The sequence below is a fragment of the Acanthochromis polyacanthus genome, chromosome 13 (genome assembly GCF_021347895.1).
Source record: "Acanthochromis polyacanthus isolate Apoly-LR-REF ecotype Palm Island chromosome 13, KAUST_Apoly_ChrSc, whole genome shotgun sequence".
Classification (NCBI taxonomy): Eukaryota; Metazoa; Chordata; class Actinopteri; family Pomacentridae; genus Acanthochromis; species Acanthochromis polyacanthus.
Window position 1 is genome coordinate 41,373,724 of NC_067125.1, and position 119,931 is coordinate 41,493,654.

General features: G+C 43.2%; 2 protein-coding genes across 4 annotated transcripts; both read right to left on the reverse strand.

Annotated features, from left to right (window-relative positions):
• Nucleotides 1-13,462: 13,462 nt before the first annotated feature.
• LOC127536695 (uncharacterized) lies at nucleotides 13,463-26,554 on the reverse strand. The gene is made up of 18 exons (XM_051957770.1): nucleotides 25,881-26,554; nucleotides 25,696-25,765; nucleotides 25,405-25,508; nucleotides 24,959-25,322; nucleotides 24,746-24,813; nucleotides 24,413-24,625; nucleotides 24,201-24,266; nucleotides 23,978-24,106; nucleotides 23,667-23,741; nucleotides 23,463-23,543; nucleotides 23,229-23,306; nucleotides 23,057-23,134; nucleotides 22,886-22,969; nucleotides 22,396-22,482; nucleotides 21,127-21,194; nucleotides 13,888-14,011; nucleotides 13,639-13,770; nucleotides 13,463-13,560 (listed from the first exon to the last, which is right to left on the reverse strand). The coding sequence occupies exons 1-18, from the start codon at nucleotides 25,998-26,000 to the stop codon at nucleotides 13,492-13,494; spliced, it is 2,010 nt and encodes a 669-aa protein (XP_051813730.1). The 5' UTR covers nucleotides 26,001-26,554; the 3' UTR covers nucleotides 13,463-13,491.
• A 21,997-nt stretch (nucleotides 26,555-48,551) lies between these two features.
• Nucleotides 48,552-64,557, reverse strand: LOC127536694 (uncharacterized). 3 transcript variants are annotated; one of them, XM_051957769.1, is made up of 15 exons: nucleotides 64,347-64,557; nucleotides 60,335-60,672; nucleotides 60,150-60,219; nucleotides 59,861-59,964; nucleotides 59,415-59,778; nucleotides 59,200-59,267; nucleotides 58,843-59,043; nucleotides 58,635-58,700; nucleotides 58,361-58,540; nucleotides 57,966-58,046; nucleotides 57,795-57,878; nucleotides 57,296-57,382; nucleotides 48,959-56,306; nucleotides 48,706-48,841; nucleotides 48,552-48,627 (listed from the first exon to the last, which is right to left on the reverse strand). In XM_051957769.1, the coding sequence occupies exons 2-13, from the start codon at nucleotides 60,452-60,454 to the stop codon at nucleotides 49,236-49,238; spliced, it is 8,496 nt and encodes a 2,831-aa protein (XP_051813729.1). In that variant the 5' UTR covers nucleotides 60,455-60,672; nucleotides 64,347-64,557; the 3' UTR covers nucleotides 48,552-48,627; nucleotides 48,706-48,841; nucleotides 48,959-49,235. The 3 variants fall into 3 exon arrangements, with proteins under 3 accessions (XP_051813729.1, XP_051813728.1, XP_051813726.1); XM_051957768.1 differs by lacking the exon at nucleotides 64,347-64,557 and having other exon boundaries at nucleotides 57,966-58,043; nucleotides 60,335-64,322; XM_051957766.1 differs by lacking the exon at nucleotides 64,347-64,557 and having other exon boundaries at nucleotides 60,335-64,322.
• Between the last annotated feature and the right edge of the window lie 55,374 nt (nucleotides 64,558-119,931).

Here is a 119,931-nt window from a genome sequence, read left to right on the forward strand (position 1 = left end):
TTTTCATTTTATTTTTTGTGATTTTAATATTTGACTTATTTTATTGTGAATATTTTTATTGTAGTTATTTTTAATTATAAAAGTAATTAGTATTTTTATTTTGCACTATTGTGCTTTTTTTAACTGTTTCTTACTTTTATTTTGTCGATTGATTTTTATAAAACTTTTATCATTTTATCATTTTAATATATTTTATTTATTTATGTATTTTGTTATTGTATTTATGATGGAAATTAATATTTAGCATTTATATTTCAGTTTTATTCATTAGATTTATTTTTCTTTGCAGTTTTACATGTTTGTGTTTCAGATTTTTATTTAATTCTTTTTTAATTTGTCATGAATATTTTGTTGTTTTTTAAAGTTTTAAAATAATTTTCATTTTGTTTGCATTATTGTTATTTTTATGTCATTTTAATGACATTGCTAATGAAGAACATGAAATTTTGCATTTTATTTTTTAATTATTTTTGAATGTTTCACTTAATGTTTGCCTAAACTATATTTGTTTATCATTGTTTTCATTTACTTATTTTAAGCTTTATTATTTATTATTTTAACTACAAGTATTTTGATTTAGTTCTGTATTCATTAATATATTTTATTTACTTATTTATTGTATTTTACAATTATTTTGATCAATAATATTCATTTATTTGACAAACAGGCAAAGACATAGAGGTAACAGTCTTCAAGACTGCATAACTTAATCAGAAGATACAACTGCATTTATGGAAATCAAGTGTCCTCTGTTGCTCTGTCCCAAAGAGAGGTGGCCTGCAGTGAATATTGTAACTATTTTGCGCAAAACTTTTTAGTATTAATATACACCCCCATATAAACTGACTTGGCCCATCAAAGCAATATCATGATTGCATGCTTTTTAAAATAAATTGTATTAGATACATTTTGATATTTGTTCTACTATGTGCAGGGGCTTCCGAGACAGACACATGCAAATGACTATGGCATTTTTATGATAATGGTAAGCTTTCAAACATGGCACTTTCAAATTAGCTGAACATATTTTCAGTACCTTAACCTGTTTAATGTTTCTGACACAGTACGCCTGGTACCTCATTCTTAGTGCTCCATTTGACTTCACTGTTGTAAGTTGAACCGATAATTTGATCGTTACAGTTCCTGTAAGTTTGACAAACTAGTGTGGATATTTAAAGTGAGAGCAACATACATGTACATGAAGTTAATCATTGTGGATTTGTGGAATGTGCTCTTCCTATAAGGACGACATGTCAGTTCTGCGGAGATGGTGGTGTTCTGTTATTATGGAAAACCTAATCCTGGAAGGGTATGATTGATTTAACCTTTGTTAGATCAAAGAGATCTAACAAAGGAGATTAGATTTCTTTGTTAGATAAAAATATTGTTATATTGCATCCCTAGCTGGCCGTTTCAGCATTATGACTATTTTTCTTAGTTTATTTTTTGTTTCTTCAGACATGGGAGAAGGTTTGCCCATTTCACTAAGGAGGGAAAGGACATGATTTCTGGCCATCTTTCACCTGTTTTCCGACTGAAGCGGAAAAGAACTGATGATGAAGACACAGATGTAAGAATATGTGACAACAACACAATGAGTGTGTAGCATACCCTCCGAAAGATGGTGAGAGACTCGACTGATGGTTTTTAAATTTATTGCTTTTTCACAAGCAATACCGTGAACCAACGTGAGAACTGACAAAATGAAGAGAAACAAAGCAATCACATTTCAGTCTCACAACTCTTCTATGTTGAATCACAGTGCGCTCTTAAACTTAGCAATGCTATAAGTTTGCTAACAAGTGAGCAGGCGGCTAGCACAGTTTTCCTACATATTTATCATCTACAACATTACAATCATAAACATAACGCATACACACACTAACCTTGTGCCTCTTCGGGGGGTTGCAAAACATATGCACTCAATGTTTGATGCCTTATACCGTAGTTTAGCTTGAACTTTTATTTCTTTACGTTAGCTCATTCATTCGTAGAGAAGCGACTGTGATTCCCGGCAAAACAATGCAGACAGGAAGCAAACGATAGTTTTCAAAATAAAATCATAGCAATATAAAAGTGAACCATTAACTCCAAAAACACCAGAAATGTACACATAAAGCAGGTAAAATTGCATTTCTTAACAAAACCCATATAATAAACTCAGCATATGTGAAGATTATGTCACAAAAAATGCATTTTGAATGAAACTTTAATTTTCTAAAGATAACTCACACACAACAAGCTGCCATCTGGTGGACAAAATGAGACATAGCACGCATAAAACAAAATGGGTTTGCTACAGAGTGATATAATATGGCGACTTTACATGTATGTGTAATTAAGACCTTCTTCAAAGGACAGTGTTGTCACCAATAACCCTAACAGGCAGCCTTGGTTTAAGGCCCCCTGAATGGTCTCACGAGGAAGCACACCATACTATTTGTCATGTTTGTCCTTTGATGTTATTAGAAAGTTTGACCCACCGGTCAAAAGCCTGACACACAATAATAAACAGTTACACTAATATTCTAATTCGTACATCGGCATTGCAGATCAGAGACCAAGGGCTATCTAGACATAATATCAGAACTAACTGAGATCTAGACTTTAATAAAAAAAATCCCCACAGTTGAACAGAGACAGAGATGCATATTATAATAGATGATATCTGAAGACATATTAAGTGTTTTCTTTTTACAAATTTCACTTATTGTCACCATGAACTTGTGAAACTCTTGCTGCTTGCGTCAGCAGCATCCTTTACAAACTGAAAAAAAATGGACATTTGGAAGACCAGCGACTATATCAATAAACATTTAGTGTAGTTTTGATATGTTTATCTTGGAAGGTTCTATCTATTTAGAATCATGACTGGGAAGACAATGAGGTGCTGAAGATTGGCGAAAAGCCACCCAAGATCTATTGATTTTGTAGAAGTATTTGAGAAAAATTAATTTTGAAATTACAGGAGAAAGTGAAAGAGGCACAGCGGGTGTGCCAGCTTCACTGTGCTGATCTTATTGACTGCATAAAGGGAAGTTCTCACCTGGTCAAAATTTGGATTGGAGTTACAATAGGCTGTGTCAAGCTGAGAGGTTTAACTGGCGTTTTCCGGTCTGTCGCAGTCTTTTATGTTGAAATTGTGCTGTGCTTTTATTTTGAAAGGCAGAGTCAGCAAGATCTCACCTGGTCAAAATTTGGATTGGAGTTACTGTAAAGGCTGTGTGAAGCTGAGAGGTTAAAGTGGCGTTTTCCGGTTCACTGCAGGCTTTTATTTTGAAATTGTGCTGTGCTTTTATTTTGAAAGGCAGAGACAGGAAGATCTGACCTTGGTCAAAATTTGGATTGGAGTTTCTGCAAACCAGGGGTGTCAAACTCAGTTCCTGGAGGACCACTATCCTCTGTGTTCTAGATGTTTCCTTCTTACATCGTGAAGCTCAGCAGAAGCCTGATAACGAGCCTGATCATTTGTATCAGGTGTGTTGGAACTGAGTTTGACACCCCTGCTCTAAAGGCTGTGTGAAGCTGAGAGGTTGAACTGGTGTTTTCAGGCCCATCGCAGGCTTTTATTTTGAAATTGTGCTGTGCTTTTATTTTGAAAGGGAAAGACAGGAAGATCTCACCTGGTCAACATTTGGATTGGAGTTACTCTAAAGCAGGGGTGTCAAACTCAGTTCCTGGAGGTCGACTATCCTCTATGTTTTAGATGTTTCCCTCTTACAACACACCTGATTCAAATGATTAGCCATCATGAAGCTCAGCAGAAGCCTGATAACGAGCCTGATCTTTTGAGTCAGGTGTGTTGGAACTGAGTTTGACACCCCTGCTCTAAAGGCTGTGTGAAGCTGAGAGGTTGAACCGGCGTTTCCAGTCTGTCGCAGGCTTTTATTTTGAAATTGTGCTGTGCTTTTATTTTGAAAGGCAGAGAAAGAAAGATCTCATCTGGTCAACATATGGATTGGAGTTACTGTAAAGCAGGGGTGTCAAACTCAGTTTCTGGAGGACCACTATCCTCTGTGTTCTAGATGTTCCTTCTTACAACACACCTGATTCAAATGATACACTATCATTAAGCTCAGCAGAAGCCTGATAACGAGCCTGATCATTTGAATCAGGTGTGTTGGAAGTGAGTTTGACACCCCTGCTGTAAAGGCTGTGTGAAGCTGAGAGGTTGAACTGATTTTCAGGCTGAAATGCAGCTCCTGTGGAGGTATTGGGTGTGAAGGTGGGTGTGGCACACCAATGAGTCTGTGTGTGTGCGTGCGACCATGCCTGCGCGTGTGTAAGAGCGGTTGCTATGGGCCCCCATAGCAACGGTGCCTGCCACAGACAGCAAAAAAGTGCTTCTCAGCAGCAGCGCGCAACATCTCGTTCTGGCGCTAATTGTGGGCGAACCGTTAATGGTAGCTGAAAACTAAAATGACCGTGAGCGAGAGGAAGGCTGTGGCTTTCCATAAATGTAAATATTTTCCAAATATTCTGAGAAATGACCGAGTTACAGCGATTGAAAAAACACTGTCCCTCCATGAGGCAGATGATTCAGTTTACATTGGTTCTTATGGAGAGAACGGTGCGACTTTGGTCTAAACTGCTGCCTGCCATTTCACGTCAGAAAGAGCTAGGTCTTCAAACTTGGATTCATTTGAATCCCAGGAAAATTGTTTACAATCTGACCAAATTTCATTCCCCTAACATTTATAGTTTGGTCGTGAGGGCGATGCGATCGTGAAATTTTCAGGCGAATTTTTCACCTCTCCTCCACTCTACCAACTGACATGCCGCACTCTAAACAGAGCAGATTTTGAAAATTTTCACTTTTTTGAGGACTCACTGATCAAAAACTGTAAATCTCAGCCTGACAGAAAATACATTCCTGCGGAGACAAGAAAAATTACTGCGTTTTGATGGTTAAATGAAGTTTCTAGGTGAACGTATGGCGAAGCAGTGGCTTTTGGAAAAAAGGGGATTTTTTGAACCGATTTTTTTCGGTCCCCATTCATTTCCTATGGGACTTTTTTGGCAGTTTTTTGCGAATAATTCTGCGAAAAAATGACGAATGTCTTAGAAAAGTCATAGCCCGGGATTCCCGATGAAGCCGCACGTTTTGATATATAATTTGTTTTGATTTTCTCAAAGCCCTAGGACGAGTTAGCGACCGAAAAATGGCGGAAACGTGAAGAAAATATAATAATAAACGCAGCAGGAGAACAATAGTGGCTCGTGGCTTCGCCACGAGCCACTCTCCTCCCATTGCTTTGCAATGGAGAGGAGAGTGGCTCGTGTCGAAGCCCGAGCCCCTAACTAGACAATTCCCGCACGCGGAAATCGTGGGAGGGGCTCGGGATGTGTGCATGTCCGGAGCAGCGCGGGATAGGCATATTTACTCTAAAGGCTGTGTGAAGGTGAGAGGTTTAACTGGTGTTTCCAGTCTGTCGCAGGCTTTTATTTTGAAATTGTGCTGTGCGTTTATTTTGAAAGGCAGAGACAAGAAGATCTCACCTGGTCAACATTTGGATTGGAGTTACTCGCAAGGCTGTGTGAAGTTGAGAGGTTAAACTGGCGTTTTCCGGTTCATCGCAGGCTTTTATTTTGAAATTTTGCTGTGCTTTTATTTTGAAAGGCAGAGACATGAAGATCTCACCTGGTCAAAATTTGAATTGGAGTTACTCAAAAGGCTCTGTGAAGGTGAGAGGTTTAACTGGCAAATTGTGCTGTGCTTTTATTTTGAAAGGCAGAGACAGGAAGATCTCACCTGATCAAAATTTGGATTGGAGTTACTCAAAAGGCTGAGTGAAGTTCAGAGGTTTAACTGGCGTTTCCAGTTCGTCGCAGGCTTTTATTTTGAAATTTTGCTGTGCTTTTATTTGAAAGGCAAAGACGGAATAATCTCACCTGGTCAACATTTGGATTGGAGTTACTCTAAAGCAGGTGTGTCAAAGTCAGTTCCTGGAGGTCAACTATCTTCTATGTTCTAGATCTTTCCTTCTTACAACACACCTGATTCAAATGATTAGCCATCATTAAGCTCAGCAGAAGCCTGATAACGAGCCTGATCATTTGAATCAGGTGTGTTGGAACTGAGTTTGACACCCCTGCTCTCAAGGCTGTGTGAAGCTGAGAGGTTGAACTGATTTTCAGGCTGAAATGCAGCTCCTGTGGAGGTATTGGGTGTGAAGGTGGGCGTGGCACTCCAATGAGTCTGTGTGTGTGCGTGCGAACATGCCTGCGCGTGTGTAAGGGCGGTTGCTATGGGCCCCCATAGCAACGGTGCCTGCCACAGACAGCAGAAAAGTGCTTCTCAGCAGCAGCGCGCAACGTCTCGTTCTGGCGCTAACTGTGGGCTAACCGTGAGTGCGAGCTGAAAACCGAAATGACCGTGAGCGAGAAGAAGGCCGTGGCTAACCATAAATGTAATTATTTTCCAAATATTGTGAGAAATGACCGAGTTACAGCGATTTAAAAAACACTATCCTCCATGAGGCAGATGATTCAGTTTACATTGGTTCTTATGGAGAGAAGGGTTCAACTTTGGTCTAAACTGCTGCTTGCCATTTCACTTCAGAAAGAGCTAGGTCTTCAAACTTGGATTCATTTGAATCCCAGGAAAATTGTCTACAATCTGACCAAATTTCATTCCCCTGACATTTATCGTTTGGTCGTGAGGGCGATGCGATCGGGAAATTTTCAGGCGGATTTTTCTCCTCTCCTCCACTCTACCAACTGACATGCCGCACTCTAACCAGAGCAGATTTTGAGAATTTTCACTTTTTTGAGGACTCACTGATCAAAAACTATAAATCTCAGCCTGACATAAAATACATTCCTGCGGAGATAAGAAAAATCACTGCGTTTTGATGGTTAAATGAAGTTTCTAGGTGAACGTATGGCGAAGCAGTGGCGTTTGGAAAAAAGTGGATTTTTTGGGCCGATTTTTTTCACTCCCCATTCATTTTCTATGGGACTTTTTGCGCAGTTTTTTGCGAATAATTCTGCGAAAAAATGACGAACTTCTGAGAAAAGTCATAGCACACTATTCCCGATGAAGCCGCACGTTTTGATGTATAATTTGCTTTGGTTTTCGCAAAGCCCTAGGACGAGAAGCGAATCGAAAAACGGCGGAATGTTGAAGAAAAGATAATAATAAACGCAGCAGGAGAACAATAGTGGCTCGTGGCTTCGCCACGAGCCACTCTCCTCCCATTGCTTTGCAATGGAGAGGAGAGTGGCTCGTGTCGAAGCCCGAGCCCCTAACTAGACAATTCCCGCAGGCGGAAATCGTGGGAGGGGCTCGGGATGGGTGCATGTCGAGAACTCACCAGGTCAAAATTTGGATTGGAGTTACTGTAAAGGCTGTGTGAAGCTGAGAGGTTTAACTGGCAAATTGTGCTGTGCTTTTATTTTGAAAGGAAGAGACAGGAAGATCTCACCTGGTCAAACTTTGGATTGGAGTTACTGTAAAGGCTGTGTGAAGCTGAGAGGTTTAACTGGCGTTTTCCAGTCTGTCATAGGCTTTTATTTGGAAATTTTGCTGTGCTTTTAGTTTGAAAGGCAGAGACAGGAAGATCTCACCTGGTCAAAAATTGGATTAGAGTAAAGGCTGTGTGAAGCTGAGAGGTTTAACTGGAGTTTTCAGTCCGTCGCAGGTTTTTATTTTGACATTGTGCTGTGCTTTTATTTTGAAAGGCAACGACAGGAAGATCTCACCTGGTCAAAATTTGGATTGGAGTTACTCTAAAGCAGGGGTGTCTAACTCAGTTCCTGGAGGTCCACTATCCTCTATGTTCTAGATGTTTCCATCTTACAACACACCTGATTCAAATGATTAGCCATCATTAAGCTCAGCAGAAGCCTGATAACGAGCCTGATCATTTGAATCAGGTGTGTTGGAACTGAGTTTGACACCCCTGCTCTCAAGGCTGTGTGAAGCTGAGAGGTTGAACTGATTTTCAGGCTGAAATGCAGCTCCTGTGGAGGTATTGGGTGTGAAGGTGGGTGTGGCACTCCAATGAGTCTGTGTGTGTGCGTGGGAGCATGCCTGCGCGTGTGTAAGGGCGGTTGCTATGGGCCCCATAGCAACGGTGCCTGCCACAGACAGCAGAAAAGTGCTTCTCAGCAGCAGCGCGCAACGTCTCGTTCTGGCGCTAATTGTGGGCGAACCGTTAATGCTAGCTGAAAACCGAAATGACCGTGAGCGAGAGGAAGGCCGTGGCAACCATAAATGTAATTATTTTCCAAATATTGTGAGAAATGACCGAGTTACAGCGATTTAAAAAACACTGTCCCTCCATGAGGCAGATGATTCAGTTTACATTGGTTCTAATGGGGAGAACGGTGCGACTTTGGTCTAAACTGCTGCCTGCCATTTCACTTCAGAAAGAGATAGGTCTTCAAACTTGGATTCATTTGAATCCCAGGAAAATTGTCTACAATCTGACCAAATTTCATTCCCCTAACGTTTATCGTTTGGTCGTGAGGGCGATGCGATCGTGAAATTTTCAGGCGAATTTTTCTCCTCTCCTCCACTCTACCAACTGACATGCCGCACTCTAACCAGAGCAGATTTTGAGAATTTTCACTTTTTTGAGGACTCACTGATCAAAAACTGTAAATCTCAGCCTGACATAAACTACATTCCTGCGGAGACAAGAAAAATCACTGCGTTTTGATGGTTAAATGAAGTTTCTAGGTGAACGTATGGCGAAGCAGTGGCATTTGGAAAAAAGTGGATTTTTTGAGCCGATTTTTTTCGGTCCCCATTCATTTTCTATGGGAATTTTTTGGCAGTTTTTTGCGAATAATTCTGCGAAAAAATGACGTATTTCTTAGAAAAGTCATAGCACACTATTCCCGATGAAGCCGCACGTTTTGATGTATAGTTTATTTGGGTTTTCTCAAAGGCCTAGGACGAGAAGCGAATCGAAAAACGGCGGAAACGTGAGGAAGAAAAGACTAGACAATTCCCGCACGCGGAAATCGTGGGAGGGGCTCGGGATGTGTGTATGTCCGGACCTGGGCAGGAGAGGGGTATTTTTTGGTCCGTCACAGGCTTTTATTTTGAAATTGTGCTGTGCTTTTATTTTGAAAGGCAGAGACAGGAAGATCTCACCTGGTCAAAATTGGAGTTATTTTAAAGGCTGTGTGAAGCTGAGAGGTTTAACTGGTGTTTTCAGGCCCATCGCGGGCTTTTATTTTGAAATTGTGCTGTGCTTTTATTTTGAACGGGAAAGACCGGAAGATCTCACCTGGTCAACATTTGGATTGGAGTTACTCTAAAGGCTGTGTGAAGCTGAGAGGTTTAACTGGAGTTTTCAGTCCGTCGCAGGCTTTTATTTTGAAGGAGAGACAGGAAGATCTCACCTGGTCAAAATTTGGATTGCAGTTACTGTAAAGGCTGTGTGAAACTGAGAAGTTTAACTGGCAAATTGTGCTGTGTTTTTATTTTGAAAGGCAGAGACAGCAAGATCTCACCTGGTCAAAATTTGGATTGGAGTTACTGTGAAGGCTGTGTGAAGCTGAGAGGTTTAACTGGCGTTTCCAGTCCGTCACAGGCTTTAATTTTAAAATTGTGCTGTGCTTTTATTTTGAAAGGCAGAGATGGGAAAATCTCACCTGGTCAAAATTTGGATTGGAGTTACCCCAAAGCAGGGGTGTCAAACTCAGTTCCTGGAGGTCCACTATCCTCTGTGTTCTAGATGTTTCCTTCTTACAACACACCTGATTCAAATGATAGGCTATCATGAAGCTCAGCAGAAGCCTGATAACGAGCCTGATCATTTGAATCAGGTGTGTTGGAACTGAGTTTGACACCCCTGCTCTAAAGGCTGTGTGAAGCTGAGAGTTTGAACTGATTTTCAGGCTGAAATTCAGCTTCTGTTGAGGTATTGGGCGTGAAGGTGGGTGTGGCACACCAATGAGTCTGTGTGTGTGCGTGGGAGCATGCCTGCGCGTGTGTAAGGGCGGTTGCTATGGCCCCCATAGCAACGGTGCCTGCCACAGACAGCAAAAAAGTGCTTCTCAGCAGCAGCGCGCAACGTCTCGTTCTGGCGCTAATTGTGGGCTAACCGTGAATGCTAGCTGAAAACCGAAATGACCGTGAGCGAGAGGAAGGCCGTGGCTTTCCATAAATGTAATTATTTTCAAATATTGTGAGAAATGACCGAGTTACAGCGATTTAAAAAACACTGTCCCTCCATGAGGCAGATGATTCAGTTTACATTGGTTCCTATGGAGAGAACGGTGCGACTTTGGTCTAAACTGCTGCCTGCCATTTCTCTTCAGAAAGAGCTAGGTCTTCAAACTTGGATTCATTTGAATCCCAGGAAAATTGTCTACAATCTGACCAAATTTATTCCCCTAACATTTATGGTTTGGTCGTGAGGGCGATGCGATCGGGAAATTTTCAGGCGAATTTTTCACCTCTCCTCCACTCTACCAACTGACATGCCGCACTCTAACCAGAGCAGATTTTGAAAATTTTCACTTTTTTGAGGACTCACTGATCAAAAACTGTAAATCTCAGCCTGATATAAAATATATTCCTGCGAAGACAAGAAAAATCACTGCGTTTTGATGGTTAAATGAAGTTTCTAGGTGAACGTATGGCGAAGCAGTGGCGTTTGGAAAACAGTGGACTTTTCAAGCCCATTTTTTTTCAGTCCCCATTCATTTCCTATGGGATTTTTTCGCAGTTTTTTGCGAATAATTCTGCGATAAAATGACGAATTTCTTAGAAAAGTCATAGCACACTATTCCCGATGAAGCCGCACGTTTTGATATATAATTTGTTTTGGTTTTCTCAAAGGCCTAGGACGAGTTACGAATCGAAAAACGGCGGAAACGTGAAAAATAATAATAAACGCAACAGGAGAACAATAGTGGCTCGGGCTGCATACTGCAGCCCCGAGCCCCTAATAACTAGACAATTCCCGCTGGTGCGGAAATCGTGGGAGGGGCTCGGGATGTGTGCATGTCCGGAGAGGCGTATTTATTCTAACGGCTGTGTGAAGCTGAGAGGTTTTGGTGACATTTTCCGGTCCGTCACAGACTTTAATTTTAAAATTGTGCTGTGCTTTTATTTTCAAAGGCAGAGACATGAAGATCTCACCTGGTCAAAATTTGGACTGGAGATACTCTAAAGGCTGTGTGAAGCTGAGAGGTTGAACTGGCAAATTGTGCAGTGCTTTTAATTTGAAAGGCAGAGACAGGAAGATCTCACCTGGTCAAAATTTGGATTGGAGTTACTATAAAGGCTGTGAGAAGCTGAGAGGTTTAACTGGCATTTCCAATCTGTCGCTGGCTTTTATTTTGAAATTGTGCTTTGCTTTTATTTTGAAAGGCAAAGACAGGTAGATTTCACCCTGTCAAAATTTGGATTGGAGTTACCCCAAAGCAGGGGTGTCAAACTCAGTTCCTGGAGGTCCACTATCCTCTCTGTTTTAGATGTTTACCTCTTCCAACACACCTGATTCAAATGATGAGCTTATCATGAAGCTCTGCAGAAGCATTATAACAAGCCTGATCATTTGAATCAGGTGATTTGGAACAGGGAAACATCTAAAACATAGAGGATTGGAGTTACTCTAAAGGCTGAGTGAAGCTGAGAGGTTTAACTGGCGTTTCCAGTCCGTCACAGGCTTTTATTTTAAAATTGTGCTGTGCTTTTATTTCGAAAGGCAGAGATTTGAAGATCTCACCTGGTCAAAATTTGGACTGGAGTTATTGTAAAGGCTGTGTGAAGCTGAGAGGTTTAACTGGTGTTTTCGGGCCCATTGCAGGCTTTTATTTTGAAATTGTGCTGTGCTTTTATTTTGAAAGGCAGAGACAGGAAGATCTCACCTGGTCAAAATTTGGATTGGAGTCACTCTAAAGGATGTGTGAAGCTGAGAGATTTAACTGCCGTTTTCCTGTCTGTCGCAGGCTTTTACTTTGAAATTGTGCTGTGCTGTTATTTTGAAAGGAGGAGACGGGAAGATCTCACCTGGTCAAAATTTGGATTGGAGTTACTGTAACCCAGGGGTGTCAAACTCAGTTCCTGGAGGGTCACTATCCTCTATGTTTTAGATGTTTCCCTCTTCCAACACACCTGATTCAAATGATCAGCTTAATTAATAATGTAATTAGAGTAACAGGGTTGCGACAACCAATTAGCATAATTTACTTGTCTTAAAAGTTTTACTATATTGTCTGGAATATAAATTACTATTTTTTTCTTTTATTACTACCAGGTATCAAAACCACTGCCAGGTGAAATGTATGCACAGAGTGGGGGAAAATAATTTCTTCTGGCCATTGAGGGATGATCTTCATTGGTATCCCTTTGAGGATGTGCTGTCCCTCATTCCTCCTCCAGAGAATGTTACCTCACATCATATGGCCATTGCAAGAGAGGTGTGGGATGCTCTGGCCAGCCACGAAATTTAAACCTTGGACATCAGCTTTCTATGACATTGATCAGTTCATGACTACTTTTGACATCCTCATTCATTTTTATAGTTGTCTGTTTTTCATTTTTGACTATTGAATATTTGATCAGATCCAGTTGTGGTCTTAGTGACATGTTGATGTATCATTCCTACTCACTGATCCTTTATTGAAAATATGTTCATATCATACATTCCAGCTTGTTATAGTTACACCTATATGAAAGAGAAAGCAGCAAAACCTAATATTTGAAATATATAGGAAATTGAATGATAGGCATTGCAGGTTAATACACAGCATAAGATGTTATTACACAACATTCCTGTGGTCCTGAGTATTTGTTTGTCAGCTTTATGTTGTGATCTATAATAAGAAATAATGCATCTATTCAACCCTGTTACTCTAATTTCAACCGTTACCAAATAATTTTTATCAAAATAATCTTAAATGATTTTCCCAAACTCATGAGGGTTTGACCTATTGTCCTTTTAGTGGTTTGAATTATTTAATTTGTAATAGATTTGAGCAAATATTTGCAATTAAATACAAAAAAACATGCAAATATTGAAAAGTTGGGCATGCCAGAGTGCAAAAGTTGTTTAAATTAATCGAGGTCAAGTCTTAACTGAAATTAAATGATTATCCAATGTGCAAGTGGCCTTCTTTACTTAATGGTAAAGGATTTATTAAACATTTTTGAATAAAAAAATATACTTTTTCAGGTTCCTGAGTATTCATAACAGGGTTGCACTATGCATGGCACACATCAAATAAAACATTTCATAAAAAGTGTAACTTTAAGGCTTGAGCTGGCCGAATCACATTATTTGATGGCTTCCTACCTGGTTTTCTTAAATACATGATAGAAAAAATATAAAATAAAGGGTAGATTTTTTCAAGGTTAGGATGCCTAAATTGTCCTCCAATTCTGGAATGACCCATATACATAGAGAGAAAGACCGATATAACAATACAATACAATACAAAATACTGTACATGTAGTACTATTATAGGAACCAAAGAAGACACTTCAGACTTGAAATATTTTCATATATGTATACATTTTTTATTTTAACATTTATTTATAACATTCATTTGAAGTCCCATTTTCTCCAGCCTTCTGGTGGTCTTCTGTGTTGTCTGTGGGTGTTAAAAGATCAAAATTAACTGGGAAAATTAAAATGTGAAAAAAGTGCAAATCTGTACTGCGGTTTTTACCTGAGGCATGTCCCGTCGTAGCGGTGGAAGCAGATGTGGAGCTACAGCCGTTACCGGACCTATACAGGCCGTCGGCCGACACTGCACACTACACACCCCGCTCCCTGGACCACAGGAAGCCAAGTCCAAATTCTAAAAGGTGAACAATCAAGAGTGGCAAATTAATATAAATTAGTTTGACATTTTTCTTTAATTAAGTAAATTGATGTGCACAATTAGAAAAAATATCTATTGAACACTTGCTCCTACCTGAGACATGCCTATGGGGAGGCTGTTGAGGATTTCCAAAGGGACTGGGCGTCCGAGAGGAGGGGACTTCTGGGAGGACGTCCGATCTCGCCACTGCACCTTCTGGACCCCCTCAGACCTGGAACTCAAAAAACAGAACAAAACATACCAAGAAAAAACAACAGCAGCACAATGTGCCACAACACTGAGTCACATGAAAAATGTGTGACAACTGTAAAATGGGACTGAACAGAATGGATTTCCAGCCAAGACATTGAACCAAGAAAAAATTATTTTGAAAATGTAACTGGAGATGGGACAAAAGTACGACCATCATGAAATCAGTGTTGGCTGGTGAGGCTTTAGCCAGTCAAAATGCAATAGACCGGGCTGTGATAGCTATAATATGTTTGGAGAACACCTGACTGAACACATTTCTCAGGTTGGGAAATGTAAATGTGATCAATCACAGTGTTCTTGTCTGTGGTAGACTCTGTGATCAATTGGTTGTAGCCCCTGGACAGAAGTGCATCTCTTATGCTTTTTTTGCCTCTGGAAAGGAGGTCTTCATTGAAGTCACCACAAACAACAATGGGCTGGTGATCCATCAGTTCCAATGTGTCCAAGAGAGCGTTGAGGTTTGGCAGAAACTTTTGCAAACCAAAATCTGGGGGTCTATACACAGTTGCTATTAGCACTTTGACTGGGACCTCAACCTTTACGACCAGACATTCCAGATCTGTGACGCGTACCATGCAGCTCGGCGCCTCCGCCATCAGAGCGGTCCTGCAGTACACGGCAACTCCACCCCCGGCCTTTGCCGCCATGTCCCTGCACGTGGTGTAAGACGCCTGTCTGCTGCGGTGAAACACAGTGTATCCCTCCAGATCAAAGGACGAGGATACAGAGGACCCTGACAGATGTGTCTCGGTGAGACAAAGCACATCTGCCAACCTGAGTTCGTGATGCAACTTCAGGTCCACCATGTGAGATGGAAGCCCTTGGGTGTTATGATGTACGATTGTCACCTCTGCATCTGGTCGCTCCGTCCGGTTAAAGTGGTGCAACAGCGGAGTAACACTCTGGAAACTCGCGCTGCGCATGTCTTCCAAAGCTGTCGTAATGGCAGGGTCAGCATAGATCTTTGTCTCATCAAAGTCGGTGATGGTGAGACCTTGAAGAGAAGTGGTGCGACTAAGCGCCACATATGCCATGCCTGGCTGAAACATGCGTTTCAGGCTCACGACAGCCGACGTCACCGTCATTCCCTGAACTTTGTGGGCTGTACACGCAAAGGCCAGCTTGACGGGGAACTGACGTCTCACGACTCCGCCCTTGCGACCGATGCTCTCCTCGGATCTCTCGACGTAGACCAAGTCGTCCGAGGGGCCCAGAAGCTTCTTGCGGAGAGTCTGTCCTGCTGTGGAATTGTCCAGCTTAAGTCCAAGGAACCTCACGACTTTGGGGTCACGTCTCTCAGGCAGAATGGTGGAGATGGTCCCAAAGGTTCCATTGACAAGGCCATCCTCCACGTTGAGATTCCTGATCAGCATAACTCTTGCTCCTTCAGCTGCCATTATGCTGTCAGGCAAATCTCTCTTGGTGCCTTTGATGTTGGGCACAGGCACCTTCCTGCCGGTAGCGACATCCTTCCTGTAGTCCTCGGCCGCTATTTTGACGTCCCCTTTAAGCAGGGAGGCCACGGTGGCTGCGTTGTGACCATCTACCTGCTTGTTGGTGGCAAAGACGTGTAGCGTTCCTGGCGGGCAATCTTTGCCGTCAGAGACGGCTCTCATGAGCAAGCCTCTGTCCGCAGCGCACAGAGGATCTTGCTTGCGCTTGACACGCAGTCGATTGAGGAGTTCGGCGAACGCTCGGTCATCCTTCTGGCGCATGATCTCCGTGAGGTTGACCATGGTGAAGCGCTCTCTCCAGAGATCGAACTCTGTCTCCTCGTAGACACAGAGCGGCTTGGCTCTGCCCAGCGGCGGCAGCTGGTAAAAGTCACCGACTGCAAGAACGGAAATGCCGCCAAAAGGTCTTCGGTTTCCTTTGAGCTGCTGGAATCGCCAGTTGACGTAGGCAAACAGCTTCTTGGAAACCATGGAAATCTCATCGATGATGAGAATTTCCACCGAAGACAAATTTGCTCGAAGTTCATCAAGTGCATTGCCCAGGCCCTGGTACGGCGGTTCCAGGGACCTGGGAAGCTTAAGGACAGAGTGCAACGTTTTGCCCGCGATGTTAAAGGCTGCCGTGCCCGTGAAGGCAGTCAGAAGGACAGGGGGCTGGGACATGTCAGCTGCGTCCCGGAATCTCGGGAGCTGCCGCAGAATCCTCGTTGCTTCCTCATGAATGCACTTGATGACGTGGGACTTACCGCAACCAGCTCCACCAGAGACAAAGTAGTGGAACGGTTCTGGATCTTGGCCCCACACACGCCGAAGGCACCACTGGCGCACAGCGTAGAAGACGCACGCCTGGGTCTCGTTCAGACTCTGAAACATCTTGCGGACAAAGTCTGGACTTAACCGAGGCGCCTCGATTCGGGGGACGGGTTCACCGACATTCAGGTCTTCAAAGTCGGGCACGGCGTCTTCGTCCTGCTCCTCTGGGATCTTTTCGCGGAGCTCAAGACACTCCTGCCGTTCCGCCTCAACCTCGGGTGCGAACGTGTTCCAAGCGTTGAGGACCGGACCGAACTGGACGTTCTGGAGTGCCTTATCCATGCCTGCGCCTCGTCCCTCGAATCGCTTCCTGTTGTGGTCCACGATGTCCTTGACGTCGCGTCGCGATTTGTAGAACTCTTCGTACGAGGTGCGACCCCTGTCGTTGAGTTCGTCGTCAGATCGGTGGGGGAGGTACAGCTTTAGCAGTCGTCTGAAATGTTTCTCTGGCGCCTTGGTCTCAGAGAAGCGCGCATATCGAATGACTGCTGGTTTTCCGGCTGTCCTCTTGGCAATATATCCTTTGTCACACAAAAGGGGAATGGCACTGGGGCCCTGTACTTGTTCGCCGTAGACTACCCGGTAGTCTGATGCAAACTCAGCCAGGCACATCCCCTGAAACTCGGGAGTCTTTGGTCTGAACAGGTACTTCTCAGGTACCCCTAACATCCAGACCTCTTCAGAGTCAGGTGCCATGTCCTTCAGGCGACTCATAGGAAGACTCATCTTCATGGCTTCCTCGTCCGTCGAGAGGAAAATCACAGACCGCGAGCACTTTTTCAGGGGCAAGCTGCACGTGCGAGCCACTGCCTCCTGGGCGCTGACCTCTCTGTGCTTCGCATAGGCCTGCATGATCTTTCGCATTTCCTCACATTGGTTGAAGGCAGACTCTCTGCTGGTCTTCACGACCGAGTTCAGGAACTCGGTCATCTCGTGCTCCGGCTTGGTGATGTATGACATCATGTACATGGCACAGCAGTACTCGTCCAGGACGTACTGGATGTCCATGTTTGCGTTCCAAGCGCGGAGAAGGTCTGGGTTATACGCGTTAACCCAACACTCGTTCGGCTGCCGCTTCAGCATGACCACGCTCCCGCTTGTCAGATTTTCGGCACACTTCATATAGGCGTCGTGTTCGAAGTTGCATCGACGGAGGAGATCTGACAAGCTCTCGAAGGAGGCCTTCGGATCCATGAGGAGCTCTCTCAGGTGCCGAAGCTTTTCCTTTGCTTCCCTTTGCTGCCGACGGATCTGCTCCCTCCGTTCCTTCATCACCTCTTCCTGGTCTTGACCATCTTCCATTTCCACATCTGCAGCAAAGGGCTCCGTGATCCAGGTGATATCAAACGGCAGCTTGGGGAAGCCAAAACGACACGCCACGTTTCCCTTTCGGCAAGAGCCGGTGTGGCTCCTGCTGTGTACCTGAACCTCCGAGACGATTTTGTGGAGCTCCGGGTCCTTCTCGGGGTCAGGCATCTGGCAGGAAATGTGGCGGTCAATGAACCTGCATACGGTGTGGTCCAAGTCCTCGCCGTACACAGGGGCGTCTTTGACCCACACTAGCATGTGAATGTGTGGGCTTCCGCGGGCCTGAAATTCAACGCGGTAAAAATAATCCTCCACCTCGCCGATGGGCCGCGCTGGTGAGAGGATCAACTTTGCCATAAGGGCATCCACGCGTTTTTCAAACATGCGCATTACGGTGACCGGGTTACTGCGCAAAATGTCACACTTGGCTTTCCAGTCCAGTTCGGAAAAGTCACCAAGTGTTTGTCCTTGCTGAGATTTGATGACCCCAATTATTTCAGGCCATCTCATCTCAGCTGCCGAAAAAGTCAAAAAGAAGGTCGGTTTGCCGATTTGCCTGAGCATAGCATGCAAATCTCTCAGGCTTTTATTCCAATAAGCGGGTGTGCCTCTCAGAGGCTGCATAAATCGCATGGCCTCTTTGGCCTGAATTAATCTCTCCACCTCCTCTTTGTCCTGGAGCATGGAGTTTTTGATGGCACGCCCGTCTTTTGTGCGCATCTTTCCTTTGCGCATTTGTATCGACATACTTCCTCTCGCGAGGTTAGTCTCCGTTACAAACTGCGCAAAGAAAAGGTAAGTTTGATCCTCGGCAAACCGCGTGTCTGCCCCGAAAAGCCTGGCGTTGAAGTATCTGCTGGGTGAAAGCTTGATGGGACGGTCTTCATCCAGCGTGTTCTCTCCCGTGGGAAACTGCACAGGGAACGCCATGGCTTCCAGTTTGGGGATTGCAAAAAATCCCACAGGTTTGTTGCCTTGAGCGGGGGCAACGCTGAAAATGCCATCTCCATAGGAAAGGATTTCCTGTGCAATGTCTGGTGGCTGCATGCAGGTGTCCAGAGCAAGTCCAGGTCTTAGCTCCTCCTGCTGTTCGGTGACTGTGTCTGCAGCTAAATTGGTCTGGTAGCTGTCAGACACTTGTAGCAGCTCTTGGTCCAAGATGTCTTCTCCCCACTGGGCAGCATCCATGCTGTCGTGCCGAGAGTCTATGTCGTCGGCAGACTCTTCCAAGAGGGTTTCTCTCGTGACATCATTGGACAGGTTTTCCAGCTCAGTGCTTGGTGATGGCATGTCAGCATTGCGTGTTTGGTCGTCTTCTGGCCGACTCGTTCCTGCGGCTGACACAAAATCGGCCAAGTCTGGCTCAGTGTAGCTATCAGCCGCCTCCAGCAGCTCCTCGTCGAGCATGCCGTCTTCTCCCCACTGCGCATCATCCGTACACTCGTTGTCTGAGTCGTGGAGGAGATTTTGGAACGTGGCCTCTTCGTCAATGGTCACATCAGAATACTCAGAGTGCTGCTCTCTGAGTTTCTCCAGGGCTACCAACACATTATTCATGTTGACAGTGTAAAAATGCTGGTAACCTTTGAAGCGAATGTGACGCTTTAATTTCACCTGCAGTAGCTGTGCTTCTGGGAGGGGACGTGGAAGACTGTTGACAACGCTTTCCACTTCCGATGGAACGCACACAACAGCTCCGTGGACTGCTCGCTGCTGTCCTTTCGGTAAGGCGATGATCTTGGCAAACGGGAGGATTTTAGCGATGAGCTGTCTCTCCAGCACGTTGAGTTGGGCCAACTCCGGGGGAATGGGTGCCAACTCTAAATTGTTTGCTACTGCATGTGTTGGCATCCTCCCACGGCTGAGGTGGCTGTCACAGTTGTGGCAGATCCACTCCTGCAGTCTCTCTGCTGGCATTGAGCAAGGGGAGGAGCACTCAGCGTCACAGACATGCACATATGTTCCAGTCAAGCAAGCCTGTGCCATGTCGACATTGGTGGAGTATTTAACTCTCTTGCATGACTTGACTTGATTTGGAAACATAGTCCTGTGGCAGACGGTGCAGACGTATGTTGGTCCGTGGCTGATGGTCTCACGGAATGCTGCTATTGCCGCTGCCATCACTGAAGTGAGCACTGGCTGGCGAGAGGTTCCGAGCTGTCGGTATTTCCGCCTGATGCTCAGTGCTCGCTGCAACTTTTGACGCATGTCAGGATTGGCAGCCAACATGCGTCTTCTGAGCAGGCTACAGCGTTGAATATGATGTAGCCTGAACTCTGGATCCTTCCTGTACCTCTGGACAAGATAATTTTTCTGCCTGTTCCGAAAGGCAGGATCCTTCCCGTACCTGAGGACAACATACTTTTTCTGCCTGTTCCGAAAGGCAGGATCCATGCTGTACCTCTTGACAAGATATTTTTTCTGCCTTTTCGGAATGGCTGGATCCATGCTGTACCTCTTGACAACATAATTTATTTTCCTGCTCCGAAAAGCAGAATCTGTCATGTATTTGTTTTTAAGTCTGTCTCGCATTTTGACATGGAACTTTGCATAATATTTTTTAGAAGACAAAAGCCGTTGTTCACGGTTCTTTTGCATACACTTACTCTGTGCCTGAATTTTTTTCCTGCGAAATTCGGCACAGCTGGCATACCTGATTCTTTCCCAATTTTGTTTCCCAATTTTTTCTTTCATTTGTTCCTTTTTTTCACATGCTCTCCTCTTGGCTTTTTGCCTCCGATCTTTGTTGAATTTAGAGAGCTTTGTTGCTTGTGGGACAGCTGAGGAACCTTTAACGTCCTCCTCAATTTTGATAGCCATCCCACTGTCTGCCTGCAATGCGAGGAGAGCAGGTTCAGACACTTCATGTTGAACCTCGGTTTCCGGAGATTGTTGAGGATGTGGGGCACTGGGGCTGTCAGTCTGAAAAGATACAGGGACAAACTCGTAACTAGCAGAGTCTCCACGGTCTCTAAAGAGTGTGTGGAGGTGGTTAGCCAGGTCACTGAGTTCCGCAAAAGTCATAACGATCGCCTTACCGGAATGAGAGGGTAATCCTCTCGAGTCTCTGGAGTGGGAATCAAACACTCCATACCTCCCGGACTGATCACGGAAAACAGCGATAACCTCGGGTGAAATCACGATTATAGCCTGATTAACCTCTGCTGAAAGACACTCCAGCTGGCTGGCAAGCGGAAGCCACCACTGCTGTCTTCCAGGGCTCGATACTTTAGTTTTCAAAAAGCCACACCTGATGTCACACATGTTGACATTATACAAATGTCTGTCTGTGAGGACTTGTTTTGGCATCTCCTCGACTGTCAGGTGATTGCTCTGGAAGGTCTTGTCACGAATCAACTGCTGTTTGACTCCGACATACAGCGCGTCTCCCTGAGCCAGGACTCTATCGAGTGTAGTCCTGGTGAACTGACAGCCCTCAGTGTGGTATGCCAGAAATGTCAAAGCGTTACAGCTACACTGATGGTTGCGGGAAAATACCTTGTACCTCCTATCATTCTGAGAATGACTGGCCCGGACTGACTCCACACGGCGACTCTCGCTCCTGGTTTTATCCTGAAATTATGACAAATTGTGATCAGTAATTATTATATTTTCATTATTTATTCAGACAGCTTAATTTTTTGAAGTTCAGCATTAGTACTAGCTTTTAGAAATGTGTTGAATGTGTCTTCAGTTAAAGGATCATATGATTTAATGTTTCAGTGACAACTTTTATTGTTCATACATTATGAACATCCTCTCACCAATTTATGGAAATCTTGTATTATTTTAGCGTATTATTGCTTACCATTACCTTAGCTAGTTTTATACATATTTGTATGTTTATTGCAATAACGCATTTTATGTATATGTGTATATTATGTATATAACATATAATACATATTAATAATATATATCTTATATATACTTTACACACACACACACTATCTCTCTCTCTACATATATATTATATATATATATAGTGTGTGTGTGCGTACATAGATATATAGGTGTCTGTGTGTTTTGCTGTAGTATTGTATTATTTGTAGAATTTCCCTCCGGGATTTTTTTCCAGGGCACTGTAACATTTTCTTTTTTTCTTGAAATTGCATTTGAACAGATCATAATGACTTACAATTTTTCTGAGACCATGAACACATAATAACCCTATGTCACCTAATTTAATTTACTAGTTAGCTCCTATTCTGTAGACATCAACATGACATTACTATTTTAACATAATGGGACTTGCTTCAATGTTTGTGAGGAGGCTTAAGGAGGGTGCTTTGAGCAGACAACTTATGACTGCAGCATCAGAGTTGTTTCATCTAACAGACAGTTGATGGTCATGGGATCAACATTACTGTACAGACTGAAGGCTACTGAAGACTGCCTAGACCACATACTTTTCCTGTTTGTCTGAAATGCAATTACATAGCAAAGTCAGTATTCCACTGACTTTTTTACACCATGCCAGTGGCAAGTGAGGTAAATATTTTATTCACCAAAACCTTTTCTGCATGAATTTTGCCAGTGGCTAGTGCTAATGTAAAACCCTGATTAGAAACAAGAGTTACTTTGTGAAAGCAATGGCACACAACACAGCATTACAGGTAGCTTATTGTATTGTGACCAGCATAATAACAGTTCTCTCAATTGCCAAAAAATATTTTTAACTGCAGTAAACCAAAAGAAAAAAACAACTATCATGACTTTACAAAAAAAAAATACTCGTGCATTGTCTAACATGCCTATCATAGAGGAATAAACTTACCTTGTCTGTTGGTGCATCAGCTGAGGTGGATGCAGCTGTCATGAACCAGGGCCACTGGGCTTGTGATGGAGTCAGTGTTCGGGTCATCTGATAAATGACAATAACAGTGACACTTAAAAAATAAAGCAAGACGATAGCTAGATAGTTGGCTAACGACTAAATAGCATCAGTTGTCTAAAAGCTAGCTATCCAAAAGCAATCTATCCAGCTAACAGCTAGCTAGCCTTTGAATAAGCTAGATTGCTAGCTGCCAGGAGTTTCAGTTGTCCCAAAGCTAGCTACCCGAAAGATAGAAAGCTAACGAATAAGCTAGATGGGTAGCTGATAGCTAGCTAGCTAGTAGCTTCAATTTTCCTAATGCTAGCGATTCATTAGAATTGTGATTATACAGTAAATGTGCCAGAAAAAAACAGGAACGACAAAAATGGCCACAAATGGAGATGCCTGCTTTGTAATGTTCTTTTAATTGATTATAGACAGGTAAATATACCTTCTCAGGAGAAGGAGGCTTGCAGCCCGCATCATCAGCTGTCCAGGTCTGTCCATCCGGTGAGGGGGTCATCATCTTGGCCATCTAAACACAGAAAAACAAAACTTCAGTGAAATGACGATGATTTTCAGTCAGATGATACATATTGATAAGAAGAGGACTAATCCTTACCTTTGCAATGGGAGAACAGAGAGGGGTTTCTGTCTTGCCCCAACTGCAGGACAATCTGGCCGGGGGTGAGTCAAACAGCTGATGACAGATGAGAAAAAAACATAGCAAGTGTCAGTGTGGACAATGTAGATGCCTGTGGAATGGAGTCAGCATGTGGTCAGAGGAAGCTTACATCATGCACTGCAGTTGGGCAGTGGGGGGGGTGCCCGTCCGGGGTCCTGGGCCGTCTCACTGCTGCCCGAGCAGCCACCTGCACCATCAGAAACATCAATTAAACATTAATTACTGAAGTTTAAAGAAATGCATCCCAGAAACACAAGTGTTGTTACTGCCTCTCTTTAGCACAAACTGTGAAGTTGATTAATGTTTTCAATCAAAATCCAAACCCAAAGGAAAGACAACTTACCGCCTGAGTTGCGGTGGTCAAGCCTGAAGGGGCGTCCTCCTCTGATCTCCAGGAACGCAGAGCTGGAGGCGTTCCAGGCTCCTGACAAATCACAGCATTTCAGACAATGAGCAGTCTACTCGCCTTGTTGTGACACTGTGCATGCTGCAATTGAAAGAGCTCCAAATGTGCAGTGTGTGACAGTTGTGTCAGAAAGTAATGTACCTTGTTGACTGGAGAAGAAGCAGAAGGAGAAGTAGTGTTCCGCGGGCAGCCGCGCAGAACTGCAGGGGACGCCACCTGTGCCAACCAAATGAGATACCAATTAAATGAAGTTGAACAGCTATCAAACAATTTACAACTACATTTCTATGTAGCTGATTCAAGTCTGTTATTTGTGGCTGTTATTATGAACTAGTTTTACTTAATTGCAGATGACACTAAAAAAAATGTGCATAATTAACTGTCAGGAATTACATGTTTGAGCATTCATACAATCCTTCTGTGGGAGATAAAATTGTAATCAATCAACTTACCTTCTTTGGCTTAGGAGAAGCCTTGAAGTCTGCCAGGCAAGACATATTGGAGGGAGACACTTTCTCCATGGCACTTAAGGCTGTGCTGCTGAACCAGATGGGGTTCAGCGGAAGAAAGTTCTCCTCCACCTGTAAAACACAAAGCAGACACTACTAATTACAGTTTGTCCTGTCAAAAAAACAACCAATATCATCCGAAAGAAATATCTGAAGAATCACAAACCTGCTGTTGAGCCATCCTGGGCTTTGGTGAACCTCTGGACCGGGGAGGTTCCCGAGGATGGCTCGTCTGCAATCACAGAAAGCGTCACAGTAAATTATAACTGTAATTTTTTTTAACCATAGTACACATATTATTACGATTATTATCACAATACATGATGTCACAGTTGTCTAAAAAAAAGTCTAAAAAACATAAAGCAATTTATCAATTACCTTGCCGCCCTGACCCATTTTCCTCCGCTCACGGGGTTTCGGGCTGGGTGGAGCAGGGGATCTCTCTCTCACAACCAATTCGGGTGTAGCTTTCCGAACTGGAGGCTGAGGAGGGATCCGGGGCGAAGGAAGTGGTGTCCCCAGTTGCTCGTTGGCAGCGGACCAGAACAACTGGACGAGGATCCCCATCCCCTCACGATCACTCAGATGGACCTGCATAAATAAGAAATTAAAAAAAAAACACGCATACAAACAGTTTTAATGTCAGTGAACATCTGCCATGAACCAAACTTGTCCAATCAACAACTGTTTTTCACAACATACTACACTTACACCATCCTTGCTCCACAGCACCAAATTGCTCAGGGGGAAGTGCTCCACAGCGTTGAAGAACTTCACACCTTGAAAAACAATTGGAAAAAAAAAAGTCATCATTGCACCAAAATATCCATTGATACTTGAGAATTGTTAAAATGTAGGTCACGTCTTTCTAGTTTGTTCATTCAGTGAATGGAATGGATGAAAAAAAAATCTTTTTCCTCTTACCCATACGAGCAGCCACACGTCTATATTCCTGCCGAAGCAGGTCCTGGTGTTGGACGTCAACGACCAGGCGGGGAGGAAAGTCGACCACAAAAACCTTGGCCCAGCGGTTGCCACAAGTGGTGAGGAGATTGGCAAAATCCACCCCTGCCCTCTCCACAGTGGTGCTGGTCAGGTTGTTGCCAGGGGCCATGACGCAGACGGCATCAGGTGCACGAGGAACTGCAGCATGCAGAACCTCAGTGCGAATTTCCGCAGCAGAGGCCCCCGGAGTCGACAGGAAGCCAAAGCTCAGCCGAGACTCTGGCATCCGAATAAAGCCATCTACAATAGAACGTAGATGGGAGTCCCCGACAATAAGAATGAACTGCAATAGAAATACCACAGTTTTAGTATGAAAGTCAAAAGAACTTTTTAAGAAAACGAACAGCAACAATTAATAATTATACCTTCTTTCCAGGGAGCTCAGGAGGAATGACCAACTTGTGGTCGCGCCCAGTAAAGGGTGAAGTTGGCCATTTTTTAACCTTGTGGCGGTAACCGGTGCCACGGCCTGTTCACAAGAAGACAGAGCAAAAGAGGATTTAAAACGGATTTCAAACACAGAGAGCTCATACAACAATCACCATTTTCTATTATTGTATGAGAACAGCAGAATGTGTGTTCAACGGGTAATTGTTGGTGGCACACTAAATATGATTGGTGAAGATATTTCATGATAAAAACAGCTGAGTACTTACGTGCAATAAAGTTTGCACGCGCCTGCCGCTCTTCCCAGAACCGTCCGGCTGGCAGGGTGGAACCAACCTTCTGTGAGCAAAGAATACACTTATTTAATTCAACATCGTGCGGATGCCATGAATGTGTCCAACTTAGCACATTCTGTATTGCACAAGTGAGCATGTCAGTTCGGGTGTAAACATACCTTGTACTGGGGAGAGCGTGAGCAGTGGGGTGCGTCGACGGGAGGGGTGGGCATCTCAGACGCGTCCGGCTTCCTCCAGCGCTGCTTCTGGGCCTGGGAGCGTCTCCCCTTCCGAGGCATCCTGGAAGACAGCACAAGAGCACAAGAGACAGACAAACACAGGGAGAGAGACAGAGAGAGAGAGAGAGAGAGAGAGAGAGAGAGAGAGAGAACAAGGCAGGCAAAACGGATGGATGAATGAATGGATGGATGGATGTATGGATGAATGGATTGTAATATAAGGTGATGCAGCAGAGGTGGTTGACCAAAGGATATCAAACGGCAATCCAGAGGCTCTCCAAAAGGCTGTCCAAACACTGGTGGAAAAAAAACAAAACACCCAGTTATCTAAAACCACTGCTATGAAACAGTAAGCACCAATATGAGCAGCAAAACATGCATGTACAAGACACATCTAATGTCCTCACTATGTATTTTTTCATCAGAGGGAAAAATCTACTTACACTTCTGACTCAAACTGAAACAACTAATTCAAAACACAAAAGGGCTAAAGACCAGACAATGGCTACTAAATTAAAGCACTACTGCATGTTTTCTCAGAAAGAAGAAGAATCTCAACATGTCTGCAGCAAAAGTAGCTGAACTGGTCTTTAACACAGCAGAGAATTAATATGACACTGTAATTAATGATATGTTAACATTTCCTCATGCAGCATGTCTTAAATAAACGATATTATACTCATCATGATGTCCTAATTGACTGATAGAACTGATTGTAACATAATGGAACAAAGCACTAGCACCTTAATTAATTTTAACATCAAAATTGCTAGAAAATGTAGTCAATGTTACATTTAACCACACTACTTTTTAAGCAAACACTACAAGGTACAAGAGATATTTAATCTGTCAGACCACTATTTTACAGAGACAAATGTTCACCACAGTATAAACTAAGGCTTCAACATAGATATGACACAGCGAGATATGACATAGCATCAAATACAGCACAGCAGCTAATACAGTCAAATGCAAAATTTAGAGGAGCTGACAGTGGAACATCCTTCAACACACCCAGACACCATCACAGCACCATTTTATAAGACTGTAACAGTTATAGCAAAGTTCCCATTTAACAACGCTATTTTACAGAAAACACTATGAGGTAAGGAGAGATATTTTATCCATCACAGCACCATTTCACAAAGACAACTGTTGGACATAGATGCAAATTAAAACGTCCCAAAGCACATATAGCAACTCGAACATGACCAAAGCAAATACCACAACATTTATAGTCATACAACATCTCCTTTAATCATTGTTTCCTCACATCAGCATCAAGTATAAATTTGTACTGTGACCTTAAGCATTCCCATTCACTTAAAGTCATAAATGTCACAGTGAATAAGACCACAGTTATCACAGAAACAGGACTGCCGTAACATTTCTGATAGTATGGACAAAAAGTACAGATGTGCTGGCTCCCCAGGTCCTTGTGTTATTCACAAATATTTTGGTTTCAGATAGAATTTGCAGTTTTTCTGTAATTAGCAGCTGTTCAGAAGCTGTTTCAGAGCCAGAGCTGCAGAAAACAGCTGATTTCTCCCCCTGGGTATGTGAGCCTAGCAGCTGGTCACCATGGTGACCGCACCAGCTGAAGATAAGTTAGCAGTATAAAGTACCAATTTAACATAGATATGATATAGCGACAAATACAACATAGTGGCTGATGTAGTCAAATGCAAAAGCTGGAGGAGTTGACAGAGGAATATACTTCAACAATTCAGTGTGATTGCACATGATTCATATCCTCACCGCGACAAAGAAATATGATTTACATCTCCCATTTAAACAAACTATTTTTAATCAAACACATCCAGGCACAAAAGACATGCCATAACAGCTTCATTTTACAAGACTAAGACACTTACATCATAGTGAAAATCTTAAAAGAAAAAAAAACCCAAACTCTGTCACTTGTCTGAAACCACTGCTATAAAACAGTTATCACCAATATGAGCAGAAAAACATGTATACACAACACATCGAATGTCCTCGCTATGTTTTTTTTTTAATCAGAGAAAAAAATCTGTCACTGCTGACTCAGAAACCGAAACAACTATTTTAAAACACAACAAGATCAGACAAAGCCTACTGAATGAAAGCACTAAAACATTTAATCATGCAACATGCCTTAAATAAACGATATTATACTCATCATGATGTCCTAAATGACTGATAGAACTGATTATAACATGATGGAACAAATCACTGGCACCTTAATTAATGTAAACATCAAAATTCCTGTGAAAGTGCACACAGCACCATTTTGCAAGACTAAAACAGTTATAGCAAAGCTCCTGTTTAACCACACTATTTTACAGAAAACACTATGAGGTAGAAGACATATCACAGCACCATTTTACAAAGACAACCGTTCTACATAGATGCAAATTAAAACGTCCCAAAGCACATATAGCAACTTGAACATGACCAAAGCAAATACTACTACATATTCTTTAATCATCATTTCTACATATCAGCGTCAAGTTTACATTTTTCTGCTCTGACCGTCAGGATCCCTATTCATTTAGAGCACAAAACCGAACTGTGCAACTCAAGTGAACAAACAAAGCTAGAAGTTGAGGGAGAAAGGCACTTCACACTCCCTCACCAAGAGACTGGAAAAATGCATGAAAGCTCCGGTTTAACCACGCTATTTTCCAAACAAACATTATGAGGCAGAAAAAGGCTATTTTATCCATTGCAGCAACATTTTACAAAGACAACCGTTGGACATTGACGCCAATTAAAACGTCCTCAAGCTCTTACGGCAACTTGAACATGACCAAAGCAAATACAAAGAGGTGCAAAGTTATCCTACATCTCCTTTAAAAATTGTTTCCTCACATCAGTATCAAGTATATGTTTTCTGTTGGTACCTTCAGCATTCCCATTCATTTAGAGCACAAACCAAACAGCATAGCACAAACAGGCCTACAGTCAGCTAAAGCTAGCAGAGTTTATTCACACTCCCTCACCAGCACCGACTGGGAAAATGCACAAAAGCTCCGGTTTAACCACACTATGAGGCAAAAGAGCATTCAGTATGCATTTCTACTGTTACCCTTAGCATTTAGATTCAGTTGGAGCATAATATTTAATAGGATATAGTGCAGAATCAGCCTATGCTAAAGCTAGCAGGGAGGAGAAAAAGTATGCAGCCTTACCTCTCAATGGAACCGAAAAAAGGGCGTTGGCGGCCAGCGGCCAGCGGCTTTGTCTGAAAGAAGTGCCAATGAACGTGCACCGGTGCCTCGATGCCACCGCTGATTGGTGTTGCTAGGCTGTTGCCGGGCGCCCGTTGGGAGAGGGTTTTTTTCCAGAAGGTTCTGTCTGCAGTGTGTGTGTGTCAGTAGATAGCCGTACTTCCGGTTTTTGTCGTTGGAGGTTTGAAATGCATTATGGGAAACGTAGTAGTATACTACAGTGTGAACGGTAGGCATTCTAATCATATTTATAGTACGTAGTATACAGTATATACTCATTGAGTATGTAGTATGTAGTACGTTAGTATGCCATTTCGGACACAGCCAAAGAGTCATAGAAAGAGAATATTACAACCATATGTGAACAGAAGAGGATGAAATTAACTAATGACTGATAACATGGACAAGTTTATATATGGTCTCTGTGGTGCAGTTGGTTAATGTGGTCAGCTAGCGGTCAGCGGTCAGCTAGCAATCAAAAGGTTGGTGGTTCAAGCCCACCCATGGATGACAACTTTGTATTTTAAAGTCTTATTTGTAACTTGCATGCTCTGATGTTTTTTTTTTCTTACCTTTCATGCTGCTGGAACTGTGAATTTCTCTTCAGAGATGAATAAAGTATCTATCTATCTATCTCTATCTATTAATAATATGAATAATATGTTCAAAATTAATTGGTTATGTCGCCTCATAAGAGAAAATGTTAAAATGTGGAATGCAATACCAAATTATGTATTCAAAAAATTAGGAGGAATTCATGTTTTACTTAAATGTAATTATTAAATTGACAAAAATACCAGTTCAATTATCAAATTTCCATAAACAGGCGTTGCTCTCCTGGGGGTTGATCTAACACATTTAACTTCACCTTTTGTTTTCAGACTTACTTTATTATTATTTTAATTAAATGTATTTTTTATTTATTTATGTTACTATTTTGATACATTTTATGTACTTTACCATTTTTTGTTGTTTTATTTAATGGTTAATTTAATTAAATTTTTTAAAATATGTAATTAATATTTAGCATTTCTATTTTTTGCTTTAATTTTATTCTTTACATTTTTCATTTTATTTTTTGTGATTTAATATTTGACTTTTGGATTTTTTTAATTTACTATTTTTTATTTTATTGTGAATATTTTATTGTAGTTATTTTTAATTATAAAAGTTATTAGTATTTTTATTTTTGCACTATTGTGTTTTTTTTAACTGTTTCTTACTTTTATTTTATAAAACTTATTGTATTTTCAACTTTATTTTATTTCATTTCTGTTATATGCATTTTGGATTTGTTTTATCATTTTAATATATTTTATTTATTTATGTATTTTGTTATTGTATTTATGATGGAAATTAATATTTAGCATTTATATTTCAGTTTTATTCATTAGATTTATTTTTCTTTGTAGTTTTACATTTTTGTGTTTCAGATTTTTATTTAATTCTTTTTTATTTTATCATGAATATTTTGTTGTTTTTTAAGTTTTAAAATAATTTTCATTTTGTTTTGCATTATTGTTATTTTTATGTCATTTTAATGACATTTCTAATGAAGAACACTAAATTTTGCATTTTTATTTTTTAATTGTTTTTGAATTTTTCACTTAATGTTTGCCTGAACTATATTTTGTTTATCATTGTTTTCATGTACTTATTTTAAGCTTTATTATATTATTATTTTTAACTACAAGTCTTTTTGATTTATTTCTGTATTCATTTAATATATTTTATTTACTTATTTTATTGTATTTTACAATTATTTTTGATCAATTAATATTAATTTATTTGACAAACAGGCAAAGACATAGAGGTAACAGTCTTCAAGATTGCATTACTTCATCAGAAGATACAACTGCATTTATGGGAATCAAGTGTCCTCTCGTGCTGTCCCAAACGATGCGTCGACATCAAAAGCGGAAGTGAGCGCGCAATGCACCAGAAATTCCCTTCCGACCGGAGCGCGGAACACGGATGAACGTCGGCGCGGCATCATGCATGTATTATGTATGCACGCTGCAGTGCGGATGTCCGCGTTCTATCGTAAACATGGATGTCAGCGTTTACTGTACAGCTGTATCTAAACGCGGACATCCGCGCTGCATCGTGCATACATAATACATGCACGATGCCGTGCCGATGTTCATCCGCGTTCCGCGCTCCGGTCGGAAGGGAATTTCTGGTGCATTGTGCTCTCACTTTCACTTTTGATGACGTATCGTGCTCAGACGACTCGTCGACGCGTCGTTTGGGACGGCCCTAGTGTCCTCTGTTGCTGTGTCCCAAAAAGAGGGTGGCTTGCAGTGAATATTGTAACTATTTTGCTTAAAACTTTTTTAGAATTAATATACACCCCCATATAAACTGACTTGGCCCATCAAAGCAACATCATGATACCATGCTTTTTAAAATAAATTGTATTAGATACATTTTGATATTTGTTCTACTATCGTGGTGCAGGGTCTTCCGAGACAGACACATGCAAGTGACTGTGGCATTTTTATGATAATGGTAAGCTTTCAAAACATGGAACTTTCCAATTAGCTGAACATATTTTCAGTACCTTAACCTGTTTAATGTTTCTGACACAGTACGCCTGGTACCTCATTCTTGGTGCTCCATTTGACTGCACTGTTGTAAGTTGAACCAATAATTTGATGGTTACAGTTCCTGTAAGTTTGACAAACTAGTGTGGATATTTAAAGTAACAGCAACATACATGTACATGAAGTTAATCATTGTGGATTTGTGGAATGTGCTCTTCCTATAAGGATGACATGCCAGTTCTGCGGAGATGGTGGTCTTCTGTTATTATGGAAAACCTAATCCTGGAAGGATATGATTGATTTAACCTTTGTTAGATCAAAGAGATCTAACAAAGGAGATTAGATTTCTTTGTTAGATAAAAATATTGTTATATTGTATCCCAAGCTGGCCGTTTCAGCGTTATGACTATTTTTCTTAGTTTATTTTTTGTTTCTTCAGGCATGGGAGAAGGTTTGCCCATTTCACTAAGGAGGGAAAGTGTTTCACCTGTTTTCTGACTGAAGCAGAAAAGAACAGATGATGAAGACACAGATGCAAGAATATGTGACAACAACACAATGAGTGATATAATATGGCGACTTTACATGTATGTGTAATTAAGACCTTCTTCAAAGGACAGTGTTGTCACCAATAACCCTAACAGGCAGCCTTGGTTTAAGGCCCACTGAATGGTCTCAGTAGGAAGCACACCAGAGTATTTGTCATGTTTGTCCTTTGTTTGATGTTATTAGAAAGTTTGAATCAATGGTCATCAGCCTGACACACAATAATAAACAGTTACACTAATATTATAAATCGTACATCGGCACTGCAGATCAGAGACCAAGGGCTATCTTGAAATAATATCAGAACTAACTGAGATCTAGACTTTAATAAAAAAAATCCCCATAGTTGAACAGAGACAGAGATGCATATTATAATAGATGATATTTGAAGACATATTAAGTGTTTTCTTTTTCAAAATTTCACTTATTGTCACCATGAACTTGTGAAACTCTTGCTGCTTGCGTCAGCAGCATCCTTTACAAACTGACAAAAAATGGACATTTGGAAGACCACCGACTATATAAATAAACATTCAGTGTAGTTCTGATATGTTTATCTTGGAATGTTCCATCTATTTAGACTCATGACTGTGAAGACAATGAGGTGCTGAAGATTGGTGAAAAGCCACCCAAGATCTATTGATTTTGTAGAATTCCTTGAGAAAAATGGATTTGCAAATTACAGGAGGAAGTGAAAGAGGCACAGCGGGTGCGCCAGCTTCACTGTGCTGATCTTATTGACTGCATGGAGGGAGGATCTGACCTGGTCAAAATTTGGATTGGAGTTACTCTAAAGGCTGTGTGAAGCTGAGATGTTGAACTGGCATTTCCAGTCTGTCGCAGGCTTTTATTTAGAAATTGTGCTGTGCTTGTATTTTGAAAGGCAGAGACAGGAAGATCTCACCTGGTCAAAATTTGGATTGGAGTTATTGTAAAGGCTGTGTGAAGCTGAGAGGTTTAACTGGTGTTTTCAGGCCCATAGCTGGCTTTTATTTTGAAATTGTGCTGTGCTTTTATTTTGAAAGGTAAAGAAAGGAAGATCTCACCTGGTCAACATTTGGATTGGAGTTACTCTAAAGCAGGGGTGTCAAACTCAGTTCCTGGAGGTCAACTATCCTCTATGTTCTAGATCTTTCCCTCTTCCAACACACCTGTTTCAAATAATCAGCTCATCATCAAGCTCAGCAGAAGCCTGATAACGAGCCTGATCATTTGAATCAGGTGTGTTGGAACTGAGTTTGACACCCCTGCTCTAAAGGCTGTGTGAAGCTGAGAGGTTGAACTGATTTTCAGGCTGAAATGCAGCTCCTGTGGAGGTATTGGGTGTGAAGGTGGGTGTGGCACACCAATGAGTCTGTGTGTGTGCGTGGGAGCATGCCTGCGCGTGTGTAAGGGCGGTTGCTATGGGCCACCATAGCAACGGTGCCTGCCACAGACAGCAGAAAAGTGCTTCTCAGCAGCAGCGCGCAACGTCTCGTTCTGGCGCTAATTGTGGGCTAACCGTTAATGCTAGCTGAAAACCGAAATGACCGTGAGCGAGAGGAAGGCCGTGGCTTTCCATAAATGTAATTATTTTCCAAATATTGTGAGAAATGACCGAGTTACAGCGATTTAAAAAACACTGTCCCTCCATGAGGCAGATGATCCAGTTTACATTGGTTCTTATGGAGAGAACGGTGCGACTTTGCTTTAAACTGCTGCCTGCCATTTCCCTTCAGAAAGAGCTAGGTCTTCAAACTTGGATTCATTTGAATCCCAGGAAAATTGTTTACAATCTGACCAAATTTCATTCCCCTAACATTTATCGTTTGGTCGTGAGGGCGATGCGATCGGGAAATTTTCAGGCGGATTTTTCTCCTCTCCTCCACTCTACCAACTGACATGCCGCACTCTAACCAGAGCAGATTTTGAGAATTTTCACTTTTTTGAGGACTCACTGATCAAAAACTGTAAATGTCAGCCTGACATAAAATACATTCCTGCGGAGACAAGAAAAATCACTGCGTTTTGATGGTTAAATGAAGTTTCTAGGTGAACGTATGGCGAAGGAGTGGCGTTTGGAAAAAAGTGGATTTTTTGAGCCGAATTTTTTCACTCCCCATTCATTTTCAATGGGACTTTTTTCGCAGTTTTTTGCGAATAATTCTGCGAATAAATGACGAATTTCTTAGAAAAGTCATAGCACACTATTCCCGATGAAGCCGCACGTTTTGATATATAATTTATTTTGGTTTTCTCAAAGCCCTAGGACAAGAAGCGAATCGAAAAACGGCGGAAACGTGAAGAAAATATAACTAGACAATTCCCGCTGGTGCGGAAATCGTGGGAGGGGCTCGGGATGGGTGCATGTTCGGAGCGGCGTATTTATTCTAAACGCTGTGTGAAGCTGAGAGGTTTAACTGGCATTTTCCGGTCCTTCGCAGGCTTTTATTTTAAAATTGTGCTGTGCTTTAATTTTCAAAGGCAGAGACATGAAGATCTCACATGGTCAAAATTTGGATTGGAGTTACTCTAAAGGCTGTGTGAAGCTGAAAGGGTTAACTGGCAAATTGTGCTGTGCTTTTATTTTGAAAGGCACAGATAGGAAGATCTCACCTGGTCAAAATTTGGATTGGTGTTATTGTAAAGACTGTGTGAAACTGAGAGGTTTAACTGATGTTTTCAGGACCATCGCAGGCTTTTATTTTGAAATTGTGCTGTGCTTTTATTTTGAAAGGGAAAGACAGGAAGATCTCACCTGGTCAACATTTGGATTGGAGTTACTCTAAAGGCTGTGTGAAGCTGAGAGGTTTAACTTGCATTTTTTGGTCTGTTGCAGGCTTTTATTTTGAAATTGTGCTGTGCTTTTATTTTTAAAGGCAGAGACAGGAAGATCAGACCTGGTTAAAATTTGGATTGGAGTAAAGGCTGTGTGAAGCTGAGAGGTTTAACTGGAGTTTTCAGTCCGTCGCAGGCTTTTATTTTGAAATTGTGCTGTCCTTTTATTTTGAAAGGCAAAGACAGGAAGATCTCAGCTGGTAAAAATTTGGTTTGGAGTTACTGTAAAGCAGGGGTGTCAAACTCTTTTTCTGGAGGTCCACTATCCTCTTAGTTCAAGATGTTTCCTGCTTACAACACACCTGATTCAAATGATACACTATAATTAAGCTCAGCAAAAGCCTGATAACGAGCCTGATCATTTGAATCAGGTGTGTTGGAAGTGAGTTTGACACCCCTGCTCTAAAGGCTGTGTGAAGCTGAGAGGTTGAACTGATTTTCAGGCTGAAATGCAGCTCCTGTGGAGGTATTGGGTGTGAAGGTGGGTGTGGCACTCCAATGAGTCTGTGTGTGTGCGTGCAAACATGCCTGCGCGTGTGTAAGGGCGGTTGCTATGGCCCCCATAGCAACGGTGCCTGCCACAGACAGCAAAAAAGTGCTTCTCAGCAGCAGCGCGCAACGTCTCGTTCTGGCGCTAATTGTGGGCTAACCGTGAATGCTTGCTGAAAACCGAAATGACCGTGAGCGAGAGGAAGGCCGTGGCTTTCCATAAATGTAATTATTTTTCAAATATTGTGAGAAATGACCGAGTTACAGCGATTTAAAAAACACTGTCCCTCCATGAGGCAGATGATTCAGTTTACATTGGTTCCTATGGAGAGAACGGTGCGACTTTGGTCTAAACTGCTGCCTGCCATTTCTCTTCAGAAAGAGCTAGGTCTTCAAACTTGGATTCATTTGAATCCCAGGAAAATGGTTTACAATCTGACCAAATTTCATTCTCCTATCTCTTATCGTTTGGTCGTGAGGGCGATGCAATCGTAAAATTTTCAGGCGAATTTTTCACCTCTCCTCCACTCTACCAACGACATGCCGCACTCTAAACAGAGCAAATTTTGAAAATTTTCACTTTTTTGAGGACTCACTGATTGAAAACCGTAAATCTCAGCCTGACATAAAATACATTCCTGTGTAGACAAGAAAAATCACTGCGTTTTGATGGTTAAATGAAGTTTCTAGGTGAACGTATGGCGAAGGAGTGGCGTTTGGAAAACAGTGGATTTTTCAAGGCCATTTTTTTTCAGTCCCCATTCATTTCCTATGGGACTTTTTTTGCAGTTTTTTGCGAATAATTCTGCGAAAAAATGACGAATTTCTTAGAAAAGTCATAGCACACTATTCCCGATGAAGCCGCACGTTTTGATATATAATTTACTTTGGTTTTCTCAAAGCCCTAGGACGAGTTAGTGACCGAAAAACGGCGGAAACGTGAATAATAATAAACGCCAACAGGAGAACAATAGTGGCTCGGGCTGCATACTGCAGCCCCGAGCCCCTAATAATAAACGCAGCAGGAGAACAATAGTGGCTCGTGGCTTCGCCACGAGCCACTCTCCTCCCATTGCTTTGCAATGGAGAGGAGAGTGGCTCGTGTCGAAGCCCGAGCCCCTAACTAGACAATTCCCGCTCGCGGAAATCGTGGGAGGGGCTCGGGATGTGTGCATGTCCGGAGAGGCGTATTTATTCTAACGGCTGTGTGAAGCTGAGAGGTTTTGGTGATATTTTCTGGTCCGTCACAGACTTTTATTTTAAAATTGTGCTGTGCTTTTATTTTCAAAGGCAGAGACATGAAGATCTCACCTGGTCAAAATTTGGATTAGAGATACTCTAAAGGCTGTGTGAAGCTGAGAGGTTGAACTGGCAAATTGTGCTGTGCTTTTAATTTGAAAGGCAGAGACAGGAAGATCTCACCTGGTCAAAATTTGGATTGGAGTTACTGTAAAGCTGGGGTGCCAAACTCAGTTCCTGGAGGACCACAATCCTCTGTGTTCTAGATGTTTCCTTCTTACAACACACCTGATTCAAATGATTAGCTATCATTAAGCTCAGCAGAAGCCTGATAACGAGCCTGATCATTTGTATCAGGTGTGTTGGAACTGAGTTTGACACCCCTGTTCTAAAGGCTGTGTGAAGCTGAGATGTTGAACTGGCATTTCCAGTCTGTCGCAGGCTTTTATTTAGAAATTGTGCTGTGCTTGTATTTTGAAAGGCAGAGACAGGAAGATCTCACCTGGTCAAAATTTGGATTGGAGTTATTGTAAAGGCTGTGTGAAGCTGAGAGGTTTAACTGGTGTTTTCAGGCCCATAGCTGGCTTTTATTTTGAAATTGTGCTGTGCTTTTATTTTGAAAGGTAAAGAAAGGAAGATCTCACCTGGTCAACATTTGGATTGGAGTTACTCTAAAGCAGGGGTGTCAAACTCAGTTCCTGGAGGTCAACTATCCTCTATGTTCTAGATCTTTCCCTCTTCCAACACACCTGTTTCAAATAATCAGCTCATCATCAAGCTCAGCAGAAGCCTGATAACGAGCCTGATCATTTGAATCAGGTGTGTTGGAACTGAGTTTGACACCCCTGCTCTAAAGGCTGTGTGAAGCTGAGAGTTTGAACTGATTTTCAGGCTGAAATGCAGCTCCTGTGGAGGTATTGGGTGTGAAGGTGGGTGTGGCACACCAATGAGTCTGTGTGTGTGCGTGGGAGCATGCCTGCGCGTGTGTAAGGGCGGTTGCTATGGGCCCCCATAGCAACGGTGCCTGCCACAGACAGCAGAAAAGTGCTTCTCAGCAGCAGCGCGCAACGTCTCGTTCTGGCGCTAATTGTGGGCTAACCGTGAATGCTAGCTGAAAACCGAAATGACCGTGAGCGAGAGGAGGGCTGTGGCTTTCCATGAATGTAATTATTTTCCAAATATTGTGAGAAATGACCGAGTTACAGCGATTTAAAAAACACTGTCCCTCCATGAGCCAGATGATTCAGTTTACATTGGTTCTAATGGGGAGAACGGTGCAACTTTGGTCTAAACTGCTGCCTGCCATTTCACTTCAGAAAGAGATAGGTCTTCAAACTTCGATTCATTTGAATCCCAGGAAAATTGTCTACAATCTGACCAAATTTCATTCCCCTAACGTTTATCGTTTGGTCGTGAGGGCGATGCGATCGTGAAATTTTCAGGCGGATTTTTCTCCTCTCCTCCACTCTACCAACTGACATCACGCACTCTAACCAGAGCAGATTTTGAGAATTTTCACTTTTTTGAGGACTCACTGATCAAAAACTGTAAATCTCAGCCAGACATAAACTACATTCCTGCGGAGACAAGAAAAATCACTGCGTTTTGATGGTTAAATGAAGTTTCTAGGTGAACGTATGGCGAAGGAGTGGCGTTTGGAAAAAAGTGGATTTTTTGAGCCGAATTTTTTCACTCCCCATTCATTTTCAATGGGACTTTTTTCGCAGTTTTTTGCGAATAATTCTGCGAATAAATGACGAATTTCTTAGAAAAGTCATAGCACACTATTCCCGATGAAGCCGCACGTTTTGATATATAATTTATTTTGGTTTTCTCAAAGCCCTAGGACAAGAAGCGAATCGAAAAACGGCGGAAACGTGAAGAAAATACTAGACAATTCCCGCACGCGGAAATCGTGGGAGGGGCTCGGGATGTGTGCATGTCCGGAGCAGCGCACGAGAGGCAAGAAGATCTCACGTGGTCAAAATTTGGATTGGAGTTACTGTAAAGGCTGAGTGAAGCTGAGAAGTCTAACAGGCAAATTGTGCTGTGCTTTTATTTTGAGAGGAAGAGACAAGAAGATCAGACCTGGTCAAAATTTGGATTGGAGTTACTCTAAAGGCTGTGTGAAGCTGAGAGGTTGAACTGGCGTTGCCAGCCTGTCGCAGACTTTTATTTTGAAATTGTGCTGTGCTTTTATTTTCAAAGACAATGACAGGAAGATCTCACGTGGTCAAAATTTGGATTGGAGTTACTGTAAAGGCTGTGTGAAGCTGAGAGGTTTAACTGGCGCTTTCCAGTCTGTCATAGGCTTTTATTTGGAAATTTTGCTGTGCTTTTCGTTTGAAAGGCAGAGACAGGAAGATCTCACCTGGTCAAAAATTGGATCAGAGTAAAGGCTGTGTGAAGCTGAGAGGTTTAACTGGCGTTTTCCGTCTGTCGCAGGCTTTTATTTTGAAATTGTGCTGTGCTTTTATTTTGAAAGGAAGAGACAGGAAGATCTCACCTGGTCAACATTTACATTGGAGTTACTGTGAAGGCTGTGTGAAGCTGAGCGGTTTAACTTGCATTTCCAGTCCGTCGCAGGCCTTTATTTTGAAATTGTACTGTGCTTTTATTTTGAAAGGCAGAGACAGGAAGATCAGACCTGGTTAAACTTTGGATTGGAGTAAAGGCTGTGTGAAGCTGAGAGGTTTAACTGGTGTTTTCAGGCCCATCGCAGGCTTTTATTTAGAAATTGTGCTGTGCTTTTATTTTGAAAGGCAGAGACAGGGAGATCTCACCTGGTCAAAATTTGGATTGGAGTTATTGTAAAGGCTGTGTGAAGCTGAGAGGTTTAACTGGTGTTTTCAGGCCCATCACAGGCTTTTATTTTGAAATTGTGCTGTGCTTTTATTTTGAAAGGGAAAGACATGAAGATCTCACCTGGTCAACATTTGGATTGGAGTTACTCTAAAGCAGGGGTGTCAAACTCAGTTCCTCGAGGTCCACTATCCTCTATGTTTTAGATGTTTCCCTGTTCCAACACACCTGATTCAAATAATCAGCTCATCATTAAGCTCAGCAGAAGCCTGATAACGAGCCTGATCATTTGAATCAGGTGTGTTGGAACTGAGTTTGACACCCCTGCTCTCAAGGCTGTGTGAAGCTGAGAGGTTTCAGTGATTTTCAGGCTGAAATGCAGCTCCTGTGGAGGTATTGGGTGTGAAGGTGGGTGTGGCACACCAATGAGTCTGTGTGTGTGCGTGCGAGCATGCCTGCGCGTGTGTAAGGGCGGTTGCTATGGGCCCCCATAGCAACGGTGCCTGCCACAGACAGCAGAAAAGTGCTTCTCAGCAGCAGCGCGCAACATCTCGTTCTGGCGCGAAGTGTGGGCTAACCGTGAATGCTAGCTGAAAACCGAAATGACCGTGAGCGAGAGGAGGGCTGTGGCTTTCCATAAATGTAATTATTTTCCAAATATTGTGAGAAATGACCGAGTTACAGCGATTTAAAAAAACACTGTCCCTCCATGAGCCAGATGATTCAGTTTACATTGGTTCTAATGGGGAGAACGGTGCGACTTTGGTCTAAACTGCTGCCTGCCATTTCACTTCAGAAAGAGATAGGTCTTCAAACTTGGATTCATTTGAATCCCAGGAAAATTGTCTACAATCTGACCAAATTTCATTCCCCTAACGTTTATCGTTTGGTCGTGAGGGCGATGCGATCGGGAAATTTTCAGGCGAGTTTTTCTCCTCTCCTCCACTCTACCAACTGACATGCCGCACTCTAACCAGAGCAGATTTTGAGAATTTTCACTTTTTTGAGGACTCACTGATGAAAAACTGTAAATCTCAGCCTGACATAAACTACATTCCTGCGGAGACAAGAAAAATCACTGCGTTTTGATGGTTAAATGAAGTTTCTAGGTGAACGTATGGCGAAGCAGTGGCATTTGGAAAAAAGTGGATTTTTTGAGCCGATTTTTTTCGGTCCCCATTCATTTTCTATGGGATTTTTTGGCAGTTTTTTGCGATTAATTCTGCGAAAAAATGACGTATTTCTTAGAAAAGTCATAGCACACTATTCCCGATGAAGCCGCACGTTTTGATGTATAGTTTATTTGGGTTTTCTCAAAGGCCTAGGACGAGAAGCGAATCGAAAAACGGCGGAAACGTGAGGAAGAAAAGATAATAAACGCCTTTTTCACAGGAGAACAATAGTGGCTCGTGGCTCGTGTCGAAGCCCGAGCCCCTAACTAGACAATTCCCGCACGCGGAAATCGTGGGAGGGGCTCGGGATGGGTGCATGTCCTGAGCAGCGCAGGAGAGGCAAGAAGATCTCACCTGGTCAAAATTTGGATTGGAGTTACTGTAAAGGCTGTGTGAAGCTGAGGGGTTTTGGTGACATTTTCCGGTCCGTCACAGACTTTTATTTTAAAATTGTGCTGTGCTTTTATTTTCAAAGGCAGAGACATGAAGATCTCACCTGGTCAAAATTTGGATTGGAGATACTCTAAAGGCTGTGTGAAGCTGAGAGGTTTAACTGGTAAATTGTGCTGTGCTTTTAATTTGAAAGGCAGAGACAGGAAGATCTCACCTGGTCAAAATTTGGATAGGAGTTATTGTAAAGGCTGTGTGAAGCTGAGAGGTTTAACTGGTGTTTTCAGGCCCATAGCTGGCTTTTATTTTGAAATTGTGCTGTGCTTTTATTTTGAAAGGGAAAGAAAGGAAGATCTCACCTGGTGAACATTTGGATTGGAGTTACTCTAAAGCAGGGGTGTCAAACTCAGTTCCTGGAGGTCAACTATCCTCTATGTTCTAGATGTTTCTCTCTTCCAACACACCTGTTTCAAATAATCAGCTCATCATCAAGCTCAGCAGAAGCCTGATAACGAGCCTGATCATTTGAATCAGGTGTGTTGGAACTGAGTTTGACACCCCTGCTCTAAAGGCTGTGTGAAGCTGAGAGTTTGAACTGATTTTCAGGCTGAAATTCAGCTCCTGTGGAGGTATTGGGTGTAGGTGGGTGTGGCACACCAATGAGTCTGTGTGTGTGCGTGGGAGCATGCCTGCGCGTGTGTAAGGTCGGTTGCTATGGGCCACCATAGCAACGGTGCCTGCCACAGACAGCAGAAAAGTGCTTCTCAGCAGCAGCGCGCAACGTCTCGTTCTGGCGCTAATTGTGGGCTAACCGTTAATGCTAGCTGAAAACCGAAATGACCGTGAGCGAGAGGAAGGCCGTGGCTTTCCATAAATGTAATTATTTTCCAAATATTGTGAGAAATGACCGAGTTACAGCGATTTAAAAAACACTGTCCCTCCATAAGGCAGATGATCCAGTTTACATTGGTTCTTATGGAGAGAACGGTGCGACTTTGCTCTAAACTGCTGCCTGCCATTTCACTTCAGAAAGAGCTTGGTCTTCAAACTTGGATTCATTTGAATCCCAGGAAAATTGTTTACAATCTGACCAAATTTCATTCCCCTAACATTTATCGTTTGGTCGTGAGGGCGATGCGATCGGGAAATTTTCAGGCGGATTTTTCTCCTCTCCTCCACTCTACCAACTGACATGCCGCACTCTAACCAGAGCAGATTTTGAGAATTTTCACTTTTTTGAGGACTCACTGATGAAAAACTGTAAATGTCAGCCTGACATAAAATACATTCCTGCGGAGACAAGAAAAATCACTGCGTTTTGATGGTTAAATGAAGTTTCTAGGTGAACGTATGGCGAAGGAGTGGCGTTTGGAAAACAGTGGATTTTTCAAGCCGATTTTTTTCACTCCCCATTCATTTTCTATGGGACTTTTTTCGCAGTTTTTTGCGAATAATTCTGCGAAAAAATGACGAATTTCTTAGAAAAGTCATAGCACACTATTCCCGATGAAGCCGCACGTTTTCATATATAATTTGCTTTGGTTTTCTCAAAGCCCTGGGACGAGTTAGCGACCGAAAATCGGCGGAAACGTGAAGAAAAAATGATATTGGGGTAGTAATGGAAATACTAGACAATTCCCGCTCGCGGAAATCGTGGGAGGGGCTCGGGATGTGTGCATGTCCGGAGCAGAGCACGAGAGGCAAGAACATCTCACCTGGTCAAAATTTGGATTGGAGTTACTGTAAAGGCTGTGTGAAGCTGAGAAGTCTAACAGGCAAATTGTGCTGTGCTTTTATTTTGAGAGGAAGAGACAAGAAGATTGGACCTGGTCAAAATTTAGATTGGAGTTGCTCTAAAGTCTGTGTGAAGCTGAGAGGTTGAACTGGCTTTTCCAGCCTGTCGCAGGCTTTTATTTTGAAATTGTGCTGTGCTTTTATTTTGAAAGTCAATGACAGGAAGATCTCACCTGCTCAAAATTTGGATTGGAGTTACTGTAAAGGCTGGGTGAAGCTGAGAGGTTAAACTGGTGTTTTCCGGTTCATCGCAGGCTTTTATTTTGAAATTGTGTTGTGCTTTTATTTTGAAAAGAAGAGACAGGAAGACCTCACCTGGTCAAAATTTGGATTGGAGTTACTGTAAAGGCTGTGTGAAGCTGAGAGGTTTAACTGGCGTTTCCAGTCCGTCACAGGCTTGTATTTTGAAATTGTGCTGTGCTTTTATTTTGAAAGGCTGAGACAGGAAGATCTCACCTGGTCAACATTTTAATTGGAGTTACTGTAAAGGCTGTGTGAAGCTGAGCGGTTTAACTTTCATTTCCAGTCCGTCGCAGGCCGTTATTTTGAAATTGTGCTGTGCTTTTATTTTGAAAGGCAGAGACAGGAAGGTCTCACCTGGTCAACATTTTAATTGGAGTTACTGTAAAGGCTGTGTGAAGCTGAGAGGTTTAACTGGTGTTTCCAGTCTGTCGCAGGCTTTTATTTTGAAATTGTGCTGTGCTTTTATTTTGAAAGGCAGAGACAAGAAGATCTCACCTGGTCAAAATTTGGATTGGAGTTACTGAAAAGGCTGTGTGAAGCTGAGAGGTTTAACTGGCAAATTGTGCTGTGCTTTTATTTTGAAAGGCAGAGACAGGAAGACCTCACCTGGTCAAAATTTGGATTGGAGTTATTGTAAAGGCTGTGTGAAGCTGAGAGGTTTAACTGGTGTTTTCAGGAACATCGCAGGCTTTCACAGGCTTTTATTTTGAAATTTTGCTGTGCTTTTATTTTGAAAGGCAGAGACGGATTGGTCTCACCCGGTCAAAATTTGGATTGGAGTTACTGTAAAGCAGGGGTGTCAAACTCAGTTCCTGGAGGTCCACTATCCTCTGTGTTCTAGATGTTTCCTTCTTACAACACACCTGATTCAAATAATCAGCTCATCATTAATCCCAGCTGAAGTCTGATAACGAGCCTGATCATTTGAATCAGGTGTGTTGGAACTGAGTTTGACACCCCTGTTCTAAAGGCTGTGTGAAGCTGAGAGGTTTAACTGATTTTCAGGCTGAAATGCAGCTCCTGTGGAGGTATTGGGTGTGAAGGTGGGTGTGGCATTCCAATGAGTCTGTGTGTGTGCGTGCGACCATGCCTGCGCGTGTGTAAGGGCGGTTGCTATGGGCCACCATAGCAACGGTGCCTGCCACAGACAGCAGAAAAGTGCTTCTCAGGAGCAGCGCGCAATGTCTCGTTCTGGCGCTAATTGTGGGCTAACCGTGAATGCTAGCTGAAAACTAAAATGACCGTGAGCGAGAGGAAGGCTGTGGCTTTCCATAAATGTAATTATTTTCCAAATATTGTGAGAAATGACCGAGTTACAGCGATTTAAAAAACACTGTCTCTCCATGAGGCAGATGATTCAGTTTACATTGGTTCTTATGGAGAGAACGGTGCAACTTTGGTCTAAACTGCTGCCTGCCATTTCACTTCAGAAAGAGCTAGGTCTTCAAACTTGGATTCATTTGAATCCCAGGAAATTTGTCTACAATCTGACCAAATTTCATTCCCCTAACATTTATCGTTTGGTCGTGAGAGCGATACGATCGGGAAATTTTCAGGCGAATTTTTCACCTCTCCTCCACTCTACCAACTGACATGCCGCACTCTAACCAGAGCAGATTTTGAGAATTTTCACTTTTTTGAGGACTCACTGATCAAAAACTATAAATCTGAGCCTGACATAAAATACATTCCTGCGAAGACAAGAAAAATCACTGCGTTTTGATGGTTAAATGAAGTTTCTCGGTGAACGTATGGCGAAGCAGTGGCGTTTGGAAAAAAGTGGATTTTTTGAGCCGATTTTTTCGGTCCCCATTCATTTTCTATGGGACTTTTTTCGCAGTTTTTTGCGAATAATTCTGCGATAAAATGACGAATTTCTTAGAAAAGTCATAGCACACTATTCCCGATGAAGCCGCACGTTTTGATATATAATTTATTTTGGTTTTCTCAAAGGCCTAGGACTAGTTACGAATCGAAAAACGGCGGAAACGTGATTAATAAAATATAATAAACGCAGCAGGAGAACAATAGTGGCTCGTGGCTTCGCCACGAGCCACTCTCCTCCCATTGCTTTGCAATGGAGAGGAGAGTGGCTCGTGTCGAAGCCCGAGCCCCTAACTAGACAATTCCCGCACGCGGAAATCGTGGGAGGGGCTCGGGATGTGTGCATGTCCGGAGCTGGGCAGGAAAGGGTTATTTTTTGGTCCGTCACAGGCTTTTATTTTGAAATTGTGCTGTGCTTTTATTTTGAAAGGCAGAGACAGGAAGATCTCACCTAGTCAAAATTTGGATTGGAGTTACTCTAAAGGCTGTGTGAACCTTCGAGGTTTAACTGGCAAATTGTGCTGTGCTTTTATTTTGAAAGGCAGAGACAGGAAGATCTCACCTGGTCAAAATTTGGATGGGAGTTACTGTAAAGGCTGTGTGAAGCTGAGAGGTTAAACTGGCCTTTTCAGGCCCATCGCAGGCTTTTATTTTGAAATTGTGCTGTGCTTTTATTTTGAAAGGCAATGACAGGAAGATCTCTCCTGGTCAACATTTGGATTGGAGTTACTGTAAAGCAGGGGTGTCAAACTCAGTTCCTGGAGGTCAACTATCCTCTATGTTCTAGATCTTTCCTTCTTCCAACACACCTGATTCAAATAATCAGCAGAAGCCTGATAACGAGCCCGATCATTTGAATCAGGTGTGTTGGAACTGAGTTTGACACCCCTGCTCTAAAGGCTGTGTGAAGCTGGGAGGTTGAACTGATTTTCAGGCTGAAATGCAGCTCCTGTGGAGGTATTGGCTGTGAAGGTGGGTGTGGCACTCCAATGAGTCTGTGTGTGTGCGTGGGAGCATGCCTGCGCGTGTGTAAGGGCGGTTGCTATGGGCCCCCATAGCAACGGTGCCTGCCACAGACAGCAGAAAAGTGCTTCTCAGCAGCAGCGCGCAACGTCTCGTTCTGGCGCTAATTGTGGGCTAACCGTGAATGCTAGCTTAAAACCGAAATGACCGTGAGCGAGAGGAAGGCTGTGGCTTTCCATAAATGTAATTATTTTTCAAATATTGTGAGAAATGACCGAGTTACAGCGATTTAAAAAACACTGTCTCTCCATGAGGTAGATGATTCAGTTTACATTGGTTCTTATGGAGAGAACGGTGCAACTTTGGTCTCAACTGCTGCCTGCCATTTCCCTTCAGAAAGAGCTAGGTCTTCAAACTTGGATTCATTTAAATCCCAGGAAATTTGTCTACAATCTGACCAAATTTCATTCCCCTGACATTTATCGTTTGGTCGTGAGGGCGATGCGATCGGCAAATTTTCAGGCGGATTTTTCACCTCTCCTCCACTCTACCAACTGACATGCTGCACTCTAACCAGAGCAGATTTTGAGAATTTTCACTTTTTTGAGGACTCACTGATCAAAAACTGTAAATCTCAGCCTGACATAAACTACATTCCTGCGGAGACAAGAAGAATCACTGCGTTTTGATGGTTAAATGAAGTTTCTAGGTGAACGTATGGCGAAGGAGTGGCGTTTTGAAAATAGTGGATTTTTTGAGCCGATTTTTTTCACTCCCCATTCATTTCCTATGGGACTTTTTTCGCAGGTTTTTGCGAATAATTCTGCGAAAAAATGACGAATTTCTTAGAAAAGTCATAGCCCGCTATTCCCGATGAAGCCGCACGTTTTGATGTATAATTTGTTTTGGTATTCTCAAAGCCCTCGGACTAGTTAGCGACCGAAAAACGGCGGAAACGTTAAGAATAAAACGGAATAATAATAAACGCCACAGGAGAACAATAGTGGCTCGTGGCTTCGCCACGAGCCACTCTCCTCCCATTGCTTTGCAATGGAGAGGAGAGTGGCTTGTGTCGAAGCCCGAGCCCCTAACTAGACAATTCCCGCTGGTGCGGAAATCGTGGGAGGGGCTCGGGATGGGTGCATGTCCGGAGCGGCGTATTTATTCTAAACGCTGTGTGAAGCTGAGAGGTTTAACTGACATTTTCCGGTCCGTCGCAGGCTTTTATTTTAAAATTGTGCTGTGCTTTTATTTTCAAAGGCAGAGACATGAAGATCTCACATGCTCAAAATTTGGATTGAAGTCACTCTTAAGGATGTGTGAAGCTGAGAGGTTTACCTGGCGTTTTCCGGTCTGTCGCACCACTGCCAGGTGAAATGTATGCAGAGTGGGGGAAAATCGTTTCTTCTGGCCATTGAGGGATGATCTTCATTGGTATCCCTTTGAGGATGTGCTGTCCCTCATTCCTCTTCCAGAGAATGTTACCTCACGTCATCTGGCCATTGCAAGAGAGGTGTGGGATGCTCTGGCCAGCCACGAAATTTAAACCTGACCTTGATCAGTTCATGACTACTTTTGACATCCTCATTCATTTTTATAGTTGTCTGCCTACAGTACCACTGTTTTCATGTTTGACTATTGAATATTTGATCAAATCCAGTTGTGGTCTTAGTGACATGTTGATGTATCATTCCTACTCACTGATCCTCAACTGAAAATATGTTCATATCATACATTCCAGCTTGTTATAGTTACACCTATATGAAAGAGAAAGCACCAAAACCTAATATTTGAAATATGAAAGAAATTGAATGATAGGCATTGCAGGTTAATACACAGCATAAGATGTTATTAAACAACATTCCTGTGGTCCTGAGTATTTGTTTATCACATTTATGTTATGATCTATAATAAGTAGTAATGGATCCATTCAACCCTGTTACTCTAATTTCAACCGTTACCAATTAATTTTTTATCAAAATAATCTTAAATGATTTTCCCAAACTCATGAGGGTCTGACCTATTGTCCTTTTAGTGGTTTGAATGATTTAATTTGTGGTAGATTTGAGCAAATATTTGCAATTTAATACAAAAAAACACGCAAATATTGAAAAGTTGGGCATGCCAGAGTTCAAAAGTTGCTTAAATTAATAGAGGTCAAGTCTTAACTGAAATTAAATGATTATCCAATGTGCATGTGGCCTTCTTTACTTAATGGTAAAGGATTTATTAAACATTTTGAAAAAAAAAAACTTTTTCAGGTTCCTGAGTATTCATAACAGGATTGTACTATGCATGGCACACATCAAATAAAACATTTCATCAAAAGTGTAACCAATACCTGAGCTGGCCGAATCACATTATTTGATGGCTTACTACCTGGTTTTCCTAAATACATGACAGAAAAATATGAAATAAAGGGTAGATTTTTCAAAGGTTAGGATACCTAAATTGTCCTCCAATTCTGGAATGACCCATATACATAGAGAGAAGGACCAATATAACAATACAATACAAAATACTGTACATGTAGTACTATTATAGCAACCAAAGAAGACACTTCAGACTTGAAAAATTTTCATATACTATACATTTTTTATTTACAACATTCAGCCTTTTCTTTCAGCCTTCTGGAGGTCTTCTGTGTTGTCTGTGGGTGTTAAAAGATCAAAATTAACTGGGAAAATTGAAATGTGAAACAAGTGCAAATCTGTACTGCGGTTTTTACCTGAGGCATGTCCCGTCGTAGCAGGTCGTGGAAGCAGATGTGGAGCTACAGTCGTTACCGGACCTATACAGGCCGTCGGCCGACACTGCACACTACACACCCCGCTCCCTGGACCACAGGAAGCCAAGTCCAAATTCTAAAAGGTGAACAATCAAGAGTAGCAAATTAATATCAATTAGTTTGACATTTTTCAACAATTAAGTAAAGTGATGTGCACGATCAGAACGAATATCTATTGAACACTTGTTCCTACCTGAGACATGCCTATGGGGAGGCTGTAGAAGACTTCCAAAAGGACTGGGCGTCCGAGAGGAGGGGACTTGTGGGAGGACGTCTGATCTCACCACTGCACCTCCTGCACCTCCCTCAGGCCTGGAACTCAAAGAACAAATCAGACCAAGAACAAAACACAGCAGAACAATGTGCCACATGAAAACACGTGTGACACAACTGTAAAATCGGACAGCACAACACGCTGATGTGTCACAAAGTGAGTGTGTGACACAAAATCAGTGTTGGCTGGTGAGGCTTTAGTCAGTCAAAATGCAATAGACCGGGCTGTGATAGCTATAATATGTTTGGAGAACACCTGACTGAACACATTTCTCAGGTTGGGAAATGTAAATGTGATCAATCACAGTGTTCTTGTCTGTGGTAGACTCTGTGATCAATTGGTTGTAGCCCCTGGACAGAAGTGCATCTCTTATGCTTTTTTTGCCTCTAGAAAGGAGGTCTTCATTGAAGTCACCACAAACAACAATAGGGTGGTGATCCAACAGTTCCAATGTGTCCAAGAGAGCGTTGAGGTTTGGCAGAAACTTTTGCAAACCAAAATCTGGGGGTCTATACACAGTTGCTATTAGCACTTTGACTGGGACCTCAACCTTCACGACCAGACATTCCAGATCTGTGACACGTCCCATGCAGCTCGGCGCCTCCGCCATCAGAGCGCTCCTGCAGTACACGGCAACTCCACCCCCGGCCTTTGACGCCATGTCCCTGCACGTGGTGTAAGACGCCTGTCTGCTGCGGTGAAACACAGTGTATCCCTCCAGATCAAAGGACGAGGATACAGAGGACCCTGACAGATGTGTCTCGGTGAGACAAAGCACATCTGCCAACCTGAGTTCGTGATGCAACTTCAGGTCCACCATGTGAGATGGAAGCCCTTGGGTGTTATGATGGACGATTGTCACCTCTGCATCTGGTCGCTCCGTCCGGTTGAAGCGGTGCAACAGCGGAGTAACACTCTGAAAACTCGCGCTGTGCATGTCTTCCAAAGCTGTCGTAATGGCAGGGTCAGCATAGATTTTTGTCTCATCAAAATCGGTGATGGTGAGACCCTGAAGCGAAGTGGTGCGACTAAGCGCCACATACGCCATGCCTGGCTGAAACATGCGTTTCAGGCTCACGACAGCCGACGTCACCGTCATTCCCTGAACTTTGTGGGCTGTACACGCAAAGGCCAGCTTGACGGGGAACTGACGTCTCACGACTCCGCCCTTGCGACCGATGCTCTCCTCGGATCTCTCGACGTACACCAAGTCGTCCGAGGGGCCCAGAAGCTTTTTGCGGAGAGTCTGTCCCGCTGTGGTATTATCCAGTTTAAGTCCAAGAAAGCTCACGACTTTAGGGTCACGTCTGTCAGGCAGAATGGTGGAGATGGTCCCAAAGGTTCCATTGACAAGGCCATCCTCCACGTTGAGATTCCTGATCAGCATAACTCTTGCTCCTTCAGCTGCCATTATGCTGTCAGGCAAATCTCTCTTGGTGCCTTTGATGTTGGGCACAGGCACCTTCCTGCCGGTAGCGACATCCTTCCTGTAGTCCTCGGCCGCTATTTTGACGTCCCCTTTAAGCAGGGAGGCCACGGTGGCTGCGTTGTGACCATCTACCTGCTTGTTGGTGGCAAAGACGTGCAGCGTTCCTGGCGGGCAATCTTTGCCGTCAGAGACGGCTCTCATGAGCAAGCCTCTGTCCGCAGCGCACAGAGGATCTTGCTTGCGCTTGACACGCAGTCGATTGAGGAGTTCGGCGAACGCTCGGTCATCCTTCTGGCGCATGATCTCAGTGAGGTTGACCATGGTGAAGCGCTCTCTCCAGAGATCAAACTCTGTCTCCTCGTAGACACAGAGCGGCTTGGCCCTGCCCAGCGGCGGCAGCTGGTAAAAGTCACCGACTGCAAGAACGGAAATGCCGCCAAAAGGTCTTCGGTTTCCTTTGAGCTGCTGGAATCGCCAGTTGACGTAGGCAAACAGCTTCTTGGAAACCATGGAAATTTCATCGATGATGAGAATTTCCACCGAAGACAAAGTTGCTCGAAGTTCATCAAGTGCATTGCCCAGGCCCTGGTACGGCGGTTCCAGGGACCTGGGAAGCTTAAGGACAGAGTGCAACGTTTTGCCCGCGATGTTAAAGGCTGCCGTGCCCGTGAAGGCAGTCAGAAGGACAGTGGGCTGGGACATGTCAGCTGCGTCCCGGAATCTCGGGAGCTGCCGCAGAATCCTCGTTGCTTCCTCATGAATGCACTTGATGACGTGGGACTTACCGCAACCAGCTCCACCAGAGACAAAGTAGTGGAACGGTTCTGGATCTTGGCCCCACACACGCCGAAGGCACCACTGGCGCACAGCGTAGAAGACGCACGCCTGGGTCTCGTTCAGACTCTGAAACATCTTGCGGACAAAGTCTGGACTTAACCGAGGCGCCTCGATTCGGGGAAGGGGTTCACCGACATTCAGGTCTTCAAAGTCGGGCACGGCGTCTTCATCCTGCTCCTCTGGGATCTTTTCACGGAGCTCAAGACACTCCTGCCGTTCCGCCTCAACCTCGGGTGCGAACGTGTTCCAAGCGTTGAGGACCGGACCGAACTGGACGTTCTGGAGTGCCTTATCCATGCCTGCGCCTCGTCCCTCGAATCGCTTCCTGTTGTGCTCCACGATGTCCTTGACGTCGCGTCGGGATTTGTAGAACTCTTCGTACGAGGTGCGACCCCCGTCGTTGAGTTCGTCGTCAGATCGGTGGGGGAGGTACAGCTTTAGCAGTCGTCTGAAATGTTTCTCTGGCGCCTTGGTCTCAGAGAAGCGCGCATATCGAACGACTGCTGATTTTCCGGCTGTCCTCTTGGCAATATGTCCTTTGTCACACAAAAGGGCAATGGCACTGGGGCCCTGTGCTTGTTCGCCGTAGACTACCCGGTAGTCTGATGCAAACTCAGCCAGGCACATCCCCTGAAACTCGGGAGTCTTTGGTCTGAACAGGTACTTGTCAGGTACCCCCAACATCCAGACCTCTTCAGAGTCAGGTGCCATGTCCTTCAGGCGACTCATAGGAAGACTCATCTTCATGGCTTCCTCGTCCGTCGAGAGGAAAATCACAGACCGCGAACACTTTTTCAGGGGCAAGCTGCACGTGCGAGCCACTGCCTCCTGGGCGCTGACCTCTCTGTGCTTCGCATAGGCCTGCATGATCTTTCTCATTTCCTCACTTTGGTTGAAAGCAGACTCTCTGCTGGTCTTCACGACCGAGTTCAGGATCTCGGTCATCTCATGCTCCGGCTTGGTGATGTACGACATCATGTACATGGCACAGCAGTACTCGTCCAGGACGTACTGGATGTCCATGTTTGCGTTCCAAGCGCGGAGAAGGTCTGGGTTATAGGCGTTAACCCAACATTCGTTCGGCTGCCGCTTCAGCATGACCACGCTCCCGCTTGTCAGATTTTCGGCGCACTTCAGATAGGCGTCGTGTTCCAAGTCGCATCGACGGAGGAGATCTGACAAGCTCTCAAAGGAGGCCTTCGGATCCATGAGGAGCTCTCTCAGGTGCCGAAGCTTTTCCTTTGCTTCCCTTTGCTGCCGACGGATCTGCTCCCTCCGTTCCTTCATCACCTCTTCCTGGTCTTGACCATCTTCCATTTCCACATCGGCAGCAAAGGGCCCCGTGATCCAGGTGATATCAAACGGCAGCTTGGGGAAGCCATAACGACACACCACGTTTCCCTTTCGGCAAGAGCCGGTGTGGCTCCTGCTGTGTACCTGAACCTCCGAGACGATTTTGTGGAGCTCCGGGTCCTTCTCGGGGTCAGGCATCTGGCAGGAAATGTGGCGGTCAATGAACCTGCATACGGTGTGGTCCAAGTCCTCGCCGTACACAGGGGCGTCTTTGACCCACACTAGCATGTGAATGTGTGGGCTTCCGCGGGCCTGAAATTCCACGCGGTAAAAATAATCCTCCACCTCGCCGATGGGCCGCGCTGGTGAGAGGATCAACTTTGCCATAAGGGCATCCACACGTTTTTCAAACATGCGCATAACGGTGACAGGGTTACTGCGCAAAATGTCACACTTGGCTTTCCAGTCCAGTTCGGAAAAGTCACCAAGTGTTTGTCCTTGCTGAGATTTGATGACCCCAATTATTTCAGGCCATCTCATCTCAGCTGCCGAAAAAGTCAAAAAGAACGTCGGTTTGCCGAGTTGCCTGAGCATAGCATGCAAATCTCTCAGGCTTTTATTCCAATATGCGGGTGTGCCTCTCAGAGGCTGCATAAATCGCATGGCCTCTTTGGCCTGAATCAATCTCTCCACCTCCTCTTTGTCCTGGAGCATGGAGTTTTTGATGGCACGCCCGTCTTTTGTGCGCATCTTTCCTTTGCGCATTTGTATCGACATACTTCCTCTCGCGAGGTTCGTCTCCGTTACAAACTGCGCAAAGAAAAGGTAAGTCTGGTCCTCGGCAAACCGCGTGTCTGCCCCGAAAAGCCTGGCGTTAAAGTATCTGCTGGGTGAAAGTTTGATGGGACGCTCTTCATCCAGCGTGTTCTCTCCCGTGGGAAACTGCACAGGGAACGCCATGGCTTCCAGTTTGGGGATTGCAAAAAATCCCACAGGTTTGTTGCCTTGGGCGGGGGCAACGCTGAAAATGCCATCTCCATAGGAAAGTATTTCCTGTGCAATGTCTGGTGGCTGCATGCAGGTGTCCAGAGCAAGTCCAGGTCTTAGCTCCTCCTGCTGTTCGGTGGGTATGTCTGCAGCTAAATTGGTCTGGTAGCTGTCAGACACTTGTAGCAGCTCTTGGTCCAAGATGTCTTCTCCCCACTGGGCAGCATCCATGCCGTCGTGCTGAGAGTCTATGTCATCAGCAGACTCCTCCAAGAGGGTTTCTGTTGTGACATCATTGGACCGGTTTACCAGCTCAGTGCTTGGTGATGGCATGTCAGTATTGCGTGTTTGGTCATCTTCTGGCCGACTCGTTCCTGCGGCTGACACAAAATCGGCCAAGACTGGCTCAGTGTAGGTATCAGCCGCCTCCAGCAGCTCCTCGTCGAGCATGCCGTCTTCTCCCCACTGCGCATCATCCGTGCACTCGTTGTCTGAGTCATGGAGGAGATTTTGGAACGTGGCCTGTTCATCAATGGTCACATCAGAATACTCAGAGTGCTGCTCTCTGAGTTTTTCCAGGGCTACCAGCACATTCATCATGTTGACAGTGTAGAAGTGCTGGTAACCTCTGAATCGAATGTGACGCTTTAATTTCACCTGCAGTAGCTGTGCTTCTGGGAGGGGACGTGGAAGACTGTTGACAACGCTTTCCACTTCCGATGGAACGCACACAACAGCTCCGTGGACTGCTCGCTGCTGTCCTTTCGGTAAGGCGATGATCTTAGCAAACGGAAGGATTTTAGCGATGAGCTGTCTCTCCAGCACATTGAGTTGGGCCAACTCCGGGGGAATGGGTGCCAACTCTAAATTGTTCGCTACTGCATGTGTTGGCATCCTCCCACGGCTGAGGTGGCTGTCACAGTTGTGGCAGATCCACTCCTGCAGTCGCTCTGGTGGCATTGAGCAAGGGGAGGAGCACTCAGCGTCACAGACATGCAAATGCGTTCCAGTCAAGCAAGCCTGTGCCACGTCAACGTTGGTGGAGTATTTATCTCTCTTACAAGACTTGACTTGATTTGGAAACATAGTCCTGTGGCAGATGGTGCAGACGTATGTTGGTCCGTGGCTGATGGTCTCACGGAACGCTGCTATTGCCGCTGCCATCACTGAAGTGAGCACTGGCTGGCGAGAGGTTCCAAGCTGTCGGTATTTCCGCCTGATGCTCAGTGCTCTCCACAACTTCTGACGCATGTCAGGATTGGCAGCCGACCTGCGTCTTCTGAGCAGGCTACAACGTTGAATATGATGTAGCCTGAACTCTGGATCCTTCCTGTACCTGAGGACAACATACTTTTTCTGCTTGTTCTGAAAGGCAGGATCTCTGGTGTACCTCTTGACAAGATAATTTTTCTGCCTGTTCCGAAAGGCAGAATCAGTGCTGTACCTCTTGACAATATAATTTTTCTTCCTGTTCCGAAAAGCAGGATCCGTGCTGTATCTCTTGACAAGATACTTTTTCTGCCTGTTCAGAATGGCTGGATCCATGCTGTACCTCTTGACAACATAATTTTTGTGCCTGTTCTGAAAGGCCGGATCCGTGCTATACCTCTTGACAACATAATTTTGTTTCCTGCTCCGAAAAGCAGAATCTGTCATGTATTTGATTTTTACGCTGTCTCGCATTTTGACATTGAATTTCGCATAATACTTTTTAGAAGACAAGAGCCGTTGTTCACGGTTCTTTTGCACACACTTACTGTGTGCCTGAATTTTCTTCCTGCGAAATTCGGCACAGCTGGCATACCTGATTCTCTCACAAGTTTTTTTCCCAATTTTTTCTTTCACTTGTTCCTTTTTGTCACATGCTCTCCTCTTGGCTTTTCGCCTACGATTTTTGTCCAATTTAGAGAGCTTAATTGCTTGTGGGACAGCTGAGGAACCTTTAACGTCCTCCTCAATTTTGACAGCCGTCCCACTGTCTGCCTGCAATGCGAGGAGAGCAGGTTCAGACACTTCATCCTGAACCTCAGTTTCCGGGGATTGTTCAGGATGTTCACTGGGGCTGTCAGTCTGAAAAGAAACCGGGACAAACTCATAACTCGCAGAGTCTCCACGGTCTCTAAAGAGTGTGTGCAGGTGGTTAGCCAGGTCACTGAGTTCCGCGAAAGTCATGACGATCGCCTTACCGGAATGAGAAGGTAATCCTCTCGAGTCTCTGGAGTGTGAATCAAACACTCCATACCTCCCGGACTGATCACGGAAAACAGCAATAACCTCGGGTGAAATCACGATTAAAGCCTGATTAACCTCTGCTGAAAGACACTCCAGCTGGGTGGCAAGCGGAAGCCACCACTGCTGTCTTCCAGGGCTCGAGACTTTGGTTTTCAAAAAGCCACACCTGATGTCACGCATGTTGACATTATACAAATGTCTGTCTGTGAGGACTTGTTTTGGCATCTCCTCGACTGTCAGGTGATTGCTCTGGAAGCTCTTGTCGCGAATCAGCTGCTGTTTGACTCCGACATACAGCGCGTCTCCCTGAGCCAGGACTCTATCGAGTGTCGTCCTGGTGAACTGACAGCCCTCAGTGTGGTATGCCAGAAATGTCAATGCATTACAGCTACACTGATGGTTGCGGGAAAATACTTTGTACCTCCCATCATTCTGAGAATGACTGGCCCGGATTGACTCCACACGGTGACTCTCGCTCCTGGTTGTATCCTGAAATTATGACAAATTGTGATCAGTAATTATTATATTTTCATTATTTATTCAGACAGCTTAATTTTTTTCCAGTTCGGCATTAGTACTAGCTTCTTCAGTTAAAGGATCATATGATTTAATGTTTCAGTAACAACTTTCATTGTTCCAACATTATGAACATCCTCTCACCAATTCATGGAAATCTAGTATTATTTTAGCGTATTATTGCTTACTATTACCTTAGCTAGTTTAATATACATATTTGTATGTTCACTGCAATCATGCATAAGATGTATATGTGTATATGAAAAATATATACACATATATATATTTTTTTATATACACATATTGTGTGTGTGTATACAGAGATATATATCTCTGTGTGCTTTGTTGTATTATTGTATTATTTGTAGAATTTCCCTCCGGGATTTTTTTCCAGGGCATTGGAACATATTTTATTTCTTTTCTTGAAATTGCATTTGAACAGATCATAATGACTTACATTTTTTTCTAAAACCATGAACACATAATAACCCTATGTCACCTAATTTAATTTACTGGTTAGCTCCTATTCTGTAAACATCAACACAGATTTCAACATGACATTACTATTTTAACGTAATGGGACTTGCTCCAATGTTTGTGAGGAGGCTTAAGGAGGGTGCTTTGAGCAGACAACTTATGACTGCAGCATCAGAGTTGTTTCATGTAACAGACAGTTGATGGTCATGGGATCAACATTACTGTACAGACTGAAGGCTACTGAAGACTGCCTGGACCACATACTTTTCCTGTTTGTGTGAAATGCAATTACATAGCAAAGTCAGTATTCCATTGACTTTTTTCCACCATGCCAATGGCAAGTGATGTAAATATTTTTTCACCAAAACCTTTTCTACATGAATTTTGCCAGTGGCTAGTGCTAATGTAAAACCCTGATTAGAAGCAAGAGTTATGTATTGAGTTGTGTATTGTCTAACATGTCTATCATAGAGGAATAAACTTACATTGTCTGTTGGTGCATCAGCTGAGGTGGATGCAGCTGTCATGAACCAGGGCCACTTGGTTTGTGATGGAGTCAGTGTTCGGGTCATCTGATAAATGACAATAACAGTGACACGTAAAAAAAAGCAACACGATAGCTAGATAGTTGGCTAACGACTAAATAGCATCAGTTGTCTAAAAGCTAGCTATCTAGCTATCCAAAAGCTATGTATCTAGCTAACGGCTAGCTAGCCTTTGAATAAGCTAGATTGCTAGCTGCCAGCTAGCTAGCCAGTAGTTTCAGTTGTCCCAAAGCTAGCTACCCGAAAGATAGCAAGCTAACAAATAAGCTAGATTGGTAACTGATAGCTAGCCAGTAGCTTCAATTTTCCTAATGCTAGCGATTCATTGGAATTGTGAATGTAAATGTGCCAGAAAAAAACAGGAACGATAAAAATGGCCACAAATGGAGATGCCTGCTTTGTAATGTTCTTTTAATTGATTATAGAGAGGTAAATATACCTTCTCAGGAGAAGGAGGCTTGCAGCCCGCATCATCAGCTGTCCAGACCTGTCTATTCAGTGAGGGGGTCATCATCTTGGCCATCTAAACACAGAACAACAAAACTTCAGTGAAATGACAATGATTTTCAGTCAGATGATACATATTGATGAGAAGAGGACTACTTCTTACCTTTGCAATGGGAGAACAAACAGGGGTTTCTGTCTTGCCCCAACTGCAGGACAATCTGGCCGGGGGTGAGTCAAACAGCTGCTGACAGATGAGAAAAAACATAGCAAGTGTCAGTGTGGACAATGTAGATGCCTGTGGAATGGAGTCAGCAGCAACCAAATGAGATACCAATTAAATGGAGTTGAACAGCTATCCAACAATTTACAACTACATTTCTGTGTAGCTGATTCAAGTCTGTTATTATTAGTGGCTGTTGTTATGAACTAGTTTTACTTAATTGCAGATGACACTAAAAAATAAAAAAAAACATCTGCAGAATTAACTGTCAAGAATTACATGTTTGAGCATTCATACAATCCTTCCATGGGAGATAAAATTTTAATTAATCGACTTACCTTCTTTGGCTTAGGAGAAGCCTTGAAATCCGCCAGGCAAGACGTATGGGAGGGAGACACTTTCTCCATGGCATTGAAATCCGCCAGGCAAGACATATGGGAGGGAGACACTTTCTCCATGGCACTTAGGGCTGTGCTGCTGAACCAGACGGGGTTCAGCGGAAGAAAGCTCTCCTCCACCTGTAAAACACAAAGCAGACACTACTAATTACAGTTTGTCCTGTCAAAAAAAAAAACAATAGAATCTGAAAGAAATATCTGAAGAATCACAAACCTGCTGTTGAGCCATCCTGGGCTTTGGTGAACCTCTGGACCGGGGAGGTTCCCGAGGATGGCTCGTCTGCAATCACAGAAAGCGTCACACTGAATTATAACTAATGTTTTTTACCACAGTACACATATTATTACCATTATTATCACAATACATGATGTCACAGTTGTCTAAAAAAAGTCTAAAAAACATAAAGCAATTTAGCAATTACCTTGCCGCCCTGACCAATATTCCTCCGTTCACGGGGTTTTGGGCTGGGTGGAGCAGGGGATCTCTCTCTCACTGTAGCTTTCCGAACTGGAGGCTGAGGAGAGATCCGGGGCGAAGGAGGTGGTGTCATCAGTTGCTCGCTGGCAGCGGACCAGAACAACTGAACGAGGATCCCCATCCCCTCACGATCACTCAGATGGACCTGCATAAATAAGAAATAAAAAAAAACAAACAAACAAACTGTTTTAATGTCAGTGAACATCTGCCGTGAACCAAACTTGTCCAATCAACAACTTTTTCACAACATAATTTAATTTTCACAAATTAAAGTCTAAGAAATTACTCTAGAAGATCTTACACCATCCTTGCTCCACAGCACCAAATCACTCAGGGGGAAGTGCTCTGCAGTGTTGAAGAACTTTACACCTTGAAAAACAATTGGAAAAAAAAAAAAAAGTCATCATTGTACCAAAATATCCATTGATACTTGAGAATTGTTAAAATGTAGGTCACGTCTTTCTAGTTTGTTCATTCAGTGAATGGAATGGATGAAAACAATCTTTTTCCTCTTACCCATACGAGCAGCCACACGTCTGTATTCCTGGCGAAGCAGGTCCTGGTGTTGGACGTCAACGACCAGGCGGGGAGGAAAGTCGACCACAAAAACCTTGGACCAGCGGTTGCCACAAGTGGTGAGGAGATTGGCAAAATCTACACCGGCCTTCTCAACAGTGGTGCTGGTCAGGTTGTTGCCAGGGGCCATGACGCAGACGGCATCAGGTGCACGAGGAACTGCAGCGTGCAGAACCTCAGTGCGAATTTCAGAAGCAGATGCCCCCGGGATCGACAGGAAGCCAAAGCTCAGCCGAGACTCTGGCATCCGAATAAAGCCATCTACAAGAGCACGTAGATGGGAGTCCCCAACAATAAGAATGAACTGCAAAAGAAATACCACAGTTTTAGTATGAAAGTCAAAAGAACTTTTTAAGAAAACGAACAGCAACAATTAATAATTATACCTTCTTTCCAGGGCGCTCAGGAGGAATGACCAACTTGTGGTTGCGCCCAGTAAAGGGTGAAGTTGGCCATTTTAAAACCTTGTGGCGGTAACCGGTGCCACAGCCTGATCACAAGAAGACAGAGCAAAAGAGGATTTAAAACGGATTTCAAACAAAGAGCTCATACAACAATCACCATTTTCTATTGTTGTATGACAACAGCAGAATCTGTGTTCAACGGGTAATTGTTGGTGGTACACTAAATATGATTTGTGAAGATATTTCATGATAAAAACAGCTGAGTACTTACGTGCAATAAGGTTTGCACGCGCTTGCCGCTCTTCCCAGAACCGTCCGGCTGGCAGGGTGGAACCAACCTTCTGTGAGCAAATAATACACTTATTTAATTCAACATCGTGCATATGCCATGAATGTGTCCAACTTAGCACATTCTGTATTGCACAACTGAGCATGTCAGTTCGGGTGTAAACATACCTTGTACTGGGGAGAGCGGGAGCAGTGGGGTGCGTCGACAGGAGGGGTGGACATCTCAGACGCGTCCAGCTTCCTCCAGCGCTGCTTCTGGGCCTGGGAGCGTCTCCCCTTCCGAGGCATCCTGGAAGACAGCACAAGAGCACAAGAGAGACACACAAACACAGGGAGAGAGAGAGACACAGAGAGAGACAGAGAGAAAACAAGGCAGACAAAACGGATGGATGGATGGATGGATGGATGGATGGATGGATGAAAGGATACGAGGTGATGCAGCAAAGGTGGTCGACCAAAGGATGTCCAAGGGCAATCCAGAGGCTCTCCAAAAGGCTGTCCAAAGGCTGGTGAAAAAAAAAACCCGTTATCTGAAAGCACTGCTATGAAACAGTAAGCACCAATATGAGCAGCAAAACATGAATGTACAAGACACATCTCATGTCCTCACTATGTGTTTTTTCATCAGAGGGAAAAATCTACTTGCACTGCTGACTCAAACTGAAACAACTAATTCAAAACACAAAAGGGCTAAAGACCAGACAATGGCTACTAAATTAAAGCACTACTGCATGTTTTCTCAGAAAGAAGAAGAATCTCAACATGTCTGCAGCAAAAGTAGCTGAACTGGGCTTTAACACAGCACAGAGAATTAATATGACACTGTAATTAATGGTATGTTAACATTTCCTCATGCAACATGTCTTAAATAAACGATATTATACTCATCATGATGTCCTAATTGACTGATAGTGCTTTGTTCCATTATCTTACAATCAGTTCTAACACCTTAATTAATTTTAACATCAAAATTGCTAGAAAATGTAGACAATGTTACATTTAACCACACTACTTTTTAAGCAAACACTACAAGGTACAAGAGATATTTCATCTGTCAGAGCACTATTTTACAGAGACAAATGTATAAACACAGTATAAACTAAGGCTTCAACATAGTGAAGAAATGATAAATCCTTTGTGTATTTTCTGTGTTTTAAAAAGCTGAAAAGGCAGAAATAATCCCACATCAGCAGATGCATGTACTGCTGCTGCTGCTACTATAACTGCCTGTATACAATTATTCAGCTGGAGTGGCAGTACTTTTAAACAGATTTAATGGTGATATTCTGGAAACCAAAGCTTCAAACAAAGGCCGCTGGATCATTGTAGTTTTGAAGGTGGATGATTTGATGTCTATCATTTGTAATGTTTATGGACCAAACAGAGCATCACAAGCAAAGGACATGTTTACTGAACTCTCTTCAGCTTTGGACGATTTAAAGGAAAAATACAAAGATTCTACTATTATCATAGGAGGAGACTTTAATGATGCTCCAGATGATTACATGGACAGACATCCTCCAAGATCTGCATCATTACTGGGCTTTAAACCCACCTCATTTATAAGTGATCATCTTTTGTTAACAGATGTGTGGAGATTTATGAACCCCAATGTCACAGACTGCACGTGGTCTAACACCAGCAGAAGTTTACAGACAAGAAATGACAACAACCATGAAGCAAGGTCTGATAACCTTGATTCCTAAGCCAGGTAAAGATCCCTTAATAATAGAAAACTGGAGACCTGTTTCACTTTTAAATATCGATTATAGAATCTGAGCAAAAGTCTATGCTAAATGACTGAAAAATAATTTAGAAGAGATAAGTGAAAATCAAAATGGCTTCATGGCAAAGCGTCACATTAGTTCTAATATCAGATTAATATTAGATCTAATTGATTACTCAGATTATATAAACTCAAAAGCACTGAAGGTTTTCCTAGATTTCTACAAGGCATTTGATTCAATTGAACACTCTTTCATTGTACAGACCCTAAAAATTCTTGGCTTTGGTGATAAATTTATTAATAGTATCACTATGTTTTATAATGACATAAATAGCTCGGTGATTTTATATCCCAGAATGTCTAGGAGGTTTTCTGTCTCAAGAGGTGTATGCCAAGGATGTCCTATTTCCTGTTTCTTGGTTTTGGTTGTGGCTGAACTCCTATTCTTAAATATTTCCTGCAACCCAAATATTCAAGGTTTAGTCATTTTCAATCGTGACATAAAGATTTCACAGCTAGCTAATGACACAGTTTTATTCCTCAAAGATAAATCGCAGATACAAACTGCACTACAAGTAACTGGTGAATTTTCTGAAGCCTCAGGGAGTACAACATGGCTCACAAAAATTCATTTTTTTTCCTGTTCTCTTCCTGTTCCTGTATACAGTTGAAGCTGTTGAGTGCATTAGAATCCTATAAAGACAAATGTTACAAAGTGGTTGATGGAGTTATTTCAATTATGCATATATTTATGGAAAATACTGAAATGTGTTGTGCACATCCAGCCACAGAACCTTCATCCATATTTTACATGAAGAAACATTTTCAATATTGCCTGCTGTTGCTCTGTTTTTTTTTTTCAGTTTTTTAAATCTCAATATTTTTTTATTATCCCTTAATGTTGTCTCTATAATAAGATTTTAACAAAATGCTATTAAAATACACCAGAATGCAGGAAATAGGATCAAAAATTTTCAAAATTTTCTGGGGGAGGGCACCCAGACCCCCCCATCAGCATCTCACATAAACCAAATCGCACTCTGAGGTCTGATCACAAGTTGGCAGCCCTGAATTATTGTGTTGTGAGCAAAAGTCATGGCCACTGTGGCCTAAAACATTTACACAGTAAAGTATCTCTGAAAAAAATCTAAATTGGTCCAAAAAGTGGAAAAGCAATTTCTCATGGGGGCTAAACCTCCCCCTGTCCTTAAAACCTAGTGACACCCCTGTGTGAGCCTGGCAGTTGGTCGCCATGGTGACCGCACCAGCTGAAGATAAGTTAGCAGTATAAAGTACATTTTACAAGACTAAGACACTTACAGCATAGTGAAAATCTTAAAAGAAAAACAAACTAACACTGTGACTTGTCTGAAACCACTGCTATAAAAACAGTTATCACCAATATGAGCAGAAAAACATGTACACGCAACACATCAAATGTCCTCACAATGTATTTTTTATCAGAGAAAAAAAATCTACTGTCACTGCTGACTCAGAAACTGAAACAACGATTTTAAAACACAACAAGGGTAAAGATCAAACAATGCCTACTGAATGGAAGCACTGAAACATTTAATCATGCAACATGCCATAAACAAATGATATTATACTCATCATGATGTCCTAAATGACTGATAGAACTGATTCTAACATGATGGAACAAAGCATTGGCACCTTAATTAATTTAAACATCAAAATTCCAGTGAAAGTGCACACAGCACCATTTTGCAAGACTAAAACAGTTATAGCAAAGCTCCTGTTTAACCACACTATTTTACAGAAAACACAATGAGGTAGAAGAAATATCACAGCACCATTTTACTAAGACAACCATTGTACATAGATGCAAATTAAAACGTCTCAAAGCACATATAGGAACTTGAACATGACCAAAGCAAATACTACTACATCTTCTTTAATCAGCATTTCTACACATCAGCGTCAAGTTTACATTTTTCTGCTCTGACCGTCAGCATCCCTATTCATTTAGAGCACAAAACTGAACTGTGCAACTCAAGTGAACAAAGAAAGCTAGAAGTTGAGGGAGAAAGGCGCTTCACACTCCCTCACCAAGAGACTGGAAAAATGCATGAAAGCTCCGGTTTAACCACGCTATTTTCCAAACAAACATTATGAGGCAGAAAAGGCTATTTTATCCCTTGCAGCAACATTTTACAAAGACAAAGCTATCTAGCTATCCAAAAGCTATCTATCTAGCTAACGGCTAGCTAGCCTTTGAATATGCTAATGATAGCAACTTGAACATGACCAATGCAGACATTGAAATATACCAAAAATATTGTCTTTGTTTTTCCACTTCAGCATTCAGTATGCATTTCTACTGTTACCCTTAGCATTTAGATTCAGTTGGAGCATAATATTTAATAGGATATAGTGCAGAATCAGCCTATGCTAAAGCTAGCAGCAGGGAGGAGAAAAAGTACGCAGCCTTACCTCTGAATGGAACCGAAGAAAGGGCGTTGGCGGTCAGCGGCCAGCGGCTTTATTTGAAAGAAGTGCCAATGAACGTGCACCGGGGCCTCGATGCCACCGCTGATTGGTGTTGCTAGGCTGTTGCCGTGCGCCCGTTGGAAGAGGCGTTTTTTCCAGAAGGTTCTGTCTGCAGTGTGTGTGTGTGTGTGTGTGTGTGTGTGTGTGTGTGTGTGTGTGTGTGTGTGTGTGTGTGTGTGTGTGTGTGTGTGTGTGTGTGTGTGTGTCAGCCTTACTTCCGGTTTTTGTCCGGAGGTTTGAAATGCATTATGGGAAACGTAGTAGTATACCACGGTGTGAACGGTTGGCATTCTAATCATACTTATAGTACATAGTATACAGTATATACTCATTGAGTATGTAGTATGTAGTATATTAGTATGCCATTTCGGACACAGCCAAAGAGTCATAGAAAGAGAATATTACAACCATATGTGAACAGAAGAGGATGAAATTAACTAATGACTAATAACAGGAACAAGTTTATATGTGGTCTCTGTGGAGCAATTGGTTAATGTGTTTGGCTGTTAACCAAAAGACTGGTGGTTCAAGCCTACCCAAAGATGACAACTTTGCTTTTCATAGTCTTATTTGTAACTTGCATGCTCACATGTTTTTTTTGTTTTTTTTGTCTTCTTACCTTTCATGCTGCTGGAAGTGTGAATTTCTCTTTGGAGATTAATAAAGTATCTATCTATCTATCTATCTATCTATCTATCTATCTATCTATCTATCTATCTATCTATCTCTATTAATATTATGAATAATATGTTCAAAATTAATTGGTTGTCGCCTCATAAGAGAAAATGTTAAAATGTGGAATGCAATACCAAATTATGAATTCAAAAAATTAGGAGGAATTCATTTTTTACTTAAATGTAAATATAAAATTGACAAAAATACCGATTCAATTATCAAACTTCCATAAACAGGCGTTGCTCTCCGGGGGGCTGATCTAACACATTTAACTTCACCTTTTGTTTTCAGACTTAATTTATTATTATTTTAATTAAGTGTATTTTTTATTTATTAATGTTATTATTTTGATACATTTTATTTACTTTACCATTTTTTGTTGTTTTATTTAATGATTAATTTAATTACATTTTTAAAAATATTTAATTAATATTTAGCATTTATATGTTTTGCTTTAATTGTATTCTTTACATTTTTCATTTTATTTTTTGTGATTTAATATTTGACTTTTGGATTTTTAATTTCACTATTTTTTATTTTATTGTGAATATTTTATTGTAGTTATTTTTAATTATAAAATTAATTAGTATTTTTATTTTGCACTATTGTGTTTTTTTAACTGTTTCTTACTTTTATTTTGTGTATTGTTGTGATTTTTTTTATAAAACTTATTGTATTTTCAGCTTTATTTTATTTCATTTCTGTTATATGCATTTTGGATTTGTTTTATCATTTTAATATATTTTATTTATTTATGTATTTTGTTATTGTATTTATGATGGAAATTAATATTTAGCATTTATATTTCAGTTTTATTCACTTTTATTCACTTCACTGTTGTAAGTTGAACCGATAATTTGATCGTTACAATTCCTGTAAGTCTGACAAACCAGTGTGGATATTTAAAGTAACAGCAACATACATGTAAATGAAGTTAATCATTGTGGATTTGTGGAATGTGCTCTTCCTATAAGGACAACATGCCAGTTCTACGGAGATGGTGGTGTTCTGTTATTATGGAAAACCTAATCCTGGAAGGGTATGATTGATTTAACCTTTGTTGGATCAAAGAGCTCTAACAAAGGAGAATAGATTTCTTTGTTAGATAGAAATATTGTTATATTGTATCCCGAGCTGGCCGTTTCAGCATCTAAAACATGCAGGATAGTGGCCCTCCAGAAACTGAGTTTGACACCCCTGTTATAGATGTTTCCCTGTTCCAACACACCTGATTCAAATGATCAGCTTATCATCAAGCTCAGCAGAAGCATTATAACGAGCCTGATCATTTGAATCAGGTGTGTTGGAACTGAGTTTGACACCCCTGCTGTAAAGGCTGTGTGAAGCTGAGAGGTTGAACTGATTTTCAGGCTGAAATGCAGCTCCTGTGGAGGTATTGGGTGTGAAGGTGGGTGTGGCACACCAATGAGTCTGTGTGTGTGCGTGCCACCATGCCTGCGTGTGTGTAAGGGCGGTTGCTATGGGCCCCATAGCAACGGTGCCTGCCACAGACAGCAGAAAAGTGCTTCTCAGCAGCAGCGCGCAACGTCGCGTTCTGGTGCTAATTGTGGGCTAACCGTGAATGCTAGCTGAAAACCGAAATGACCGTGAGTGAGAGGAAGGCTGTGGCTAACCATGAATGTAATTATTTTCCAAATATTGTGAGAAATAACCGAGTTACAGCGATTTAAAAAACACTGTCCCTCCATGAGGCAGATGATTCAGTTTACATTGGTTCCGATGGAGAGAACGGTGCGACTTTGGTCTAAACTGCTGCCTGCCATTTCACTTCAGAAAGAGCTAGGTCTTCAAACTTGGATTCATTTGAATCCCAGGAAAATTGTTTACAATCTGACCAAATTTCATTCCCCTAACAGTTATCGTTTGGTCGTGAGGGCGATGCGATCGTGAAATTTTCAGGCGGATTTTTCTCCTCTCCTCCACTCTACCAACTGACATGCCGCACTCTAACCAGAGCAGATTTTGAGAATTTTCACTTTATTGAGGACTCACTGATCAAAAACTGTAAATCTCAGCCTGACATAAAATACATTCCTGCGGAGACAAGAAAAATCCCTGCGTTTTGATGGTTAAATGAAGTTTCTAGGTGAACGTATGGCGATGCAGTGGCATTTGGAAAAAAGTGGATTTTTTAAGGCGATTTTTTTCAGTCCCCATTCATTTCCTATGGGACTTTTTTCGCAGTTTTTTGCGAATAGTTCTGCGAAAAAATGACGAATTTCTTAGAAAAGTCATAGCCCGCGACTCCCGAAGAAGCCGCACGTTTTGATATATAATATGTTTTGGTTTTCTCAAAGCCCTAGGACGAGTTAGCGACCGAAAAACGGCGGAAACGTTAAGAATAAAACGGAATAATAATAAACGCCACAGGAGAACAATAGTGGCTCGTGGCTTCGCCACGAGCCACTCTCCTCCCATTGCTTTGCAATGGAGAGGAGAGTGGCTCGTGTCGAAGCCCGAGCCCCTAACTAGACAATTCCCGCACGCGGAAATCGTGGGAGGGGCTCGGGATGTGTGCATGTCCGGAGTGGCATGGGAGAGGCGTATTTCGGCATTTTCCGGTCCGTGGCAGGCTTTTATTTTGAAATTGTGCTGTGCTTTAATTTTGAAAGGCAGAGACAGGAAGATGTCACCTGGTCAAAATTTGGATTGGAGTTACTCTAAAGGCTGTGTGAAGCTGAGATGCTTAAATGGCAAATTGTGCTGTGCTTTTATTTTGAAAGGCAAAGACAGGAAGATCTCACTTGGTCAAAAATTGGATTAGAGTGAAGGCTGTGTGAAGCTGAGAGGTTTAACTGGCGTCTTGTCGTTCATTATAGGCTTTTATTTTGAAATTGTGCTGTGCTTTTATTTTGAAAGGCACAGACAGGAAGATCTTACCTGGTCAAAGTTATGATTGGAGTTACTCTAAAGGCTGTGTGAAGCTGAGAGGTTTAACTTCCGTTTTCCGGTCCATTGCAGGCTTTTATTTTGAAATTGTGCTGTGCTTTTATTTTGAAAGGCAGAGACAGGAAGATCTGACCTGGTCAAAATTTGGATTGGAGTTACTCTAAAGCAGTCATGTCAAACTCAGTTCCTGGAGGTCCACTATCCTCTATGTTTTACATGTTTCCCTCTTCCAATACACCAGATTCAAATGATTAGCTGTCATGAAGCTCAGCAGAAGCCTGATAACGAGCCTGATCATTTGAATCAGGTGTGTTGGAACTGAGTTTGACACCCCTGCTGTAAAGGCTGTGTGAAGCTGAGAGGTTGAACTGATTTTCAGGCTGAAATGCAGCTTCTGTGTAGGTATTGGGTGTGAAGGTGGGTGTGGCACACCAATGAGTCTGTGTGTGTGCGTGGGAGCATGCCTGCGCGTGTGTAAGGGCGGTTGCTATGGGCCCCCATAGCAACGGTGCCTGCCACAGACAGCAAAAAAGTGCTTCTCAGCAGCAGCGCGCAACGTCTCGTTCTGGCGCTAACTGTGGGCTAACCGTGAATGCTAGCTGAAAACCGAAATGACCGTGAGCGAGAGGAAGGCTGTGGCTTTCCATGAATGTAAATATTTTCCAAATATTGTGAGAAATGACCGATTTACAGCGATTTAAAAAAACACTGTCCCTCCATGAGCCAGATGATTCAGTTTACATTGGTTCTAATGGGGAGAACGGTGCGACTTTGGTCTAAACTGCTGCCTGCCATTTCCCTTCAGAAAGAGATAGGTCTTCAAACTTGGATTCATTTGAATCCCAGGAAAATTGTCTACAATCTGACCAAATTTCATTGTCCTATCTCTTATGGTGTGGTCGTGAGGGCGATTCGTTCGTGAAATTTTCAGGCGGATTTTTCTCCTCTCCTCCACTCTACCAACTGACATGCCGCACTCTAACCAGAGCAGATTTTGAGAATTTTCACTTTTTTGAGGACTCACTGATGAAAAACTGTAAATCTCAGCCTGACATAAAATACATTCCTGCGAAGACAAGAAAAATCCCTGCGTTTTGATGGTTAAATGAAGTTTCTCGGTGAACGTATTGCGAAGGAGTGGCGTTTGGAAGACAGTGGATTTTTCCAGCCGATTTTTTTCAGTCCCCATTCATTTCCAATGGGAATTTTTGCGCACTTTTTTGCGAATAATTCTGCGAAAAAATGACGAATTTCTAAGAAAAGTCATAGCACACTATTCCCGATGAAGCCGCACGTTTTGATATATAATTTTCTTTGGTTTTCTCAAAGCCCTAGGACGAGTTAGCGACCGAAAATCGGCGGAAACGTGAAGAAAAAATGATATTGGGGTAGTAATGGAAATACTAGACAATTCCCGCTGGTGCGGAAATCGTGGGAGGGGCTCGGGATGTGTGCATGTCCGGAGCTGGGCAGGAGAGGGGTATTTTTTGGTCCGTCACAGGCTTTTATTTTGAAATTGTGCTGTGCTTTTATTTTGAAAGGCAGAGACAGGAAAATCTCACCTGGTCAAACTTTGGATTGGAGTTACTGTAAAGGTTGAGTTAAGCTGAGAGGTTTAACTGGTGTTTCCAGTCTGTCGCAGGCTTTTATTTTGAAATTGTGCTGTGCTTTTATTTTGAAAGGCAGAGACAAGAAGATCTCACCTGGTCAAAATTTGGATTGGAGTTACTCAAAAGGCTGTGTGAAGCTGAGAGGTTTAACTGGCAAATTGTGCTGTAAAGTAATTTTGAAAGGCAGAGACAGGAAGATCTCACCTGGTCAAAATTTGGATTGGAGATACTCTAAAGGCTGTGTGAAGCTGAGATGTTTAACTGGCATTTCCAGTCTGTCGCAGGCTTTTATTTTGAAATTGTGCTGTGCTTTTATTTTGAAAGGCAGAGACAGGAAGACCTCACCTGGTCAAAATTTGGATTGGAGTTACTCTGAAAGCTGTTTGAAGCTGAGAGGTTTAACTGGCATCTTTTGGTCTGTTGCAGGCTTTTATTTTGAAATTCTGCTGTGCTTTTATTTTGAAAGCCAGAGACAGGAAGATCAGACCTGGTTAAACTTTGGATTGGAGTAAAGGCTGTGTGAAGCTGAGAGGTTTAACTGGTGTTTTCAGGCCCATCGCAGGCTTTTATTTAGAAATTGTGCTGTGCTTTTATTTTGAAAGACAGAGACAGGGTGATCTCACCTGGTCAAAATTTGGATTGGAGTTATTGTAAAGGCTGTGTGAAGCTGAGAGGTTTAACTGGTGTTTTCAGGCCCATCACAGGCTTTTATTTTGAAATTGTGCTGTGCTTTTATTTTGAAAGGGAAAGACATGAAGATCTCACCTGGTCAACATTTGGATTGGAGTTACTCTAAAGCAGGGGTGTCAAACTCAGTTCCTCGAGGTCCACTACCCTCTATGTTTTAGATGTTTCCCTCTTCCAACACACCTGATTCAAATAATCAGCTCATCATTAAGCTCAGCAGAAGCCTGATAACGAGCCTGATCATTTGTATCAGGTGTGTTGGAACTGAGTTTGACACCCCTGCTCTCAAGGCTGTGTGAAGCTGAGAGGTTTCAGTGATTTTCAGGCTGAAATGCAGCTCCTGTGGAGGTATTGGGTGTGAAGGTGGGTGTGGCACACCAATGAGTCTGTGTGTGTGCGTGGGACCATGCCTGCGCGTGTGTAAGGGCGGTTGCTATGGGCCCCCATAGCAACGGTGCCTGCCACAGACAGCAGAAAAGTGCTTCTCAGCAGCAGCACGCAACGTCTCGTTCTGGCGCTAACTGTGGGCTAACCGTTAATGCTAGCTGAAAACCGAAATGACCGTGAGCGAGAGGAAGGCTGTGGCTTTCCATAAATGTAATTATTTTCCAAATATTGTGAGAAATGACCGAGTTACAGCGATTTAAAAAACACTGTCCCTCCGTGAGGCAGATGATTCAGTTTACATTGGTTCCTATGGAGAGAACGGTGCAACTTTGGTCTAAACTGCTGCCTGCCATTTCACTTCAGAAAGAGCTAGGTCTTCAAACTTGGATTCATTTGAATCCCAGGAAATTTGTCTACAATCTGACCAAATTTCATTGTCCTATCTCTTATGGTTTGGTCGTGAGGGCGATGCGATCGGGAAATTTTCAGGCGGATTTTTCTCCTCTCCTCCACTCTACCAACTGACATCACACACTCTAACCAGAGCAGATTTTGAGAATTTTCACTTTTTTAAGGACTCACTGATCAAAAACTGTAAATCTCAGCCTGACATAAACTACATTCCTGCGAAGACAAGAAAAATCACTGCGTTTTGATGGTTAAATGAAGTTTCTAGGTGAACGTATGGCGAAGCAGTGGCATTTGGAAAAAAGTGGATTTTTTGAGCCGAATTTTTTCACTCCCCATTCATTTTCTATGGGACTTTTTTCGCAGTTTTTTGCGAATAATTCTGCGAAAAAATGACGAATGTCTTAGAAAAGTCATAGCATACTATTCCCGATGAAGCCGCACGTTTTGATATATAATTTGCCTTGGTTTTCTCAAAGCCCTGGGACGAGTTAGCGACCGAAAAATGGCGGAAACGTGAAGAAAATATAATAAAAGATAAACGCAGCAGGAGAACAATAGTGGCTCGTGGCGAAGCCACGAGCCACTCTCCTCCCATTGCTTTGCAATGGAGAGGAGAGTGGCTCGTGTCGAAGCCCGAGCCCCTAACTAGACAATTCCCGCTCGCGGAAATCGTGGGAGGGGCTCGGGATGTGTGCATGTCCGGAGAGGCGTATTTCGGCGTTTTTCTGGTCAAAATTTGGATTGGAGTTATTGTAAAGGCTGTGTAAAGCTGAGAAGTCAAACAGGCAAATTGTGCTGTGCTTTTATTTTGAGAGGAAGAGACAGGAAGACCAGACCTGGTCAAAATGTGGATTGGAGTTACTGTAAAGGCTGTGTGAAGCTGAGAGGTTAAACTGGCAAATTGTGCTGTGCTTTTATTTTGAAAGGCAGAGACAGGAAGATGTCACCAGGTCAAAATTTGGATTGGAGTTACTGTAAAGGCTGTGTGAAGCTGAGAGGTTTAACTGGCAAATTGTGCTGTGCTTTTATTTTGAAAGGAAGAGACAGGAAGATCTCACCTGGTCAAACTTTGGATTGGAGTTACTGTAAAGGCTGTGTGAAGCTGAGAGGTTTAACTGGCAAATTGTGCTGTGCTTTTATTTTGAAAGGAAGAGACAGGAAGATCTCACCTGGTCAAAATTTGGATTGGAGTTACTCAAAAGGCTGTGTGAAGCTGAGAGGTTCAATTGGCGTTTGTAGTCCGTCACAGGCTTTTATTTTGAAATCGTGCTGTGCTTTTATTGTGAAAGGCAGAGACAAGAAGATCTCACCTGGTAAAAATTTGGATTGGAGTTACTGTAAAGCAGGGGTGTCAAACTCAGTTCCTGGAGGACCACTATACTCTATGTTTTAGATGTGTCCCTCTTCCAACACTCCTGATTAAAATGATCAGCTTATTATTAAGCTCAGCAGAAGCCTGATAACGAGCCTGATCATTTGAATCAGGTGTGTTGGAAGAGGTAAACATGTAAAACATAGAGGATTGGAGTTACTCTAAAGGCTGTGTTAAGCTGAGAGGTTTAACTGGCATTTCCAGTCTGTCTCAGGCTTTTATTTTGAAATTGTGCTGTGCTTTTATTTTGAAAGGCAGCGACAGGAAGATCACACCTGGTCAAAATTTGGATTGGAGTTACTATAAAGGCTGTATGAAGCTGAGAGGTTTAACTGGCATTTCTTGTTTTTCGCAGGCTTTTATTATGAAATTGTGCCCTGCTTTCATTTTGAAAGGCAAAGACAGGGAGATTTCACCTGGTCAAAATTTGGATTGGAGTTACTCCAAACCAGGGGTGTCAAACTCAGTTCCTGGAGGTCCACTATCCTCTATGTTTTATATGTTTCCCTCTTCCAGCACACCTGATTCAAATAATCAGCTGATCATTAAGCTCAGCAGAAGCATTATAACAAGCCTGATCATTTTAATCAGGTGTGTTAGAAGAGGGAAACACATAAAACATAGAGGATTGGAGTTACTGTAAAGACTGTATGAAGCTGAGAGGTTTAACTGGCATTTGAAGTTCGTCGCAGGCTTTTATTTTGAAATTGTACTGTGCTTTTATTTTGAAAGGCAGAGACAGGAAGATCTCACCTGGTCAAAATTTGGATTGGAGTTACTCTAAAGCAGGGGTGTCAATCTCAGTTCCTGGAGATCCACTACACTCTATGTTTTAGATGTTTCCCTCTTCCAACACACCTGATTCAAATAATCACCTCATCATCAAGTGCAGCAGAAGCCTGATAACGAGCCTGGTCATTTGAATCAGGTGTGTTGGAACTGAGTTTGACACCCCTGCTCTCAAGGCTGTGTGAAGCTGAGAGTTTTAACTGATTTTCAGGCTGAAATGCAGCTCCTGTGGAGGTATTGGGTGTGAAGGTGGGTGTGGCAAACCAATGAGTCTATATGTGTGCGTGCGAACATGCCTGCGCGTGTGTAAGGGCGGTTGCTATGGGCCCCATAGCAACGGTGCCTGCCACAGACAGCAGAAAAGTGCTTCTCAGCAGCAGCGCACAATGTCTCGTTCTGGCGCTAATTGTGGGCTAACCGTGAATGCTAGCTGAAAACTAAAATGACCGTGAGCGAGAGGAAGGCTGTGGCTATTCATACATATGATTATTTTCCAAATATTGTGAGAAATGACCGAGTTACAGCGATTTAAAAAACACTGTCCCTCCTTGAGCCAGAGGATTCAGTTTACATTGGTTCCTATGGAGAGAACGGTGCGACTTTGGTCTAAACTGCTGCCTGCCATTTCACTTCAGAAAGAGCTAGGTCTTCAAACTTGGATTCATTTGAATCCCAGGAAATTTCTCTACAATCTGACCAAATTTCATTCCCCTAACTTTTATGGTTTGGTCGTGAGGGCGATGCGATCGTGAAATTTTCAGGCGGATTTTTCACCTCTCCTCCACTCTACCAACTGACATGCCGCACTCTAACCAGAGCAGATTTTGAAAATTTTCACTTTTTTGAGGACTCACTGATCAAAAACTGTAAATCTCAGCCTGACATAAAATACATTCCTGCGAAGACAAGAAAAATCCCTGCGTTTTGATGGTTAAATGAAGTTTCTAGGTGACCGTATGGCGAAGCAGTGGCGTTTGGAAAAAAGTGGATTTTTTGGGCCGATTTTTTTCACTCCCCATTCATTTTCTATGGGAATTTTTTCGCAGTTTTTTGCGAATAATTCTGCGAAAAAATGACGAATTTCTTAGAAAAGTCATAGCACACTATTCCCGATGAAGCCGCACGTTTTGATATATAATTTGCTTTGGTTTTCTCAAAGGCCTAGGACTAGTTACGAATCGAAAAACGGCGGAAACGTGAATAATATTAAGAAACTAGACAATTCCCGCTGGTGCGGAAATCGTGGGAGGGGCTCGGGATGGGTGCATGTCCGGAGCAGCACAGGAGAGGTGTATTTCGGCGTTTTCCGGTCCTTGCAGGCTTTTACTTTGAAATTGTGCTGTCCTTTTAATTTGAAAGGCAGAGACAGGAAGATCTCACCTGGTCAAAATTTGCATTGGAGTTACTCTAAAGGCTGTGTGAAGCTGAGAGGTTTAACCGGCGTTTCCAGTCCGTTGCAGGCTTTCATTTTGAAATTGTGCTGTGCTTTTATTTTGAAAGGCAGAGACAGGAAGATCTCACCTGGTCAACATTTTGATTGGAGTTACCGTAAAGGCTGTGTGATGCTGAGAGGTTTAACTGGCAAATTATGCTCTGCTTTTATTTTGAAAGGCAAAGACAGGAAGATCTCACCTGGTCAACATTTGGATTGGAGTTACTGGAAAGGCCGTGTGAAGCTGAGAGGTTTAACTGGCGTTTCCAGTCCGTCGCAGGCTTTTATTTAGAAATTTTGCTGTGCTTTTATTTTGAAAGGCAGAGACAAGAAGATCAGACCTGGTCAAAATTTGGATTGGAGTGACTCTAAAGCAGGGGTGTCAAACTCTGTTCCTGGAGGTCCACTATCCTCTATGTTCTAGATCTTTCCTTCTTCCACCACACCTGATTCAAATAATCAGCTCATCATCAAGCACAGCAGAAGCCTGATAACGAGCCTGATCATTTGAATCAGGTGTGTTGGAACTGAGTTTGACACCCCTGCTCTAAAGGCTGTGTGAAGCTGAGAGGTTGAACTGATTTTCAGGCTGAAATGCAGCTCCTGTGTTGGTATTGGGTGTGAAGGTGGGTGTGGCACACCAATGAGTCTGTGTGTGTGCGTGGGACCATGCCTGCGCGTGTGTAAGGGCGGTTGCTATGGGCCCCATAGCAACGGTGCCTTCCACAGACAGCAGAAAAGTGCTTCTCAGCAGCAGCGCGCAACGTCCCGTACTGGCGCTAATTGTGGGCTAACCGTGAATGCTAGCTGAAAACCGAAATGACCGTGAGCGAGAGGAGGGCCGTGGCTTTCCATGAATGTAATTATTTTCCAAATATTGTGAGAAATGACCGAGTTACAGCGATTTAAAAAACACTGTCCCTCCATGAGGCAGATGATTCAGTTTACATTGGTTCCTATGGAGAGAACGGTGCAACTTTGGTCTAAACTGCTGCCTGCCATTTCACTTCAGAAAGAGCTAGGTCTTCAAACTTTGATTCATTTGAATCCCAGGAAAGTTGTTTACAATCTGACCAAATTTCATTCCCCTAACTTTTATGGTTTGGTCGTGAGGGCGATGCGATCGTGAAATTTTCAGGCGGATTTTTCACCTCTCCTCCACTCTACCAACTGACATGCTGCACTCTAACCAGAGCAGATTTTGAGAATTTTCACTTTTTTGAGGACTCACTGATAATAAACTGTAAATTTCAGCCTAACATAAAATACATTCCTGCGAAGACAAGAAAAATCAGTGCGTTTTGATGGTTAAATGAAGTTTCTAGGTGAACGTATGGCGAAGCAGTGGCATTTGGAAAAAAGTGGATTTTTTGAGCCGATTTTTCTCACTCCCCATTCATTTTCTATGGGACTTTTTTCGCAGTTTTTTGCGAATAATTCTGCGAAAAAATGACGAATTTCTTAGAAAAGTCATAGCACACTATTCCCGATGAAGCCGCACGTTTTCATATATAATTTGCTTTGGTTTTCTCAAAGCCCTGGGACGAGTTAGCGACCGAAAATCGGCGGAAACGTGAAGAAAAAATGATATTGGGGTAGTAATGGAAATACTAGACAATTCCCGCTCGCGGAAATCGTGGGAGGCGCTCGGGATGTGTGCATGTCCGGAGCAGCATGGGATAGGCATATTTACTCTAAAGGCTGTGTGAAGGTGAGAGGTTTAACTGGCGTTTCCAGTCTGCCGCAGGCTTTTATTTAGAAATTGTGCTGTGCTTTTATTTTGAAAGGCAAAGACAAGAAGATCTCACCTGGTCAAAATTTCAATTGGAGTTACTGTAAAGGCTGTGTGAAGGTGAGAGGTTTAACTGGTGTTTCCAGTCTGTCGCAGGCTTTTATTTTGAAATTGTGCTGTGCTTTTATTTTGAAAGGCAGAGACAAGAAGATCTGACCTGGTCAAAATTTGGATTGGAGTTACTCAAAAGGCTGTGTGAAGCTGAGAGGTTTAACTGGCAAATTGTGCTGTAAAGTAAATTTGAAAGGCAGAGACCTGAAGATCTCACCTGGTCAAAATTTGGATTGGAGTTACTCTAAAGGCTGTGTGAAGCTGAGAGGTTTAACTCGCATTTTTTGGTCTGTTGCAGGCTTTTATTTTGAAATTGTGCTGTGCTTTTATTTTGAAAGACAGAGACAGGAAGATCAGACCTGGTTAAACTTTGGATTGGAGTAAAGGCTGTGTGAAGCTGAGAGGTTTAACTGGAGTTTTCAGTCCGTCACAGGCTTTTATTTTGAAATTGTGCTGTGCTTTTATTTTGAAAGGCAGAGACAAGAAGATCTCACCTGGTCAAAATTTGGATTGGAGTTACTCTAAAGCAGGGGTGTCTAACTCAGTTCCTGGAGGTCCACTATCCTCTATGTTCCAGATGTTTCCTTCTTACAACACACCTGTTTCAAATAATCAGCTCATCATCAAGCTCAGCAGAAGCCTGATAACGAGCCTGATCATTTGAATCAGGTGTGTTGGAACTGAGTTTGACACCCCTGCTCTAAAGGCTGTGTGAAGCTGAGAGGTTAAACTGGCGTTTTCCGGTCTGTCGCAGGCTTTTATTTTGAAATTGTGCTGTGCTTTCATTTTGAAAGGCAGAGACAGGAAGATCTCACCTGGTCAAAATTTAGATTGGAGTTAATGTAAATGCTGTGTGAAGCTGAGAGGTTTAACTGGCATTTCCAGTCTTTCACAGCCTTTTATTTTGAAATGTTGCTGTGCTTTTATTTTGAAAGGCACAGACAGGCAGATCTCACCTGGTCAACATTTGGATTGGAGTTACTGTAAAGGCTGTGTGAAGCTGAGGGGTTTAACTGGTGTTTTCCGGTGTGTGGAAGGATTTTATTTTGAAAGTGTGCTGTGCTTTTATTTTGAAAGGGAAAGACAGGAAGATCTCACCTGGTCAACATTGGGATTGGAGTTACTCTAAAGCAGGGGAGTCAAACTCAGTTCCTGGAGGTCCACTATCCTCTGTGTTCCAGATGTTTCCGTCTTACAACACACCTGATTCAAATAATCAGCTCATCATCAAGCTCAGCAGAAGCCTGATAGCGAGCCTGATCATTTGAATCAGGTGTGTTGGAACTGAGTTTGATACCCCTGCTCTAAAGGCTGTGTGAAGCTGAGAGGTAGATCTGATTTACAGGCTGAAATGCAGCTCCTGTGTAGGTATTGGGTGTGAAGGTGGGTGTGGCACACCAATGAGTCTGTGTGTGTGCGTGGGACCATGCCTGCGCGTGTGTAAGGGCGGTTGCTATGGCCCCCATAGCAACGGTGCCTGCCACAGACAGCAAAAAAGTGCTTCTCAGCAGCAGCGCGCAACGTCTCGTTCTGGCGTTAATTGTGGGCTAACCGTGAATGCTAGCTGAAAACCGACATGACCGTGAGCGAGAGGAGGGCTGTGGCTTTCCATAAATGTAATTATTTTCCAAATATTGTGAGAAATGACCGAGTTACAGCGATTTAAAAAACACTGTCCCTCCATGAGCCAGATGATTCAGTTTACATTGGTTCTAATGGGGAGAACGGTGCGACTTTGGTCTGAACTGCTGCCTGCCATTTCCCTTCAGAAAGAGCTAGGTCTTCAAACTTGGATTCATTTGAATTCGAAGAAAATTGTTTACAATCTGACCAAATTTCATTCCCCTAACATTTATCGTTTGGTCGTGAGGGCGATGCGATCGTGAAATTTTCAGGCGAATTTTTCACCTCTCCTCCACTCAACCAACTGACATGCCGCACTCTAACCAGAGCAGATTTTGAGAATTTTCACTTTTTTGAGGACTCACTGATCAAAAACTGTAAATCTCAGCCTGACATAAAATACATTCCTGCGGAGACAAGAAAATCACTGCGTTTTGATGGTTAAATGAAGTTTCTAGGGGAACGAATGGCGAAGCAGTGGCGTTTGGAAAACAGTGGATTTTTTTAACCGATTTTTTCACTCCCCATTCATTTTCTATGGGACTTTTTTCGCAGTTTTTTGTGAATAATTCTGCGAAAAAATGACGAATTTCTTAGAAAAGTCATAGCACACTATTCCCGATGAAGCCGCACGTTTTGATATATAATTTGTTTTGGTTTTCTCAAAGCCCTAGGACGAGAAGTGAATCGAAAAACGGCGGAAGTTGAAGAAAACGGAATAATAAACGCAACAGGAGAACAATAGTGGCTCGTGGCTTCGCCACGAGCCACTCTCCTCCCATTGCTTTGCAATGGAGAGGAGAGTGGCTCGTGTCGAAGCCCGAGCCCCTAACTAGACAATTCCCGCACGCGGAAATCGTGGGAGGGGCTCGGGATGTGTGCATGTCCGGAGCAGCGCACGAGAGGCAAGAAGATCTCACCTGGTCAAAATTTGGATTGGAGTTACTGTAAAGGCTGAGTGAAGCTGAGAAGTCTAACAGGCAAATTGTGCTGTGCTTTTATTTTGAGAGGAAGAGACAAGAAGATCAGACCTGGTCAAAATTTGGATTGGAGTTACTGTAAAGGCTGTGTGAAGCTGAGAGGTTTAACTGGCGCTTTCCAGTCTGTCATAGGCTTTTATTTGGAAAATTTGCTGTGCTTTTCGTTTGAAAGGCAGAGACAGGAAGATCTCACCTGGTCAAAAATTGGATTAGAGTAAAGGCTGTGTGAAGCTGAGAGGTTTAACTGGCGTTTTCCAGTCCGTCGCAGGCTTTTATTTTGACATTTTGCTGTGCTTTTATTTTGAAAGGCAACGACAGGAAGATCTCACCTGGTCAAAATTTGGATTGGAGTTACTCTAAAGCAGGGGTGTCTAACTCAGTTCCTGGAGGTCCACTATCCTCTATGTTCTAGATGTTTCCATCTTACAACACACCTGATTCAAATGATTAGCCATCATTAAGCTCAGCAGAAGCCTGATAACGAGCCTGATCATTTGAATCAGGTGTGTTGGAACTGAGTTTGACACCCCTGCTCTCAAGACTGTGTGAAGCTGAGAGGTTGAACTGATTTTCAGGCTGAAATGCAGCTCCTGTGGAGGTATTGGGTGTGAAGGTGGGTGTGGCACACCAATGAGTCTGTGTGTGTGCGTGGGAGCATGCCTGCGCGTGTGTAAGGGCGGTTGCTATGGGCCCCATAGCAACGGTGCCTGCCACAGACAGCAGAAAAGTGCTTCTCAGCAGCAGCGCGCAACGTCTCGTTCTGGCGCTAATTGTGGGCTAACCGTTAATGCTAGCTGAAAACCGAAATGACCGTGAGCGAGAGGAAGGCCGTGGCTAACCATAAATGTAATTATTTTCCAAATATTGTGAGAAATGACCGAGTTACAGCGATTTAAAAAACACTGTCCCTCCATGAGGCAGATGATTCAGTTTACATTGGTTCCTATGGAGAGAACGGTGCGACTTTGCTCTAAACTGCTGCCTGCCATTTCACTTCAGAAAGAGATAGGTCTTCAAACTTGGATTCATTTGAATCCCAGGAAAATTGTTTACAATCTGACCAAATTTCATTCCCCTAACATTGATGGTTTGATCGTGAGGGCGATGCGATCGTGAAATTTTCAGGCAGATTTTTCTCCTCTCCTCCACTCTACCAACTGACATGCCGCACTCTAACCTGAGCAGATTTTGAGAATTTTCACTTTTTTGAGGACTCACTGATCAAAAACTATAAATCTCAGCCTGACAGAAAATACATTCCTGCGGAGACAAGAAAAATCCCTGCGTTTTGATGGTTAAATGAAGTTTCTTGGTGAACGTATGGCGAAGCAGTGGCGTTTGGAAAACAGTGGATTTTTTTTGTCGATTTTTTTCACTCCCCATTCATTTCCTATGGGACTTTTTTCGCAGTTTTTTGCGAATAATTCTCCGAAAAAATGACGAATGTCTTAGAAAAGTCATAGCCCGGGATTCCCGATGAAGCCGCACGTTTTGATATATAATTTGTTTTGGTTTTCTCAAAGCCCTAGGACGAGTTAGCGACCGAAAAAACGGCGGAAACGTTAATAATAATAAAAGATAAACGCAGCAGGAGAACAATAGTGGCTCGTGGCTTCGCCACGAGCCACTCTCCTCCCATTGCTTTGCAATGGAGAGGAGAGTGGCTCGTGTCGAAGCCCGAGCCCCTAAATATAATAAACGCAGCAGGAGAACAATAGTGGCTCGTGGCTTCGCCACGAGCCACTCTCCTCCCATTGCTTTGCAATGGAGAGGAGAGTGGCTCGTGTCGAAGCCCGAGCCCCTAACTAGACAATTCCCGCACGCGGAAATCGTGGGAGGGGCTCGGGATGTGTGCATGTCCGGAGCTGGGCAGGAGAGGGTTATTTTTTGGTCCGTCACAGGCTTTTATTTTGAAACTGTGCTCTGCTTTTATTTTGAAAGGCAAAGACAGGAAGATCTCACCTGGTCAACATTTTAATTGGAGTTACTGTAAAGGCTGTGTGAAGCTGAGAGGTTTAACTGGCGTTTCCAGTCCGTCGCAGGCTTTTATTTTGAAATTGTGCTGTGCTTTTATTTTGAAAGGCAAGGACAGGAAGATCTCACCTGGTCAACATTTTAATTGGAGTGACTGTGAAGGCTATGTGAAGCTGAGCGGTTTAACTGGAGTTTCCAGTGTGTTACAGGCTTTTATTTCGAAATTGTGCTGTGGTTTTATTTTAAAAGGCAAAGACAGGAAGATCTCACCTGGTCAATATTTGGATTGGAGTTACTCAAAAGGCTGAGTGAAGCTGAGAGGTTTCACTGGCGTTTCCCGTCTGTCACAGGCTTTTATTTTGCAATTGTGCTGTGCTTTTATTTTGAAAGGCAAAGACAAGAAGATCTCACCTGGTCAACATTTGGATTGGAGTTACTCCAAAGCAGGGATGTCAAACTCAGTTCCTGGAGGTCCACTATCCTCTATGTTTTAGATGTTTCCCTCTTCCAACACACCTGATTCAAATAATCAGCTGATCATTAAGCTCAGCAGAAGCATTATAACAAGCCTGATCATTTTAATCAGGTGTGTTGGAAGAGGGAAACCCATAAAACATTGAGGATTGGAGTTACTGTAAAGACTGTATGAAGCTGAGAGGTTTAACTGGCGTTTCCAGTCCGTCGCAGGCTTTTATTTTGAAATTGTGTTGTGCTTTTATTTTGAAAGGCAGAGACAGGAAGATCTCACCTGGCCAACATTTGGATTGGAGTTACTCTAAAGCAGGTGTGTCATAGTCAGTTTCTGGAGGACCACTATCCTCTATGTTTTGATGTTTCCCTCTTCCAACACACCTGATTCAAATGATCAGCTCATCATCAAGCACAGCAGAAGCCTGATAACGAGCCTGATCATTTGAATCAGGTGTGTTGGAACTGAGTTTGACACCCCTGCAACAATGGCTGTGTGAAGCTGAGAGGTTGAACTGATTTTCAGGCTGAAATGCAGCTTCTGTGTAGGTATTGGGCGTGAACGTGGGTGTGGCACACCAATGAGTCTGTGTGTGTGCGTGCGAACATGCCTGCGCGTGTGTAAGGGCGGTTGCTATGGGCCCCATAGCAACGGTGCCTGCCACAGACAGCAGAAAAGTGCTTCTCAGCAGCAGCGCGCAACGTCTCATTTTGGCGCTAATTGTGGGCTAACCGTGAACGCTAGCTGAAAACCGAAATGACCGTGAGCGAGAGGAAGGCCGTGGCTTTCCATAAATGTAATTGTTGTCCAAATATTGTGAGAAATGACCGAGTTACAGCGATTTAAAAAACACTGTCCCTCCATGAGCCAGAGGATTCAGTTTACATTGGTTCCTATGGAGAGAACGGTGCGACTTTGGTCTAAACTGCTGCCTGCCATTTCACTTCAGAAAGAGCGAGGTCTTCAAACTTGGATTCATTTGAATCCCAGGAAAATTGTTTACAATCTGACAAAATTTCATTCCCCTAACATTTATGGTTTGGTCGTGAGGGCGATTCGTTCGTGAAATTTTCAGGCGGATTTTTCACCTCTCCTCCACTCTACCAACTGACATGCCGCACTCTAACCAGAGCAGATTTTGAGAATTTTCACTTTTTTGAGGACTCACTGATCAAAAACTGTAAATCTCAGCCTGATATAAAATACATTCCTGCGGAGACAAGAAAAATCACTGCGTTTTGATGGTTAAATGAAGTTTCTAGGTGAACATATGGCGAAGCAGTGGCGTTTGGAAAAAAGTGGATTTTTTGAGCCGATTTTTTTCACTCCCCATTCATTTTCTATGGGACTTTTCTCGCAGTTTTTTGCGAATAATTCTGCGAAAAAATGACGAATTTCTTAGAAAAGTCATAGCCCGGGATTCCCGATGAAGCCGCACGTTTTGATATATAATTTGCTTTGGTTTTCTCAAAGGCCTGGGACGAGTTAGCGACCGAAAAACGGCGGAAACGTTAGGAATAATAATAATAACTAGACAATTCCCGCACGCGGAAATCGTGGGAGGGGCTCGGGATGTGTGCATGTCCGGAGAGGCGTATTTATTCTAACGGCTGTGTGAAGCTGAGAGGTTTTGGTGACATTTTCCGGTCCGTCACAGACTTTTATTTTAAAATTGTGCTGTGCTTTTATTTTCAAAGGCAGAGACATGAAGATCTCACCTGGTCAAAATTTGGATTGGAGATACTCTAAAGGCTGTGTGAAGCTGAGAGGTTGAACTGGCAAATTGTGCTGTGCTTTTAATTTGAAAGGCAGAGACAGGAAGATCTCACCTGGTCAAAATTTGGATTGGAGTTACTGTAAAGCTGGGGTGTCAAACTCAGTTCCTGGAGGACCACTATCCTCTGTGTTCTAGATGTTTCCTTCGTACAACACACCTGATTCAAATGATTAGCTATCATTAAGCTCAGCAGAAGCCTGATAACGAGCTTGATCATTTGTATCAGGTGTGTTGGAACTGAGTTTGACACCCCTGTTCTAAAGGCTGTGTGAAGCTGAGATGTTGAACTGGCATTTCCAGTCTGTCGCAGGCTTTTATTTAGAAATTGTGCTGTGCTTGTATTTTGAAAGGCAGAGACAGGAAGATCTCACCTGGTCAAAATTTGGATTGGAGTTATTGTAAAGGCTGTGTGAAGCTGAGAGGTTTAACTGGTGTTTTCAGGCCCATAGCTGGCTTTTATTTTGAAATTGTGCTGTGCTTTTATTTGGAAAGGTAAAGAAAGGAAGATCTCACCTGGTCAACATTTGGATTGGAGTTACTCTAAAGCAGGGGTGTCAAACTCAGTTCCTGGAGGTCAACTATCCTCTATGTTCTAGATCTTTCCCTCTTCCAACACACCTGTTTCAAATAATCAGCTCATCATCAAGCTCAGCAGAAGCCTGATAACGAGCCTGATCATTTGAATCAGGTGTGTTGGAACTGAGTTTGACACCCCTGCAACAATGGCTGTGTGAAGCTGAGAGGTTGAACTGATTTTCAGGCTGAAATGCAGCTCCTGTGGAGGTATTGGGTGTGAAGGTGGGTGTGGCACACCAATGAGTCTGTGTGTGTGCGTGGGAGCATGCCTGCGCGTGTGTAAGGGCGGTTGCTATGGGCCCCCATAGCAACGGTGCCTGCCACAGACAGCAGAAAAGTGCTTCTCAGCAGCAGCGCGCAACGTCTCGTTCTGGCGCTAATTGTGGGCTAACCGTGAATGGTAGCTGAAAACCGAAATGACCGTGAGCGAGAGGAAGGCCGTGGCTTTCCATAAATGTAATTATTTTCCAAATATTCTGAGAAATGACCGAGTTACAGCGATTTAAAAAACACTGTCCCTCCATGAGGCAGATGATCCAGTTTACATTGGTTCTTATGGAGAGAAGGGTGCGACTTTGCTCTAAACTGCTGCCTGCCATTTCCCTTCAGAAAGAGCTTGGTCTTCAAACTTGGATTCATTTGAATCCCAGGAAAATTGTTTACAATCTGACCAAATTTCATTCCCCTAACATTTATCGTTTGGTCGTGAGGGCGATGCGATCGTGAAATTTTCAGGCGGATTTCTCTCCTCTCCTCCACTCTACCAACTGACATGCCGCACTCTAACCAGAGCAGATTTTGAGAATTTTCACTTTTTTGAGGACTCACTGATCAAAAACTGTAAATCTCAGCCTGACATAAAATACATTCCTGCGAAGACAAGAAAAATCACTGCGTTTTGATGGTTAAATGAAGTTTCTCGGTGAACGTATGGCGAAGCAGTGGCGTTTGGAAAAAAGTGGATTTTTTCAGCCGATTTTTTTCACTCCCCATTCATTTTCAATGGGACTTTTTTCGCAGTTTTTTGCGAATAATTCTGCGATAAAATGACGAATTTCTTAGAAAAGTCATAGCACACTATTCCCGATGAAGCCGCACGTTTTGATATATAATTTGTTTTGGTTTTCTCAAAGGCCTAGGACGAGTTAGCGACCGAAAAACGGCGGAAACGTGAAGAAAAAAAGACTATAATAAACGCTTTTTGCACAGGAGAACAATAGTGGCTCGTGGCTTCGCCACGAGCCACTCTCCTCCCATTGCTTTGCAATGGAGAGGAGAGTGGCTCGTGTCGAAGCCCGAGCCCCTAATAATAGACGCTTTTTTCACAGGAGAACAATAGTGGCTCGTGGCTTCGCCACGAGCCACTCTCCTCCCATTGCTTTGCAATGGAGAGGAGAGTGGCTCGTGTCGAAGCCCGAGCCCCTAACTAGACAATTCCCGCTCGCGGAAATCGTGGGAGGGGCTCGGGATGTGTGCATGTCCGGAGCTGGGCAGGAGAGGGGTATTTTTTGGTCCGTCACAGGCTTTTATTTTGAAATTGTGCTGTGCTTTTATTTTGAAAGAAAGAGACAGGAAGATCTCACCTGGTCAAAATTTGGATTGGAGTTACTGTAACGGCTGTGTGAAACTGAGAAGTTTACCTGGCAAATTGTGTTGTGCTTTTATTTTGAAAGGCAGAGACAGGAAGATCTCACCTGGTCAAAATTTAGATTGGAGTTACTGTGAAGGCTGTATGAAGCTGAGAGGTTTAACTGGCGTTTCCAGTCCGTCGCAGGCTTTTATTTTGAAATTGTTCTGTGCTTTTATTTTGAAAGGCAAAGACAGGAAGATCTCACCTGGTCAACATTTTAATTGGAGTTACTGTGAAGGCTGTGTGAAGCTGAGCGGTTTAACTGGAGTTTCCAGTGTGTTACAGGCTTTTATTTTGAAATTGTGCTGTGCTTTTATTTTAAAAGGCAAAGACAGGAAGATCTCAGCTGGTCAATATTTGGATTGGAGTTACTCAAAAGGCTGAGTGAAGCTGAGAGGTTTAACTGGCGTTTCTAGTATGTCACAGGCTTTTATTCTGAAATTGTGCTGTGCTTTTATTTTGAAAGGGAAAGACAGGAAGATCTCACCTGGTCAACATTTGGATTGGAGTTACTCAAAAGCTGGGGTGTCAAACTCAGTTCCTGGAGGCCCACTATACTCTATGTTTTAGATGTTTCCTTCTTACAACACACCTGATTCAAATAATCAGCTCATCATTAAGCTCAGCAGAAGCCTGATAACGAGCCTGATCATTTGAATCAGGTGTGTTGGAACTGAGTTTGACACCCCTGCTCTAAAGGCTGTGTGAAGCTGAGAGGTTGAACTGATTTTCAGGCTGAGATGCAGCTCTTGTGCAGGTATTGGGTGTGAAGGTGGGTGTGGCACACCAATGAGTCTGTGTGTGTGCGTGCGAACATGCCTGCGCGTGTGTAAGGGCGGTTGCTATGGGCCCCCATAGCAACGGTGCCTGCCACAGACAGCAGAAAAGTGCTTCTCAGCAGCAGCGCGCAACGTCTCGTTCTGGCGCTAATTGTGGGCTAACCATAAATGCTAGCTGAAAACTAAAATGACCGTGAGCGAGAGGAAGGCTGTGGCTATACATACATATGATTTTTTTCCAAATGTTGTGAGAAATGACCGAGTAACAGCGATTTAAAAATCACTGTCCCTCCATGAGCCAGATGATTCAGTTTACATTGGTTCTAATGGGAGAAGGGTGCGACTTTGGTCTAAACTGCTGCCTGCCATTTCCCTTCAGATAGAGCTAGATCTTCAAACTTGGATTCATTTGAATCTCAGGAAAATTGTCTACAATCTGACCAAATTTCATTTCCCTAACATTTATCGTTTGGTCGTGAGGGCGATGCGATCGGGAAATTTTCAGGCGGATTTCTCTCCTCTCCTCCACTCTACCAACTGACATGCCGCACTCTAACCAGAGCAGATTTTGAGAATTTTCACTTTTTTGAGGACTCACTGATCAAAAACTGTAAATCTCAGCCTGACATAAACTACATTCCTGCGGAGACAAGAAAAATCACTGCGTTTTGATGGTTAAATGAAGTTTCTAGGTGAACGTATGGCGAAGCAGTGGCGTTTGGAAAAAAGTGGTTTTTTTAAGCCGATTTTTTTCGCTCCCCATTCATTTTCTATGGGACTTTTTGGCAGTTTTTTGCGAATAATTCTGCGAAAAAATGACGTATTTCTTAGAAAAGTCATAGCACACTATTCCCGATGAAGCCGCACGTTTTGATATATAATTTATTTTGGTTTTCTCAAAGCCCTAGGACTAGTTAGCGACCGAAAAACGGCGGAAACGTGAAGAATAATAAACGCTTTTTTCACAGGAGAACAATAGTGGCTCGGGCTGCATGCTGCAGCCCCGAGCCCCTAACTAGACAATTCCCGCTGGTGCGGAAATCGTGGGAGGGGCTCGGGATGGGTGCATGTCCGGAGCAGCGCAGGAGAGGAAAGAAGATCTCACCTGGTCAAAATTTGGATTGGAGGTACTGTAAAGGCTGTGTGAAGCTGAGAGGTGTAACTAGCAAATTGTGCTGTGCTTTTATTTTGAAAGGCAGAGACAGGAAGATGTCACCTGGTCAAAATTTGGATTGGAGTTACTGTAAAGGTTGTGTGAAGCTGAGAGGCTAAACTGGCAAATTGTGCTGTGCTTTTATTTTGAAAGGCAAAGACAGGAAGATCTCACCTGGTCAAAAATTGGATTAGAGTAACGGCTGTGTGAAGCTGAGAGGTTTAACTGGCGTCTTGTCGTTCATTGTAGGCTTTTATTTTGAAATTGTGCTGTGCTTTTATTTTGAAAGGCACAGACAGGAAGATGTCACCTGGTCAATGTTATGATTGGAGTTACTCTAAAGGCGGTGTGAAGCTGAGAGGTTTAACTTCCATTTTCCGGTCCATCGCAGGCTTTTATTTTGAAATTTTGCTGTGCTTTTATTTTGAAAGGCAGAGACAGGAAGATCTCACCTGGTCAAAATTTGGATTGGAGTTATTGTAAAGGCTGTGTGAAGCTGAGAGGCTTAACTGGCAAATTGTGCTGTGCTTTTATTTTGAAAGGCAAAGACAGGAAGATCTCACCTGGTCAATATTTGGATTGGAGTTACTCAAAAGGCTGAGTGAAGCTGAGAGGTTTCACTGGCGTTTCCAGTCCATCGCAGGCTTTTATTTTGAAATTGTGCTGTGCTTTTATTTTGAAAGGCAGAGACAGGAAGATCTCACCTGGCCAACATTTGGATTGGAGTTACTCTAAAGCAGGTGTGTCAAAGTCAGTTCCTGGAGGTCCACTATCCTCTATGTTTTTGATGTTTCCCTCTTCCAACACACCTGATTCAAATGATCAGCTCATCATCAAGCACAGCAGAAGCCTGATAACGAGCCTGATCATTTGAATCAGGTGTGTTGGAACTGAGTTTGACACCCCTGCAACAATGGCTGTGTGAAGCTGAGAGGTTGAACTGATTTTCAGGCTGAAATGCAGCTCCTGTGGAGTTATTGGGCGTGAACGTGGGTGTGGCACACCAATGAGTCTGTGTGTGTGCGTGCGAACATGCCTGCGCGTGTGTAAGGGCGGTTGCTATGGGCCCCATAGCAACGGTGCCTGCCACAGACAGCAGAAAAGTGCTTCTCAGCAGCAGCGCGCAACGTCTCGTTCTGGCGCTAATTGTGGGCTAGCCGTGAACACTGGCTGAAAACCGAAATGACCGTGAGCGAGAGGAAGGCCGTGGCTTTCCATAAATGTAATTATTTTCCAAATATTCTGAGAAATGACCGAGTTACAGCGATTTAAAAAACACTGTCCCTCCTTGAGCCAGAGGATTCAGTTTACATTGGTTCCTATGGAGAGAACGGTGCGACTTTGGTCTAAACTGCTGCCTGCCATTTCACTTCAGAAAGAGCTAGGTCTTCAAACTTGGATTCATTTGAATCCCAGGAAAATTGTTTACAATCTGACAAATTTCATTCCCCTAACATTTATGGTTTGGTCGTGAGGGCGATTCGTTCGTGAAATTTTCAGGCGGATTTTTCTCCTCTCCTCCACTCTACCAACTGACATGCCGCACTCTAACCAGAGCAGATTTTGAGAATTTTCACTTTTTTGAGGACTCACTGATGAAAAACTGTAAATGTCAGCCTGACATAAAATACATTCCTGCGGAGACAAGAAAAATCCCTGCGTTTTGATGGTTAAATGAAGTTTCTAGGTGAACGTATGGCGAAGGAGTGGCGTTTGGAAAAAAGTGGATTTTTTCAGCCGATTTTTTTCACTCCCCATTCATTTTCAATGGGACTTTTTGCGCAGTTTTTTGCGAATAATTCTGCGATAAAATGACGAATTTCTTAGAAAAGTCATAGCACACTATTCCCGATGAAGCCGCACGTTTTGATATATAATTTGCTTTGGTTTTCTCAAAGCCCTAGGACGAGTTAGCGACCGAAAATTGGCGGAAACGTGAAAAAAAGATAATAATAAACGCTTTTTTCACAGGAGAACAATAGTGGCTCGTGGCTTCGCCACGAGCCACTCTCCTCCCATTGCTTTGCAATGGAGAGGAGAGTGGCTCGTGTCGAAGCCCGAGCCCCTAACTAGACAATTCCCGCTCGCGGAAATCGTGGGAGGGGCTCGGGATGTGTGCATGTCCGGAGAGGCGTATTTCGGCATTTTCCGGTCCGTGGCAGGCTTTTATTTTGAAATTGTGCTGTGCTTTTATTTTGAAAGAAAGAGACAGGAAGATCTCACCTGGTCAAAATTTGGATTGGACTTACTCTAAAGCAGGGGTGTCAAACTCAGTTCCTGGAGGTCCACTATCCTCTATGTTTTAGGTGTTTCCCTCTTCCAACACACCTGTTTCAAATAATCAGCTCATCATCAAGCTCAGCAGAAGCCTGATAACCAGAGCCCTCGAGATAGTAAGAGTTGCGACACTCCCATAGGGTGCCGTTGTACGCTTTCTTCCGGTCTGCTTCCGGGTTGTGGAGGCTTGTTTAGTTCCAAGCACCGCTTCGACAGTGATAGCCACCGTTCATTTGCACTGCAGGTCGTTGAGTATATGTGGAGGTAAGTTGATGAAATGCCTTCCTCTTTTGAATTGTCAACTGCCTATATTTTATCAGAGGCTCTTTATGATGCACATGCTGAGCTTTATTTGTATTTGCGCAGCGTAATTATATATATTTTTTATCTTGGTAGACGACCGAATTTCTGCTACTTTTTCTTCGCTCGACTCTGCTGTTAGCTGTGAAGTTATCTCCAGGGATATATTGACGGATTAATTGTTGATGAGTCGCAACCTCCTTTTAATTTTAACGTCCTTATATTATATCAGAAGCCCTTTGTGGTGCATACATTTATCTGTATGTGTTAATATTGACAGATGACCGACTTTCAGGCATTGCCTTGTGCTTGTTAGCTCTTCTTTGAAAGCTACCAAGCTGCCTCTTTTTAATTGTCAAGACTACATCCTTTATATGAGACCCTTTATAATGCATAAACTTATACTTGTAAGTATATAATATATTTATTAATATCTATCGTATCTATCTATCCACCAGTATCCCGAGAGCCCTCACTCAAGACACGAAGACCCTCATTGTTTCTCCCATTGTCAATAAAACATACTATTTCATTCATCAAAGCATAATGAGTTGTTATTCTTGAATATATATTTTGTGCATGTCTTAAAATGGTTATAGTGAGTCAACTCCTGCCTGGACACTATCTGCTGAATGGACTGTTGTTACTCTGCTTTTCAATAACTCCCAGACTACGGGTAAGTGAATCGGAGAAATATAGACATTGTCTGGAAATACAATAATCCAGCTGGGCAAAAATTAACATCTTCAATCATCTTACATTTCTGTGTAAAAGTCGATTTTCCATGCTAACACGAATGTGAAACATTCCCTCCAAAACCCCAAAAGTGTCTTTAATATGTCACCTTACGGCTCAAAATGTAAAACTGACATTTACATACATACTCCAATGAATTAATAATCAAACAAGTACTTGGAGGTGTGATTTTATTCCTTTTTTACCGTGAAATCGCCGCTGACAGTCCCATTGAAAGAAATGACAGCGCTGCCTGTTTGGAACTATTCAGGCTTACATGAACCACGTGACCGCCCCGCTGCGAGAGCATGAGTGTCGCAACTCTTACTATCTCTAAGGCTCTGCTGATAACGAGCCTGATCATTTGAATCAGGTGTGTTGGAACTGAGTTTGACACCCCTGCTCTCAAGGCTGTGTGAAGCTGAGAGGTTGAACTGATTTTCAGGCTGAAATGCAGCTCCTGTGGAGGTATTGGGTGTGAAGGTGGGTGTGGCACTCCAATGAGTCTGTGTGTGTGCGTGCGACCATGCCTGCGCGTGTGTAAGGGCGGTTGCTATGGGCCCCATAGCAACGGTGCCTGCCACAGACAGCAGAAAAGTGCTTCTCAGCAGCAGTGCGCAACGTCTCGTTCTGGCGCTAATTGTGGGCTAACCGTGAATGCTAGCTGAAAACCGAAATGACCGTGAGCGAGAGGAAGGCCGTGGCTATCCATAAATGTAATTATTTTCCAAATATTATGAGAAATGACCAAGTTACAGCGATTTAAAAAAACACTGTCCCGCCATGAGCCAGATGATTCAGTTTACATTGGCTCCTATGGAGAGAACGGTGTGACTTTGCTCTAAACTGCTGCCTGTCATTTCACTTCAGAAAGAGCTAGGTCTTCAAACTTGGATTCATTTGAATCCAGGAAAATTGTCTACAATCTGACCAAATTTCATTCCCCTAACATTTATGGTTTGGTCGTGAGGGCGATTCGATCGGGAAATTTTCAGGCGGATTTTTCTCCTCTCCTCCACTCTACCAACTGACATGCCGCACTCTAACCAGAGCAGATTTGGAGAATTTTCACTTTTTGAGGACTCACTGATCAAAAACTATAAATCTGAGCCTGACATAAAATACATTCCTACGAAGACAAGAAAAATCCCTGCGTTTTGATGGTTAAATGAAGTTTCTAGGTGACCGTGTGACGAAGCAGTGGCATTTGGAAAAAAGTGGATTTTTTGAGCCGATTTTTTTCACTCCCCATTCATTTTCTATGGGAATTTTTCGCAGTTTTTTGCGAATAATTCTGCGAAAAAATGACGAATTTCTTAGAAAAGTCATAGCACACTATTCCCGATGAAGCCGCACGTTTTGATATATAATTTATTTTGGTTTTCTCAAAGGCCTAGGACGAGTTAGCGACCGAAAATCGGCGGAAACGTGAAGAAAAAATGATATTGGGGTAGTAATGGAAATACTAGACAATTCCCGCACGCGGAAATCGTGGGAGGGGCTCGGGATGTGTGCATGTCCGGAGCAGCGCACGAGAGGCAAGAAGATCTCACCTGGTCAAAATTTGGATTGGAGTTACTGTAAAGGCTGAGTGAAGCTGAGAAGTCTAACAGGCAAATTGTGCTGTGCTTTTATTTTGAGAGGAAGAGACAAGAAGATCAGACCTGGTCAAAATTTGGATTGGAGTTACTCTAAAGGCTGTGTGAAGCTGAGAGGTTGAACTGGCGTTGCCAGCCTGTCGCAGGCTTTTATTTTGAAATTGTGCTGTGCTTTTATTTTCAAAGACAATGACAGGAAGATCTCACGTGGTCAAAATTTGGATTGGAGTTACTGTAAAGGCTGTGTGAAGCTGAGAGGTTTAACTGGCGCTTTCCAGTCTGTCATAGGCTTTTATTTGGAAAATTTGCTGTGCTTTTCGTTTGAAAGGCAGAGACAGGAAGATCTCACCTGGTCAAAAATTGGATTAGAGTAAAGGCTGTGTGAAGCTGAGAGGTTTAACTGGCGTTTTCCAGTCCGTCGCAGGCTTTTATTTTGACATTTTGCTGTGCTTTTATTTTGAAACGCAACGACAGGAAGATCTCACCTGGTCAACATTTGGATTGGAGTTACTGTAACGGCTGTGTGAAACTGAGAAGTTTACCTGGCAAATTGTGTTGTGCTTTTATTTTGAAAGGCAGAGACAGGAAGATCTCACCTGGTCAAAATTTAGATTGGAGTTACTGTGAAGGCTGTATGAAGCTGAGAGGTTTAACTGGCGTTTCCAGTCCGTCGCAGGCTTTTATTTTGAAATTGTTCTGTGCTTTTATTTTGAAAGGCAAAGACAGGAAGATCTCACCTGGTCAACATTTTAATTGGAGTTACTGTGAAGGCTGTGTGAAGCTGAGCGGTTTAACTGGAGTTTCCAGTGTGTTACAGGCTTTTATTTTGAAATTGTGCTGTGCTTTTATTTTAAAAGGCAAAGACAGGAAGATCTCAGCTGGTCAATATTTGGATTGGAGTTACTCAAAAGGCTGAGTGAAGCTGAGAGGTTTAACTGGCGTTTCTAGTATGTCACAGGCTTTTATTCTGAAATTGTGCTGTGCTTTTATTTTGAAAGGGAAAGACAGGAAGATCTCACCTGGTCAACATTTGGATTGGAGTTACTCAAAAGCTGGGGTGTCAAACTCAGTTCCTGGAGGCCCACTATACTCTATGTTTTAGATGTTTCCTTCTTACAACACACCTGATTCAAATAATCAGCTCATCATTAAGCTCAGCAGAAGCCTGATAACGAGCCTGATCATTTGAATCAGGTGTGTTGGAACTGAGTTTGACACCCCTGCTCTAAAGGCTGTGTGAAGCTGAGAGGTTGAACTGATTTTCAGGCTGAGATGCAGCTCTTGTGCAGGTATTGGGTGTGAAGGTGGGTGTGGCACACCAATGAGTCTGTGTGTGTGCGTGCGAACATGCCTGCGCGTGTGTAAGGGCGGTTGCTATGGGCCCCCATAGCAACGGTGCCTGCCACAGACAGCAGAAAAGTGCTTCTCAGCAGCAGCGCGCAACGTCTCGTTCTGGCGCTAATTGTGGGCTAACCATAAATGCTAGCTGAAAACTAAAATGACCGTGAGCGAGAGGAAGGCTGTGGCTATACATACATATGATTTTTTTCCAAATGTTGTGAGAAATGACCGAGTAACAGCGATTTAAAAATCACTGTCCCTCCATGAGCCAGATGATTCAGTTTACATTGGTTCTAATGGGGAGAAGGGTGCGACTTTGGTCTAAACTGCTGCCTGCCATTTCCCTTCAGATAGAGCTAGATCTTCAAACTTGGATTCATTTGAATCTCAGGAAAATTGTCTACAATCTGACCAAATTTCATTTCCCTAACATTTATCGTTTGGTCGTGAGGGCGATGCGATCGGGAAATTTTCAGGCGGATTTCTCTCCTCTCCTCCACTCTACCAACTGACATGCCGCACTCTAACCAGAGCAGATTTTGAGAATTTTCACTTTTTTGAGGACTCACTGATCAAAAACTGTAAATCTCAGCCTGACATAAACTACATTCCTGCGGAGACAAGAAAAATCACTGCGTTTTGATGGTTAAATGAAGTTTCTAGGTGAACGTATGGCGAAGCAGTGGCGTTTGGAAAAAAGTGGTTTTTTTAAGCCGATTTTTTTCGCTCCCCATTCATTTTCTATGGGACTTTTTTGGCAGTTTTTTGCGAATAATTCTGCGAAAAAATGACGTATTTCTTAGAAAAGTCATAGCACACTATTCCCGATGAAGCCGCACGTTTTGATATATAATTTATTTTGGTTTTCTCAAAGCCCTAGGACTAGTTAGCGACCGAAAAACGGCGGAAACGTGAAGAATAATAAACGCTTTTTTCACAGGAGAACAATAGTGGCTCGGGCTGCATGCTGCAGCCCCGAGCCCCTAACTAGACAATTCCCGCTCGCGGAAATCGTGGGAGGGGCTCGGGATGTGTGCATGTCCGGATCTCACCTGGTCAAAATTTGAATTGGAGTTACTGAAAAGGCTGTATGAAGGTGAGAGGTTTAACTGGCAAATTGTGCTGTACTTTTATTTTGAAAGGCAGAGACAGGAAGATCTCACCTGGTCAAAATTTGGACTGGAGTTCCTGTAAAGGCTGTGTGAACCTGACAAGTCTAACAGGCAAATTGTGCTGTGCTTTTATTTTGAGAGAAAGAGACAGGAAGATCAGACCTGGTCAAAATTTGGATTGGAGTGACTCCAAAGGCTGTGTGAAGCTGAGAGGTTGAACTGGCGTTTCCAGCCTGTCGCATGCTTTTATTTTGAAATTGTGCTGTGCTTTTATTTTGAAAGGAAGAGACAGGAAGATCTCACCTGGTCAACATTTGGATTGGAGTTACTGTAAAGGCTCTGTGAAGCTGAGAAGTTTAACTGGCGTTTCCAGTCCGTTGCAGGCTTTTATTTTGAAATTGTGCTGTGCTTTTATTTTGAAAGGCAGAGACAGGAAGATCTCACCTGGTCAAAATTTGGATTGGAGTTACTCTAAAGCAGGGGTGTCAAACTCAGTTCCTGGAGGTCCACTATCCTCTATGTTTTAGATGTTTCCCTCTTCCAACACACCTGATTCAAATAATCACCTCATCATCAAGCGCAGCAGAAGCCTGATAACGAGCCTGATCATTTGAATCAGGTGTGTTGGAACTGAGTTTGACACCCCTGCTCTAAAGGCTGTGTGAAGCTGAGAGGTTTAACTGATTTTCAGGCAGAAATGCAGCTCCTGTGGAGGTATTGGGTGTGAAGGTGGGTGTGGCACTCCAATAAGTCTGTGTGTGTGCGTGCGAGCATGCCTGCGCGTGTGTAAGGGCGGTTGCTATGGGCCCCCATAGCAACGGTGCCTGCCACAGACAGCAGAAAAGTGCTTCTCAGCAGCAGCGCGCAACGTCTCGTTCTGGCGCTAACTGTGGGCTAACCGTGAGTGCTAGCTGAAAAGTAAAATGACCGTGAGCGAGAGGAAGGCTGTGGCTAACCAGAAATGTAATTATTTTCCAAATATTGTGAGAAATGACCGAGTTACAGCGATTTAAAAAACACTGTCCCTCCATGAGCCAGATGATTCAGTTTACATTGGTTCCTATGGAGAGAACGGTGCGACTTTGGTCTAAACTGCTGCCTGCCATTTCACTTCAGAAAGAGCTAGGTCTTCAAACTTGGATTCATTTGAACCCCAGGAAATTTGTCTACAATCTGACCAAATTTCATTCCCCTGACATTTATCGTTTGGTCGTGAGGGCGATGCGATCGGCAAATTTTCAGGCGGATTTTTCACCTCTCCTCCACTCTACCAACTGACATGCCGCACTCTAACCAGAGCAGATTTTGAGAATTTTCACTTTTTTGAGGACTCACTGATCAAAAACTGTAAATCTCAGCCTGACATAAACTACATTCCTGCGGAGACAAGAAAAATCACTGCGTTTTGATGGTTAAATGAAGTTTCTAGGTGAACGTATGGCGAAGGAGTGGCGTTTTGAAAATAGTGGATTTTTTGAGCCGATTTTTTTCGCTCCCCATTCATTTTCTATGGGACTTTTTTCGCAGTTTTTTGCGAATAATTCTGCGAAAAAATGACGAATGTCTTAGAAAAGTCATAGCACACTATTCCCGATGAAGCCGCACGTTTTGATATATAATTTGCTTTGATTTTCTCAAAGCCCTAGGAGGAGAAGCGAATCGAAAAACGGCGGAAACGTTAGGAATAAAAGAGAACTAGACAATTCCCGCACGCGGAAATCGTGGGAGGGGCTCGGGATGTGTGTATGTCCGGACCTGGGCAGGAGAGGGGTATTTTTTGGTCCGTCACAGGCTTTTATTTTGAAATTGTGCTGTGCTTTTATTTTGAAAGGCAGAGACAGGAAGATCTCACCTGGTCAAAATTGGAGTTATTTTAAAGGCTGTGTGAAGCTGAGAGGTTTAACTGGTGTTTTCAGGCCCATCGCGGGCTTTTATTTTGAAATTGTGCTGTGCTTTTATTTTGAACGGGAAAGACCGGAAGATCTCACCTGGTCAACATTTGGATTGGAGTTACTCTAAAGGCTGTGTGAAGCTGAGAGGTTTAACTGGAGTTTTCAGTCCGTCGCAGGCTTTTATTTTGAAGGAGAGACAGGAAGATCTCACCTGGTCAAAATTTGGATTGCAGTTACTGTAAAGGCTGTGTGAAACTGAGAAGTTTAACTGGCAAATTGTGCTGTGTTTTTATTTTGAAAGGCAGAGACAGCAAGATCTCACCTGGTCAAAATTTGGATTGGAGTTACTGTAAAGGCTGTGTGAAGCTGAGAGGTTTAACTGGCGTTTCCAGTCCGTCACAGGCTTTAATTTTAAAATTGTGCTGTGCTTTTATTTTGAAAGGCAGAGATGGGAAAATCTCACCTGGTCAAAATTTGGATTGGAGTTACCCCAAAGCAGGGGTGTCAAACTCAGTTCCTGGAGGTCCACTATCCTCTGTGTTCTAGATGTTTCCTTCTTACAACACACCTGATTCAAATGATAGGCTATCATGAAGCTCAGCAGAAGCCTGATAACGAGCCTGATCATTTGAATCAGGTGTGTTGGAACTGAGTTTGACACCCCTGCTCTAAAGGCTGTGTGAAGCTGAGAGTTTGAACTGATTTTCAGGCTGAAATTCAGCTTCTGTTTAGGTATTGGGCGTGAAGGTGGGTGTGGCACACCAATGAGTCTGTGTGTGTGCGTGGGAGCATGCCTGCGCGTGTGTAAGGGCGGTTGCTATGGCCCCCATAGCAACGGTGCCTGCCACAGACAGCAAAAAAGTGCTTCTCAGCAGCAGCGCGCAACGTCTCGTTCTGGCGCTAATTGTGGGCTAACCGTGAATGCTAGCTGAAAACCGAAATGACCGTGAGCGAGAGGAAGGCCGTGGCTTTCCATAAATGTAATTATTTTTCAAATATTGTGAGAAATGACCGAGTTACAGCGATTTAAAAAACACTGTCCCTCCATGAGGCAGATGATTCAGTTTACATTGGTTCCTATGGAGAGAACGGTGCGACTTTGGTCTAAACTGCTGCCTGCCATTTCTCTTCAGAAAGAGCTAGGTCTTCAAACTTGGATTCATTTGAATCCCAGGAAAATTGTCTACAATCTGACCAAATTTTATTCCCCTAACATTTATGGTTTGGTCGTGAGGGCGATGCGATCGGGAAATTTTCAGGCGAATTTTTCACCTCTCCTCCACTCTACCAACTGACATGCCGCACTCTAACCAGAGCAGATTTTGAAAATTTTCACTTTTTTGAGGACTCACTGATCAAAAACTGTAAATCTCAGCCTGATATAAAATATATTCCTGCGAAGACAAGAAAAATCACTGCGTTTTGATGGTTAAATGAAGTTTCTAGGTGAACGTATGGCGAAGCAGTGGCGTTTGGAAAACAGTGGACTTTTCAAGCCCATTTTTTTTCAGTCCCCATTCATTTCCTATGGGATTTTTTTCGCAGTTTTTTGCGAATAATTCTGCGATAAAATGACGAATTTCTTAGAAAAGTCATAGCACACTATTCCCGATGAAGCCGCACGTTTTGATATATAATTTGTTTTGGTTTTCTCAAAGGCCTAGGACGAGTTACGAATCGAAAAACGGCGGAAACGTGAAAAATAATAATAAACGCAACAGGAGAACAATAGTGGCTCGGGCTGCATACTGCAGCCCCGAGCCCCTAACTAGACAATTCCCGCTCGCGGAAATCGTGGGAGGGGCTCGGGATGTGTGCATGTCCGGAGAGGCGTATTTATTCTAACGGCTGTGTGAAGCTGAGAGGTTTTGGTGATATTTTCTGGTCCGTCACAGACTTTTATTTTAAAATTGTGCTGTGCTTTTATTTTCAAAGGCAGAGACATGAAGATCTCACCTGGTCAAAATTTGGATTAGAGATACTCTAAAGGCTGTGTGAAGCTGAGAGGTTGAACTGGCAAATTGTGCTGTGCTTTTAATTTGAAAGGCAGAGACAGGAAGATCTCACCTGGTCAAAATTTGGATTGGAGTTACTGTAAAGCTGGGGTGCCAAACTCAGTTCCTGGAGGACCACAATCCTCTGTGTTCTAGATGTTTCCTTCTTACAACACACCTGATTCAAATGATTAGCTATCATTAAGCTCAGCAGAAGCCTGATAACGAGCCTGATCATTTGTATCAGGTGTGTTGGAACTGAGTTTGACACCCCTGTTCTAAAGGCTGTGTGAAGCTGAGATGTTGAACTGGCATTTCCAGTCTGTCGCAGGCTTTTATTTAGAAATTGTGCTGTGCTTGTATTTTGAAAGGCAGAGACAGGAAGATCTCACCTGGTCAAAATTTGGATTGGAGTTATTGTAAAGGCTGTGTGAAGCTGAGAGGTTTAACTGGTGTTTTCAGGCCCATAGCTGGCTTTTATTTTGAAATTGTGCTGTGCTTTTATTTTGAAAGGTAAAGAAAGGAAGATCTCACCTGGTCAACATTTGGATTGGAGTTACTCTAAAGCAGGGGTGTCAAACTCAGTTCCTGGAGGTCAACTATCCTCTATGTTCTAGATCTTTCCCTCTTCCAACACACCTGTTTCAAATAATCAGCTCATCATCAAGCTCAGCAGAAGCCTGATAACGAGCCTGATCATTTGAATCAGGTGTGTTGGAACTGAGTTTGACACCCCTGCTCTAAAGGCTGTGTGAAGCTGAGAGTTTGAACTGATTTTCAGGCTGAAATGCAGCTCCTGTGGAGGTATTGGGTGTGAAGGTGGGTGTGGCACACCAATGAGTCTGTGTGTGTGCGTGGGAGCATGCCTGCGCGTGTGTAAGGGCGGTTGCTATGGGCCCCCATAGCAACGGTGCCTGCCACAGACAGCAGAAAAGTGCTTCTCAGCAGCAGCGCGCAACGTCTCGTTCTGGCGCTAATTGTGGGCTAACCGTGAATGCTAGCTGAAAACCGAAATGACCGTGAGCGAGAGGAGGGCTGTGGCTTTCCATGAATGTAATTATTTTCCAAATATTGTGAGAAATGACCGAGTTACAGCGATTTAAAAAACACTGTCCCTCCATGAGCCAGATGATTCAGTTTACATTGGTTCTAATGGGGAGAACGGTGCAACTTTGGTCTAAACTGCTGCCTGCCATTTCACTTCAGAAAGAGATAGGTCTTCAAACTTCGATTCATTTGAATCCCAGGAAAATTGTCTACAATCTGACCAAATTTCATTCCCCTAACGTTTATCGTTTGGTCGTGAGGGCGATGCGATCGTGAAATTTTCAGGCGGATTTTTCTCCTCTCCTCCACTCTACCAACTGACATCACGCACTCTAACCAGAGCAGATTTTGAGAATTTTCACTTTTTTGAGGACTCACTGATCAAAAACTGTAAATCTCAGCCAGACATAAACTACATTCCTGCGGAGACAAGAAAAATCACTGCGTTTTGATGGTTAAATGAAGTTTCTAGGTGAACGTATGGCGAAGGAGTGGCGTTTGGAAAAAAGTGGATTTTTTGAGCCGAATTTTTTCACTCCCCATTCATTTTCAATGGGACTTTTTTCGCAGTTTTTTGCGAATAATTCTGCGAATAAATGACGAATTTCTTAGAAAAGTCATAGCACACTATTCCCGATGAAGCCGCACGTTTTGATATATAATTTATTTTGGTTTTCTCAAAGCCCTAGGACAAGAAGCGAATCGAAAAACGGCGGAAACGTGAAGAAAATACTAGACAATTCCCGCACGCGGAAATCGTGGGAGGGGCTCGGGATGTGTGCATGTCCGGAGCAGCGCACGAGAGGCAAGAAGATCTCACGTGGTCAAAATTTGGATTGGAGTTACTGTAAAGGCTGAGTGAAGCTGAGAAGTCTAACAGGCAAATTGTGCTGTGCTTTTATTTTGAGAGGAAGAGACAAGAAGATCAGACCTGGTCAAAATTTGGATTGGAGTTACTCTAAAGGCTGTGTGAAGCTGAGAGGTTGAACTGGCGTTGCCAGCCTGTCGCAGACTTTTATTTTGAAATTGTGCTGTGCTTTTATTTTCAAAGACAATGACAGGAAGATCTCACGTGGTCAAAATTTGGATTGGAGTTACTGTAAAGGCTGTGTGAAGCTGAGAGGTTTAACTGGCGCTTTCCAGTCTGTCATAGGCTTTTATTTGGAAATTTTGCTGTGCTTTTCGTTTGAAAGGCAGAGACAGGAAGATCTCACCTGGTCAAAAATTGGATCAGAGTAAAGGCTGTGTGAAGCTGAGAGGTTTAACTGGCGTTTTCCGTCTGTCGCAGGCTTTTATTTTGAAATTGTGCTGTGCTTTTATTTTGAAAGGAAGAGACAGGAAGATCTCACCTGGTCAACATTTACATTGGAGTTACTGTGAAGGCTGTGTGAAGCTGAGCGGTTTAACTTGCATTTCCAGTCCGTCGCAGGCCTTTATTTTGAAATTGTACTGTGCTTTTATTTTGAAAGGCAGAGACAGGAAGATCAGACCTGGTTAAACTTTGGATTGGAGTAAAGGCTGTGTGAAGCTGAGAGGTTTAACTGGTGTTTTCAGGCCCATCGCAGGCTTTTATTTAGAAATTGTGCTGTGCTTTTATTTTGAAAGGCAGAGACAGGGAGATCTCACCTGGTCAAAATTTGGATTGGAGTTATTGTAAAGGCTGTGTGAAGCTGAGAGGTTTAACTGGTGTTTTCAGGCCCATCACAGGCTTTTATTTTGAAATTGTGCTGTGCTTTTATTTTGAAAGGGAAAGACATGAAGATCTCACCTGGTCAACATTTGGATTGGAGTTACTCTAAAGCAGGGGTGTCAAACTCAGTTCCTCGAGGTCCACTATCCTCTATGTTTTAGATGTTTCCCTGTTCCAACACACCTGATTCAAATAATCAGCTCATCATTAAGCTCAGCAGAAGCCTGATAACGAGCCTGATCATTTGAATCAGGTGTGTTGGAACTGAGTTTGACACCCCTGCTCTCAAGGCTGTGTGAAGCTGAGAGGTTTCAGTGATTTTCAGGCTGAAATGCAGCTCCTGTGGAGGTATTGGGTGTGAAGGTGGGTGTGGCACACCAATGAGTCTGTGTGTGTGCGTGCGAGCATGCCTGCGCGTGTGTAAGGGCGGTTGCTATGGGCCCCCATAGCAACGGTGCCTGCCACAGACAGCAGAAAAGTGCTTCTCAGCAGCAGCGCGCAACATCTCGTTCTGGCGCGAAGTGTGGGCTAACCGTGAATGCTAGCTGAAAACCGAAATGACCGTGAGCGAGAGGAGGGCTGTGGCTTTCCATAAATGTAATTATTTTCCAAATATTGTGAGAAATGACCGAGTTACAGCGATTTAAAAAAACACTGTCCCTCCATGAGCCAGATGATTCAGTTTACATTGGTTCTAATGGGGAGAACGGTGCGACTTTGGTCTAAACTGCTGCCTGCCATTTCACTTCAGAAAGAGATAGGTCTTCAAACTTGGATTCATTTGAATCCCAGGAAAATTGTCTACAATCTGACCAAATTTCATTCCCCTAACGTTTATCGTTTGGTCGTGAGGGCGATGCGATCGGGAAATTTTCAGGCGAGTTTTTCTCCTCTCCTCCACTCTACCAACTGACATGCCGCACTCTAACCAGAGCAGATTTTGAGAATTTTCACTTTTTTGAGGACTCACTGATGAAAAACTGTAAATCTCAGCCTGACATAAACTACATTCCTGCGGAGACAAGAAAAATCACTGCGTTTTGATGGTTAAATGAAGTTTCTAGGTGAACGTATGGCGAAGCAGTGGCATTTGGAAAAAAGTGGATTTTTTGAGCCGATTTTTTTCGGTCCCCATTCATTTTCTATGGGATTTTTTTGGCAGTTTTTTGCGATTAATTCTGCGAAAAAATGACGTATTTCTTAGAAAAGTCATAGCACACTATTCCCGATGAAGCCGCACGTTTTGATGTATAGTTTATTTGGGTTTTCTCAAAGGCCTAGGACGAGAAGCGAATCGAAAAACGGCGGAAACGTGAGGAAGAAAAGATAATAAACGCCTTTTTCACAGGAGAACAATAGTGGCTCGTGGCTTCGCCACGAGCCACTCTCCTCCCATTGCTTTGCAATGGAGAGGAGAGTGGCTCGTGTCGAAGCCCGAGCCCCTAACTAGACAATTCCCGCACGCGGAAATCGTGGGAGGGGCTCGGGATGGGTGCATGTCCTGAGCAGCGCAGGAGAGGCAAGAAGATCTCACCTGGTCAAAATTTGGATTGGAGTTACTGTAAAGGCTGTGTGAAGCTGAGGGGTTTTGGTGACATTTTCCGGTCCGTCACAGACTTTTATTTTAAAATTGTGCTGTGCTTTTATTTTCAAAGGCAGAGACATGAAGATCTCACCTGGTCAAAATTTGGATTGGAGATACTCTAAAGGCTGTGTGAAGCTGAGAGGTTTAACTGGTAAATTGTGCTGTGCTTTTAATTTGAAAGGCAGAGACAGGAAGATCTCACCTGGTCAAAATTTGGATAGGAGTTATTGTAAAGGCTGTGTGAAGCTGAGAGGTTTAACTGGTGTTTTCAGGCCCATAGCTGGCTTTTATTTTGAAATTGTGCTGTGCTTTTATTTTGAAAGGGAAAGAAAGGAAGATCTCACCTGGTGAACATTTGGATTGGAGTTACTCTAAAGCAGGGGTGTCAAACTCAGTTCCTGGAGGTCAACTATCCTCTATGTTCTAGATGTTTCTCTCTTCCAACACACCTGTTTCAAATAATCAGCTCATCATCAAGCTCAGCAGAAGCCTGATAACGAGCCTGATCATTTGAATCAGGTGTGTTGGAACTGAGTTTGACACCCCTGCTCTAAAGGCTGTGTGAAGCTGAGAGTTTGAACTGATTTTCAGGCTGAAATTCAGCTCCTGTGGAGGTATTGGGTGTAGGTGGGTGTGGCACACCAATGAGTCTGTGTGTGTGCGTGGGAGCATGCCTGCGCGTGTGTAAGGTCGGTTGCTATGGGCCACCATAGCAACGGTGCCTGCCACAGACAGCAGAAAAGTGCTTCTCAGCAGCAGCGCGCAACGTCTCGTTCTGGCGCTAATTGTGGGCTAACCGTTAATGCTAGCTGAAAACCGAAATGACCGTGAGCGAGAGGAAGGCCGTGGCTTTCCATAAATGTAATTATTTTCCAAATATTGTGAGAAATGACCGAGTTACAGCGATTTAAAAAACACTGTCCCTCCATAAGGCAGATGATCCAGTTTACATTGGTTCTTATGGAGAGAACGGTGCGACTTTGCTCTAAACTGCTGCCTGCCATTTCACTTCAGAAAGAGCTTGGTCTTCAAACTTGGATTCATTTGAATCCCAGGAAAATTGTTTACAATCTGACCAAATTTCATTCCCCTAACATTTATCGTTTGGTCGTGAGGGCGATGCGATCGGGAAATTTTCAGGCGGATTTTTCTCCTCTCCTCCACTCTACCAACTGACATGCCGCACTCTAACCAGAGCAGATTTTGAGAATTTTCACTTTTTTGAGGACTCACTGATGAAAAACTGTAAATGTCAGCCTGACATAAAATACATTCCTGCGGAGACAAGAAAAATCACTGCGTTTTGATGGTTAAATGAAGTTTCTAGGTGAACGTATGGCGAAGGAGTGGCGTTTGGAAAACAGTGGATTTTTCAAGCCGATTTTTTTCACTCCCCATTCATTTTCTATGGGACTTTTTTCGCAGTTTTTTGCGAATAATTCTGCGAAAAAATGACGAATTTCTTAGAAAAGTCATAGCACACTATTCCCGATGAAGCCGCACGTTTTCATATATAATTTGCTTTGGTTTTCTCAAAGCCCTGGGACGAGTTAGCGACCGAAAATCGGCGGAAACGTGAAGAAAAAATGATATTGGGGTAGTAATGGAAATACTAGACAATTCCCGCTGGTGCGGAAATCGTGGGAGGGGCTCGGGATGTGTGCATGTCCGGAGCAGCGCACGAGAGGCAAGAAGATCTCACCTGGTCAAAATTTGGATTGGAGTTACTGTAAAGGCTGTGTGAAGCTGAGAAGTCTAACAGGCAAATTGTGCTGTGCTTTTATTTTGAAAGGCAGAGACAGGAAGACCTCACCTGGTCAAAATTTGGATTGGAGTTATTGTAAAGGCTGTGTGAAGCTGAGAGGTTTAACTGGTGTTTTCAGGAACATCGCAGGCTTTCACAGGCTTTTATTTTGAAATTTTGCTGTGCTTTTATTTTGAAAGGCAGAGACGGATTGGTCTCACCCGGTCAAAATTTGGATTGGAGTTACTGTAAAGCAGGGGTGTCAAACTCAGTTCCTGGAGGTCCACTATCCTCTGTGTTCTAGATGTTTCCTTCTTACAACACACCTGATTCAAATAATCAGCTCATCATTAATCCCAGCTGAAGCCTGATAACGAGCCTGATCATTTGAATCAGGTGTGTTGGAACTGAGTTTGACACCCCTGTTCTAAAGGCTGTGTGAAGCTGAGAGGTTTAACTGATTTTCAGGCTGAAATGCAGCTCCTGTGGAGGTATTGGGTGTGAAGGTGGGTGTGGCATTCCAATGAGTCTGTGTGTGTGCGTGCGACCATGCCTGCGCGTGTGTAAGGGCGGTTGCTATGGGCCCCCATAGCAACGGTGCCTGCCACAGACAGCAGAAAAGTGCTTCTCAGGAGCAGCGCGCAATGTCTCGTTCTGGCGCTAATTGTGGGCGAACCGTTAATGCGAGCTGAAAACTAAAATGACCGTGAGCGAGAGGAAGGCTGTGGCTATCCATAGATATGATTATTTTCCAAATATTGAGAGAAATGACCGAGTTACAGCGATTTAAAAAACACTGTCCCTCCATGAGCCAGATGATTCAGTTTACATTGGTTCCTATGCAGAGAACGGTGCGACTTTGGTCTAAACTGCTGCCTGCCATTTCACTTCAGAAAGAGCTAGATCTTCTAACTTGGATTCATTTGAATCTCAGGAAAATTGTTTACAGTCTGACCAAATTTCATTGTCCTATCTCTTATGGTTTGGTCGTGAGGGCGATGCGATCGTGAAATTTTCAGGCGAATTTTTCTCCTCTCCTCCACTCTACCAACTGACATGCCGCACTCTAAACAGAGCAGATTTTGAGAATTTTCACTTTTTTGAGGACTCACTGATGAAAAACTGTAAATCTCAGCCTGACAGAAAATACATTCCTGCGGAGACAAGAAAAATCACTACGTTTTGATGGTTAAATGAAGTTTCTAGGTGAACGTATGGCGAAGCAGTGGCGTTTGGAAAACAGTAGATTTTTTTTGTCGATTTTTTTCACTCCCCATTCATTTCCTATGGGACTTTTTTGGCAGTTTTTTGCGAATAATTCTGCGAAAAAATGACGAATGTCTTAGAAAAGTCATAGCCCGGGATTCCCGATGAAGCCGCACGTTTTGATATATAATTTGTTTTGATTTTCTCAAAGCCCTGGGACGAGTTAGCGACCGAAAAATGGCGGAAACGTGAAGAAAATATAATAATAAACGCAGCAGGAGAACAATAGTGGCTCGTGGCTTCGCCACGAGCCACTCTCCTCCCATTGCTTTGCAATGGAGAGGAGAGTGGCTCGTGTCGAAGCCCGAGCCCCTAACTAGACAATTCCCGCTGGTGCGGAAATCGTGGGAGGGGCTCGGGATGGGTGCATGTCCGGAGAGGCATATTTCGGCATTTTCCGGTCCGTCACAGGCTTTTATTTTGAAATTGTGCTGTGCTTTTATTTTGAAAGGCAGAGACAGGAAGATCTCACCTGGTCAAAATTTGGGTCAGGGTTACTCTCAAGGCTGTGTGACGCTGAGAGGTTTAACTGGCAAATTGTGCTGTGCTTTTATTTTGAAAGGCAGAGACAGGAAGATCTGACCTGGTGAACATTTGGATTGGAGTTACTGTAAAGGCTGTGTGAAGCTGAGAGGTTTAACAGGCGTTTCCAGTACCTTGCAGGCTTTTATTTTGACATTGTGCTGTGCTTTTATTTTGAAAGGCAGAGACAGGAAGATCTCATCTGGTCAACATTTGAATTGGAGTTACTATAAAGCAGGGGTGTCAAACTCATTTCCAGGAGGTTAACTATCCTCTATGTTTTTGATGTTTACCTCTTCCAACACACCTGATTCAAATGATTACCGATCATGAAGCTCAGCAGAAGCCTGATAACGAGCCTAATCATTTGTATCAGGTGTGTTGGAACTGAGTTTGACACCCCTGCTCGAAAGGCTGTATGAAGCTGAGAGGTTTAACTGGCGTTTCCTGTACCTTGCAGGCTTTTATTTTGACATTGTGCTGTGCCTTTATTTTGAAAGGCAGAGACAGGAAGATCTCACCTGGTCAAAATTTGGATTGGAGTTACTGAAAAGCAGGGGTGTCAAATTCAGTTCCTGGAGGTCCACTATCCTCTGTGTTCTAGATGTTTCCTTCTTACAACACACCTGATTCAAATAATCAGCTCATCATCAAGCTCAGCAGAAGCCTGATAACGAGCCTGATCATTTGAATCAGGTGTGTTGGAACTGAGTTTGACACCCCTGCTCTAAAGGCTGTGTGAAGCTGAGAGGTTGAACTGATTGTCAGGCTGAAATGCAGCTCCTGTGGACGTATTGGGTGTGAAGGTGGGTGTGGCACTCCAGTGAGTCTGTGTGTGTGCTTGGGAGCATGCCTGCGCGTGTGTAAGGGCGGTTGCTATGGGCCCCCATAGCAACGGTGCCTGCCACAGACAGCAGAAAAGTGCTTCTCAGCAGCAGCGCGCAACGTGTCGTTCTGGCGCTAATTGTGGGCTAACCGTTAATGCTAGCTGAAAACCGAAATGACCGTGAGCGAGAGGAAGGCAGTGGCTTTCCATAAATGTAATTATTTTCCAAATATTGTGAGAAATGACCGAGTTACAGCGATTTAAAAAACACTGTCCCTCCATGAGCCAGATGATTCAGTTTACATTGGTTCCTATGCAGAGAACGGTGCGACTTTGGTCTAAACTGCTGCCTGCCATTTCACTTCAGAAAGAGCTAGATCTTCTAACTTGGATTCATTTGAATCTCAGGAAAATTGTTTACAGTCTGACCAAATTTCATTGTCCTATCTCTTATGGTTTGGTCGTGAGGGCGATGCGATCGTGAAATTTTCAGGCGAATTTTTCTCCTCTCCTCCACTCTACCAACTGACATGCCGCACTCTAAACAGAGCAGATTTTGAGAATTTTCACTTTTTTGAGGACTCACTGATGAAAAACTGTAAATCTCAGCCTGACAGAAAATACATTCCTGCGGAGACAAGAAAAATCACTACGTTTTGATGGTTAAATGAAGTTTCTAGGTGAACGTATGGCGAAGCAGTGGCGTTTGGAAAACAGTAGATTTTTTTTGTCGATTTTTTTCACTCCCCATTCATTTCCTATGGGACTTTTTTGGCAGTTTTTTGCGAATAATTCTGCGAAAAAATGACGAATGTCTTAGAAAAGTCATAGCCCGGGATTCCCGATGAAGCCGCACGTTTTGATATATAATTTGTTTTGATTTTCTCAAAGCCCTGGGACGAGTTAGCGACCGAAAAATGGCGGAAACGTGAAGAAAATATAATAATAAACGCAGCAGGAGAACAATAGTGGCTCGTGGCTTCGCCACGAGCCACTCTCCTCCCATTGCTTTGCAATGGAGAGGAGAGTGGCTCGTGTCGAAGCCCGAGCCCCTAACTAGACAATTCCCGCTGGTGCGGAAATCGTGGGAGGGGCTCGGGATGGGTGCATGTCCGGAGAGGCATATTTCGGCATTTTCCGGTCCGTCACAGGCTTTTATTTTGAAATTGTGCTGTGCTTTTATTTTGAAAGGCAGAGACAGGAAGATCTCACCTGGTCAAAATTTGGGTCAGGGTTACTCTCAAGGCTGTGTGACGCTGAGAGGTTTAACTGGCAAATTGTGCTGTGCTTTTATTTTGAAAGGCAGAGACAGGAAGATCTGACCTGGTGAACATTTGGATTGGAGTTACTGTAAAGGCTGTGTGAAGCTGAGAGGTTTAACAGGCGTTTCCAGTACCTTGCAGGCTTTTATTTTGACATTGTGCTGTGCTTTTATTTTGAAAGGCAGAGACAGGAAGATCTCATCTGGTCAACATTTGAATTGGAGTTACTATAAAGCAGGGGTGTCAAACTCATTTCCAGGAGGTTAACTATCCTCTATGTTTTTGATGTTTACCTCTTCCAACACACCTGATTCAAATGATTACCGATCATGAAGCTCAGCAGAAGCCTGATAACGAGCCTAATCATTTGTATCAGGTGTGTTGGAACTGAGTTTGACACCCCTGCTCGAAAGGCTGTATGAAGCTGAGAGGTTTAACTGGCGTTTCCTGTACCTTGCAGGCTTTTATTTTGACATTGTGCTGTGCCTTTATTTTGAAAGGCAGAGACAGGAAGATCTCACCTGGTCAAAATTTGGATTGGAGTTACTGAAAAGCAGGGGTGTCAAATTCAGTTCCTGGAGGTCCACTATCCTCTGTGTTCTAGATGTTTCCTTCTTACAACACACCTGATTCAAATAATCAGCTCATCATCAAGCTCAGCAGAAGCCTGATAACGAGCCTGATCATTTGAATCAGGTGTGTTGGAACTGAGTTTGACACCCCTGCTCTAAAGGCTGTGTGAAGCTGAGAGGTTGAACTGATTGTCAGGCTGAAATGCAGCTCCTGTGGACGTATTGGGTGTGAAGGTGGGTGTGGCACTCCAGTGAGTCTGTGTGTGTGCTTGGGAGCATGCCTGCGCGTGTGTAAGGGCGGTTGCTATGGGCCCCCATAGCAACGGTGCCTGCCACAGACAGCAGAAAAGTGCTTCTCAGCAGCAGCGCGCAACGTGTCGTTCTGGCGCTAATTGTGGGCTAACCGTTAATGCTAGCTGAAAACCGAAATGACCGTGAGCGAGAGGAAGGCAGTGGCTTTCCATAAATGTAATTATTTTCCAAATATTGTGAGAAATGACCGAGTTACAGCGATTTAAAAAACACTGTCCCTCCATGAGGCAGATGATCCAGTTTACATTGGTTCTTATGGAGAGAACGGTGCGACTTTGGTCTAAACTGCTGCCTGCCATTTCACTTCAGAAAGAGCTAGGTCTTCAAACTTGGATTCATTTGAATCCCAGGAAAACTGTTTACAATCTGACCAAATTTCAATCTCCTATCTCTTATCGTTTGGTCATGAGGGCGATGGAATCGAGAAATTTTCAGGCGGATTTTTCACCTCTCCTCCACTCTACCAACTGACATGCCGCACTCTAACCAGAGCAGATTTTGAGAATTTTCACTTTTTTGAGGACTCACTGATCAAAAACTGTAAATCTCAGCCAGACATAAACTACATTCCTGCGGAGACAAGAAAAATCACTGTGTTTTGATGGTTAAATGAAGTTTCTAGGTGAACGTATGGCGAAGCAGTGGCGTTTGGAAAACAGTGGACTTTTTGAGCCGATTTTTTTCACTCCCCATTCATTTTCAATGGGACTTTTTGCGCAGTTTTTTGCGAATAATTCTGCGAAAAAATGACGAATGTCTTAGAAAAGTCATAGCACACTATTCCCGATGAAGCCGCACGTTTTGATATATAATTTGCTTTGGTTTTCTCAAAGCCCTAGGACGAGTTAGCGACCGAAATTCGGTGGAAACGTGAAGAAAAAATGATATTGGGGTAGTAATGGAAATACTAGACAATTCCCGCTGGTGCGGAAATCGTGGGAGGGGCTCGGGATGTGTGCATGTCCGGAGCAGCGCACGAGAGGCAAGAAGATCTCACCTGGTCAAAATTTGGATTGGAGTTACTGTAAAGGCTGTGTGAAGCTGAGAAGTCTAACAGGCAAATTGTGCTGTGCTTTTATTTTGAGAGGAAGAGAAAAGAAGATCAGACCTGGTCAAAATTTAGATTGGAGTTACTCTACAGGCTGTGTGAAGCTGAGAGGTTGAACTGGCGTTGTCAGCCTGTCGCAGGCTTTTATTTTGAAATTGTGCTGTGCTTTTATTTTGAAAGGCAGAGAGAGGAAGATCTGACCTGGTGAACATTTGGATTGGAGTTACTGTAAAGGCTGTGTGAAGCTGAGAGGTTTAACAGGCGTTTCCAGTACATTGCAGGCTTTTATTTTGACATTGTGCTGTGCTTTTATTTTGAAAGGCAGAGACAGGAAGATGTCACCAGGTCAAAATTTGGATTGGAGTTACTCTGAAGGCTGTGTGAAGCTGACAGGTTTAACAGGCGTTTCCAGTACATTGCAGGCTTTTATTTTGACATTGTGCTGTGCTTTTATTTTGAAAGGCAGAGACAGGAAGATGTCACCAGGTCAAAATTTAGATTGGAGTTATTCAAAAGGCTGTGTGAAGCTGAGAGGTTTAACTGGCGTTTCCAGTCCGTCGAAGGCTTTTATTTTGAAATTGTGCTGTGCTTTTATTTTGAAAGGGAAAGACAGGAAGATCTCACCTGGTCAAAATTTGGATTGGAGTTACTCTAAAGCAGGGGTGTCAAACTCAGTTCCTGGAGGTCCACTATCCTCTATGTTTTAGATGTTTCCCTCTTCCAACACACCTGATTCAAATAATCAGCTCATCATTAAGCTCAGCAGAAGCCTGATAACGAGCCTGATCATTTCAATCAGGTGTGTTGGAACTGAGTTTGACACCCCTGCTCTCAAGGCTGTGTGAAGCTGAGAGTTTGAACTGATTTTCAGGCTGAAATTCAGCTTCTGTGAAGGTATTTGGGTGTGAAGGTGGGTGTGGCACACCAATGAGTCTGTGTGTGTGCGTGGGAGCATGCCTGCGCGTGTGTAAGGGCGGTTGCTATGGGCCCCCATAGCAACGGTGCCTGCCACAGACAGCAAAAAAGTGCTTCTCAGCAGCAGCGCGCAACGTCTCGTTCTGGCGCTAACTGTGGGCTAACCGTGAATGCTAGCTGAAAACCGACATGACCGTGAGCGAGAGGAAGGCTGTGGCTTTCCATGAATGTAATTATTTTCCAAATATTGTGAGAAATGACCGAGTTACAGCGATTTAAAAAAACACTGTCCCTCCATGAGCCAGATGATTCAGTTTACATTGGTTCTAATGGGAGAACGGTGCGACTTTGGTCTAAACTGCTGCCTGCCATTTCACTTCAGAAAGAGATAGGTCTTCAAACTTGGATTCATTTGAATCCCAGGAAAATTGTCTACAATCTGACCAAATTTCATTGTCCTATCTCTTATGGTGTGGTCGTGAGGGCGATTCGTTCGGGAAATTTTCAGGCGGATTTTTCTCCTCTCCTCCACTCTACCAACTGACATGCCGCACTCTAACCAGAGCAGATTTTGAGAATTTTCACTTTTTTGAGGACTCACTGATGAAAAACTGTAAATCTCAGCCTGACATAAAATACATTCCTACGAAGACAAGAAAAATCCCTGCGTTTTGATGGTTAAATGAAGTTTCTCGGTGAACGTATTACGAAGGAGTGGCGTTTGGAAGACAGTGGATTTTTCCAGCCGATTTTTTTCAGTCCCCATTCATTTCCAATGGGAATTTTTGCGCACTTTTTGCGAATAATTCTGCGAAAAAATGACGAATTTCTAAGAAAAGTCATAGCACACTATTCCCGATGAAGCCGCACGTTTTGATATATAATTTTCTTTGGTTTTGTCAAAGCCCTAGGACGAGTTAGCGACCGAAAATCGGCGGAAACGTGAAGAAAAATGATATTGGGGTAGTAATGGAAATACTAGACAATTCCCGCTGGTGCGGAAATCGTGGGAGGGGCTCGGGATGTGTGCATGTCCGGAGCAGCGCACGAGAGGCAAGAAGATCTCACCTGGTCAAAATTTGGATTGGAGTTACTGTAAAGGCTGTGTGAAGCTGAGAAGTCTAACAGGCAAATTGTGCTGTGCTTTTATTTTGAGAGGAAGAGAAAAGAAGATCAGACCTGGTCAAAATTTAGATTGGAGTTACTCTACAGGCTGTGTGAAGCTGAGAGGTTGAACTGGCGTTGTCAGCCTGTCGCAGGCTTTTATTTTGAAATTGTGCTGTGCTTTTATTTTGAAAGGCAGAGAGAGGAAGATCTGACCTGGTGAACATTTGGATTGGAGTTACTGTAAAGGCTGTGTGAAGCTGAGAGGTTTAACAGGCGTTTCCAGTACATTGCAGGCTTTTATTTTGACATTGTGCTGTGCTTTTATTTTGAAAGGCAGAGACAGGAAGATGTCACCAGGTCAAAATTTGGATTGGAGTTACTCTGAAGGCTGTGTGAAGCTGACAGGTTTAACAGGCGTTTCCAGTACATTGCAGGCTTTTATTTTGACATTGTGCTGTGCTTTTATTTTGAAAGGCAGAGACAGGAAGATGTCACCAGGTCAAAATTTAGATTGGAGTTATTCAAAAGGCTGTGTGAAGCTGAGAGGTTTAACTGGCGTTTCCATTCCGTCGAAGGCTTTTATTTTGAAATTGTGCTGTGCTTTTATTTTGAAAGGGAAAGACAGGAAGATCTCACCTGGTCAAAATTTGGATTGGAGTTACTCTAAAGCAGGGGTGTCAAACTCAGTTCCTGGAGGTCCACTATACTCTATGTTCCAGATGTTTCAATCTTACAACACACCTGATTCAAATAATCAGCTCATCATTAAGCTCAGCAGAAGCCTGATAACGAGCCTGATCATTTGAATCAGGTGTGTTGGAACTGAGTTTGGCACCCCTGCTCTAAAGGCTGTGTGAAGCTGAGAGGTTGAACTGATTTTCAGGCTGAAATGCAGCTCCTGTGGAGGTATTGGGTGTGAAGGTGGGTGTGGCACTCCAATGAGTCTGTGTGTGTGCGTGGGAGCATGCCTGCGCGTGTGTAAGGGCGGTTGCTATGGGCCCCATAGCAACGGTGCCTGCCACAGACAGCAGAAAAGTGCTTCTCAGCAGCAGCGCGCAACGTCTCGTTCTGGCGCTAATTGTGGGCTAACCGTGAATGCTAGCTGAAAACTAAAATGACCGTGAGTGAGAGGAAGGCCGTGGCTTTCCATAAATGTAATTATTTTTCAAATATTGTGAGAAATGACCGAGTTGCAGCGATTTAAAAAACACTGTCCCTCCATGAGGCAGATGATTCAGTTTACATTGGTTCTTATGGAGAGAACGGTGCAACTTTGGTCTAAACTGCTGCCTGCCATTTCACTTCAGAAAGAGCTAGGTCTTCAAACTTGGATTCATTTGAATCCCAGGAAAATTGTTTACAATCTGACCAAATTTGATTCCCCTAACATTTATAGTTTGGTCGTGAGGGCGATGCGATCGGGAAATTTTCAGGTAGATTTTTCTCCTCTCCTCCACTCTACTAATTGACATGCCGCACTCTAAACAGAGCAAATTTTGAAAATTTTCACTTTTTTGAGGACTCACTGATCAAAAACTGTAAATCTCAGCCTGACACAAACTACATTCCTGCGGAGACAAGAAAAATCACTGCGTTTTGATGGTTAAATGACGTTTCTAGGTGAACGTATGGCGAAGCAGTGGCGTTTGGAAAACAGTGGATTTTTTGAGCCGATTTTTTTCACTCCCCATTCATTTTCTATGGGACTTTTTTCGCAGTTTTTTGCGAATAATTCTGCGAAAAAATGACGAATGTCTTAGAAAAGTCATAGCCCGGGATTCCCGATGAAGCCGCACGTTTTGATATATAATTTGTTTTGGTTTTCTCAAAGCCCTAGGACGAGTTAGCGACCGAAAAACGGCGGAAACGTTAATAATAATAAAAGATAAACGCAGCAGGAGAACAATAGTGGCTCGTGGCTTCGCCACGAGCCACTCTCCTCCCATTGCTTTGCAATGGAGAGGAGAGTGGCTCGTGTCGAAGCCCGAGCCCCTAACTAGACAATTCCCGCTCGCGGAAATCGTGGGAGGGGCTCGGGATGTGTGCATGTCCGGAGCTGGGCAGGAGAGGGTTATTTTTTGGTCCGTCATAGGCTTTTATTTTGAAATTGTGCTGTGCTTTTATTTTGAAAGGCAGAGACAAGAAGATCTCACCTGGTCAAAATTTGGATTGGAGTTACTCTCAAGGCTGTGTGAAGCTGAGAGGTTTAACTGGCATTTTTTGGTCTGTTGCAGGCTTTTATTTTGAAATTGTGCTGTGCTTTTATTTTGAAAGGCAGAGACAGGAAGATCAGACCTGGTTAAACTTTGGATTGGAGTAAAGGCTGTGTGAAGCTGAGAGGTTTAACTGGTGTTTTCAGGCCCATCGCAGGCTTTTATTTAGAAATTGTGCTGTGCTTTTATTTTGAAAGGCAGAGACAGGGAGATCTCACCTGGTCAAAATTTGGATTGGAGTTATTGTAAAGGCTGTGTGAAGCTGAGAGGTTTAACTGGTGTTTTCAGGCCCATCACAGGCTTTTATTTTGAAATTGTGCTGTGCTTTTATTTTGAAAGGGAAAGACATGAAGATCTCACCTGGTCAACATTTGGATTGAAGTTACTGTAAAGCAGGGGTGTCAAACTCAGTTCCTGGAGGACCACTATACTCTATGTTTTAGATATGTTCCTCTTCCAACACTCCTGATTAAAATGATCAGCTTATTATTAAGCTCAGCAGAAGCCTGATAACGAGCCTGATCATTTGAATCAGGTGTGTTGGAAGAGGGAAACATGTAAAACATAGAGGATTGGAGTTACTCTAAAGGCTGTGTTAAGCTGAGAGGTTTAACTGGCAAATTGTGCTGTGCTTTCATTTTGAAAGGCAGAGACAGGAAGATTTCACCTGGTCAAAATTTGGATTGGAGTTACTCAAACGGCTGTGTGAAGCTGAGAGGTCTAACTGGCCTTTCCAGTCCTTCACAGGCTTTTATTTTGAAATTGTGCTGTGCTTTTATTTTGAAAGGCAGAGAAAGGAAGATTTCACCTGGTCAAAATTTGGATTGGAGTTACTCAAAAGGCTGTGTGAAGCTCAGAGGTTAAACTGGCGTTTTCGGGTTCATTGCAGGCTTTTATTTTGAAATTGTGCTGTGCTTTTATTTTGAAAGGGAAAGACAGGAAGATCTCACCTGGTCAAAATTTGGATTGGAGTTACTGTAAAGCAGGTGTGTCAAAGTCAGTTCCTGGAGGTCAACTGTCTTCTATGTTCTCGATGTTTCCTGCTTACCACACACCTGATTCAAATGATTAGCTATCATTAAGCTCAGCAAAAGCCTGATAACGAGCCTGATCATTTGAATCAGGTGTGTTGGAACTGAGTTTGACACCCCTGCTCGAAAGGCTGTGTGAAGCTGAGAGGTTGAACTGATTTTCAGGCTGAAATGCAGCTCCTGTGGAGGTATTGGGTGTGAAGGTGGGTGTGGCACTCCAATGAGTCTGTGTGTGTGCGTGGGAGCATGCCTGCGCGTGTGTAAGGGCGGTTGCTATGGGCCCCATAGCAACGGTGCCTGCCACAGACAGCAGAAAAGTGCTTCTCAGCAGCAGCGCGCAACGTCTCATTCTGGCGCTAATTGTGGGCGAACCGTTAATGCGAGCTGAAAACTAAAATGACCGTGAGCGAGAGGAAGGCTGTGGCTATCCATAGATATGATTATTTCCAAATATTGAGAGAAATGACCGAGTTACAGCGATTTAAAAAACACTGTCCCTCCATGAGCCAGATGATTCAGTTTACATTGGTTCTTATGGGGAGAACGGTGCGACTTTGGTCTAAACTGCTGCCTGCCATTTCCCTTCAGAAAGAGCTAGGTCTTCAAACTTGGATTCATTTGAATCCCAGGAAAATTGTCTACAATCTGACCAAATTTCATTCTCCTAACATTTATCGTTTGGTCGTGAGGGCGATGCGATCGGGAAATTTTCAGGCGAATTTTTCACCTCTCCTCCACTCTACCAACTGACATGCCGCACTCTAACCAGAGCAGATTTTGAGAATTTTCACTTTTTTGAGGAATCACTGATCAAAAACTATAAATCTGAGCCTGACATAAAATACATTCCTGCGAAGACAAGAAAATCACTGCGTTTTGATGGTTAAATGAAGTTTCTAGGTGAACGTATGGCGAAGCAGTGGCGTTTGGAAAAAAGTGGATTTTTTGAGCCGATTTTTTTCACTCCCCATTCATTTTCAATGGGACTTTTTTCGCAGTTTTTTGCGAATAATTCTGCGATAAAATGACGAATGTCTTAGAAAAGTCATAGCACACTATTCCCGATGAAGCCGCACGTTTTGATATATAATTTGTTTTGGTTTTCTCAAAGCCCTAGGACTAGTTAGCGACCGAAAAACGGCGGAAACGTTAAAAATAAAATATAATAAACGCAGCAGGAGAACAATAGTGGCTCGTGGCTTCGCCACGAGCCACTCTCCTCCCATTGCTTTGCAATGGAGAGGAGAGTGGCTCGTGTCGAAGCCCGAGCCCCTAACTAGACAATTCCCGCTCGCGGAAATCGTGGGAGGGGCTCGGGATGTGTGCATGTCCGGAGCTGGGCAGGAGAGGGGTATTTTTTGGTCCGTCAAAGGCTTTTATTTTGAAATTGTGCTGTGCTTTTATTTTGAAAGGCAGAGACAGGAAGATCTCACCTGGTCAAAATTTGGATTGAAGTTACTGTAAAGGCTGTGTGAAGCTGAGATGTTTAACTGGCGTTTCCAGTCTGTCGCAGGCTTTTATTTTGAAATTGTGCTGTGCTTTTACTTTGAAAGGCAGAGACAGGAAGATCTGACCTGGTCAAAATTTCAATTGGAGTTACTCTAAAGGCTGTGTGAAGCTGAGAGGTTTAACTGGCATTTTTTGGTCTGTTGCAGGCTTTTATTTTGAAATTGTGCTGTGCTTTTATTTTGAAAGGCAGAGACAGGAAGATCAGACCTGGTTAAAATTTGGATTGGAGTTACTGTAAAGGCTGTGTGAAGCTAAGAGATTTAACTGGCAAATTGTGCTGTGCTTTATCTTGAAAGGCACAGACAGGAAGATCTCACCTTGTCAAAATTTGGATTGGACTTACTGTAAAGGCTGTGTGAAGCTGAGAGGTTTAACTGGCGTTTCCAGTCCGTCGCAGGCTTTTATTTTGAAATTGTGCTGTGCTTTTATTTTGAAAGGCAAAGACAGGAACATCTGACCTGGTCAACATTTGGATTGGAGTTACCTCTAAAGCAGGGGTGTCAAACTCAGTTCCTGGAGGTCCACTATCTTCTATGTTTTAGATGTTTCCCTCTTCCAACACACCTGATTCAAATAATCAGCTCATCATCAAGCTCAGCAGAAGCCTGATAACGAGCCTGATCATTTGAATCAGGTGTGTTTGAACTGAGTTTGACACCCCTGCTCTAAAGGCTGTGTGAAGCTGAGAGGTTGAACTGATTTTCAGGCTGAAATGCAGCTCCTGTGGAGGTATTGGGTGTGAAGGTGGGTGTGGCACTCCAATGAGTCTGTGTGTGTGCGTGGGAGCATGCCTGCGCGTGTGTAAGGGCGGTTGCTATGGGCCTGCATAGCAACGGTGCCTGCCACAGACAGCAGAAAGTGCTTCTCAGCAGCAGCGCGCAACGTCCCGTTCTGGCGCTAATTGTGGGCTAACCGTTAATGCTAGCTGAAAACCGAAATGACCGTGAGCGAGAGGAAGGCTGTGGCTAAACAGAAATGTAATTATTATCCAAATATTGTGAGAAATGACTGAGTTACAGCGATTTAAAAAACACTGTCCCTCCATGAGGCAGATGATTCAGTTTATATTGGTTCTTATGGGGAGAACGGTGCGACTTTGCTCTAAACTGCTGCCTGTCATTTCCCTTAAGAAAGAGCTAAGTCTTCAAACTTGGATTCATTTGAATCCCAGGAAAATTGTCTACAATCTGACCAAATTTCATTTTCCTAACTCTTATCGTTTGGTTGTACGGGCGATGCGATCGTGAAATTTTCAGGCGGGTTTTTCACCTGTCCTCCACTCGACCAACTGACATGCCGCACTCTAACCAGAGCAGATTTTGAGAATTTTCACTTTTTGAGGACTCACTGATCAAAAACTGTAAATGTCAGCCTGACATAAACTACATTCCTGCGAAGACAAGAAAAATCACTGCGTTTTGATGGTTAAATGAAGTTTCTAGGTGAACGTATGGCGAAGGAGTGGCGTTTGGAAAACAGTGGATTTTTCAAGCCGATTTTTTTCACTCCCCATTCATTTTCAATGGGACTTTTTGCGCAGTTTTTTGCGAATAATTCTGCGAAAAAATGACGAATGTCTTAGAAAAGTCATAGCACACTATTCCCGATGAAGCCGCACGTTTTGAATATAATTTGCTTTGGTTTTCTCAAAGCCCTAGGACGAGTTACCGACCGAAATTTGGCGGAAACGTGAAGAAAAAATGATATTGGGGTAGTAATGGAAATACTAGACAATTCCCGCACGCGGAAATCGTGGGAGGGGCTCGGGATGTGTGCATGTCCGGAGCAGCGCACGAGAGGCAAGAAGATCTCACCTGGTCAAAATTTGGATTGGAGTTACTGTAAAGGCTGAGTGAAGCTGAGAAGTCTAACAGGCAATTGTGCTGTGCTTTTATTTGAGAGGAAGAGACAGAAGATCAGACCTGGTCAAAATTTGGATTGGAGTTACTCCTAAAGGCTGTGTGAAGCTGAGAGGTTGAACTGGCGTTGCCAGCCTGTCGCAGGCTTTTATTTTGAAATTGTGCTGTGCTTTTATTTTCAAAGACAATGACAGGAAGATCTCACGTGGTCAAAATTTGGATTGGAGTTACTGTAAAGGCTGTGTGAAGCTGAGAGGTTTAACTGGCGCTTTCCAGTCTGTCATAGGCTTTTATTTGGAAAATTTGCTGTGCTTTTCGTTTGAAAGGCAGAGACAGGAAGATCTCACCTGGTCAAAAATTGGATTAGAGTAAAGGCTGTGTGAAGCTGAGAGGTTTAACTGGCGTTTTCCAGTCCGTCGCAGGCTTTTATTTTGACATTTTGCTGTGCTTTTATTTTGAAACGCAACGACAGGAAGATCTCACCTGGTCAACATTTGGATTGGAGTTACTGTAACGGCTGTGTGAAACTGAGAAGTTTACCTGGCAAATTGTGTTGTGCTTTTATTTTGAAAGGCAGAGACAGGAAGATCTCACCTGGTCAAAATTTAGATTGGAGTTACTGTGAAGGCTGTATGAAGCTGAGAGGTTTAACTGGCGTTTCCAGTCCGTCGCAGGCTTTTATTTTGAAATTGTT

What these genes read in the sequence shown, in the direction of transcription:
- LOC127536695 (XM_051957770.1), bottom strand. Translation starts at nt 26,000, where the DNA reads ATGCCTCGGAAGGGGAGACGCTCCCAGGCCCAGAAGCAGCGCTGGAGG. An exon ending in GCGTGCAAACTTTATTGCAC is followed by an intron (nt 25,509 to 25,695) that starts GTAAGTACTCAG and finishes TCTTGTGAACAG; the next exon opens with GCCGTGGCACCGGTTACCGC. An exon ending in TCTGTTCTCCCATTGCAAAG is followed by an intron (nt 22,970 to 23,056) that starts GTAAGGATTAGT and finishes TTCTGTGTTTAG; the next exon opens with ATGGCCAAGATGATGACCCC.
- LOC127536694 (XM_051957766.1), bottom strand. Translation starts at nt 60,763, where the DNA reads ATGTGTCTTGTACATTCATGTTTTGCTGCTCATATTGGTGCTTACTGT. An exon ending in ACGTGTGGCTGCTCGTATGG is followed by an intron (nt 59,268 to 59,414) that starts GTAAGAGGAAAA and finishes TTGTTTTTCAAG; the next exon opens with GTGTAAAGTTCTTCAACACT. An exon ending in CTGATGCACCAACAGACAAT is followed by an intron (nt 56,307 to 57,295) that starts GTAAGTTTATTC and finishes TCATAATTTCAG; the next exon opens with GATACAACCAGGAGCGAGAG.